At 48.6% G+C, this 144179-nt stretch overlaps 2 protein-coding genes and 1 long non-coding RNA gene across 4 annotated transcripts; 1 reads left to right on the top strand and 2 right to left on the bottom strand.

Moving 5' to 3' along the window:
- Window positions 1–46277: 46277 nt before the first annotated feature.
- On the bottom strand, window positions 46278–84315 carry LOC134343046 (alpha-endosulfine-like). 2 transcript variants are annotated; one of them, XM_063041883.1, is made up of 3 exons: window positions 84046–84315; window positions 54489–54614; window positions 46278–48512 (listed from the first exon to the last, which is right to left on the bottom strand). In XM_063041883.1, exons 1-3 carry the CDS (start codon window positions 84100–84102, stop codon window positions 48345–48347), a joined length of 351 nt encoding a protein of 116 aa, XP_062897953.1. In that variant the 5' UTR covers window positions 84103–84315; the 3' UTR covers window positions 46278–48344. The 2 variants fall into 2 exon arrangements, with proteins under 2 accessions (XP_062897953.1, XP_062897952.1); XM_063041882.1 differs by having other exon boundaries at window positions 46278–48515; window positions 84046–84311.
- LOC134343048 (uncharacterized) lies at window positions 79996–98533 on the top strand. Its single transcript, XR_010017146.1, has 3 exons — window positions 79996–84009; window positions 93838–94038; window positions 98018–98533. It is a non-coding gene; the product is annotated as an uncharacterized LOC134343048 (long non-coding RNA).
- Window positions 98534–121982: 23449 nt separating this feature from the next.
- LOC134358037 (hepatocyte nuclear factor 6-like) lies at window positions 121983–143144 on the bottom strand. Its single transcript, XM_063069918.1, has 2 exons — window positions 142301–143144; window positions 121983–122257 (listed from the first exon to the last, which is right to left on the bottom strand). Exons 1-2 carry the CDS (start codon window positions 143142–143144, stop codon window positions 121983–121985), a joined length of 1119 nt encoding a protein of 372 aa, XP_062925988.1.
- Window positions 143145–144179: the final 1035 nt, after the last annotated feature.

Raw genomic sequence — 144179 nt, 5'->3', positions numbered from 1 at the left:
GTGTAGGTGGTGTGTGTGTGTGTGTGTAGGTGGTGTGTGTGTGTCTGTGTGTGTGTGTGTGTGTGTGTGTGTAGTTGGTGTGTGTGTGTGTGTCTGTGTGTGTGTGCGTGTGTAGGTGGTGTGTGCGCGTGTGTGTAGGTGGTGTGTGTGTGTGTGTCTGTGTGTGTGTGTGTGTGTAGGTGGTGTGTGTGTGTCTCTGTGTGTGTGTGTGTGTGTGAGTGTGTGTGTGTGTGTGTAGTTGGTGTGTGTGTGTGTGTAGGTGGTGTGTGTGTGTGTCTCTGTGTGTGTGTGTGTGTGTGTGTGTGTGTGTAGTGGGTGTGTGTGTGTGTGTGTGTGTGTGTGTGTGTGTAGGTGGTGTGTGTGCGTGCACGCACGCATTGGTTTATTATTGTCACGTATCAAGATACAATGGAAAGCTTTGTTTGTACTGGTCAGATCATTACACAGTGCATTGAGGCAGAACAAGAAAAAAACAATTTACAATTGGTGAATAAAGTTTAACAGCTACAGGGAAATTCAGAAGCATGTTTATCATTAATGATATATATTGTGAAACATGTTTTGTGGTAGCAATACAGTGCGAAACACAAAAAAAACCATGATATGTTACAATAAAATTGTGCAAAAGAGGAATATTGAGGTTGTGTTCATGGCTTCGTGGGCCGTTCGGAAGTCTGATGGCAGAGGGGAAGAAGCTGTCCCTTGAACACGTGGTAGTGTAGCCACTGGGGCAATTGCTTTACAGTGCCAGCAATCATCGATCAGAGTTGAATTCCTGGTGCGGTCCGTAAGGGGTTTGTACGTTCTCCCTGTGACCATGTGGGTTTCCTCCCACAGTCCAAAGACCTACGGATTAGAGTTGGTGAGTTGTGGGCACGCTATGTTGGTGCCAGAAGAAGCATGGCGACACTGAACAGGCTGTCCGCAGCAGAATGCTTGGCATGTGTGGTCACTGACACAGAACAGTGCAACTCACTGCACGCTTCGCTGTTTCAATGCAGACGTGGCAAAGCTAATCAAATCTTATCACACGTAACCTTGTCTGTGGCTCTTTGGGCTCTTGTACCTCCTCCCTGATGGTAGTAAAGAGAAATGTGGGCAGAATGGAATGGTCGGCATGGACTTGAAGGGCCGAAGGGCCTGTTCCCCTGTCACCCAACTACAGCAGGGCCAAGCTACAGTGGCAAAGCAAAACTTGACACCCAAACACAAGAGACTCTGCAGATGTTGGAAATGTTGAGCATCACACTCCCAACGCTGGAGAATCTCTGCAGGTCAGGCAGCATCTACGGAGGGAAATGAACGGCTGATGTTTCTGGCCAAGTCCCTTCATCAGAATGTCCACGATGGCTGATTACGCTGGCTAATTTACCGAGGCAACAAGAATGGTAGACAGATCCCTGAAGGAGGGCCTTGGCCCAAAACGATCACTGTTAATTCCTGTGGAACAAAGTACATTTGACGTTTCAGGCTGAGATCCTTTGGTCTGAAATGTTGACTGTACTCTTTTTCATACATGCTGTCTGTCCTGCCGAGTTCCTCCAGCATTTTGTGTGTGTTGCTTGGATTTCCAGCATCTGCAGGTTTTCTCCTGTTTGTGACTGTCTATTCTTTTCCATAGATGCTGTCTGGCCTGCTGAGTTCCTCCAGCATTTTGTCTCTGTGTGGTTTTCTGAATTTCCAGCATCTGCAGAAACTCTCGTGTTTATGACTTCACAAGCCCGAGATTGTAATCGAATCGAAACCTAGACCCCAGGCCCATCCTCCCCACAATCTCTTTGAACCCCCACCCCCCGACAATCAGGCAGGAGGTACCATAGCTTTAGGACAAGAACTGTTCGGATGAGAAACAGCTTCTTCCCCCCAGGCCGTGAGGCCGCTGTACTCCCTGTCATCACCCAGGCCTCATCACACGTGAAACACCAGTAGCGTTACACTGTTTACTTTTTTACTTGGGATAGAAATGTATTTTATACTCAACATCAATCACATGTAATAGTTGTATTATTTGTTAATTTATTTGTGGTACTGTTACTTTACGTCCTTAGAAGAGCCCAAGCAGTTCGATCGCTCTTACCAACAATAAGAGAAAGACAACTCAGATTCCTGGGACACATCATGTGGAAAGATGAACTGGAAAAACTCATACTCTCTGGAAAGATTGAGGGGAGCAAACCTAGAGGAAGACCTTGGCTTATGTACATCAAAAGCATAGCCAGGTGGCTACACATCGAGGAAATGGAAGTCATCCAAAAAACGAAGGATAGATCTATACGGAAAACCATGGTCACCAAAGTTTGCATCCGATATGGGTGGGATAGACAATAACAATAGGTGCAGGAGTAGGCCATTCGGCCCTTCGAGCCAGCACCGCCATTCACTGTGATCATGGCTGATCATCCACTATCAGTATCCAGTTCCTGCCTTATCCCCATAACCTTTGATTCCGCTATCTCTAAGAGCTCTATCCATCTCTTTCTTGAAAGCATCCAGAGACTTGGCCTCCACAGCCTTCTGGGGCAGAGCATTCCATATATCCACCACTCTCTGGGTGAAAAAGTTTTTCCTCAACTCCGTTCTAAATGGCCTACCCCTAATTCTTAAACTGTGGCCTCTGGTTCTGGACTCACCCATCAGCAGGAACATGCTTCCTGCCTGCAGCGTGTCCAATCCCTTAATAATCTTATATGTTTCAATCAGATCCCCTCTCAGCCTTCTAAATTCCAGAGTATACAAGCCCAGTCGCTCCAATTTTTCAACATATCACAGTACCGCCATCTCAGGAATTAACCTTGTGAACCTACGCTGCACTCCCTCAATAGCAAGAATGTCCTTCCTCAAATTTGGAGACCAAAACTGCACACAGTACTCCAGGTGTGGTCTCACCAGGTACCTAGACAGACAGATTACTTTGTGTGTTATGTGTGAGTAATGTGTACTGTGTTGTGCACCTTGGTCTAGAGGAACGTTCTTATGTTGTTTTGTTTCGAGGTATACAATAAACTTGAACTTGAGTGTCAAGGTGACAAGTCTAACCATTACATTTGGATGTTTCTTTGTGATCACGAGAAATTGTCACGGACACCACGATAGCGTAGCGGTTAGCACAAGGCTGTTACTGCTCACGGCGTTCCGGTGCGCAGAGTTTAATTCCGACAGTGTTCTGTAAGGCGTCTGTGTACGTCCTCCCCGTGGAATATGTGAGTTTTCCCTGGGTGCCCCGGTTTCCACCCACAGTCTAAAGGAGCACCAGGTAGGTAATAGGTCTTTGGAAATTGCCCGATTTGGGCTTGTGGGGTTGCTGGGGTGGTATGGCTCGAGGAAGCAGAGGGGCTACTCCTCGCTGTATTGCTAAAGAGACAAGACCCCGTTGGACGTTGGTAACGTAGGATACCGCAAGTCCGATTCACCGGCTTGTTGGAGAGACCGACGGCGGGGGAGCTGTGTGGCCTCGGTCGTCACACGGACCAGGCCATCGTGCCTTGGGGGTCGCCTGCTGTAGCCGCCCAGGCGTGGCGACGCCGGGAGCGCTGTGGGGGAGGGCGCGCCGGTGTCCGTGCTGAGGTGGGGGTCGGTGCAGCCCTCCAGAGTTGTGATCCTCCAAGCCGGATCGTGTACATCTGTGGCTGCACTAACGTGTTCAGGACTTGCCACGTACTTGCCCTTGCAGAAACGTGGCTCCACGGTGACGTCCCATGCAGCGGGGCACTCAGGGACTTGGGCCCTATTTACGACTGTATGCGTCTCTGCTGTCACGATCATATGTGCGGTGCGTGGCTGTGTTTTGCCTCAGAGGAACGGCGTTCTGTTTGCCTGTATTCACGTGTATGGTTGAAAACAATTAAACTTGAACACCACTGTAAGAGTGTCGAAGTGACTCGCTTGTCCATTGTCTCTTCCTTCCGTAGTGCCAGAGCAGCTAAATGAATTTACATCCTGCCAGTTGTTCTGCAGCGAATCACCATGATTCACTCGGCAATAAGAGTCCCTTTTTTCCGCTGTCAGCCACATTCTTTCAGCAAACAATAAAAAAAGCGTTGACTCATGGCTATTTCAACCAAGGGCCTAGTCACGTTGGCCCTCCCTGTGAGATGTATCTGAAGCACTGGTTTAATAATTATCTGAATTTGAGTGACTCAGAGGTAATGTGTTAGAACATAGATCAACAAGGAGCAGGAACAGGTCCCGTGATGTTGTGCTCAACTGTGTAAATTTGAAAATTGGTTTATTATCGTCACATGCTCTGTGAAAAAAAATCTTTTGTTTTGCATTTCAGACACCCAGATCAGTTCATCATATCAAGGGAAAATAAAACCATAAAGCAAAGAACAACTCGGCCCACAGTGCAGTGCTGAACCAATTAAATCAGGAACAAAACTAATCTCGTCTGCCTACACAATATCCATTCCTTCCTTTTCCCTCACATTCTTAAACATCTCGTAAATGTCTCGAATGTAGCTGCCTCTATCACCACCTCAGGCACCCAGCACTCTCTGTATTTAAAAACTTGCCCCTCACATCTCCTTTGAACTTACTCCCTCCCACCTTAAATGCATGCCATCTGGTTTTAGACAGTTCAACCCTTGGACTATCTACCCCGTCTATGCCTCTCATAATCTTATAAACTTCTGTCAGATCTCTCCTCAGCCTCCAGAGTGAGCAACCCAGGTTTATCCAGCCTCTCATGATAGCACGAGCCCTGTAAACCGGGCAGCAGCTGGTAAACCTCTTCTGCGCCCTCTCCAAAGCCTCAACATCCTTCCCAGAGTGGGGCGACCGGAACTGTACACAATACTTCTCAGCTTCCGCCGTTCCAGGGAAAACAAGCATTATTTCACGGTTTATTCCTCTCCATAGAGGTCGAGATCCTCCAACTTTTTGTGTGAGTTCCACCGTATGTTTGAATGTACGTGTGACGAGTAAAGCTAATCTTCTGAATAGAGCGCTACAGTTTCAGAGAGAGTGCAGTGCAGGCAGGCAGTAAGCTGCAAAAGCCATGATGAGGTAGACTGAGATCAAGAGCCCCTATCATGGAAGGGATTATTCAATAGTTTTATAACAGTGGCCAAGTGGTTAAGGCATTGAACTAGCGACCTGAAGGTCGTGAGTTTGAGCCCCAGCCGAGGCAGCGTGTTGTGTCCTTGAGTAAGGCACTTAACCACACATTGCTCTGCGACGACACTGGTGCCAAGCTGTATGGGTCCTAATGCCCTTCCCTTGGACAACATTGGTGTCGTGGAGAGGGGAGACTTGCAGCATGGGCAACTGCCGGTCTTCCATACAACCTTGCCCAGGCCTGTGCCCTGGAGAGTGAAGACTCCATGGTCTCGCAAGACTAACGGATGCCTTTATATAACAGTGGGGCAGAGCGGAGCTGCCCTTGAGCCTAGAGGTGCCTGCTTACTGCTGCCTCATGGCTGGGGGGAGAAGAGAGTTTGACCATGGTGGGAGGGGTCTTTGATTCTGCTGGCTGCTCTGCTGAGGCAGCGAGACGGTGCAGACAGAGCCCATGGAGGCAAGGCTGGCTTTCAAGTGCTCTCCCTGAGCTGCGCCCACAAAGCCAGCAGAACCCAATCCCTTCTGCCAAGACGAGGTCCATACCCTGCGTGTCAACTTGCCCGAGATCCTTTTAAACGTCTCTTTTTTTAAATCTACCTCCAGCGTCAGCCCCAGCTGAGCGTTCCATCACCCAGCACTCTCTGTGTTGTAAAATAAATCTCCCCTGCACATCTCTTTCGAACTTTCCCTCTCTCACCTTGTAGTGTTAGACATTCCAACCCTGGGATAAAGGTACAGGCAGTCTACTCTATCTGTACCCCAGGTGACTTTAGACACTTCTGTCAAGTCAATCCCTTTCTATCAGGCAATCAAATGAAAAGTTAAGTTGGTTATTTTGCACCTTGACTCTGCCCTGTTGTTTAATAAATGGTAAAGATGTTGTCCACACTCTCCTGACCTCAAATAACAGCTAAAAGTTCACCAGTGACACACACTACAGAATCTGAGAGGGTGACGTGGAGGCATACTGAAGCGAGATAGATCAGCTGGCTGAGTGGTGTTGCAACGACCTCTGACTTAACAGCAGAAAGACCAACCCGAGGAACCTAACGTGGACTTCGTGCCAGGAAAACTCCTCCAAGCATCAGCCGCGGGAGGGGAGAGCAGCTTCGGATTCCTGGCTGTCAACACCTCCGGGGATCACAACCCTGTCCGGTTTGGAGACAAGAGAGAGTCGGCGGACGCTGGGATTCCAGGCAACACATACAAGATGCTGGAGGAACTCAGCAGGCCAGGCAGCATCTATGGAAAAAAGTAAGGTCGATGTTTCTGTCCGAGACCCTTCGGCAGGTCTGGAGGCTGAAACATCGACTGTACTTTCCCCATAGATGCTGCCTGGCCTGCTGAGTTCCTCCAGCATCTTATTGGTGTTGCTCGGATTTCCAGCACCTGTAGATTTTCTCTTGTTTGTGAATAGATTGCTGTTCTGTGCGGTTTCTTCCAGGGATGCCCCCCCTGAAGAAGTTTAAATCTTCCCTTCGACGGAAGATTTAAACTTCTTCGGGGTGGGCATCCCTGGAAGAGACTGTACCCTCTCTCACTGCTCCTCTTCGATGATCTCTGCTGCCCTCCGACTCCTCACCCAGACCCACTGCCACAGCCAGGCACCCTTCCTGGCAACACGTCTTCACCACCAGCTCGTACCACGTGGCTTCCAGATCCGTTTTCAAGCTGCTTGATTCGGACCCTCTGAGGACCCCTGGTACTCACTTTCACTTGACTGCTTCTCCCGCTGCCTCTCCCACCGCGTTCTACGCACCGCACTTTCTGCCACGAGCAGGTACCTGGTGTCCCTATGCCAGGATCGGAAGATCGCCCGTCTACAGACCACGGACCGCCAGCAGGCCTGGATGTCTCCAGACTGCGACCCCTGCTGCTGACCGTAACAATTCTAACAATCCAGAGCAGTTTCAAAACCCGGACTGCACCGCCATCAATGCAGGTTCCAACGAACTCGGACATCGCCAAAGTGCCAATTGCTCAACCTCCAACTCCCCCTTCGGTCTTGACCTCCAGACCGGGTCCTCATGCTCTGCTGCTGGAACCCCCGTCTCCCCTCCCCCCCCCCACCAGTCCGCGATCCCGTCTCTCGCAGATCCCACCGCCAGCTCTTGGGCCCTCGGAGACTCATCTTCCTCTCACCCCACCATCCCTGAACACCTCAAACCTCCCTTACCCTCAGACAGTACCAACTCCCTTCCCCCCCCCTCCGATCCCATCCCTAACCCATGCCGGGTCTTCACCTGATCTTCCCCCCTGTGTCCTCAGTGAGGGCCTCACCTTTGTCCCCCTACGCCCACATCTAATGAGTTCACGCCCATCACGAGGCTGAGCTCTTCTTCCGCTGCCTCTGTCTCTGAGCCTATTCCTTTGGCAAGGACTCCCACCCCGCACCGATGACCCCTTCTCCTGTCTTCAACCCTCCTCCTCTTCCTGGACACCCTGACCTGGTCCTCTGTCTGCTCTGGACCTTTTCATTGCCACCTGCCGACGGGACATTAACTGTCTAGAATTTAACACCCCTCTCTTCTATTCCAGCCTCTCTCCTTCCGAACTCTTGGCTCTGCACTCCCTCCGCACTAATCCTAACGTCCCAATCGAACTCGCAGACAAAGGAGATGCTGTAGTAGTCTGGTAGACTGACTTCTATCTTGCTGAGGCCCAGAGACAACTCTCAGACACATCCTCTTACTTAGACCTCGAACAGGACCCCACTAAGAAACACCAGGCCATTGTGTCTAACACCATGATTGACCTTATTAACTCTGGGGATCTCCCATCCACCGCCACCAATCTCATAGTTCCCACCCCCCACACCTCCTGTTTCTATCTCCTACCCAAGGTCCACAATCCTGCTTATCCAGGTAGACCCATTGTTTCAGCTTGTTCCTGCCCTACTGAACTCACATCTGCATACTGTACCTCGACTCCGTTTTATCCTCCCTGGTTCAGTTCCTTTCTACCGACATCCATGACACTTCACACGCTCTGGATCTTTTCAATGATTTCCGGTTCCCCTGGCCCCCATCATCTTATTTTCACTGTGAATGTCCAGTCCCTATACACCCCCATCCCCCACCAGGAAGGCCTCAAAGCTCTCCATTTTTTACTGGACATCAGACCCAACCAGTTCCCCTCCACCACCATGCTAAATAATTTCTCCTTTGGCTCCTCCCACTTCCTTCAAACAAAAGGTGTTGTCATGGGCCCTCACATGGATCCCAGCTATGCTTGGCTTTTTGTCGGCTATGTGGAACAGTCCATGTTCCAAGGCTACACTGGTGTCCGTCCCCCACTTTTCCAACGCTACATTGACGACTGCATTGGTGCTGCTTCCTGCACCCACGCCGAGCTAGTTGACTTCATCAACTTTGCCTCCAACTTCCACCCCGCCCTCAAATTTACCTGGTCCAGTTCCGACACCTCCCTCCCCTTTCTCGATCTCTCTGTCTCTGTCTCCGGGGACAGCTTATCCACTGATGTCTATTACAAACCCACGGACTCTCACAGCTACCCGGACTATACCTCTTCCCACCGTGTTACTTGTAAAAATGCCATCCCCTTCTCTCAATTCCTCCGTCTCCACCGCATCTGCTTTCAGGATGAAGCTTTTCATTCCAGAACAAAGGGGATGTCCTCCTCTTTCAAAGAAAGGGGCTTCCCTTCCTCCACCATCAGCACTGTCCTCAACCGCATCTCTTCCACTTCACGCACGTCTGCTCTTACCCCATCCTCCCGCCACTCCTCCTATCATCAGCCTCCGCGTCGAGCACGTAATTCTCCAGAACTTCCACCATCTCCAGCGGGATCCCACCACCAAGCACATCTTTCCCTCCCTCCCCCCTACTTTTTGCTTTCCACAGGGATCTCTGTCTATGCCTTGCCCATTCATCCCTCTCCACTGATCTCCCTCCTGGCACTTATCCTTGCAAGTGGAACAAGTGCTACACCTGCCCCCACACCTGCTCCCTCACAGGGCTCCAAACAGATCTTCCAGGTGAGGCGACACTTCACCTGTGAGTATGTTGGGGTCATTTACTGTGTCTGGTGCTCCCGGTGTGGCCTCCTGTATATCAGTGAGACCCGACGTAGGCTGGGAGACCGCTTCGCCGAGCACCTACGCTCCTTTCGCCAGAAAAAGCAGCATCTCCTACTGGCCATCCATTTTAATTCCATTTCCTATTCCGACATGTCTATCCACGGCCTCCCTTACTGTTGCAATGAAGCCACATTCAGGTTGGAGGAACAACATCTTATATTCCATCTGGGTAGCCTCCAACCTGATGGCATGAACATCGATTTCTCAAACTCCTGGTAATGTCCCCCCCACCCCCACCCCCCTTCACCATTCCCCACCCCCTTTTCCTTCTCCCACCTTATCTCCTCACCCACCTATTGCCTCCCTCTGGTGCTCCTCCCCCCTTTCCTTTCTTCCATGGACTTCTGTCCTCTCCCTCTTCTCCAGCCCTGTGTCTCTATCACCAATCGAGTTCCCAGCTCTTTACTTCACCTCTCCCCCTCCTGGTTTCACCAATCACCTGGTGGGTCTCTCTCCCCTCCCTCCACCTTTTGCATTTCCTCCTCAGCTTTTCCTCTCCAGTCCTGCCGAAGGGTCCTGGTCGACTGTACTCTTTTTGCGTAGATGCTGCCCAGCCTGCTGAGTTCCTCCAGCATCTTGTGTGTGTCCGTTGGGTTTGGAGGCTTGCGTGCTTCACTGACCCGGAGGGTTATGTTGGCCGGAGTCAGGGCGTGATGCCAAACAGGTCGAAGGGTAGAAGACAGACTAAGAGTGGCCCAGGGTTGGGGGCTCAGCTCAGGGCCAAAAACCCTGACTGGTGAAACAAAAACTGTTACGGAAACAGCAATGGAGAATCCTTCTACATCTGAGTGCGATGGTATTCCTGAGTCTCCACCCGGGACTTGCATGGCTGACAGTGGTGAAAACCGAGAGGAAGCTACTGGCGTGACGGAGGAAGCCCTGAACACCGACAGTGATGGAGGATCTTTGTTGCTGCCCTGAAGCCAGCGGCGTAACAGGCCATAAGATAGAACATCTCCGAGGATCAGTCCTGGACCCAACATACTGTTCCGATCATGAAGAAGGCTCAGCAGCAACTTTACTTCGTTATGGGTTTGAGTTGATTTGGTACGTCTCTGGCAGCTTTCTATTGATGTAGCGTGGAGAGCATTCTGACCGTTTTCATCACCGTCTGGTGTGGAACGGCCACTGCACAGGGTCAGAAACAGCTGCAGAGGGCTGTAAACTCAGCCAGCTCCATCGTGGGCACTGGCCTCCCCACCATCGAGGGTGCCTTCAAAATGTGACGCTTCAAGAATGCAGGTGGCATCGCGAAGGACCCTCAACATTCAGGTCATCCCCTCTTCTCATCGCCGCATCGGGGAGGAGCGACTGGAGCCTGGATTCCATGGGCAACATTTTTACAGCAGCTTCTTTCCCACCGCTATCAGATTTCTTAATGATCCATGAAACCATAAATGTCACCTCACTATCTTGCACAATTTTTTAATATACGATATTTCTCATTGTCACTTATGATAACTTCCCCTCCCACTCTCCTTTCCCCTCCCCCTCCTTCCCCATACCCCTTCCCCTCCCCCTCTCCCCCTCCTTTCCCCTCCCCCTCCTTCCCCATACCCCTTCCCCTCCCCCTCCCTCCCCATACCCCTTCCCCTCCCCCTCTCCCCCTCCTTTCCCCTCCCCCTCCTTCCCCATACCCTTTCCCCTCCCCCTCCTTCCCCATACCCCTTCCCCTCCCCCTCCTTCCCCATACCCCTTCCCCTCCCCCTCTCCCCCTCCTTTCCCCTCCCTCCTTCCCCATACCCCTTCCCCTCCCCCTCCCTCCCCATACCCCTTCCCCTCCCCCTCTCCCCCTCCTTTCCCCTCCCCCTCCTTCCCCATACCCCTTCCCCTCCCCCTCTCCCCCTCCTTTCCCCTCCCTCCTTCCCCATACCCCTTCCCCTCCCCCTCCCCCTCCTTCCCCATACCCTTTCCCCTCCCCTCTCCCCCTCCTTTCCCCTCCCTCCTTCCCCATACCCCTTCCCCTCCCCCTCCCTCTCCTTCCCCTCCCTACTTTCCCCTCCCTCTTCCCCCTTCCCCTCCCCCTCCTTCCCCATACCCCTTCCCCTCCTTTCCCCTCCCCCTCCTTCCCCATACCCCTTCCCCTCCCCCTCCCTCTCCCACTTTCAAATCTCTTACTATCTCTTCTCAGTTAGTCCTGACGAAGGGTCTCGGCCTGAAACGTCAACTGCACCTCTTCCTAGAGATGCTGCCTGGCCTGCTGCGTTCACCAGCATTTTTTGTGTGTGTTGCTTGAATTTCCAGCGTCTGCAGATTTCCTCGTGTTTGCACTTCAAGATCCGACATGTTCTGCGTTCAGAGATGCTCTGAACCAAGTGTGTTTATTTGAGTCACTGTCACCTTCCTGTCAGCTTGAACCAGTCTGGCCTTTGTCCTCTGACCTCTCTCATCAGCAAGGCGTTTTCACCCACACAACTGCTGCTCACGGGATTTTTTTTTCCCCACACCATTCTCTGTGAACTCTAGAGACCGCTGTGTGTGAAAGTCCCAGGAGATCAGCAGTTTCTGAGATATTGAATCCACCCTGGCTGGCAGCAACAATCATTCCACCATCAGGTCACATTTCTTTCCTATTCTTGACCATGTCTGCATGGTTTTATGCATGAATTGCTGCCACATGACTGGCTGATTGGACATTTGCTTAACAAGCCTCTAAGCATACTTTATATTTCCTAACAAACACAGCAACTTTCTGACCACTTCCATTGCTTTTTGTTCTGTGTATTCTTGTAAAAATTGTCTATAATTCATGGCGCATAAATTATATGTGAAATTAACATACAACTTTATAATAAATACAAGTTAAACATAAAGATTAGTTTTATTATTTTTTTGCCACATGTAGATCAAAACATTGAAACATACAGAGAAATGTGTCACAAGGAAACCTGCAGATGCTGGAATTTCTATATATTGGCGAGACCCGACGCAGACTGGGAGACCGTTTCGCTGAACACCTATGCTCTGTCCGCCAGAGAAAGCAGGATCTCCCAGTGGCCACACATTTTAATTCCACATCCCATTCCCATTCTGACATGTCTATCCACGGCCTCCTCTACTGTAAAGATGAAGCCACACTCAGGTTGGAGGAACAACACCTTATGTTTCGTCTGGGTAGCCTCCAACCTGATGGCATGAACATTGACTTCTCTAACTTCCGCTAATGCCCCACCTCCCCGTCGTACCCCATCCGTTATTTATTTATATACACACATTCTTTCTCTCACTCTCCTTTTTCTCCCTCTGTCCCTCTGACTGTACACCTTGCCCATCCTCTGGGTTTTCCCCCGCCCTCCCCCTTTTCCTTCTCCCTGGGCCTCCTGTCCCATGATCCTCTCGTATCCCTTTTGCCAATCATGTGTCCAGCTCTTGGCTCCATCCCTCCCCCTCCTGTCTTCTCCTATCATTTTGGATCTCCCCCTCCCCCTCCCACTTTCAAATCTCTTACTAGTTCTTCTTTCAGTTAGTCCTGACGAAGGGTGTCGGCCCGAAACGTCGACTGTACCTCTTCCTAGAGATGCTGCCTGGCCTGCTGCGCTCACCAGCAACTTTGATTTGTGTTGCAGAGAAATGTGTCGTTTGCAATAATGACCGACACAGTCCGGCGATGTGCTGGGGAGTAACCCGCAAGTGTCACGGTGCTTTGGTGTCAAACGTAGCGTGCCCAAACTTACTCGGCCTGACCCGTACATATTTTTGAACGTGGGAGGGATCTGGAGCACCCGGACGAAACCCAGGGAGAACGTACAGACAGAAGCAGGAATTAAACCCCATTCTCCTGATCACTGGCACCGTGAAGAGTAATGCTACCTGTTACGCTACCTTGCTGCCCTAGCATGATAATTAACATAATTATTATGCTAAGCACAAATTAGCTCAGTATAAGTTCAGCTCTGGCTACCCCACTATGTGAAGGATGTGGAAGTTTTATGGAGTGTGCAAAGGAGATTTACCGGGATGCTGCCTGGATTAGAGAGCATGGCTTATGGGGGTAGATAGAGCGAGGTAGGGCTTTTCTCTTTGAAGCAAAGCAGGATGAGAAGTGACTTGATAAGAGTTGTATAGGATGATAGAGAGGCATTGAGGGAGTTGGACAGCCGGCACAGTTTATCCCAGGGCAGAAATAACTAATGCAAGAGGGCATAATTTTAAGGTGATTGGAGGAAAGTTTAGGGGGCAGGTGTCAGAGGTAGGGTTTTGACACAGAGTGTGATGCCTGTATGGAACGCTCTGCTGGGGTAGAGACAAATACATTTAAGAACATCTTGGGTCAGTATGTGGATGATAGAAAAATTGAGGGCTGCATTGGAGGGAAAGGTCAGATTGATTTTAGAATGGGTATAAAGGTCGGCCCAGCATTATGTTCTATATTCCATAGCAATACTACGACCACTTTGCGCAATAATGGACATTTTTCTGAAAATATACTGTTTAATTTAATCTGATGCTGTGAGCCTGCGACGCAGCTGCACGAGTTTTTCGTCGCACCTGTGCGCACGCGGGCTTGTGCAGACGACAATAAACCTGACTTCAATGTCGAGCAGTTGTCCCAAGATTAACTTCCAGTCTAGTGTGCGGCACCTGGTGTTTCCCTATGCGCTCTCCCCTGCACCGGAGAGACGGAACGCAGGCTGGGTGACTGCTCTGCAGAGCACCGGCATCGAGTCCCTGAAATTCCCCTTTGATTCCCCACCCATTCCCACTCTGGTTATTGGTCCATTGCCTCCTGTGCTGTCCCAACATTCTCCCTGCAACCCTTAACCCCCCCCTCACCGCAGCGCATTGAGCTGTGGTAAGGTAGAACTATAAGACGATGCAGAACTAAGTGTAACAGCGGCCAAAAGAATGCAGGTAATTGCTAAGGTACATCATTACCAGGTAGACTGTGAGGCCAAGAGTTAATCTTCTGGTACAAGAGGACCGTGGGTGTCCTGGTAGTGCAAGGCCTTCAGCACCGGTGTGGAGGGTTCAATTCCCAGCCCCGCCTGTAAGAGGTTTGTCCTTCCTCGGCGTGATTATTTGGATGGCCTCCGGGTGCTCAGTCTCCATCCGCGTTCCAGGGGACGTACGGGTTGGGGTTGGCGCCAGAAGCGTGGCGACACTTGTGGGCTGCCCCCAGCGCATCCTCGGACCGTTGGTCGTCGATGGAAAGATGCATGTCACTGGACATTTTGATGTTTCGGTGTCCATGTGACAAATAAAGCTAATCCTTCTAGTTTCCAGAGTCTGACAGCAGGGGGTAGAAGCTGCCCTTGAGCTTGGTGGGACATGCTTTCAGGCTTTTGTATCTTCTGCCCATCGGGAGGGGAGAGAAGAGAGAATATCTGGTGTTGGGGGGGGGGTTCTTTACTTTACTGAGGAAGCAGGAAGTGCTGACAGAGCCCATGGAGGGTTAGTATGATAAGACAATGGGGGAGACCGTGGTCACTGATGATGGATACCACCTTCACAGAGTCATAGAGCTTACAGCACAGAAACAAGCCCTTCAGCCCCTCTAGTCTGTGCGGAATTACTTGATACCTCTCCCAATGTACTTATCCAAATCACTCTTAAAAGTTGAAATCAAACCCACTTCCACCACATCTGCTGGCAGCTCGTTCCACACTTGCACCACCCTCAGAGTGAAGAAGATACCCCTCACGTTCCCTTAAACATTTCACCTTTCACCCTTAGGCCATGACCTCTGGTTCCAGTCTCAGCCAACCTCAGTGGGAAAACCCAAAATACTCTGCAGATGCTGGGGTCAAAGCAACACTCACAACACGCTGGAGGAACTCAGCAGGTCGGGCAGCATCTGTGGAAACGATGAGTCGACGTTTCGGGCCGGAACCCTTCGTCAGGACTGTAGGGGGAAGGGGCAGAGGCCCTATAAAGAAGGTGGGGGGAGGGTGGGAAGGAGAAGGCTGGTAGGTTCCAGGTGAAAAACCAGTAAGGGGAAAGATAAAGGGGTGGGGAAGGGGAAACAGGGAGGTGATAGGCAGGAAAGGTGAAGAAGGAATAGGGGAAAACACAATGGGTAGTAGAAGGAGGTGGAACCATGAGGGAGGTGATAAGCAGCTGGGGGAGGGGGCAGAGTGAATTGGGTATTGGGGAAGGGAAAGGGAATTACCGGAAGTTGGAGAATTGAATGTTCGTACCAAGGGGCTGGAGACTACCCAGACGGTATATGAGGTGTTGCTCCTCCAACCTGAGTTTGGCCTCATCATGGCAGTAGAGGAGGCCATGTATGGACACATCTGAATGGGAATGTGAAGCAGAGTTAAAGTGGGTGGCAACCGGGAGATCCTGTCTGTTGTGGCGGACGGAGTGGCGAGCACCTCCAGCTTGTTGTGGGTGTTGCTGAGTGGGAAAGCCTGCTTGCATTGGCCCTCTCTATACCCCTCGTAACTTTGTACACCTCTATCAAATCTCCCCTCAGTCTTCTACGTTCCAGCGAATGAAGTCCGAATCTATTTGACCTTTCTCTCTAACTGAGGTCCGCAGGCCTTGGCAACACTGGCCTGTGTACCCCTGCTCTCTGCGGCCCCTGTGTGCTGGAATTTCCTCAGCAGGCCGGGAAGCACGTCACCCAGTAACAGAACCTCAGAAACGGTGGTCCGCCCACTCCCACCCTCTCACCACTCGTAGCCCCAAGCAACGCTCCGACACAGCAGCTGAACACTGAGCGGATTGTATGTGTCACCGGGAGATTTAGTGAGGTCATGTCCTCCCCACAGGATGTCTTTCCACCTCAGTGACTACAGGAATGCTTGTTCCAGCTGCCAAATTCCGAGGTTTTTGTGGGATATCGTGGGACATTTCCATTGAATAATGCAGCAAAGACCCTGCTGACTTCACTGGCTTTGCTCCGGTTCCCACATCCCAACAGCGCACAGGCGAGGGCGTTAATCAGCCACTGCCAAACACATACACCCACCCCCAGGGGGGAGAGGGAGAGTTGATGGGAATGTTGAGGGTGGGGCAGCGAGGAGGGAATGCTGTGGGAGGGGGTGAGGAGGGAAGGTTGTGGGAGGGTGTGAGGAAGGAACACTGTGGGGGGGTGAGGAGGGAATGCTGTGGGAGGGGGTGAGGAAGGAATACTGTGGGAGGGGGTGAGGAAGGAACACTGTGGGGGGGGGTGAGGAGGGAATGCTGTGGGAGGGGGTGAGGAGGGAATGCTGTGGGGGGGTGAGGAGGGAACACTGTGGAGGGGTGAGGAGGGAGCACTGTGGGAGGGGGTGAGGAGGGAATGCTGTGGGAGGGGGTGAGGAGGGAACACTGGGTGAGGGAGGTGAGGAGGGAATGCTGTGGGAGGGGGTGAGGAGGGAATGCTGTGGGAGAGGGTGAGGAAGGAACACTGTGGGGGGTGAGGAGGGAATGCTGTGGGAGGGGGTGAGGAGGGAACACTGGGTGAGGGAGGTGAGGAGGGAATGCTGTGGGAGGGGGGTAAGGAGGGAACACTGTGGGGGGGTGAGGAGGGAGCACTGTGGGAGGGGGTGAGGAGGGAATGCTGTGGGAGGGGGTGAGGAGGGAACACTGTGGGGGGGGGTGAGGAGGGAGCGCTGTGGGAGGGGGTGAGGAGGGAATGCTGTGGGAGAGGGTGAGGAAGGAACACTGTGGGGGGTGAGGAGGGAATGCTGTGGGAGGGGGTGAGGAGGGAACACTGGGTGAGGGAGGTGAGGAGGGAATGCTGTGGGAGGGGGTAAGGAGGGAACACTGTGGGGGGGTGAGGAGGGAGCACTGTGGGAGGGGGTGAGGAGGGAATGCTGTGGGAGGGGGTGAGGAGGGAACAGTGTGGGGTGGTGAGGAGGGAGCGCTGTGTGAGGAGGGGACACTGTGGGAGGGGGTGAGGAGGGAACACTGTGGGAGGGGGTGAGGAGGGAACACTGTGGGGGGGTGAGGAGGGAGCACTGTGGGAGGGGGTGATGAGGGAATGCTGTGGGAGGGGGTGAGGAGGGAACACTGAGTGAGGGAGGTGAGGAGGGAATGCTGTGGGAGGGGGTGAGGAGGGAACACTGTGGGGGGGTGAGGAGGGAGCGCTGTGGGAGGGGGTGAGGAGGGAAGGCTGTGGGGGGTTGAGGAGGGAGCACTGTGGGAGGGGGTGAGGAGGGAATGCTGTGGGAGGGTGTGAGGAAGGAACAATGGGGGGTGAGGAGGGAATGCTGTGGGAGGGGGTGAGGAGGGAACACTGGGTGAGGGAGGTGAGGAGGGAACACTGGATGAGGGAGGTGAGGAGGGAATGCTGTGGGAGGGGGTGAGGAGGGAACACTGGGTGAGGGAGGTGAGGAGGGAACACTGGGTGAGGGAGGTGAGGAGGGAATGCTGTGGGAGGGGGTGAGGAGGGAACACTGGGTGAGGGAGGTGAGGAGGGAACACTGGATGAGGGAGGTGAGGAGGGAATGCTGTGGGAGGGGGTGAGGATGGAACACTGGGTGAGGGAGGTGAGGAGGGAACACTGGGTGAGGGAGGTGAGGAGGGAATGCTGTGGGAGGGGGTGAGGAGGGAACACTGTGGGGGAGTGAGGAGGAAGTAGTGTTGGAGTGAGTGAGGAGGGAAGGCTGTGGGGGAGTGAGGAGGGAGCGCTGTGGGAGGGGGTGAGGAGGGAATGCTGTGGGAGGGGGTGAGGAGGAAGTAGTGTTGGAGTGAGTGAGGAGGGAAGGCTGTGGGGGAGTGAGGAGGGAGCGCTGTGGGAGGGGGTGAGGAGGGAATGCTGTGGGAGGGGGTGAGGAAGGAACACTGTGGGGGGTGAGGAGGGAGCGCTGTGGGAGGGGGTGAGGAGGGAGCGCTGTGGGAGGGGGTGAGGAGGGAATGCTGTGGGAGGGGGTGAGGAGGGAACACTGGGTGAGGGAGGTGAGGAGGGAACACTGGATGAGGGAGGTGAGGAGGGAATGCTGTGGGAGGGGGTGAGGAGGGAACACTGGGTGAGGGAGGTGAGGAGGGAACACTGGATGAGGGAGGTGAGGAGGGAATGCTGTGGGAGGGGGTGAGGAGGGAACACTGGGTGAGGGAGGTGAGGAGGGAACACTGGGTGAGGGAGGTGAGGAGGGAATGCTGTGGGAGGGGGTGAGGAGGGAACACTGGGTGAGGGAGGTGAGGAGGGAACACTGGGTGAGGGAGGTGAGGAGGGAATGCTGTGGGAGGGGGTGAGGAGGGAACACTGGGTGAGGGAGGTGAGGAGGGAACACTGGGTGAGGGAGGTGAGGAGGGAATGCTGTGGGAGGGGGTGAGGAGGGAACACTGTGGGGGAGTGAGGAGGGAGCGCTGTGGGAGGGGGTGAGGAGGGAATGCTGTGGGAGGGGGTGAGGAGGGAATGCTGTGGGGGAGTGAGGAGGGAGCGCTGTGGGAGGGGGTGAGGAGGGAATGCTGTGGGAGGGGGTGAGGAGGGAGCGCTGTGGGAGGGGGTGAGGAGGAAGTAGTGTTGGAGTGAGTGAGGAGGGAAGGCTATGGGAGGGGGTGAGGAGGGAATGCTGTGGGAGGGGGTGAGGAGGGAGCGCTGTGGGAGGGGGTGAGGAGGGAATGCTGTGGGAGGGGGTGAGGAGGGAGCGCTGTGGGAGGGGGTGAGGAGGGAATGCTGTGGGAGGGTGTGAGGAAGGAACAATGGGGGGTGAGGAGGGAATGCTGTGGGAGGGGGTGAGGAGGGAACACTGGGTGAGGGAGGTGAGGAGGGAACACTGGATGAGGGAGGTGAGGAGGGAATGCTGTGGGAGGGGGTGAGGAGGGAACACTGGGTGAGGGAGGTGAGGAGGGAACACTGGGTGAGGGAGGTGAGGAGGGAATGCTGTGGGAGGGGGTGAGGAGGGAACACTGGGTGAGGGAGGTGAGGAGGGAATGCTGTGGGAGGGGGTGAGGAGGGAACACTGGGTGAGGGAGGTGAGGAGGGAACACTGGGTGAGGGAGGTGAGGAGGGAATGCTGTGGGAGGGGGTGAGGAGGGAACACTGGGTGAGGGAGGTGAGGAGGGAACACTGGGTGAGGGAGGTGAGGAGGGAATGCTGTGGGAGGGGGTGAGGAGGGAACACTGTGGGGGAGTGAGGAGGGAGCGCTGTGGGAGGGAATGCTGTGGGAGGGGGTGAGGAGGGAATGCTGTGGGGGAGTGAGGAGGGAGCGTTGTGGGAGGGGGTGAGGAGGGAATGCTGTGGGAGGGGGTGAGGACGGAGCGCTGTGGGAGGGGGTGAGGAGGAAGTAGTGTTGGAGTGAGTGAGGAGGGAAGGCTGTGGGAGGGGGTGAGGAGGGAATGCTGTGGGAGGGGGTGAGGAGGGAGCGCTGTGGGAGGGGGTGAGGAGGGAATGCTGTGGGAGGGGGTGAGGAGGGAATGCTGTGGGAGGGGGTGAGGAGGGAGAATGCTGTGGGAGGGGGTGAGGAGGGAATGCTGTGGGAGGGGGTGAGGAGGGAGCGCTGTGGGAGGGGGTGAGGAGGGAATGCTGTGGGAGGGGGTGAGGAGGGAATGCTGTGGGAGGGGGTGAGGAGGGAGCGCTGTGGGAGGGGGTGAGGAGGGAATGCTGTGGGAGGGGGTGAGGAGGGAGCGCTGTGGGAGGGGGTGAGGAGGGAATGCTGTGGGAGGGGGTGAGGAGGGAGCGCTGTGGGAGGGGGTGAGGAGGGAATGCTGTGGGAGGGGGTGAGGAGGGAACGCTGTGGGAGGGGGTGAGGAGGGAGTGCTGTGGGAGGGGGTGAGGAGGGAATGCTGTGGGAGGGGGTGAGGAGGGAAGCGCTGTGGGAGGGGGTGAGGAGGGAATGCTGTGGGAGGGGGTGAGGAGGGAGCGCTGTGGGAGGGGGTGAGGAGGGAATGCTGTGGGAGGGGGTGAGGAGGGAGCGCTGTGGGAGGGGGTGAGGAGGGAATGCTGTGGGAGGGGGTGAGGAGGGAGCGCTGTGGGAGGGGGTGAGGAGGGAATGCTGTGGGAGGGGGTGAGGAGGGAATGCTGTGGGAGGGGGTGAGGAGGGAGCGCTGTGGGAGGGGGTGAGGAGGGAATGCTGTGGGAGGGGGTGAGGAGGGAGCGCTGTGGGAGGGGGTGGGAGGGGCTGTGGAGGGGGTGAGGAGGGAATGCTGTGGGAGGGGGTGAGGAGGGAGCGCTGTGGGAGGGGGTGAGGAGGGAATGCTGTGGGAGGGGGTGAGGAGGGAGCGCTGTGGGAGGGGGTGAGGAGGGAATGCTGTGGGAGGGGGTGAGGAGGGAATGCTGTGGGAGGGGGTGAGGAGGGAATGCTGTGGGAGGGGGTGAGGAGGAAGTAGTGTTGGAGTGAGTGAGGAGGGAAGGCTGTGGGAGGGGGTGAGGAGGGAATGCTGTGGGAGGGGGTGAGGAGGGAACGCTGTGGGAGGGGGTGAGGAGGGAATGCTGTGGGAGGGGGTGAGGAGGGAGCGCTGTGGGAGGGGGTGAGGAGGGAATGCTGTGGGAGGGGGTGAGGAGGGAATGCTGTGGGAGGGGGTGAGGAGGGAGCGCTGTGGGAGGGGGTGAGGAGGGAATGCTGTGGGAGGGGGTGAGGAGGGAATGCTGTGGGAGGGGGTGAGGAGGGAGCTCTGTGGGAGGGGGTGAGGAGGGAATGCTGTGGGAGGGGGTGAGGAGGGAATGCTGTGGGAGGGGGTGAGGAGGGAATGCTGTGGGAGGGGGTGAGGAGGAAGTAGTGTTGGAGTGAGTGAGGAGGGAAGGCTGTGGGAGTGAGTGAGGAGGGAGCGCTGTTGGAGTGAGTGAGGAGGGAATGCTGTGGGAGGGGGCTGTCCCCAGCACTTCCTTAGATTGTGTTGGTTGATAACACGAGCGACTCACTTCAGAGTGTGACAAATAAATCTGAATCTGAAAAGGTTTCAGGAGGGCACCGTTGAGGTTATAGTGCGATCAAACGAGATTGCTGTGGAGTCGTGGTAGTTCAGGGTAATGTAACTGGTGGAAATGTACATACTTCACAACCACTGACGTTGAGTTGTGTTCACTTTAACAGGCGTCCTGATGTTTGTTTAAGTATAAAATGCCTCTGCTATTTTATTTGCGAAACCCTACCTTGGTGACCCTGATGCTCTGGGATGATTCCAGAGTTATTGAACATGTTGGCCAACACAGTCGCTTTGAAACTGCCAGAGTTTTGGGAGCAAAAGTGGCTTGTGGTCACGAGCGGCTGTGGAGGCCAAGTCACTGGGTGTATCTAAGGCAGAGATGGATAGGTTCTTGATTAGCCAGGGCATCGAAGGGTATGGGGAGAAGGCAGGGGAGTGGGGATGACTGGAAGAATTGGATCAGCCCATGACTGAATGGTGGAGCAGACTCGATGGGCCAAATGGCCTACTTCTGCTCCTATATCTTATGGTCTGATGGTCTAAAATGCCGTTGCTTGGTTCGTACAAGCTGAGGCATTCACGCTGCGCAAAATCTCCGCCAACAACATCAAATATCTCTCTGCGATAGTGTGGCTCAGTAACTCCACGGCTGTGAGAGTGGTGAGTCTACTGGAACACCAGCCCGAACACGATAAATACCGATCACTGAAAACTCATCTTTTACAGACTTTTGGACTATCAGAGTCTGAGTGTGCCAAACAGTTGCTCTCCTCGGGGGTGGTAGACCAGCAGAGCTAATGGACCACATGCTGCCTCCCCTGAGAAATCACCATCCTTATTTTATTTTTTAAGTAAGTCTTCATGCAGCAAATGCCTGATCAAGTTCACATAGCCCCCGTTAACGCACCCATTATGGACTATAGGGAGCTTGCTAAAATGGCTGAAAGTCTACACTCAGTCGGGCAGCATTGCATCATTCCTCCTCCTTTCTCTACTTCAATAAGCCTGGTCAGCAAGACCCACGACATAAGGAAGCCCACAGTTGCGAAACAGACTATGCCGGGTATGTGTTTTTACCATGCTCACTCTGCAGGAACGCTAGGAAGTGCCGACGGCTTTGCGGCTTCAACGGTGCCAGCGCATCGGGACAACAGAGGTGGGTGAACACCGTGGGTTCCAGCTGCCAGGGCCATCTACTGTTCATTATGGAACTGCTTCAAGATGACACGGTTACTCAAGTGAGTGTGCTGCCTTCAACGCCAGCTCTTTCCCAGAAGGCAAAGCGCCATGAAACCTTGCTGGAGTCCACCAATGGCAGCAAAATCCAGACTTATGGGACACAACGGGTGATATTCTGGGACCTTGTCCTGGTTGAAGTGGCTAAACCTCTGCTTGGCGTAAATTTCCTGTGTGCCCAAGGACTGTTAATTGAGCTTAACGGCTGCCGGCTTGTGGACGTCAAGGACCTTGGGTTGTTACCCTGCTCCCCGGTAAGTTCCAACATTGACTCTGTCGAGCGCCTGCAGCACCGCATGTGAGTTTACTCGACCGCTGGGCAAGTCCCCAAACCTCACCAAGCCCAGGTCCTCCACGACAGTCACAAAACATGGGGGGGTCGAGCACCACATTTCTACAACTGGCCCGACCGTCCATACCTGGATCCAGAAAAACTGGCAACCGCAAAGGCTGAGTTGGCCAACATGGAGGGATTTGGCACTGTATACCGGACGATTCACCCCTCCACATGGTCCCTAAGTCCAACCCTGGTTGCTGCCCATGTCAAAATGGCTGAGGTAACCCCGCTCGGCCTCTGCACATGCCATTTGGGCTGAGAAATGCAGCACAATCTTTCCAATGGCTGATGGACTCTGTATTAAAAGGCTTAGATTTTCTTTTTGTTTACCTGGATGACAAACTTGTCTCCGGTGCATCCAAATCCAAACATGTATCTCATCTCCACACACTTTTCACGTGCTTAAGCCAAGATGGGTTGATGATTAACCCTACTAAATGCCAGTTTGGGTTGTCAACCATTGACTTCTCAGCCACCGTGTCTCCGCGGAGAGTGCGGAATCCCTCCTGTCAAAGATAGCCACTATTATGGATTTCCTTCAGCCCGCACTACTGAAAACCTACAGAAGATTTTACATCAGGTGAATTTCTATCACCGCTTCATTCTGCGAGTTGTTGAATCTACGCTCCCCCTGTAGAGTGTGCTTAAAGGCAGTACCCCTAATCACATGGTTGACCGGTCAGCGGATGTGACCAGGATATCTGATGACACCAAACGAGCTTTTTCCAACACACACATCAAAGTTGCTGGTGAACGCAGCAGGCCAGGCAGCATCTCTAGGAAGAGGTACAGTCAAGAACACTGAGGCTGTCTACAAGAAGGGTCAGAGCCATCTCTATTTCCTGAGGAGACTGAGGTCCTTTAACATCTGCCGGAGGATGCTGAGGATGTTCTACGAATGTGTGGTGGCCAGTGCGATCATGTTTGCTGTTGTGTGCTGGGGCAGCAGACTGAGGGTGGCAGACACCAACAGAATCAACAAACTCATTTGTAAGGCCAGTGATGTTGTGGGGATGGAACTGGACTCTCTGACGGTGGTGTCTGAAAAGAGGATGCTGTCCAAGTTGCATGCCATCTCGGACAATGTCTCCCATCCACTACATAATGTACTGGGTGGGCACAGGAGTACATTCAGCCAGAGACTCATTCCACCGAGATGCAACACAGAGCGTCATAGGAAGTCATTCCTGCCTGTGGCCATCAAACTTTACAACTCCTCCCTTGGAGGGTCAGACACCCTGAGCCAATAGGCTGGTCCTGGACTTATTTCATAATTTACGTATTACTATTTAACTATTTATGGTTTTATTACTATTTATTATTTATGGTGCAACTGTAACGAAAACCAATTTCCCCCGGGATCAATAAAGTATGACTATGACCATAAACCTGAATGTGTTTCGGTAGATCATCTTAAACTGGCCCGCCGAGATCTGGAGGGTTCCACTACAATGCTCCTGCCGTCACAATATGACCAGAGCATGTCAATACAACTCTGGACGAGCCAGAGAACCGCTGTTCCTCCAGCCATGGAACACAGGACTCGAGTCGGGTGGCTCCTCTGAGCTCGAGACAAGCTCACAGTGCTGGGTTTAGTCAATTCTGGGGGCGGGGTGCCTGTATCGGGTAATGTAATTGGTGGAAAGATACATAATTTACTACCACCGATTTTGGGTCGGGATTCACATTAAGAGGCTGGTCTGATGTGACGACGTAATTATGTAAAGGGCCCTTAGTGCACTTTGTGTTCAGTTTTTGGCGCTCAACAAATGAGTTGCTATGGCTTTCCTGAAACATAGAGCCCCTCAGCCGTTTTATTTGCGAAGACCTGCAGTAGCAGTTTGAAGAGGCTTTTCTGCTCACGGTGAATGTTTCTGTGATTATCAGCCTCGGTGTGGGAGGGGGATTTGGGGAAAGGTTGCCTCAGGGAGCGGGAGAGTGGGCTGAGGTCTCTTTAAGAGCTCCCAGCTGACTCATTTCAGTGGAAACTCTTGCATGAATGACAACAACGGCTGTGACTGGACTTCCTCTTTCCTATGGTTAGAGGAATGTGCAGCAGAAAAAAATGGCATTTCGGAAGCAGAACTTCCTTGACACAACCCTGCTGTCCAAACCCTCTTCCCTCTCTTTCCCCTTCAACGGCTGGGAGCGAATCCTGAAGATTCAGCAACAAATCCTCCCCAACACTGAGTAAAGGCGTTTCTGCCCCGCCTCCCCACCTCTCTCCTCAGAGGCCAATCCCTTACTTTGGGACCTTTCGGACTTAAACCCAGGAAAACACCTCCCCGGTCAGATCCAATCAGAGTTTGGTTCCTCTCAGTGAGACCACCTGCCACTCTCCCCAGTTACTTTGCTTCACATGAAGTCACAGAGCACAGAAACAGGACCTTCAGCCCAACCCCTTCCTGCTGATCGAGATGTCCATCTAAACTCGCCCCATTTGGCCCAGAACCTTTCCTACCCATGTACTTGTCCAAGTATCTTTTTAACCATATAACAATTACCGCACGGAAACAGGCCATCTCGGCCCTTCTAGTCTGTGCTGAACTCTTACTCTCACCTAGTCCCACCGACCTGCACTCAGCCCATAACCCTCCATTCCTTTCCTGTCCATTTATCCATCCAATTTAACTTTAAATGACAACATCAAACCTGTCTCAACCACTTCTGCTGGAAGCTCGTTCCTCACAGCTACCACTCTCTGAGTAAAGAAATTCCCCCTCATGTTACCCCTAAACTTTTGCCCTTTAACTCTCAACTCATGTCCTCTTGTTTGAATCTCCCCCACTCTCAATGGAAAAAGTCTACCCACGTCGACTCTATCAATCCCCCTCATAATTTTAAATACCTCTATCAAGTCCCCGCTCAACCTTCTACGCTCCAAAGAATAAAGACCTAACTTGTTCAACCTTTCTCTGTAATTTAGGAGATGAAACCCAGGCAACATTTTAGTAAACCTCCTCTGTACTCTCTCAATTTTATTGACATCTTTCCTATAATTCGGTGACCAGAACCATACACAATACTCCAGATTTGGCCTTACCAATGCCTTATACAAATTCAACATTACATCCCAACTCCTATACTCAATGCTCTGATTAATAAAGGCCAGCAAACCAAAAGCTTTCTTCGCCACCCTATCCACATGAGATTCCACCTTCATTTTTAAATGTTAATGTACCTGCCTCAACCACGTGCTCTGGCAGTTCTTTCCATATACTGACCACCCTATGCATAAAGAAATTGCCCATCAGGACCCTATTGAATGATGAAACTGACTCTTAATCTCACAATTCACCTCATTGTGGCCCTTGCACCATATCGCTCGCCTGCACTGCACTTTCTGTATAACTGTAACACTTTATAATCATTTTTCCCTTCTACTACCTCAATATGTGGCCAAATGATAGGTCCGGATATGAATTCATTGCCACAGACGACCCTGTCATTGGGTATATTTAAAGTAAAGTTTGATGGGTTCTTGATTACAAAAAAGGGCATCAAGGGTTATGGAAAGGAGGCAAGAAAATGGGGTTGGTCAGCCGTAGTGGAATGGTTGAGCAGACTCAATGGGCTGAATGGCCTGATTCTGCTCCTTTGTCTTGTGGAACTTCTTGAAACTCCGCTTGGAAGAAGATGGCGCCAATGAACGATGCAACCGAAGGCAACGCCCTTCAGACGGTTCACAAAACTGCTTCTTTTACACCTTTTTCTTTCAAATGTGGTTCTGCTACTGTTGGAGCCTGTGATTTACAGTTTGACAGTGTGTTTTCGGGTCGACTGAGCAATCTGGCGCTTTGCTGTTCCTGAGGTGGGGGGGGGGGGTTCCATGAGGCTTCGAGTGGCCTAGAGGCCAAGAAGCCTGAGACGGGGCGCGAGCCCACGATCGACTCCCTTTCTCGCCAATCTCACCGGTTAACGTGTCGAGCAAGTTTGAAAATCATCGCGGCAGGTGCGGAAGGAAAGCAAGTGTTTAGGCGCTGCCTACCAGCCTCTTGCTCGCTGCCCCCCGGAGGAAACTCCTGTACTGGTCTCTCTGTCCCTCAATGCTCTCAGAGGACATTGCAGAGCCCTGAGCCTCGGGGAAGGTTTAATCGATGTGGTTAGGGACTGGACTCTGTAGTTCACGTTATGATGTGCTTCTGGTTTCTGGCGGCTCCTGTTTTTGTCGCTATTTTGTGGGACTGTGGTGGGGGCAGCCTGCAGGTAAGGAACGACGGTGCTGGATTGAACTGAACAGACGACGATTTTGTGGGTTGGTGTTTGACATTCTGTCTTTTCTGCCCATTCTTTTTGCAGTCCGCGCGATTTTATTTGTGCGGTGGGCGATTGACGATTGCTATTGAATGGGATCCGTCGTGTTCCTTTGTTTCGTGGCTGTCTGTGGGAAGACAAATCTCAGGGTTGTACACTGCGTACGTACTTTGATAATAAATGTACTTTCAGTCTTTGGTGGCATGCAAAAACCTTGGTACATGTCAAAAGAGCAAACCAATTCAAACCTTCCCCTTGCACCTCAAACCTATGCCCTCTAGTCATAATCAGAATCACTGATGTAGAGAACACAGAACAGTACAGTAGAGCAAAGGCCCTTCGGCCCACAATGTTGTGCTGACCTTTTAACCTACTGCATGATCAGTCTAACCCTTCCCTCCCATGTAGCCCTCCATGGGCCCGTCTAAATGTCTCCTAAACGTCCCCAATGTGTCTGCCTCTACCACCACTCCTAACAGTGCATTGCACACACCCACCTGTCTCCGTGTAGCAAAGCCGGTGTATGCATCTGTGCAGCTTCTTACGTTGTGTGCGTCTGTGTGCTTGGTTTTGTCTCGGTTCTGTATATGTCATGAAATTTGTTGTTTTGTGGCAGCAGCACAATGCAATACCTAAAACTTACGGTAAGAAATCTATAAGAAGTAAATAAATAGTGCAAAAAGAGATCATGGATGGTTCAGAAATCTGATGGTGGAGAGAAGGAGCTGTTCCCAGCCGGTATCTTTTAACCCAGGGTCAGAGTTATCACTACAGGGCATGGGTTTAATGTGAGAGGGGAAATGTTTGCAGGAGTCTGTGGTGGCCAGTGCGATCATGTTTGCTGTTGTGTGCTGGGGCAGCAGGCTGAGGGTAGCAGACACCAACAGAATCAACAAACTCATCCGTAAGGCCAGTGATGTTGTGGGGATGGAACTGGACTCTCTGACAGTGGTGTCTGAAAAGAGGATGCTGTCAAAGTTGCATGCCATCTTGGACAATGTCCCCCATCCACTACATAATGTACTGGGTGGGCACAGGAGTACATTCAGCCAGAGACTCATTCCACCGAGATGCAACACAGAGCGTCATAGGAAGTCATTCCTGCCTGTGGCCATCAAACTTTACAACTCCTCCCTTGGAGGGTCAGACACCCTGAGCCAATAGGCTGGTCCTGGACTTATTTCCTGGCATTATTTACATATTATTATTTAATTATTTATGATTTTATATTGTTATATTTATACTCCGTTCTTGGTTGGTGCAACTGTAACGAAACCAAATTTCCCTCGGGATCAATAAAATATGACTATGACTATGAGACGTGCGAGGCAAGTTATTTTTTAACACAGAGAGTGGACGGCACCTGGAATGTGGTGCTGGAGGCAGAATCTAAATCAGATTGACTATCCCTGAGAAACTGTGCTGTCTCGCGGCAGCAATGCAGTGCATTAAAAGTGACTATGAATTACAGTAAGAAATATATCAAAGATACACAAATAGTGCAAAAAGGGAGCAAAATACTGAGGATGTTGAGATACAATTGGGTCTTGGCTACATGGATAAGCAGAAAATGGAGGGACATGCTCATCTGGCAGGTAGAAGGGATTCGTTTAGTTATGGTTAGTTTAAATGAGTTCGGCACACCATTGTGGGCCGGGCCTGTCCTGTGCTGTACTGTTCTATGTTCTATGTTATAATGTCACTTCTCCTGCCGCTTCCTCCCTTGACTCATCGAGAGGGGATACAATATTCCGCTTTCCCAAAATAACATCCTGTTGCTGGATTAGGACTGCGAGAGCCTCCTGAGACTTGAGAGGGACTGTTTGCGAACTGGAAAAATGTGATCCTAGTCCTGAGAGCTGTTACATTTTGTAACTCGGAAACTTATTATTATTATTAAACATTAAAACTAATCTAAAGGAAAACAAGGGAGCCAGAAATGTGAGTCCAACTTCGTTTTTTACTTCTAAGCGAGGCATGCACATGTGACTTGGTGGCATGATGACGTATGCCATTTACATACTTTTACAGATAAGCCTCAAAGCATCATGTAAACAACAAAGGATGCTTAAACAAACAATATATTTACAAACAACAGGAATTCTGCAGATGCTGGAAATTCAAGCAACATACATAAAAGTTGCTGGTGAACGCAGCAGGCCAGGCAGCATCTATAGGAAGAGGCGCAGTCGACGTTTCAGGCCGAGACCCTTCGTCAGGACTAACATTTACAATATTACTCAAATATTACTGATATATTAAATAAACAACATTCCTCAATTGGAGTCAAAGGATGTGGTTTTGGGGTACGTGGAGGCACATGATAAAATAGGCCAAAGTCAGCATGGTTTCCTTAAAGGAAAATCTTGCCTGACAAATCTGTCAGAATTCTTTGAGGAAATAACAAGCAGGATAGACAAATCAAAATCAAATCAAATCAAATTCAAGTTTGATTATCATTCAACCATACATTAAAACAGCATTCCACTTGGCCAAGATGCAAAACATACACAGCATATTCAAAATATTGAGGAAAAAAACATAGTCACACAAAAAAATATATACACAGCTCAAGTCCCTGAGCGACAAGGCCCGCAAATTGACGGTACAGTTCTCGGCAGTGCGCAGACATGCGTAAACCAGTCTGTAATTCCACTGATCAAACACTGGAGGGCAGCACCAATGGGAGAGGCCATCCCCCAACCGAGTACAGACGCCAAGCTCCAGTCTTAGGAGAATGGGCAACGAAGCGACAAATGGAATACAGTGTTGGGAAGTGTACGGTCATGCATTTTGGTAGAAGGAATAAAAGCATTGATTATTTTCTAAATGGGGAGAAAATTCAAAAATCCGAGGTGCAAGGGGACTTACGGGTCCTCGTGTAGGGTTCTCTAAAGGTTAATTTGCAGGTTGAGTTAGCAGTGAGGAATTCAAAGGTAATGTTAGCATTCATTTCGAGAAGACTAGAACCTAAAAGCAAGGATGTAGTGCTGAGGCTTTACAAGGCATTATGATGCCTCACCGGGAGTATTGTGAGCAGTTTTGGGCCCTTTATTTAAGAAAGGATGTGCTGGCATCGGAGATGGTTCACGAGAATGATTCCAGGAGTGAAATGCTTATTGTATGAGGAGCGATTGAAGCCTCTGGTCCTGTACTCACTGGAATTCAGAAGAATGAGGGGAGATCTCATTGAAACCTATCGAATGTTGAAAGGCTTAGATAGAGTAGATGTGGAGAGGATGTTTCCTATGGTGGGGAGAGTCTAGGACTGGGGGCACAGTGTCAGAATAGAAATATGCCCATTTAGAACGGAGATGAGGAGGAATTTCTTTCGCCAAAGGGTGGTGAATCTGTGGGGTTTACAGCCACAGGCAGCTGTGGAAGCCAGGTCATTGGGTGTACTTAAGGCAGAAGTTGGCAGGTTCTTGATTAGTCAGGGTGTGGGAGAAGGCAGCAGAATAGTGTTGAGAGGGATCAGGATCAGCCATGTTGAAATGGAGAGCACACTCGTTGGGCCGAATGTTCTAAATCTGCCTGAATGTCTTATAATCTTATGGTCTTGGGAAGGTGCATTTAGTTCACTGGAGTATTCTCTTATTAATCCTCTATTGATCTCTTTACAATCTGATCCCTCCGCCTGGTTTCCTCATCCCCAACATCATCTGACGAATTCTCTGTTTTCGTATCTCCATCGACTCCTTTCTTTTTGGCCTTCCATTCATCCAGCGGAGCTTTGATCTTTGTACCTACATTTACAAGCAGCTTTTTGTCTCCCTCTTGAAGTTCATGCAATAACCTTAATGCACGCAGAATAGATTCTGGTACTTTTCAGCGGAATGCCTGCAACTTTCCTGAAGTTCCTTGAACTCTCTTCCAGCTTAAAGCCAAGCCACATTTCACAAGTAACTGCCTGATTAACAGATCAGAAGCTTTCTCAGATATGTTGCCTATGAAAACCGTTGTAGTCGGACCACTGCTTTTATCAATTTCACACTTCCTCTGAGCAGCATGGTCCTTCCTTGGTCCAATATGCTTTCCAACCAGAGACACAGAGGCCGTCACCAACACCCGTTTTCCCTCTGTTGGTGACGGTTCATGGTGTACGACATGGAGACAGTCGTGGCATCATCTTAATTCACTTTCAGTTGACTCTATTGCCGGGGAGGTGGCATGCAAATGTTGGATGGATCTCCAATCCAGTTGTAGTTGTCTCAGCCATTCACATCCCCACAATGTTGGCCCTTCTGTTTTTATCACATACAAGCCCAATGTGGCTTGTTGGTTGTTGTATTTCACTGTTCCCACAAGATTTATCTTTCTTTTCTCCAGTATAACTTCTTAGTTTCATATCAGCAGGCTTCAGTTTAATATCTTCGTTCAAACTTATTTTGTGTAATGACTGACACAGCTGAAACAGTGTCCAATTCCATTTTAATTAAATTGCCATTCTATTTTGGTGTAAGCCATATTGCTGGTCTCTTGTTAGTTTTTATAATTGTAAATCTCAAGACTATGCCATCCTGTGTCATTCATCATTATCAGATTTTTCATCAACAGCATACAGAATAGTGTTCTTTTTGAAACTGCAACTTGACTTTTTATTTTTTTCCTCTTCCCTGTGCAGTCCATTTAATTTTGTCTGCGCAGCACGCTCTTTGTACGTGTCCTACTTTGTTGCATGTTCTGCAAGTTTCATTTTTAAACCTCCATTTGTCTAGTGATGTGAACCTCTGCCACAATTTGTTTGGCCACATAGGTTTCTGTTTAGATATTGCAATTTTATTCACACTCACTTTTATTCCTGACTGTAACTCAAATGCGTTTCTGCCTGCTGTTTCCATTGACAAAGCTATTTCAACTACTCCCTCAAATGTAAATTGTGCTTCAGTAAGGAGCATTTTTTGAATGCTTTCCTTTAAGATTTCACAAACTAAATGATCTATCAGTGCATTATTAAGCCCATCACTGAACTGACAATCCTCAGACAACTTCTGCAATTCACCTTGTATGCATGGCAGATGCAATTATTCATGGCAGATGCAATTTAATGTGGATAAATGTGAAGTTATCCACTTTGGTGGCAAAAATAGGAAAACAGATTATTATCTGAATGGTGGCCGATTAGGAAAAGGGGAGGTGCAACGAGACTTGGGTGTCATTATACACCAGTCATTGAAAGTGGGCATGCAGGTACAGCAGGCGGTGAAAAAGGCGAATGGTATGCTGGCATTTATAGCGAGAGGATTCGAGTACAGGAGCAGGGAGGTACTACTGCAGTTGTACAAGGCCTTGGTGAGACCACACCTGGAGTATTGTGTGCAGTTTTGGTCCCCTAATCTGAGGAAAGACATCCTTGCCATAGAGGGAGTACAAAGAAGGTTCACCAGATTGATTCCTGGGATGGCAGGACTTTCATATGAAGAAAGACTGGATGAACTGGGCTTGTACTCGTTGGAATTTAGAAGATTGAGGGGGGATCTGATTGAAACGTATAAAATCCTAAAGGGATTGGACAGGCTAGATGCTGGAAGATTGTTCCCGATGTTGGGGAAGTCCAGAACGAGGGGTCACAGTTTGAGGATAGAGGGGAAACCTTTTAGGACCGAGATGAGGAAAAACTTCTTCACACAGAGAGTGGTGAATCTGTGGAATTCTCTGCCACAGGAAACAGTTGAGGCCAGTTCATTGGCTATATTTAAGAGGGAGTTAGATATGGCCCTTGTGGCTATGGGGGTCAGGGGGTATGGAGGGAAGGCTGGGGCGGGGTTCTGAGTTGGATGATCAGCCATGATCATAATAAATGGCGGTGCAGGCTCGAAGGGCTGAATGGCCTACTCCTGCACCTATTTTCTATGTTTCTATGCTGAAATGGACTCTTGTACCATTTGTTTCCACTTATGATACCTAAAACATTCTGCAATCAATAATGGTTTTGGTTCTAAATGTTCCTGTATTACTTTCACAATATCAGCAAAGCTAATTTTGGCTGGTTTGGTTAGACCAGTTAAACTAGGTCTTTAACCCCAATGCACTCAGCAAAACTGGTATTTGTTTCTCATTGGCTGTTACTTTGTTTTAATACTGCTCAATCAGCTCCATATATAATATCCAGTTATTTATTGTGGAATCAACTGCATCAATCTTTCCAATGGAGCCAGTTATTTCTGCTCTTTTTAAAAAAGTGGTTATTATCACCTGATACTCACTCTTTATGAACGTGACTTGGTCTGTTTTCTAATTTTTAAAGAAGTTGATCATGTCTATCACTCAAAATGAAGCATGTGCTGTGCTGTTTTTTTACTCAAACGTCTCGCTGCACTTAAAAAAAAACTGAACGTTTCGCTACGCTTCAACGGGTTTGTTTAAAACTTCCTCATCACCATTGTTATTTTTTTTAATATAACTCTGAAACTTTAAAACTAATCAGAAAGGGAGCTGAGAACGTAAGTCTAACTTTGTATTTTACTTTAAGCGAGGCGTGTACATATGACGTGGTGGCATAATGGCGTATGGCATTTATATACTTTTACAGATAATCCTCAACGTATCATGAAAGCATCAAAGGATGCTTAATCAAACAATGTATTTACCCAAATATTACTGATATATTAAGTACACAACAGCTGACAAAAATCCCAAACCGCACGAATCATCTGTTTTACTGGAGCCGTCTGCCAGATGATTATGAGTCTCTGGAGCCAAGAATGACCTCATGCTTTAAAATTGCTGGTGCTGTTGGCTGGGATGGTGGTTGGGGAGGGGGTGGTTTTGGGAAACATTAACCCATTCCTCACCACAACCACACCTCCAGAACCTTGCCGGCCAACTCTCCAAGGGCTGGCAGAACACCAGATATCACAGATGCCGGAAACTGTATGAGAGAGAGAGAGAGGCTGGGTAGAGAGTGAGAACACAGGACAGAGGGGTGGAAGAAGAGAGGGAAAGTGATAGAAAGAGAGAAAGAGTGTAGAGAGATGGAGAGAAACAGGCAGACAGAAAGAGAATGTGGTCGAGAGATGGACTCAGCATCTGTGGGGGTAAATGGACAGACGATGTTTTGGTTTGAGACCCTTCACCCCTAGCACTGTGTTCCAGGGTATGGCTCTGCAGACACACTGAGACGCAGGAGGAGCAGCAGGTGATGGGTGGAGGGGAAGGAGTCACAGAGAAATCTAGCACAGTTCGGACAATGAAGTCTATGCCAACCACCTAACTTATGCTCATCAATTTCTCTTTTCATTGTCTTTCAGCTCCTCCCACCTTCTCCAGACCTGAGGTGCAACCACGGGCGTCTGCATGGGCTCCAGCTATGTCTGCGACCTGGATGGAAGAGTCCGTGTTCCAAGCCTTCAGTTTTGGTCCCCTAATCTGAGGAAAGACATCCTTGCCATAGAGGGAGTACAAAGAAGGTTCACCAAATTGATTCCTGGGATGGCAGGACTTTCATATGATGAAAGACTGGATGAACTAGGCTTATACTCGTTGGAATTTAGAAGATTGAGGGGGGATCTGATTGAAACGTATAAAATCCTAAAGGGATTGGACAGGCTAGATGCAGGAAGATTGTTTCCGATGTTGGGGAAGTCCAGAACAAGGGGTCACAGTTTGAGGATAAAGGGGAAGCCTTTTAGGACCGAGATGAGGAAAAACTTCTTCACACAGAGAGTGGTGAATCTGTGGAATTCTCTGCCACAGGAAACAGTTGAGGCCAGTTCATTGGCTATATTTAAGAGGGAGTTAGATATGGCCCTTGTGGCTAAAGGGATCGGGGGGCATGGAGGGAAGGCTGGTACAGGGTTCTGAGTTGGATGATCAGCCATGATCATACTGAATGGCGGTGCAGGCTCGAAGGGCCGAATGGCCTACTCCTGCACCTATTTTCTATGTTTCTATGTAAGCCTTCATTGGTAACACTCCCCAACTCTTTCAGCACGGTATTGTTGACTGCGGCCACCCACGCAAAGCAGATTGGGGGACCACGTCATCGAGCACCTTCGCTCTGTCCGTAGCAAAAGGCAGGATTTCCTGGCAGCCCCCCCAATCCAATCCAACTTCTCGTTCCCACTCTGACATGCTGTCCGTGCCGACAGAGAATTAAATGCAGGGGCTTGACCCCCCCCCCCCATCGCCTCTGCCCCCATGCGTGCTGCTCAACCTGCTGAGATTGTCTGTGGCTCCAGATTCCAGCATCTGCAGTGTTTTGTGTCTCTGACACTGCAGGGCAGTGATGAGAGCTTTGCTTTGCAGCAATAGGAGTTCAATTCCCACTGCTGTCTGTGAGGAGTTTGTTCTCCGCATGACAGCATGCTTTCGTCTGGGAACTACGGTTTCCCCCCATAGTCCAAGCTCCTACAGGCTAGGATCAGTGAGTGATTGGCATGCCGCATTGGCACCAGGAGCATGGTGACACTTGCGGGCTGCCCTGGGCACTCCCTCAGACTTTGTTGGCCATTGGCGCAAATGACACATTTCACTGTGTGTTTCGACGTACGTATGACACATAAAGCTAATATTTAATCCTTTATTTCCCCCAGTTTCTCATCAACCTCCCCCCGATTCTACACCTCACCCACACACCAGGGGGAGATTAACAGCAGCAACCCTGCACGTCATTGGGATGTGGGGGGCGGAGGGAACCAAAGCATCCAGGGAAAAACAGACACCGTCACAGGGAGGGTGTATACACACACACACACACACACACACACACACTGAGCGCCAGAGGCTGGGATCGAACCCGGGTCGCTGGAGCCACGAGACAACGGCTCTACCCTCTGCATCACCGGGGTCTCCTGCAGGTTCTCACAACCCAGTGTTTTACCCTAATGGTGCCGGCTTGCGAGACTCTGGGACACAGAGGGGTCCGGATAACCCAGTACACAGTTCGGAGATGGCTAAGATGCAGGTCGTGTAGGTGGTGCACTGTTGCAAGTATCCTGACTGGTTGCATCACAGCCTGGTACAGAAATGCCAACACAGAGGCTCTGGAGAGCAGTGGGCACAGCCTGGTCTATCATGGGTACACCACTGATACCACCTACAGCGGGCCCTACCTCAAGAAGGTGGCATCCATCATAACACCATAAGGCATAGGGGCAGATTCAGGCCCTTGGCCCATCGAGCCTGCCCTGCAATTGGATCAGAGTGGATTTATTATTCCTCAGCCCTATTCTAATCTGAGGAGACTGAGGTCCTTTAACGTCTGCCGGATGATGCTGAGGATGTTCTACAAGTCTGTGGTGGCCAGTGCTATCATGTTTGCTGTTGTGTGCTGGGGTAGCAGGCTGAGGGTAGCAGACACCAACAGAATCAACAAACTCATTCGTAAGGCCAGTGATGTTGTGGGGATGGAACTGGATCCTCTGACGGTGGTGTCTGAAAAGAGGATGCTGTCCAAGTTGTATGCCATCTTGGACAATGTCTCCCATCCACTACATAATGTACTGGGTGAGCACAGGAGTACATTCAGCCGGAGACTCATTCCACCGAGATGCAACACAGAGCGTCATAGGAAGTCATTCCTGCCTGTGGCCATCAAACTTTACAACTCCTCCCTTGGAGGGTCAGACACCCTGAGCCAATAGGCTGGTCCTGGACTTATTTCCTGGCAAAACTTACATATTATTATTTAATTATTTATGGTGCCACTGTAACGAAAACCAATTTACCCCGGGATCAATAAAGTATGACCAGGACTATTTTCTGAGCTTCCCATACCCTTACCAGTGAAGACCCTGTCAACTTCTGCTTTAAATATACCCAATGACTCAGCCTGCACAGCCGCCTGTGGTGATGAATTCCACTAGTCCACCATCTGTGGCTAAAAAAATTTCTCATCATCAAAGATCCCCGGCATCTGGGCCGCGCTGTTTTCACGGCTGCCTTCGGGAAAGAGGTAGCCTGAAATCCCACAGTATCTGGCTGAGGAACGGCTACTTCCCGTCAACCGATCAGTTATTGAACCCACTGGCAGAACCTTGATCACCACCTCAGTAATGGAGTACTACGGATCACCTCTTATACTACCGTGGATATGTCTCTGACTGTGTCTTAAATTGTTTACACTAAGGTTTCGTCTTTGCAGTCTTGTTATTTTTATCATATCTAAAGATTTGCTGGTTGAGCTGCATTGTGGGATGATATGAACTGTAGATATTTGGGTTGAAACACAGTTTGTTTTTTCTCCTCGCAAACACGAGGAAATCTGCAGGTGCTGGAAATTCAAGCAACACACATAAAAAGTTGCTGGTGAACGCAGCAGGCCAGGCAGCATCTATAGGAAGAGGTACAGTCGACCCTTCGTCTCGGACCAAAACATCAACTGTACTTCTTCCTATAGATGCTGCCTGGCCTGCTGCGTCCACCAGCAACTTTTGATGTGTGTTGCTTGTTTTTCTCTTTCTGTCATTCTCATATGGTGAGTGGTTTGTATCTGCAGCAGGTGCCATGAGGGGGCTTGTGTTCTGCGGAGACCATTCCCACCGGTTGCATCACCGTCTGGTATGGAGACGCTAATGCACAGGGTCAGAAAATGCTTAACTGCGTTGTAATATCAGCCAGCCCCATCACGGGCATGAGCCTCTCCACCATGGCGGACATCTTGGAAAGGTGATGGCTCAGAAAGGCGGCATTTATCATTGAGGACTCCCAACCAGCCAGGACGTGCCCCCTTCTCATTGCTACCTTCAGAGCAGAGGTACAGGAGCCTGAAAGTCCACACTCAACGTATTAGGAACAGCTTCTTCCCTTCCGCCACCAGATTTCTGAACGGTCACGAACCCGCGAACACCGTTTTTGTTGGTCGTCGGCCGTATCTGACAATGGCGACGAAACCTCTGCGGGAGAGTTTTCAAACGTGGATAAACCATTGCACTGGGGCAGTTCCGCAGAAGTCCGGGTCCGGGGGGTTCAGAAACCGGGGTCTTCCTTGGTTTCAGTCGATGACCATGACATCTCCTGTGCCTCGTCACATCTTTCACTCTGTACTAAGCATTGACTTTGCGTGTTGGGACAAGTATGTCCCCCATCACACCGGGGTGTGACAGCCGCCGACATCGCTCAACTGGTTCAGCTCGTCGAAGCAGCGCACTGGGGTGTAGCCACTGCCACAGGTGAGAGCCCAGTGTCCCATGGGGATCACAGGTGAGTACGTTGCCCCAGAATGGACATAACATCTTCACCAGAGGTGGTGTCCCTCCCTGGCCCCACCCATGAACACTACCTCACTATTTTTGCACCCATTTATTATTGTAATTTATGGTAGTTTCTTTTATTATGTATTCGACTATACCACCACTGCAAAATGACATATTTCACAACATATACTCAGTAGCCTGTGAGTATATGTTCATGGTCTTCTGCTGCAGTAGCTCATCCACTTCAGGGCTCAATGTGTTGTGTGTTTAAAGACGCTCTTCTGCCCACCACTGCTGTTGAGTTACTGTTGCCTTGAACCAGTCTGGTCGATCTCTTATGACCTCTCCCATTAACAAGGTGTTCCCCCCACCCCACAGAATTGCTGCTCACTGGGTGCTTTTGTTTTGTTTTTTGCACCATTCTCTGTAAAAAACGAGAGACTATTGTGTGTGCAAACCCTAGTTTCTGAGATACTCAAACCACCCCATCTGGCACCAACAATCAAATCATTCCACCATCAAAGTCACCTAAGTCACATTTTTCTCCCCATTCTGATGTCTGGTCTGAACAACAACTTGACCATGTCTGCATGCTTTTATGCATTGAGTTGCTGCCACATGATCAGCTAATTAGATATCTGCTCTAACCAGCAGCTGTACATGTGTACCTAATAAAGTGGCCTCTCAGTGATTCTGAATCTGAGATACAGCAAGCACGTTTTCCATTGTACCCATGCCTCTCTGTACTTGTGAACATGACAGTAAACTTAAAAACAAATTGTTACTGACAGGAACTGAACAGTTTTTGTTTTAAGGGTCTTCAGATAAAGTTAGTGAAGTGAAACTTAAAACGAGCGGGATGTCTAATGAGAAAAGGTCAGACAGGCTAGGCTTCTATCCACAGAGGTTGAGGGGTGGGGGTTGGGACATAGAAGATCTTCAGGACAGGGTGTTTCCTTCTGCTGTGGGAGAGTCTAAAATCAGAGGTCACTGTTTACAAATAAGGCGGTGCCCCGTTAGAGGAAATTAATGCATTACTTTTTATTCAGAAGATAATATGTTTGGAATTCTTTTCCCCCAAGGGAGGCGGAAGGTGACAATTTAAATGTTTCTGTGGCCGAGGTTTATATTCGATGTGTCATCTAGATCAAGCGTAAATTTCTACTGAGGTACCGCGGAGAGCATCCTAACTGGCTGCATCCGGTATGCTGCGGGGAGGGTTGTTATTGCACAGATCCAAGTCAGCTACAGGGAGTTTCTAAAGTCTCAACTTAGTCAGCTCCATCATGGGCACTGGCCTCCGTAGTATCCAGGACATCTTCAAGAAAAGGTGTCTCAGCAAGACAGCATTTGTCATTAAAGAACCTTATCACCCAGTGCATCTCCTCTTCTCACTGTTACCATCAGGGAGGAGGTACAGAAGCCTGAAGGCACACACTCAACGATTCAGGAAGAGCTTCTTCCCCTCTGCCATCTGATTTCTGAATGGATATTGAACCCGTGAACACCACCTCTCTACTTTATTTCTATTTTTGCACTACCTGTTTAATAATTAATACTGTAATTCAGTTCTTCCCTGTTATTATGTACTGCTGCGACAAGGTAACAAATTTCACAACATATGCCGGTGATATTAAAAACGCAAACATGAGGAAATCTGCAGATGCTGGAATTTCAAGCAACACACATTAAAAATGCTGGTGAACGCAGCAGGGCAGGCAGCATCTCTAGTCGACGTTTTGGGCCGAGACCCTTCGTCAGGACTAACTGAAGGAAGAGCTAGTAAGAGATTTGAAAGTGACTGCACCTCTTCCTAGAGATGCTGCCTGGCCTGCTGTATTCACCAGCAACTTTTATGTGTGTTGTCCGGTGATATTAAACCAGATTCTGATCTGTACCTGCATGCCTGTGATGCCCCTGCCAGCAAGTTTTTCCATTGTAGCCGTACCTTAGGTTTCCTGAGACGCAAAGGGAGGTTATGGGGATACTGGTAGATTCCCCCATCAACTCTCACCAACTGTTACAAATGCACCACAGAACGCATCCTACCCAGATGCATGCAACACACATCAAAGTGACTGGTGAATGCAGCAGACCAGGCAGCATCTCTAGGAAGAGGTACAGTCGACGTTTCGGGCCGGGACCCTTCGTCAGGACTAACTGAAGGAAGAGCTAGTAAGAGATTTGAAAGTGGAAGGGGGAGGGGGAGATCCAAAATGATAGGAGAAGACAGGAGGGGGAGGGATGGAGCCAAGAGCTGGACAGGTGATGGAAAGAGTCCAGCTGAAGTTTATAAGCATGATTCCAGGAACGAGAGGGTTAACACATGATGTGCCTGGACTTGCTGGAGTCTAGAACAATGAGGAGGGATCTCATTGAAGCCTACCGGATATTGAAAGGCCGAGATAAAGTGGATGTTTCCGATAATGGGAGAGTCACCAGAAGGCACAGCCTCAGAAAGGAAGGACATCTCTTTGGAACAGAAATGAAGAGGAATTTATTGAGCCAGAGGTGGGGCGGGGGGGGGGGTGAATCTGTGGAATTCATTGCCACAGATGGTTGTGGAGGTCAAGTCATTGGGAATATTTAAAGCGGAGGTTATTAGATTCTTGATTAGTCAGGGTGTGAAAGCTTACAGGGAGAGGGCAGAAGAAAGGGGTGAAGAGGGATAATAAATCAGCCACAATGGTACAGGGAAGCAGACTCAATGGGCCGAATGGCCTAATTCTGCCCCCGTGTCTTATTGTTTACTAATTCTGCACTTTCTCTGTAGCTGTTACACTGCATTCTGTTATTGGTTTACTTTCTTCTACCCCATGCACTGTGTAATGAATTGAGCTGTATGAACAGTATGCAAGAACATCTCACTGTTTGTGATAATAACCCAGTACAACACATGTAAACACAGGTTGGAGGAGGAAATGTCTGAGTAGCCTCCAACCCGACAGCATGAACACTGATTTCTCTAACTCCCAGTGATTTCTCCTCCTTCTCTCTATTCCATTCCCCATTCTCTATTCCTCACTTCCCTCCTCCCCTTTCTCCCGTGGTCCATTCTCCTCTCCTACTAGATTCCTTGTTAAGCCCTTTTCCTTTTCCCCCTATCACCTCCCAGCTTCTCACTTCATCTCCCCCGCACACACCCAACCCCTCCCTCACTTAGTCTCACCTACTACCTGCCAGCTTGTAGTCCTTCCACCTTATTCTGACTTCTGCCCTCTTCCTGTCCAGTACTGATGAAAGGTCTCGGCCTGAAACACGGACAGTTTAGTCCCTTCATAGACATTGGCTGACCTACTGAACCCTCCAGCATTTGGTGTGTGTTGTCCATTTACACTGATCCACATTTCGTTTGTACATTTTCGTATCAGATTAGTAATGATGTCAACAGTTACATGGAGAACAGGGTTGAGGGGGAAAGTGAATCGGCCACGATCGAATGGTGGACCAGACTTGAACCTAATTCTGCTCCTACGTCTTAGTGCAGTGCCAAGACCATTTCTCCGTAGCTGTTAGTTACAGTAGTTCTATTTTGTTTGATCTTAATTGCTGTATACAGTAGGGAAGAATTTTTTTTCACTGTAGGTGTGACCATAATAAACCAATTCCAATACGAAGATGAGGTTTCAATTAGATTCGACCTAACCTGCTGCATGGTAGTACTGGTGAGAAGGGCAGAGTGGCCTTTACAGCGTATCCTTGCTGCTCCTTAACGAGGCGAACAGCGAGACCAGACTGCCCCCTGCTGGTCACATAGAGGGCAACAAGATTCGACAGATGCCGGAAATCCCGACCAACACAACAAAATGCTGGAGGAACTCACTAAGTCGGAACATCTTTCGAGGGGAACAAACAGTCAACTTTTCGGGCCGAGGCCCTTGGCTTCTGCCTCCTTCCTGATGAAGCGTCTCGGCCTGACACTTAAGATTGTTTATCCCCTTACATAGCTGCCGCCTCACTTGCTGAGTTCCCTCCAGGCAGGGAAGATCACAGCACCCTGTGAACCCACGAGGAGGTACACGGAGGCAGACAGGCGGGCGTCCTCGGAACGCCGAGCATATTTCTTGGGTTTCTCGTCCCATTCTGTGGGGAGCCCAGATCCACCGGGTGAGGGAGTCCAATGGTTTTTTTTGTCGAATGTTTTTCCGCTCCAAGGGAAGAATCGTTTCCATTGACAAAGCAATCGTGGGGATGAAACCTCTTTTGTATGCCAGGAAGAATTAAGACATGCCTGCATTCCCCAGAGTAAAAGAACGAGGAGAGATCACACTGGAACGATTTTATAGATTAAAAAACCTACGGGGTTTGACAGAGTAGATGTTGTTTGTCTTGCCTGGTTTAACTGCGACCCCAAGAACCCGTGGACACGGGTTCATCCAGTCCACCACTGAAACCAGCCTCCCCTCCATGGGATCTGTCTTCACTTCATGCTGCCTCCACCCACCCCGGGACATTATCTCTTCCATCAGGCAGAAGATTCATCTGCAAACCACCAGGCTCGAGGACGACAAAGTGGACTCTTTCCCTCACAATCTACCTTGTCACGACTTTATTGCCTGCCTGCACTTTCTCTGTAACTGTAACGCCATATGCTGAAATCCATTGTTTTTTCTTGTATTGAGGTGATGAAATGGTCTGCATGGATGGTGCACAAAAGTTTTTCACGATACCCCAGTACACGTGACAATAATAATTCAATTGCCAAAACACAAGGGTTACGCCAGGGAAAAATACCCTTCAGCCCACCGAGGGAAGAGGTGTGGAGGGCATCTTATCGTACAAGGAGCGTTCATTAACCTTGTAACAGCGGGGTAGGAGCTGTCCGTTTCATCGGGAAGAAGGCAGAAGACGCAAGGGTTTCGGCGCGAAAAGTCAACTATTTATTCTCCTCATCGATGCTGCCTGATCTGCTGAGTTGCTCCTTCAGCCCACTGGGGGGGGGGGGGGGGGGAGAGGGAGTGTGGATGAGGAAGAGATGGGAGGGAGAAGGTGGGGAGTATTGAGAGGGAGAAACAACGAACCGGGAAAAGGGGGAATTAAAGGGAGAGGGGAGCAGAGAGAACGAGAGAGCGTGGGACCATGTGAACTGATACCGGACCAGTTACTCCAACGCACATGTGCTCTCCCCCTTCCATTTCCAGCGGGGTCTTTACAACATTCTCCCTTATTACCGCAAACCAATGATCTCAAACAACAGGATTTCTGCAGATGCTGGAAATTCAAGCAACATACATCAAAGTTGCTGGTGAACGCAGCAGGCCAGGCAGCATCTGTAGGAAGAGGCGCAGTCGACGTTTCAGGCCGAGACCCTTCGTCAGGACTCTTCCTATAGATGCTGCTTGGCCTGCTGCGTTCACCAGCAACTTTGATGTATGTAACCAATGATCTCACCCTGTTTTCATCTACTGTTACACAATATAACGTTGCATGTCTTCTGGGAATTAATTGCAAGTCCAGGAAATCCGACTGCAAGGGTGGGAAATCCCGAACCAGGATCACCGACTGTCCGCTCGCGTGGGCCGGAATTTCACTCTCACGCACACACACAACGGCGGGGGTGGGATCGGGATCGATTCCGGGTACCCGCAGAGTCGGGCTAACTGACCGTGCCTGAATTCTCCACGCCCGAGTCAGAGACCAGGGGCCGTGCACAAAACGGAGGGAGGGGAAAGATTGGAGAGGGAGAAAGCCGATCCCTATCCCGGCTTAGGCGCACGTTTTCAGATTCCTTTATTTATCACACGTAGCACCCGACACGACCTCAGAATGTGCCAGGAGCCACACATTCCGGCGCCAATGCAGCAGGTCAGCAGAACACAATGTCAAATACCTGTGCCTAAGAACGTGGTAACCTGCATCGTCCAGCACCATATATTCACTGTGATGAGGTTGGCAATTGACCAGTCAGCGTACAGGATAGAGATTGAAAATACGCTGAAAGGGGCAACTTTAGGAGGAGGAAGCTGGAGGTCCATGAGCCAAACCTCATCGGGGGAATCAGAGACGGAGAGGGTCAGCAACTTTAACTTCCTCAGTGTATCATTGCAGAGTATCTGTCCTAGTTCCAACGCGTGAGCACCATCACGCTTCTACTTTGTTAGAAGAGTTTATTTTCGATTCGGCATGACATCCGAAACATTGACAAACTTCTATAGATGTGTAGTGGAGAATATATTGACTGGTTGCATCACGGCCTGGCATGGAAACACCAATTCCTTTGAACGGAAAATCCTACAAGGAGTGAAGACGGCCAAGTCCATCATGGTTAAAGCCCTCCCCACCATTAAGCACACCCACACGGAGCGCTGTCACAGGAAAGCAGCATCCATCATCAAGGACTCCCATGACCCAGGCTATTCTCTATTCTCGCTACTGCCATCAGGAAGGTGGTACAGGTTCTTACCCCTCAACCATCAGGCTCCTGAACCAGAGGAGACAACTTCCCTTGCCCCACAACACATGGACACACTTTCAAGGATTCCTCTATATTATTATTTTTCCCTATTTGGTATTCGCAGAGTTTATTTTTTCACAATGATTCGTCGGCCCTGTTAGGCATGGTCTTACGTTGAACCTATGGTGTTTCTTGAGGGTCTGGCCATCAGGGCCTCAACTTCTGTCTGCCTTCGGTCTTTGGTCGACGAACGAGGACACCGAAAACTCCAGTTTTGGCAGACGACGCTATGTATTGAAGGGAAAGACTGCCCCCCCCCCCCCCCACTTTCCCATTCCATTAGATGCGACCTTGGCTTCAACTGCTCATTCCCCAGGACCATCAACCCTACCCCACAACTCCCAGGAGCTGAGCTGCCAAGGTTCCCCCAATACTACATCCTCACTGTGTGAATTGGGTGGCCCTGCTCTCCACCCCCACCCCAAGTTACCCTCCCTGGAAGGAAATCTCTCAGATGCCATCCTATCGGAATCCGATGTTCCTCTCACTCTTTCAAACTTTAGCGAGTTGCAGCTCAATCTCCCCTCGAACATCAACCCCGAGGAGCACATTGCAATCCAAACCCTCTCTCTTCGACCCAGCGGCTGGGGTCTAACTGTATGAAACTGTGGTTAGGCCGCACTTAGAGAGTATTGTGTGCAATTCTGATCATCCCATCAGAGAGGGGATGTGCAGGCTTTGGAGAAAGCAAAGAGCAGGGTCACCAGGGTATGAGCTACAAGGAGAGGTTGGACAAACCTTGCGTCGCTTTCTCTGGAAGTTTGTAAGATTATGAGGGGCACAGATCGAGAACCAGTATCTTTTTTCGAGGGTCTAAATATCTAATACTGGAGATGAAAGTTTACGGTTAAAGGAGATTTGTGGGGTAAGATTTTTTAGTGATAATGCACTGCCAGGGGTGCTGGATACGTTAGAGGTATCTAAGAAAGTGCAGAGAATAAAGGGCAATGGATCATATGCAGGCAGATGGGATCAAGCGCCACCATCCTCATTAGTTTAGCACAATATTGTGGGCTGAAGGGCCTTATTCATGTGCTGTACTGCTCTAGATTCTAATCTAGGATTTTGACAGCTGATTTTCCAGACCTTTGAAAGTTACTCAATTTCTTTCTAATATTAAACAGTTGTATAAATTTTCCAATAAATGTAGTGAATTTAAAGGCAGCGAGTACCACCAGCAAATACAAGCACATTCGTGGATCACAAATCCAGATCTGGTTGTGTACCCCAATTCCAGTCGGGGCCCCGGACCTCAGATCCCAGAACAACGAGTGAGTGAGAACGACCCACACACAATGTTTCCGTCTGAGACGCAGGTTTTACTGTACCGGCGTTACTCACTAGAGGGCAGCAGCGTCGCCTCAGCTCCAGCCTCGACCCCTCACCCACAAGGGATCGCAAATGGGTGGAGGAACGACCGGGAGAGGGAGAGTCCAGTGGCAAAATTTGAGAGGGGGGGCAGACCGACGGGGGGCGGGGGAACACACCGAAAGAGGGGGGTATGGATACCGACGGGGGTGGGGGGAACACCGACAGAGAGAGAGAAATCTGAAGAAATGGCAGGGATGGGAAGGTGGAGAGGCCAGGTGAGGGGGGAGATCCAACGGTCCACAAGGAGCTGGATCCCAGTAGACTCCACGAAGGGAGAGCAGCCTCCATGGGCCTCCAGCAGTCCCCGTCTGAAGAGGTCCCAGAGTTCACTCAGTTGCCAGAGGAAGGGTCTGAAGTGTGCTGTTTCTCTGAATGTCTCACTGCCCAAAGACGTTTCCAGCACGGTGCTCAGGACCCTCAGACCGAAGCATGTGACACAGGAGGTGGTAGGTGGGGGCTGTCTGGTTTCTGTTACCAAGAGGGGATATTCACTCTGCCAATTGCCTGAGGCATCCACACCTTCCTACCAAACCCTATTCCCTCCCGCCACCCAACAGATTATATTCCTCCTAAAATCAGAAACCACCCAAGGACTGTGCGTTATCTTTTTAATATAAATATATGCAGCTTCAAAGGGGAAGATATTGGGGGGGATGGGGAGTGGGTGTGGGGGTAGGGGGGAGAGGGTGCCCCAAAGCCATAGTCTTGTTCGCAAGTTTTGCCCCCTCACCCACTCCCAAGGGGGAAATAAAACCATCCAAGAGAAATTTTTGGGACAGACGGGATGAAATATCAAAGTTCCAGGGTTAAAACAGGAGATGCAGAAGCTTTGTGTTTATAATATTTTTTTTCTGCTTCCTGCAAAGCTTCATTCAGGGCACCGACCCCGCGTAAAGACCCACCACTCGTCACCTCCCACCCCACCTGAACACCTATAGAGGGCTTGAAAGTTGGGAGGCTGTTTGCGTCTGACCTCACCCTTCTGGCATAAGGGGAAAGGAGGGTGGAAAATGGGCAACAAAATCCCAGAACTCACTCCCATAGGGGTTACCCAACTTGGACAAGGAGTGGAGATTTTCTGCCCATCTTCTGGCAGAATAAAAACTCTAGAAGCATTTGCACCAATGAAAGGGGAGAGGCTGATGATTTGATGCCCATCCATAGCCACACAGGGTTAATGACCTTTCTTGTTTTGTTAAAACAGCACCCCCCCCTCCCTGTCACATTCTGCCCATCAAGTCTGTGGCAACTATAACCCTCCCATTTGATTTTACCATGTCAACAGTCACGCTGCCATTGTAGACCTCCGACACTAGCTGATACAAACGGTTGTCTTTTCTCTGTTCCCTCACTATCTTGCCCATTTCCAACAGCCTTGGCATATTAAGTGACTGCTAAACGGGAAGTGGAGGCTGATTCTTCAACTACCTCCCCCCCACAATCCTCCTCCCCACCCATCCAATCAAGCCCCATCAAAGCTTCCTGCCATTTGCTTAACCCTGTCATGCCTTGCCAAATTTACTAGCACTGGCATTAAAATTTTTTAATATATAGGCATCCGTCAGTCTCGTGAGACCATGGATTTGCGCCTTGGAAGGTTTCCAGGGCGCAGGCTGGGCAAGGTTGTATGGAAGACCGGCAGTTATCCATGCTGCAAGTCTCCCCTCTCCACACCACCGATGTTGTCCAAGGGAAGGGCATTAGTACCCATACAGCTTGGCACAAAATTTACTGCGATCAATTTCAGATTAAAATGCTGTGGTCACAGGCTCTGATGGTAGAAGTGAATCCGCTGAATTTTAACGTCATGGGGGTCTCCAGTCAAAGCAAGTTTACAAGCCAAGGTTATTTTAGGGGAGGGAAGTCTGCGCTGATTGTTCCAGGGATCTCTAATGCAGACAATGACTCCAGAGCACCAGAACCAGGTAAACGGTAGGGTGCCCTGGTACACGTGGGTGGGTGGGTGGGTGGGTGGAGGGGGATTACCATCCACAACGAGCAGCCTTACTGCCCGCAAACCGAGCGGCGGTGGAGCGGGAGCACAGCCTCTGCGAGGTGAGAGTGGCGAGTTAACCCCGATTGAAACAATAAAATAAACTTAAAGCAGTTCACAAGACAGCCACTGTCAGCAGGATGGGGTTCGGAAGTAACGGAAACTTTAATTACAAAGTGAAGCACACGTCAGGACTGCGTGCTGCTAAGAAATGTCCTTACCGCTTTCAGTAATGCCTCTAGTGGATGTTTCAGCTGAGTTCTCAATCCATTTGAAGGTATGTTTTATAAACAGGGGCAGTAATCTTGAAGGGAGGAGGGTGTGAGGTGCACATTTCAGTAGCTCCCTGCACCGTCCCTGACAAAACACTCGGGAGAAGGTAGTACCCTTGGATGGTTGGAAAGAGAAGGCGAGGTTGCCGTCGGAAGTGTGGGGAGGGGGGTGGGAGAATGGGGAAAGAGGGGTGGAGTGAAGCTGGGTTGATTCTGCTGGTTCACGAGCAGGGGGAGGGGCACTGTTTTCAGAGAAAAAAAAACAAACAGCCACGATGCTTAGACAGAACAGAATTTCTCCACCGCACTCTCCAGTCTACCCACCCCTCCCTCCGTCACACACGAGTTGGGTAAGTTTGCGCCTCAGTCAGAACCCACATGGTGTCTCGGCAACAGTCAGCCCGCCAGTTTGCTGGTCACCAGTGAGGATTTCCTCTGTGGCAGGTCCTCTGGAGTTGGGATGTGGTCTCCCGTCACCAGGTTCTTGTCTGCCCCGCTGCTCGGAGGCTGTTTGTTCTTCATCTTTGCTTTGGCCATGTTGTAGTCCCCAGAGTCGAAGTATTTCTGCTACAAGGCAAGAGAAGAAAATATAAAAACAGGAAAGAGAGGGCAGGTAGGGCAAAAGAGAGAGAGAGAAGTGGGTTTGGCAGGGATTGGCGGAGAACATCACAAGTTACAAAATCTGAGACAGTATGTAACACAGTAGATGTTTATGGCAAACACAGACCGCAGACACTGGAACGTCGGGCGTTTCTGGAGGAACTCAGTGGGCTGAGCTGGGTCTGCAGGGAGGGAGGTGTAGGGAATGAATAGTCAACATTTCAAGTCAAGACCCTCCACCTGGACTGGAAAATAAGAGTAGAGAGAGCCAGAGAGTGGAAGGGGTGGAACAAGAGCTGGCAGATGAGGAGGAAGTGATGTGCAGATGGAAGAGGGGGAAGAATGGGAATAGTAACAGAGACTGGGAGAGAAAGGCAACCAGTGATTGAGAAAGGGAAGTCTTGAACCAGAGGGGCACATTTTTCCCCACAAAGAGTGGCGAATATATGGAATGAGCTGTCAGAGGTGGTAGTGGAAGTATGTAGGTTCAGTTTAAAAGGTTTTTGGATGGGTTATATGGAGGCCTTTGGCCAGAGGGTGGTGAATCTGGGAATTCATTGCCACAGACGGCTGTGGAGGTCAAGTCATTAGGTGTACTTAAAGTAGAGGTTGATAGGTTCTTGATTAGAAAGGTTATCAAATGTTACGGGAATGAGAATGGGTTGGGAGGGACAAAAGTGAGTCATGATGGAATGGTCGAGAAGATGTAATGGCCAAATGTCCTCGCTCTGCCCTTGAGTCTTACGGTCTTATAAGTAAATGGGGATGAGGGAAGGGGAAACTGGGAGTGTTGTGAGAAGCTGGGAGGTATAGGTGCAAGGGCTGGAATCTGACAAGAGAGAGAGGGAGGGAGAAGACCCAGGGGTGTGTGGCTGGTAGGCAGATGGACTGGCAGGGGGAGGGAGGAACACAGGATGATGGGCAGATGGGGAATTCGAAATAAAAACAATAGTGTTGGGAGAACTTAGCCAGTCTAGCAGCATTGCTGGAAAGAGGCACCAGTCAAAAGTTTTGGGTTGGGGAATCGTTGGGGAAATTGGGATAGGAAGGGGGGGTATTATTTTGTGGAATCCCCACTCCCAGTCTGCTGGATGCCATTTTAATTCTTAATCCCACTCGCTTTCCAATCAGTCTGTGGCCTCCTCCACTACCTCAGCCAGGACCAGACTAGAAGGATAGTATCTCACATTCCCTCAAAAAAATGAAAAGTCTTCAGCTCTGGTTAAACTGCTCTCTCATTGTTGTGACAATGTCCTGACAGTTAGCCCTGACGAAGGGTCTCGGCCTGAAACGTCGACTGCACCTCTTCCTAGAGATGCTGCCTGGCCTGCTGCGTTCACCAGCAACTTTGATGTGTGTTGCTTGAATTTCCAGCATCTGCAGAATTCCTGTTGTTTGCTCTCATTGTTGTGTTTAGATCCCCTTTTTACCCCGCGTCTGTGAAATTCCACGCTAACAATCAGCACTCATCCTCCTTACCATCTGATCTGACCCAACCCACCTCTTTCTAGGCTCAGGAGCCACTTTATTATGTACCTCCTGGGTGTATGTGCCTGGTTTTCTGCTGCCGTAGCCCATCCACCTCAATGTTCAGAGATGCTCTTCTGCACACCACTGTTAACATGTGGCTATTTGTGTTACCGTCACCTTCCTGTCAGCCTGAAGCAGACGGGCTATACCCCTCTGATCTCTCTCATCAACAAGAGGTTTTCATCCACAGAACTTCCACTAATTGGATGGTTTTTTGTTGGTCTCATCATTCTCTGTAAACTCTAGACTGTTGTGTGAGAAAATCTGAGGAGATCAGCAGTTTCTGAAATACTCAAACCACCCTGTCTGGCACCAACGATCATTCCATGGTCAAAATCACTTAGATCATATTTCTTTCCCATTCTGATGTTTGGTCTGAACGACTGAACCTCGACCATGTCTTCATGTTTTTCTGCACTGAACTGCTGCCACATCATTGGCTGATTAGATATTTGTATTAATGAGCAGGTGTACCTAATAAAGTGGCCACTGAGTGTAAATGCCTAACTAATCTCTTCCTCTACACAATGCCCATATCCATCCATTCTCGACACATTCATCTGCCTGAACAACAACTGAACGTCTTGAAACAACACATCAAAGTTGCTGGTGAGCGCAGCAGGCCAGGCAGCATCTCTAGGAAGAGGTACAGTTGACGTTTCGGGCCGAGACCCTTCGTCAGGACTAACTGAAGAGCTAGTAAGAGATTTGAAAGTTGGAGGGAGAGGGGGAGATACAAAATGATAGGAGAAGACAGGAGGGGGAGGGATGGAGCCAAGAGCTGGACAGGTGATTGGCAAAAGGGATACGAGAGGATCATGGGACAGGAGGTCCAGGGAGAGGGAAAGGGCGGGGGGAACCCAGAGGATCGGCAGGGGGTATAGTGAGAGGGACAGATGGAGAAAAAGGAGAGAGAGAAAAAGAATGTGTGTATATAAATAAATAATGGATGGGGTACGAGGGGGAGGTGGGGCATTAGTGCAAGTTTGAGAAGTCAATGTTCATGCCATCAGGTTGGAGGCTACCCAGACGGAATATAAGGTGTTGTTCCTCCAATCTGAGTGTGGCTTCATCTTTACAGTAGAGGAGGCCGTGGATAGACATGTCAGAATGGGAATGGGACGTGGGATTAAAATGTGTGGCCACTGGGAGATCCTGCTTTCTCTGGCGGACAGAGCGTAGGTGTTCAGCGAAACGGTCTCCCAGTCTGCGTCGGGTCTCGCCAATATATAAAAGGCCACATCGGGAGCACCGGACGCAGTAAATCACCCAGCCTCTTGACCATGTTTTTATGCATTGAGTTGCTGCTACATGACTGGACGATTAGATAGCATATTCACGAGCAGTGGCCACTGACAGTATTTACGGAAGCCTTCAAATTTCCAGTATTTTTGAACTCTGGGCATAAGGTCCCAGATATTGCTGTAGAACAGAGACTTGGGGGACAGCTACATAGTACCCTGAAAGTGGTAACCCAGGTAGACAAGAAAGTGCATTTCATTTTTGCCTTCATCAGTCAGGACACGGAGTATATCATGTTGTAGTTTCTTTTATTGGTGAGACCATCCTATCAGTATTGTGTATAGCAGGCATGTCATTAAGCTGGAGTGGGGACTGGAGTTCTTGAATTATGAAGAGAGACTGGACAGGCTGGGACTGTTTTATCTGGAGCACAGGAAGCTGAAGCAAAGTTTATAAAATCACGACGGACATCAGTAAGGTGGACGGTCTCAGTCTTTTCCCCAAGATAGTGGAAAACTAGAGGGCGCAGGTTCAAGGTGAGAGAAGAAAATTTAAGAGGGACACAAAGTGCCAGAGGAAGTGAACTCTGTCTATACTTCTCGCTGTCTTAGTAAAGCAGCCAGCATAGCCATGGAGACTCAGTGGCTGAGGATAATCAGCACAGAAGTCCGCAGATATTGAGGGAGCTGAGGGACGGTGCATATGAGGCAACAGGTCACCCATGTTCTTGTTAAGTAGCAGAGTAGGCACGAGGGTGGTATGTCTCTCTCCTGTACTGGTCCTCAGATGCACAGATAAATCCTTACGTGGACAGCGGAGAGAACCTTGGGTGCAGGGAAAGGTCCAGATGACCCATAGTTTCACTCAAGGTCAGAGAGAAAGGGATTTACACAGAGGCCCTTCTGTTAGTGACAGAGGATGTCTACAATGGAGGTTCTTTCATACTGAGGCCCTTCCCTTGTACACTGAGGACCTGGGGTGGAGGGTGTTACATAGTTTGGTGTCCTGTATAATTTTTTGGTATTAATTTTGCTTATTATTGTCATACTCATCAAGACAGTGAAAAGATTATCTTGCATACTGTTCATACAGAAAAAAAAGTCAGCGCATTGAGCTAAAACAAGAACAATGCAGAATAAAGTGTAAAAGTCACCGCAGAGCCCACTTGGAGTACTGTGCTCAGTTCTGGTCGCCTCACTACAGGAAGGATGTGGAAACCATAGAAAGGGTGCAGAGGAGATTTAAAAGGATGTCGCCTGGATTGGGGAGCATGATTTATGAGAATAGATTGAGTGAACTCAGCCTTTTTTCCTTGGAGCGACGGAGGATGAGAGGTCATCTGATAGAGGTGTATAAGATAATGAGGGGCATTAGTCAAAGGATTTTTCCCAGGGCTGAAATGGCTATCACAAGAAGGCACGGTTTTAAGGTGCTTGGAAGTAGGTACAGAGGAGATGTCAGGAATAAATTGTTTTTTTTAAAACGCAGAGAGTGGTGAGTGCGTGGAATGGGCTGCCGGCAACAGTGGTGGAGGCAGATACAATGAGGTCTTTTAAGAGACTCCTGGACAGGTACATGGAGCTCAGGAAAACAGAGGGCTATGGGTAACCTTAGGTAATTTCTAAGGTAAGGACATTTTTGCACAGCTTTGTGGGCCGAAGGGCCTGTATTGTGCTATAGGTTTTCCATGTTTCTATGAAAAAGTGCAGGTAAACGATGAACTGCAAGATCATAATGAGGTAGATTGTGAGGCCAAGGGTTCTTTTTATTGTACAAGACATCCATTCCAGAGTTTCATAACAGCGGGATAGAAGTTGTCCTTCAGCCTGGTGGTACGTGCTTCAGATTTTTTGCATCTCCTGCTGAATGGGAGAGGGCAGAACAGAGAATGTCTGGAATGGGAGGGGTCTTTGATTGTGCTGGCTGCTTTACTGAGGCAGTGAGAAGTGTAGACAGAGGCTACAGAGGAAAGGCTGGTTCCTGTGATGTGCTGAGCTGCGTGCACAACTCTCTGTAGTTTCTTGCAGTCACGTGCAGAGCAGCTGCCATACAAACCGTGATGCATCCAGACAGATCCGGTCTATGCAGTTTTTCCAGCTGCTTCACTTCTGTGGACTGTACGAGACTGTGTAGCATATGTAGATGGAAATGGGTGAGGTGCAGCTCCTATTTACCTTCCTGTAGGGGGCCACTGTTTTTATTTATGGTTACACTTTAGCCCCACCCTCTTAATATTTTGTTACCCAGTGAGGGGGTGGGGGGGGCGGAGGAGAGGTGGGTCAGGAGGAATTTGGCCTGGTTCCCTTGTTCCTGGGCCTGGCCAACCAGACTCAGGTCATGGAAGCAGAGGGCTCCACCCAAGCTGATTTCCTGGCTATCTTCTGGGGGTACATTCATGCCCAAGTATCCCTGGAGAAAGAACACGCAGTGTCCACATACACCACGGAAGAGTTCCAGGATGACTGGGCACTGCAGGGAATAAACTACATCCTGGATCGGGATGGAAATCGTTTGGCTGAATTCAGTCATGGTTGTAGTTTGCACACACTTATTGTAGGGTTGTAGTACTTATAATAAACCTGTTTTTGCAAGTGAACAAGTGCAAGAGGAAATTAACAAGAACGTTGTTGGCACTTGAGGAGTTGAATTTTAGGTTGAACAGGTTCGGACTGGAGAGCGGGAGAATGAGGGGAGATTTGTTAGAGGTATACAAAATTATGAGGGGTATAGCGATAGGGTGAATGCATGCAGATTTTTCTTCTCCAGTTGGGTGACACTAGAACTAGATTATGGGTTAAAGGTGAAATATTTAAAGGGGAATCTGAGGGGGGAATGAGCTGCCAACAGAAGTGGTCGATAGGTTACGGGGAGAAGGCAGGAGAATAGGGTTGAGAAGGATAATACATCAGCCATCATGCAATGGCGGAGCAGACTCGAAGGGCCGAATGGCTTAATCCTGTCCCTATATCTTATGATCTTTTGGTCTTATGCAGGTTCAACAGTATAATTTAAGAGAAGTTCGGATAGGTATGTGGATGAGAAGGGTATGGTGGGCTATTGTTCCAGTGCAAGGGAGGTAGGATGAGGCAGAAGACCAGGTTGGCACAGACTAAATTGGAACACAGGGCCTGAAGTAGTATTCTATCACTATGATCGCCTGCTCCTTACCCCTTTCTGCAGTCGCTTCATCAGGAACTCAGAGCCTCCGGGTCTTAATCCCAAAACCGGGTACTTGGCTTTTAGCTTCATTTCCTCGGCCTTTTCTGGGCTCATTGCTCCTTTCTCCTGAGTGTCCTGCAGGGGCAAAGGGGAATATTAGCACCAAAGCAGTTAAAGTTACTTCCCTCACAAAAGATTGTCAGGTACCCAATCTGTGAAACAATGAAGTTAATACCCTGATTTTTATGACTGCAAATTAGTCCCCTGATCACACTAATTTTTTTTCCCTCCAAAAATACTTTATTCAGAGTTATTACAAAATAAAGTTATTTACATATAAGAAAAAAAATCATTCATTGACTCTGAGTCCTTATTCAATAAAGTTATTTACAATAAAATTATACGTTGACTCTTTGTTCATATACAAATGAAAGATGTTTACAATAAACCATTCATTTACGCTCAATCCTTGGTCAAGAGTTAAGCCTTACTAACAATAAAGGCAGGCGTTGGCTCGAATTCCTTTTCCAAATTAACAATTCCACCCACTCCTGGGGCACCATGTTGATTACCTGTCCACACCGCTGATGAGGGTTAGCCTCCTCCCCACCCAACCCCTCCCACTCCCACGGGTGATGAACCTTAAACTGAGGTCCTGCCCCACCGGGCCTTCGCGGTGGCCGCACCAAGCTTGAGTGCATCCCTCAGCACGTACTCCCGCAGGCGAGAGTGGGCCAGTGGGCAGCATTCAGTCATGGGCATCTCCATGTGCTGGCAGACCACCAAGTTTCTGGCCGACCAAAGCGCGTCTTTCACCGAATTGATGATCTGCCAGCAGCACCGGATGTTTGTCTCCGTGAGCGTCCTCGGGAACAGCCCGTAGATCACGGAGTCCTCGGTAACGCAGCTGCTGGGCATGAATCTTAGTACTGTCCCTTCCATTCTCTTCCATCTTCGCGAACCCACAGTGTGCAAAGAGGTGAGCCCCCGACTCCACCCCATTACAGTCCTCCCGTGGGCAGTGGGGTGCCGAGACGACATTCCGGGCGTACAGGAGGGATCACACTAATGTGGCAGGAAGCCAAGTGAAATTTGGCAGCACCCAGCAATTTCCAATTCAAACAAAGCCCCACAATAATTGGGGGACACTGCTGTGACATCATTGCTGAGGGTGCAGTTTTGATGCACAAGGCAGACCACTGTGACAAAGCATCTTGCTTGATTGCTAGCCCACCTCTGAAACAAAGTCAAGATCTCCACAAGTACATGTGCGCTCAGGTGCAATGAGAAACTTGCTTGTAGCAGCATCACAGGCACATAGCATCTTTGCACAGCATTCACAAGAAAAACAAATTATACACATCTTTTTTTTAACAGAAAGGAAACAATTAGAACAAAAATGTCCATTGTAGTGCAAATGGTCATGGTGTTGCTATACTGAAGTAGTGATTAGGCAAGGTGGTTTGTCAGGCATTATTCTGGGGTTATGAAATATGGTTTAACATAATTATGTAACAATGAAAATTAGACCAGTTTTCAGGAAATGAAACTTGCCCACAATATTCTGTGGTCTTTTGTCCAATTGCACCTATATAGAGGAAGACAAGAGAGTCAAGAGTGTTTTCCAGTACACAAAAAGTTAAGTGAAAGATCAGGACCATCTTCCACTGTGCATTGTGCTTTGCCTATACCTTTAATAAAGTGCTAATGGCAAGAACATTTATTAACACTTACTGTACTTTTCATTGTGTTCTTAATGCTTATTCTGTTTTTTTTAAACAATGCACGGTTGAAGACGGGTCTGATCTGCCACTTAACATTTTGGTTAGTTCATGGGAGCCACCCCTCAACATTGTGACAAAAAGGATATATTTTGGGTGTCAGCAGTTTCTACTCAGAGGTTTTTGGAACAGACACCAGTATTGAATATTCAAAGGGGTTCTGCTGGTCGGGATGTGTACTGTAAATATGTAATTCTGTAAACTTACCCGATTATATTCCAGATGTTAAAATTAGAAACATAGAACCCCTACAGCACAATACAGGCCCTTTGGCCAACAATGCTGTGCCGAACATGTACTTACTTTAGAAACTACCTTGGGCTACCCATAGCTCTCTATTTTTCTAAGCTCAACATACCTATCCAGCAGTCTCTTAAAAGACCCTATTGTATCTGCCTCCCCCACCATCGCATAAAAAACTTACCCCGACACCTCCTCTGTACCTACTTCCAAGCACCTTAAAACTGCGTCTTCTCATGTTAGCCATTTCAGCCTCTGACTATCCACATGATCAATGTCTCTCATCATCTTGTACACCTCTATCAGGTCACCTCTCATCCTCTGTTGCTCCAAGGAGAAAAGGCCGAGTTCTCTCAATCTATTCTCATAAGGCATGCTCGCCAATCCAGGCAACATCCTTGTAAATCTCCTCTGCATCCTTTCTATAGTTTCCACATCCTTCCTGCACTGAGCACAGTACTCCAAGTGGGGTCTGACCAGGGTCCTATATAGCTGCAACATTACCTCTCGGCTCTTTGAGCTCAATCCCACAGTTGTATCTAAACGCAAACAACAGGAATTCTGCAGATGCTGGAAATTCAAGCAACACACATCAAAGTTGCTGGTGAACGCAGCAACTTTGATGTGTGTTGCCCACAGTTGTATGCCTTCTTAACACACAATCAACCTGTGCAGCAGCTTTGAGTGTCCTATGGACTCAGACTCCAAGATCCCTCTGATCCTCCACACTGCCAAGAGTCTTACCATTAATATTATATTCTGCCATCATACTTGACCTACCAATATGAACCACCTCACACGTATCTAGGTTGAACTCCATCTGCCACTTCTCAGCCCAGTTTTGCATCCCGCTGTAACCTCTGATAGCCCTTCACACTATCCGCAACACACCCAACCTTCGTGCCATTAACTGATTATAGCAATTGAAACTGTAATTAGTTGTTTATTGTTACCTTTGTGTGGAAGGAGTATATGGTGCCTTGTAAACATATGCTGCCTCTAACCCTTTGTTCATATTACCACCAGGGACTTTGATCAATTTAACTGAGAATTTTTATTTGTGAATCACATGCTCCTTTTTTTCCACCATAAGACATGGGAGCAGAATGAGGCCATTTGGCCCGAGTCTGCTGCGTCTTTTCATCATGGTTGATCCATTTTCCCTCTCAACCCCATTCTCCCACCTTCTCCCTGTAACCTTTCACACCATTAGAAGTTTATATAATCAGACACGGCATAGATAGTCAGAGTCCTTTACCGTATCATAGGGGTGTCTAAAACTAGAAAGCACAGATTCAATGTGAGACAGAAAAGACTTAAAAGGGACTCAACGGGAAGTTTTTTTCCTCCCACACAGAGGGTGGTGGATGTATGGAACGAGTTGCACAGGGAGAGGTATAGGCAGGTACAATTGTATTTGAACAGGTAAAAGGTTTAAAGGAATATGGGCGAAACGTGGACAAGTGTGACTAGCCTGGTGGGCAAATGGTCAGCACGGGCCAATCGGACCAGAGGGTCTGTTCCACTGCGGTATTACTGTGTAAGAGTGGAACTGAGCACCTTACAGGGTGCACTACGTGGAAGTTCCAGCACTCTGAAAACCCTGCCCAACCTGACCTGAGCATTTCCTCAGCAATGTTATTGAGACCAAAGGTTCTTTTGAAACAGATTGGACGATAAAATAACAAATACACGGTACAATGTCCACCACCCTGCTGCTGTTGCAAATCATAGAAGTCCCAACAACTTAAATATAGCGCAGGCTGTGTCATAAAACCTACGACTGATGATGTGTCCTCTTCAGGAAAAACGCAGACAGGGAGTAAACAGTGTGACGGCAGAAATCCATTCACAAATAGTGGTTACTGCAGCAACCCCCCACAACATGCAGTTCACCTGCTCCTCAGACAGAACTATGAACACCTAATTGCCAAGGGATTTATTCTAGAGGTGTCTTTGATAAAACGGTACAATAGCCTCATTAGAAGGATGTGGAAGCTTTAGGGAGAGTGCAGAGGTGATTCACCAGGATGCTGCCTGCACTTTTTCTTATGAAGACAAGTTAAGTGACCTGGGGCTTTTCTCTTTGGAGACAGGTGACTTGATAGAGGTGTACAAGATGATAAGAGCAATAGATAGAGAACAACCAGAGACTTTTTCCCAGGGCAGAAATGACTCATACAAGGGGGCATAATTTTAAGGTGATCAGAAGAATGTATAGGACGAGAATATAAGAACAAGGATGTGATGCCGAGGCATAATAAGGCATTGGTCGGACTGTACTTGGAGTATTGTGAGCACTTGGGCCCCTATCTAAGAAAAGGTGTGCTGGCATTGGACAGGGTCCAGAGGAGATCCACGAGAATGATTCTGGGAAAGAAAGGTTTAATGAACGAGGAACTCTGGGCCTGTGCTGAAGTTTAGAAGAGTAAGAAGAATTGGGGTGGGGGGAGGGGGGAATCTCATTGAAATCTTATCAAATATTGAAGGCCTAGACAAAGTGGATGTGAAAGGGATGTTTCCTACAGTGGGTGAGTCTAGGACCAGAGGGCATTGCCTCAGAATAGAGGCACGTCCATTTCGAACAGAGATGAGAATGAGCTTCTTTAGCCAGAGGGTGGTGAATCTGGAATTCATTGCCAAAGACAGCTTTGGAGTCTGAGGCTACATCCATACTAGACCGGCCAGTTTCACATAAACAATTTTTTGAAAACACCTCCGTCCACATTGAAACGGGTGTTTAGGTGAATCTCCTACTGGGCATGTGCAGGACACATCTACAGAACTCACCCGCTTCGACGAGTACGCCCGACTCCGACAGTTTGAACCAAGCAACAGGTGATGGCTGCAACATGTTCGGTGTGGAATCTCACCGTGAAAGACTTGGTGCATGTCTGTCCAGTTACAGACTAGAAAAACTTAAAAGGAAATTGCCAAACGACGGACAGCTGTTGGCTCTCACAGAGAGGACTTAAAACTAAAAAAAACAAATACTGGAGCGTATAGAGGCAACAGGGAGTTCACAGACAGTATGACCCGGCTGACGACAAACACTGAAAAACTGACTAACCCTGTTGCAGAGGGATTTGCAATGATGAGGAATATGATGGCAACCCCCCAGAGCTTTTCACCGCCACAATACCAGCCTCACAGCCACTACAATAGCTACACATACGGACACACAGACCCCCCTGGTGGCCCCACCAATATCTTCCCCACTGTCACAGAGGGGTCACCCTGGGAACACTTCCTACAGCCATAGTCTCTTCACCGATGAAAGGGACAACAGCTACAACTAAATACAGTAAGGCTTGTTACTGGGCAAAAGTGAAATTTGCTGCTACCTCATTTGTTTGTCTTTACTTTTGCCATGTCTTTCTGTATTATTTTGCTGTACTTAACATGTGCAATAAAACAAATTACTAGGCAAAAGTGATATTATTTTTACCTGAGTAAAAGTGAAAATTACAATTTTCCTTTTTTGGCCTTAACATTTTCACATCAATGCCAAACATAATCTACTACTTAAAAGTGACATTTTGGAAGTAGTGACAATTGCACCTATTGAATGTTTGCACAAGCAATACATTAATAAAGCACCTTGTTAAATGTATAAAACATGTCTGCATCAGTGTTATCTTGTATTTCCACACGACTTTACGTTAGGCTGTTACACATCTATTGTCAGAGAAGTACTTGCATAAATAGGTAAACCACCTTCATACAAGCAAGGGCAGAAAACAGGGCTGAGTGAGTATACTTATTTATTCAGTAAGCTATGGGTCAAAGTATTTGGTGAGTACATTTCTAACTCTTCTGGCTTCAGTCTCGTTGCCGTCTGTTCTGAAATTGTTAGGTTGTGTGGGGGGGGGTTGAAATTAACATAGACAATAAAGTAACCAACACACACATGAAGCCACTGTTGTGGTGTGGGGGGGGTTGTGTTCAAGAAAACAATGAAAAGCCGTGCTGCTGTCACCACCTGTTCCGGCACGCCATGACAGCGGTTTTAAAAAGATCTGGTTACCCCGTACACACTACGCCGGCCGTTAGGCGTTTTCAGATTTATTCACTCTGGAGAGTGTTTTTGAAAAGCTGCGTTTTCGGGGGAAGAAAACGCCGTTTCAGTGTGGACGGAGTCTCAAAATGAAGAGAAGAAGCTTCGGTTACGGACTTACCTGGTCTAGTGTGGACGTAGCCTGAGTCATTAAGTCTATTTACAGCAGAAATTGATAGGTTCTTGGTTAGCCAGGGCATCAAAGGTTACGGGAAGAAGGGTACGAGGTTGACAGGATTAATAGCTCAGCTATGATGGAATGGCGAAGCAGACTCAATGGCCTGAGTGGTCTAATTCTGCTCCTATGTCTTATGGAATGTGAAGAGGTAAGCTCTTTACACAGAGTGGTGGATGCTTGTAACGCCCTGCCAGGAGTGGTGGTGGAGTCAGATATATTAGGGGAATTTAAGAAACTCTTAGATTATAACATGGATGTTAGAAAATTGGAGGGCTATTTGGGAAAGAAGAATTCAGCTGATCTTAGTTAAGTTAAAAGATTGGCCTAAGAATCTGTAGCATGCTTTAATGTTCAGACCATGACACTGTGCTGAACTAATTAAACTAACTTCCTTCTGTCAACATAATGTTCATATGCCTCCACTTCTGCACATCTACATGCCTATCTAAGAGCCACTTATTGTATATGCCTCCATTACAACCCATAGCAACGTATTCCAGGCACCCGCCGCCCTCTGTAAAAGAAATTGCACCACACATCTCTGAACCCCATTGGGTCAACTGTGAGAGCCCTGGCAAGCGTGCACGTGGCCGATAGATCGTGCGGTGAATCGACCGGGCCTCCTACACGTGGAGGGCTCTCTCTTTTTGCATGGGCTTTCGAGTGCGCACGTTTTTCGTCTCAGAGGGCCCAGTTTGTAGCTCCCATACTTTATATGTACTGTGGCTAACATGCTTTTAATTCTAGTACTCTGTTATTGTTCTTGCTCTACACATATGTAACAATATCCTTTCCACACCTTACCCCTTCACAATTTGAGACAGCAATAGGGGACTTGGTTCAGGGTCTCTTGTTGGACTCGTATTGGGAATGTCAGTCTGACTTATGCATCCAAACTCCCTTCTCCCTTGGGCTTGTGGCTCAGAGGCAAGCTGGTGTAAAGCCAGTAGCATGCAGCTGAATTTGGAAGGGACAGGTTAAAACTTAAGATTTCATGGGCCATTTATCCTGCTTTGTAATCTCTTTATTACAGTCCAAGACGCAAATGTTTGCAACTTAACCCCAAGGCGCTGGGAGCAGAAAGCAGGGCTGGGTAGGATTATTACGCAAGCACAACACACACAAAATGCTGGAGGAACTCAGCAGGTCAGGCAGCACCTATGGAGGAGAACAAGCAATTGCCAACACCCTTCATCAAGACTGAAAAATGAAATGGTACAAAAAAGCCAGACTAAAAAGGTAGAGGGAGGGAAAGGAGTAATTGCTGAGAGATGATGGTTGAGACTAGGTGAGGGGGGAGGTGGGTAGGTTAGGGAAGGGATGGGTGAAAGAGTTAAAGGACTGAAGGAAGAATCTAATAGGAGAGAAGAGTGGACCATGGGAGAAAGGAGAGAAGGAGAGGCACCAGAAGGATGTGATGGGCAGATGGGGAGAAAGGGTAAGAGAGGAACCAGAATATATGTGTGTGTGAGAGTCAGGGAGAGGGGGAGAGGGGGAGAGGGGGAGAGGGGGAGAGGGGGAGAGGGGGAGAGGGGGAGAGGGGGAGAGGGGGAGAGGGGGAGAGGGGGAGAGGGGGAGAGGGGGAGAGGGGGAGAGGGGGAGAGGGGGAGAGGGGGAGAGATATCACTGCAAATTGGAGTTAAGTCTATGCATCTAATGGCCTTTGATCTGAATTTCTTTGTTTGGCTTTACAGGGTGAACAACTTGCAGTAGTAATTTCATGCAGTTTGAACAAAGTGACTTATTTACCAGTGACCTAATGCCAAAGGATAACAGCTCAGCGAAACCTGAAGAGAATTTAAAAAAAAAATCAACCTTGTCCTGAAGCCCTTCCCAAACTCTGTGACCTCTTTGTACCCAACAATAATCTCAGACATGATCCTCTGTACGTCTCCACTGCTCAAGGCTGTGCCTTCAGTGGTGGGTACAAAGCTCTGGAATTCCCTCCCGATGCTGCAGAACACCTCATCTCTTCTCCTCAACTGCCCATCACCTCCCTCTGCCCCTCCTTCTTCCCTTTCTCTCATGTAGCACTCTCCTCTCCTAGATTTCCCCTTTACCTTTTCTATCTATTACCCACCAGCTTCTCATTTCATTCCCCCCCCCCCCACCCTCCTACTTTCTCACTTGTTTTCACCCATCACCTGCCGGCTTATACTCTTCCCCCTACTTGCAACTTTTAAACTGGCTTCTGCCTGTTCCTTTCCAACCCGGATGAAGGGCCTCAGCCCAAAATGTCATCTGTTCATTTCCCTCCATAAATGCTACCTGGCCTTCTGATTTCCTCCTGCATTTTGTGTGTTGCTGTAGACGCTGCCATCTTCATCAATGGGCACAACCCTCCCCACCTTCCATACCATCTTCAGGAAGCAGTTCCCTCAGGAAAGCACCATCCACCATTCAGGACATGCCCTCATCTCATAACTACCATGAGGGAGGGTGGTATAAGAGCCTCACAACACACTGGAGGAATTCAGCAGGTCGGGCAGCATCCGTGGAAAAGATGGGTCGACGTTTTGGGCCGGAACCCTTTGTCAGGACTGTAGAGGGAAGGGCTGGAGATGGGACTAGGCGCAGTGGATGACCGGGACGTCTTCTGTGTCTTGTCCTGCTCAGGTTGGAGGAGCAACACCTCGTATACCATCTAGGTAGTCTCCAGCCCCTTGGTATGAACATAGAATTCTCCAACTTCCAGTAATTCCCTCCCCCTCCCTTCCCCTATGTCACTCTGTTAGTCCACCTTTGGTCCCCACTTGGCACTCAGCTCTCACCTGTGGCTCCCCGTAGCTGTTTGCATGCGACAGCGGCCACACCCCAGGCAACGGCTTTGACAAGCCGGCTAAACCAGGTGAGGGTAGCCGACGGGTCTCAAACCCTCGGTGAGATAGAGAGTTGTCTATCCCAGCAAGTGAAGACAGACTCCGGCGGATTGAGCGGACGAGACCAATGGAAGGTCCAACGGTCAAGAAGGTGGTCTCTGCAAGCATTGTGGAACGTGTAGAGCAGGACAAGACACAGAAAACATCCCGGTCATCCACTGAGCCTAGTCCCATCTCCAGCCGTCTCGACTCTGTCTTGCCACTGGATCCAGATGGGAATTGGGAAGAGAGAGTGAGGCTGACGCTGCGCAACTCTCCCTCACTTAAATCCAAATCACGCGCTAGTCTCGACACCATCATATTGGTGTCGAGGTCCTCATCGACGTCAACAATGGACGAACAACAGAGGAAAGGGGCAGAGGCCCTACAAAGAAGGTGGGGGGAGGGTGGGAAGGAGAAGGCTGGTAGGTTCCAGGTGGAAAATCAGTAAGAGGGAAGATAAAGGGGTGGGGGAGGGGATAGGCAGGAAAGGTGAAGCCACCTACTTCAACTCTGCTTCCCACTCCCATTCAGATATGTCCATACATGGCCTCCTCCACTGCCATGATGAGGCCAAACTCAGGTTGGAGGAGCAACACCTCATATACCATCTAGGTAGTCTCCAGCCCCTTGGTATGAACATAGAATTCTCCAACTTCCGGTAATTCCCTCCCCCTCCCTTCCCCTATGTCACTCTGCCCCCTCCCCCAGCTGCTTATCACCTCCCTCATGGTTCCACCTCCTTCTACTACCCATTGTGTTTTCCCCTATTCCTTCTTCACCTTTCCTGCCTATCACCTCCCTGCTTCCCCTCCCTCACCCCTTTATCTTTCCCCTTACTGGTTTTTCACCTGGAACCTACCAGCCTTCTCCTTCCCACCCTCCCCCCACCTTCTTGATAGGGCCTCTGCCCCTTCCCCCTACAGTCCTGACGAAGGGTTCCGGCCCGAAACGTCGACCGATTTTTTCCACGGATGTTGCCCGACCTGCTGAGTTCCTCCAGCGTGTTGTGAGTGTTGCTTTGACCCCAGCATCTGCAGATTATTTTGGGTATAAGAGCCTAAAAGCCATTCCCAATTTTTTTTGGGACAGCTTCTTCCCCTCTGCCATCAGATTTTTTTTTAAAAAAAGGTCCATGTACACTGCCTCACTGTTCCTCTTCTGACATATTTATTTAAATTTTAAATGCTTTTATTGTAACTTGTAGTAATTTGTCTTTACACTGTACTGCCATCACAAAACAACATATTTCACTGCATACATCAGTGATAATAAACCGACTCTGATCTCTCTGCCACGACGGGCTCTTCCATATGGAGTGTGCAGTAATTGGTCCCAAAGTGGCCACACGCCAAATCTTGCTTGTGCCACTCTTGTAGAGTACTTTATGATGTTTAACTACCTTCAAAGTACTGTTGTGAATTAGGAAGGGAGGTCAGAAAAGCAATGTAGCAGGTAGTACTGCTGCCGCACAGCTCTAAATACTGAGGTCTGATGCCAACCTGCTTATTTCTGCGCTGTTAGCACGTTTTTCCTGTGACCTTGCGGGCTCCCCCAAAGGGCCCAAGCCACATAAATATTCTAAGTGGGTTAATTTGGCACTGTGAATCACTCCCTCTATATACATAAGCAGCAAAAGACTAAAAGGGGACTTTGTGGGGATCAGAATACATTGAATGGGTATATGGAAAACAAGGAGAGGGAAGAGTCGGATTGCTCAGAGCCAATGGGAATAATCACTTCCTTAGTTAAACAAGTTTCCAAATTCAGAAGCTAGAAACCCCAGCATCTATAATACTGTTCTGACGACCTTGGACTTTCTGACTAACAGACCCCAATCTGTTAAGTTAGACAACCTCTTCTCCTCCACTCTCACTCTGAACACCGGTGTGCCTCAAGGCTGTATGCTGAACCCTCTTCTGTACTCCATTTTCACCTATGACTGCGTTCCTGTACATGGTTCTAACTCCATAATCAAGTTCGCAGACGACACCACGGTAGTTGGCCTGATCAGAGGGGATGACGAGACAGCCTACAGGGACGAGGTCCAGCACCTGGCTGCATGGTGTGCTGACAACAACCTGGCCCTTAACACCCAGAAGACCAAGGAGATTATTGTGGACTTCAGGCATTCTAGGAGCCACACTCACGTCCCCATCTACATCAATGGAACTGTAGTGGAGCATGTATCAAGCCTCAAATTCCTTGGTGTCCACATTTCCGATGATCTCACCTGGTCCCTGAACTTCTCCATCCTGATTAAAAAGGCACAACAGCGCCTTTATTTCCTGCAGAGCATCAAGAAAGCTCACCTCTGTCCCAGGATACTGACGGACTTTTACCGTTGTACCATTGAGAGCATACTCACCGACTGCATCTCAGAGTGGTATAGCAATTGTCCTGTATCGGACCGCAAAGCACTCCAGTGGGTGGTGAAAACTACCTAGTGGATTATAGGCACCCAATTGCCCACCATTGAGAACATCTAACATAAACACTGCCTGGGCAGGGCGAAAAGCATTATCAGGGATGTATCTCACCCTAACCATGGACTTTTTACTCTCCTCCCATCCGATAGGCGCTACAGGAGCCTCTGCTCCCGCACCAGCAGGCACAGGAAGAGCTTCTTCCCTGAGGCTGTGACCCTGCTGAACCTCACATCACAGCACTAAGCAGTATTGCACCCATGTTGGACTGTCTCAGTACTTTTATATTTGTGTGCTGTAGCACTTACTTTTTATTCGCAGTTATTTTGTAAATAACATTTTTCTTTTGCACTTCTGGTCAGATGCTAACTGCATTTCACTGGCTTTGTATCTGTACTCGGCACCATGACAATAAAGTTGAATCTAATCTAATCTAATCTAATGAAGGGTCTCGACCCAAAACATCGACTGTCCATTTCCCTCCACATGCTGCCTGACCTGCTGAGCTCCTTCAGTACTTGTGTGTTGCTTTGTGATTCTCTCAGGGCCACAAAGCTTAAAAATGCTGTCCAGTATCCCTTAATGTGATACAGAGACTTGGATCACCTTGTATTGATCCTGATAATGTCCAGACCAAAGAGGCCTTTCGCCCATGCCAATCACCAACCAAATATTTATAACCCATCCCAATATTTATATTCCCCACATTCCCATCAATTACCCCCAAAATACTACCCATAAGACACAGGAGCAGAATTGGGTCATTTGGCCCATCAAGTTTGCTGATAGCTGATTTATTCTCCTGCCTGCTCCCTGTAACCTAACCCATACCCCTCACCCAGATAATAAAGGGGCAACTAACTCACCAACACATTAGGATGTGGGAGGAAACCAGAGCACTCTGAGTCCTCACATGGTCTCAGGGTGAATGTTCTAACTATACACACACACACAGTGCCGGAAGTTAAGATCGAAACCGGGCCTCTGCTGCTGTGAGGCAGCAACTCTGCCATCAACATTCTGAAGAACACCCACTGGCCTACCTTCCCCCCTCACCTGGCTTCACTTATCACCTGCCAGCTTGTACTTTCCCCTAAACCACCACCTTATTCTGGCTTCCTCCCCCTTCGTTTCCAATCCTGATAAAGGGTCTCAGCCTGAAATGTCAATTGTTTATTCCTCTCTATAGACACGACCTGACTTGCTGAGTGCCTCCAGCATTTTGTGTGTTGCTCTATAAATCCAGCACCAGCAACATCTCATGCCTCCAAAAGAACACTTTGTGCTGTGTGGGCTGAGTGGCCAGGATACTAAATAAACTATTTTAAATGGACCAGTAAGCTTATGAACAAACAAGGGAGAAAGGATCCTGGCTTAGCTCCCCTAGCGATACACTGAGGCATCAGCTTCAGTTTTGAGATCAGCTGCTGAGTTTAGATCCAGAAGTCAAAACAGGCAGGGATAAAAGTCAGCCAACCATTATAAACAGAATAATTAAACTTTACTACAGCTTGCAAACACAGAGCAGCAGAGATAAGGGGGTGGGGGGGGGGGAGGGTGAAGAGGAGCTGCTTGGTTGGTGGGGATCAGTGGAGATAAGACCAGAGGGACAACAGCTGAACGGGCTGAACAAACAACAGTGGATTAGAGATCCGAAGAAGAGCTCAGTGATGTAATGTCAGTGGCACTGGTAACATAATCCAGGGCTGTGCGTGCCCACTAGTCCTTTACCTGTGACCCTCAGGGAGCCAGTGCCTCTATTCATAGCTGGCGTGTGAAACACTTTGAGCTAGGGCTCTTCTTACCCCTCAATGACAAGGCAGTTGCCTGGGGAAGATAGCATTATCTCACAGAGCACTTGTGTTCTCGAGAAGCCTCCAAATCCACATCATTCTTCTGCGCATGTCTCCACCATACAATGTAAGATTTTAAAGGGCAGATACTGTTGGATTAAGGAAAATTGAGGAACAAACTATTGGCCCGGCCACCTGGGACGAGAGGAAAGAGGGTTTCATGTGAACAGGGAATTTTATTACATGCTGGTGTACAAAACCATACGATATTGGAACAGAATTAAGCCACTCAGCCCATCAAGTCTGCTCCACCATTCAAGATGGTTGATTTATTTTCCCTCTCAACCCCTATGTATAACATATAACAAAAGACATGTGACAATAAACAATGTTTCTTTAGAAGTGAAGTCAATCTTTGCCATGGAGGATTTTGAAGTGATTAAAGAAATCAAGGATACAGGGGCTGGACAAATTAAGGAACTCGGTTAGAGGAAGATCCACAATATTCAAAGACGACGGGAGATTGTGGCGTCCGGTGGCCTATTCTAGTTACATAGGACCCTGAAACATAGCACGTGGCTCATCCCACCAGATGAAGGACAGACCGACAGAACCCGTAGAGTGGTAAACAGTCTGTCACAGGCTTGTCACTGCAATCTCTGCACCAGTCAGTTGCTTTACACACTACAGATTGCACATCCCATTCCTATTCTGATAGGTCCATCCACAGCCTCCTCTACTGCAAAGATGAAGCCACACTCAGGTTGGAGGAACAACACCTTATATTCCGTCTGGGTAGCCTCCAACCTGATGGCATGAACATTGACTTCTCTAACTTCCGCTAATGCCCCACCTCCCCCTCATACCCCATCTGTTATTTATTTATATACACACATTCTTTCTCTCTTTCTCCCTCTGTCCCTCTGACTATACCCCTTGCCCATCCTCTGGGTTTTTCCCCCCTCCCCCTTTTCCTTCTCCCTGGGCCTCCTGTCCCATGATCCTCTCATATCCCCTTTGCCAATCACCCATCCAGCTCTTGGTTCCATCCCTCCCCCTCCTGTCTTCTCCTATCATTTTGTATCTCTCCCTCTTCCTCTCAAATCTCTTACTAGCTCTTCCTTCAGTTAGTACTGACGAAGGGTCTCAGCCCGAAACGTCGACTGTACCTCTTCCTAGAGATGCTGCCTGGCCTGCTGTGTTCACCAGCAACTTTGATGTGTGTTGCTTGAATTTCCAGCATCTGCAGAATTCCTCGTGTTTACGTTTTTAAACAAGACAGCACTATTCTGTTGTTTTACACACTACAGACTGCACTATCCTGTTGGTTTACATTCACTGCTGTAATTATTATAACCATGACACTGTTTACTTTGTGAGCTCATACAAGCGAAGAATTTGATTGCACCCAGGTGTAAATGACAATAATCTAACCTAATCTAATCTTGCCATGGAGGAGTGCAGACAAGGTTCACCAGAAAGATTTCTGGGACTTGAGAGGTCAACAGTCCAAGGCAAGTCTGCTCGACTTCCCAAGGTTGAAAGATTCAAAGAGAATTAGCCATTTCAGGGAGAGTCAAGGACAACCTTTATCACTCAGAAAGATGGGTATTTATTTATCTATTGAGATACAATTTGTAATCGGCCCTTCGAGTCAAACTGCCCAACAACACCCAATTTAACCCTAGCCTAATCATGGGACAGTTTACAATGACTAATTAACCCTAATAACAGGTACATCTTTGGAGTGTGGGGGGAAACCAGAAAACCCACATGTATAGACTCTTTACAAATGACGTTGGAATTGAACTCTGAACTCTGGCACCCCAAGCTGTAATAGCATCTTGCTACCCACTGCGCTACTCTACCTCAGTGTCAACGCAATGCACAACTTCAAGCCCAAAGCTGACAGATTTGAATCACTGCCAGAAGGTGTCAGATGCCCGATTGAATCAGCTGAAGCTTACTAGTTGGTAAAATAGGCTTGAAGGGCTGAATGGCCTGTTTGTTCTCCATTGCTGAAGTTCTTACTTCACTGAAAGGTCATTCTGAATGAGCTACACAGGGCTGATGCAGTGTTGAAGAAAATTTTAAAGAAAACACAAGCGATCCCATAAATCTGAAATAGTATCAGATATTGGAAACACACAGCAGGAGTGGAGAGACAGACTGTTAACAAACCAAAGCATGAATGGTTTATCACTCCACAGGTGTGACAATCTCCAGCATTCTCTGCAGATGCAGAGTTAATATACATAAAGTTGAAATATGTATTTTTCACGGATATATACACAGAAGTGCGTTGTAGAACCACACCCACCCAGCTAATGGAATGTTTGTTCTGCTCCCAGCCAGAATGAACCTACATGGCATCCACACCAGGACCACCAGACTCAAAATCAGTTACTTTCCCCAAACCACCACCTGCTAACTCACCCTACCACAACCCCATGGGTGCGTGCAGCTTGGAATAATAGAGGGCTATGGCTAACCCTAAGTAATTTCCAAAGTAAGTACATGTTCAGCACAGCATTGCGGGCCGAAGGGCCTGTAATGTGCTGTAGATTTTCTATGTAACCCCCACTGCCACTACTTTATCATTTCCTGTCAGTCTGCCTCTGTACATGCACTCCTGTGCCTAGTGTCAATTTATGGACAAACAATAAACTTATCTATATGAGCTATTTATACTATTCCATTTCTTGATGTAATTGCATTCTTTATCTTACTGTTTTTTTTGTGCTGCATCAGACCTGGAGGAACAACTATCCTGTTCTGGTACAGTCATAGACGTAGAAGAGAACAGTGAAACATGCCAAACCACTGTTCTGCCCAGTCCCACTGACTATGGAGGACCATAGACCTCCATACCCCACCCACCCACGTACTTATTCAAATTTCTATCAAATGTTGAAATCAACCTCACATCCACCACATGTGCTGGCAGCTTGTTCCACACTCTCACAACCCTCTGAGAGAAGAAGCCCCCCTCCATCATGTTCCCCTGAACATTTTACTGTTAACCCTTAACCTATGACCTCTAGTTGTAGCCTGACACAACCTCAGTGGAAAAAGCCTGCTTGCATTTACTCTATCTATATCCCTCAATTTTGTATACTTCTATCAAAACTCCCCTCAATCTTCTTCATTCGAGGAACCTATTCAACCTTTCCCTATAACTCAGGTCCTCAAGTCCCAGCAACATCTTTGTAAATGTTCTCTGCACTCTTTCAATCTAATTTACAGTACACCTTTCCTGCAAGTCGGTAACCAAAACTGCACACAATACTCCGAATAGACCTCACCAATGTCTTATACAATTTCAACATGACATCCCAAATCCTGTACTCAATACATTGATCCTGAAGGTCAATGTGCCAAAAACTTCTTTTTTAACAACACTATCTACAATGCTACCTTCAAAGAATTATTACCTGTATTCCCAGATCCCTCTGCTCTACCGCACTCCTCGGTGCTCACTGTGTAAGACCTACCCTGGTTGGTCCTCTCAAAGTGTACACCTCACACTTGCCTGCATTAAATTCCATCTGCCATTTTCAGCCCATTTTATCAGCTGTTCCAGATCCTATTGCAAGCTAATAGTCTTCCTCCCTATCCTCTACACCTCCAATTTTGATGTCATCTGCAAATCTGTTGATCCAGTTTACCAAATTATCAATCATATAGTTGATAATAGATGACAAACAACAACAATCCTGAAGAAGAGTCTCGGCCCAAAATGTCCACTATTTACTCGTTTTCGTAGATGCTGCTTGGCCTGTTGAGCTCCGCCAGCATTTTGTGTGTGTTGAACTATCTCTGCAGTATACTAGTCACAGGCCTCCAGAGGGGCAACCATCTACTACCTCTCTGGCTTCTTCCGCAAAGCCAATGCCTAATCCAATTCATAACCTTACCTTGAAATCTCTGTGACTGAACCTTCTTGACCTCCCACGTGGGACCCTGTCAAAGGCCTTGCTAGAGTCCATGTAGACAATATTAACTGCCTTGCCTTCATCAACTTTCCTGGCAGATTCCTCCAGAAACTCTTATAAAATTAGTTAGACATGACCTACCATGCACAAAGCCATGCTGACTATCCCCAATAAGTCCCTGCCTATCCAAATACTTATATATCCAGTCCCTTAGAATACCTTCCTATAACTTTCCCACTACTGATGTCAGCCTTACTGGCTTATAATTTCCTGACTTATTCTTAGAGCCTTTCCTAAACAACAGTTATCCTCCAATCCTCCAGCTAAGGATGTTTTAAATATGTCTACTGGGGCCCCTGCATCTTCTGCATCAGCCTCCCAAAGGGTCCAAGGGAACTCATTGTCAGCCCCTGGGGATTTCTCCACCCTAATTTGCCTCAAGACAGCAAACAACTTCTCCTCTAATCTGTCTAAAGTTCATGACCTCACATCCAAAGACTGTGTCTGTCTCCCAAGCAAATACATACGCAAAAAAATAAATAAACCTAACTCTCTGAAATCCCTATACAGAACCTCGTCACTCATCCTACCCTTGACATTAGTACCTACATGGACCGCAACTTCTGGCTGCACACCCTCCCACTTAAGAATGCCAAGGCCTCAATCCGAGATATCCCAGAGGGAACATACCATCCGGAAATTTTGTTCTCGGCCACAGGACTCCTGTCTGTTCCCCTACTAACAAATCCCCAAATCCCCCATCACCATAGTATGCCTCTTCTCCCCCCCCTCCACCCCTTTCCCTTCTGAGTCACAGAGGCAGATTCAGTGCTAGAGACTCACCCACTACTTTCCTCTGTTCGGTCATCCCCCACCACCCCCCCACCCGCCACTCCAACAATATCCAAAGTGATGAATCTGTTGTTGATGGGGATAGCCACAAAGGTACTCTGCACTGGCACCTTAACCCCACTCTCCTTCCTGACTGTCACCCAGTTTCCTGTGTCCTACACCTTGGGCGTAACCACCTTTCTATATGTCCTATCAATCACCCCAGCTGAATGATCCAGTTCATCCAGTTCCAGCTCCAACTCATTAATGCGATTTGTCAGAAGCTGCAGCCAGATACACTTCTCGCAGTTGTAGTTGACAGGGACATTGGAGGTCTCCCTGCCTTCCCACATCCCTGAACAGGAACATTCCACTATCCTGCCTGTCATCCCTACTGTCCTAGCTGAGCACATATAAAGAGAATGAAAAAAATCTTGAGCTTTTCCTTTTTTTTTTGCTTTCTCTGACTGAAGCCTCCAAGAGCACCACTCTAGACTCTGTCCACTGTGACGATGGCTGCTGCCTTTGCCCCTGCCTTCCTTTAATTTGCTCTTGCTGATCAATCCCGAACACCGAGTGGTCGCTGGTCAAAGCTCTTTTGCGCTGTACTGATCCACCACTGTCTTTTATCCTCAGGCAGGGACCTGATTGAAGTCCCCTCTCAAAACTTCAGGATGAGCTGCTGGTCAAAGCTCTTTTTATGATGAATAAGCTCTTCTTGTGCTTCCAGCTGGGAACAGGTATCGATTTTTACGGACGTTTCGATGACAAACTCTGCCATCTTCATCAGAGACGATGCCTGGGCACGTCTGGTCCAGTGGTACTTATACCCCTGTCATCCATCCCTCCTGATTGGTTAGAGTGAGAACTTTGCCTTTATTCACAGGGAATCCTGTAATTGCCAACCACCCTGGAGCTTCCACATAGGTGTGTGGATGTAGTAATCTGATATTTCTTCACGATCCTGATGAATATAGGGAACACAGGTGGTAGTGATGGGCTCCTCCTCATTGTTAGGTTTCCTGGTCTTTCCAGGAAAGATGACCTGGGCTCAGGACGGCTGGTGTTTACATGATTCCCCGTGAATGTGCAGCAGTGTACATCAGCCAGGCAGGACACTCGGTGGAAACCTGCATCAAGGAGCACAGCAGGTGTATCCAGTTGGGTTACCCAGAGAAATCAGCAGTAGCAGAACACTGCATTTGCAACGGCCATAGGATCGACTTCGAGGGCACAAAACTACTGCGCTGTGCCAATGGCTTTTGGGACTGCCTGGTGAAGGAAGCCATTGAAATAAAACTAGAGGAACAAAAACGAAGGCCTCACTCCAAGTAAAAACTGGAATTCAATTGTAAATAAGATGGGACTATGAAAACCTGATTGGATGAGGACTAACCAATCAGGAGGGATGGACGATGGGGGAGAGGATGGTATAAATACCACAGGACTAGACATACCTGGGCATCAACCCTGATGAAGATGGCAGTTTGTCACTGAAATGTCGGTTAAAATTGATATCTGCACCCGGCTGAAAGCCCAAGAAGAGTTTAGTCATCATATACACTGGGAAAGCACCAGATCTGTTTTTTTAAAAATAGCATTACAATCACTAGATGCAAAGTGTTCCTGTACACAAAATTCCATTACCTACTGTCTCATTCTCCAAAAGGAGATCTAGTATCACACTCTCTATCTGGGATTTCTATGTACTGATTAAGGAAACTTTCAACACATTTGACAAACTCTTTCCTATCCAGCCTTTTTACCGTATGTAAGTCCCAGTCAATATGTGAAAAGTTAAAATCACCTACTATCACAACTTTATGTTTCTTGCAACAGTCTGTGATCTCTACGAATTTGCTCCTCTAAATCCCGCAGATTGCTGGGTGCTCTATAATACAGAACGTACAACATAAAACACAGAAATCTACAGGACATTACAGGCCCTTTGACCCACAATGCTGCGCCGATCATGGAACCTACTCTAGAACCTGTCCAGAATTACCTTACCGTATAGCCCTCTATTTTCCTAAGCTCCTCATACCTATCTAAGAGTCTCTTAAAAGACCTTATAGTATCTGCCTCCACCAGTCACCGGAAGGGCATTCCACACACTCACCACATTCTGTGTGAAAAATTTACCCCAACATCCCCTATATAACTACTTCCAAGCACCTTAAAACTATGCCCCCTCATGTTAGCCATTTCAGCCCTGGGAAAAAATACAATCCTATAACGTGGTCATAACCTTCCTATTCCTCAGTTCTACCCATGTAAGGGGTTCTTCTTTTATGTTACTGCTAAGGCTAATAACATAAGAAAGTGCTTCTCTCTCGCAGCTTGTTTGGGTTATAATTACTGATAAGAGAATTGTATTCATTTGCTAACCAATTGGGATAGATGTTATTCTTTCTTGTGTGTCTGTAAGCTATTGTTTTTGCAGGCTTTGGGGCAGAAGGCGCAATAGGGACAGACAGAGGAGACGCGATGCTGTAAGCTGGCCGACGTAACGGACCCCAAGCAGGAGTCCGAGGCCCAGGGTCTTCGGCGAGGAGAGGAGACAAAGATAGACTCGTGTGGAGCGTCTGGTTGACCACCATGGTTAGTCCCAGGCAGCAGGTCGAGGATGTTGGAGGGGATCGAATGGTGGAAAGACTCCGTTAATCGAGCTCCAACTGTTGTGCATGAAGTGGCTGAACTTTGATAAATTTGGTGCCTTTTACTTTTCTTTTGTATTTTATCTCTATTAATTCATAGTTCCAGTAAGATCTATAAAGTGTAATCATTTAAACACATATGGTGTATTGTCTGTGATTTGGCAGGGTGGGGTACATCACACAGCATCCACACAAACTTGATTACCCAGTCTGGTGGGGCCGAAGGCTGCTCCCCCTCGATGAAAGCGAGCTGAGAGAGCCTGAGGCTTACCAGGGGGCTACACCCATAAAACATCACCAGACAAGTTCTCCAGTCTGTCCTGACTGAGCACTGCTGTGACATTTTCCCTGACCAGTAATGCCACCCCTCCCAGTTAAACCCCTCCCGCTCAGTCACATCTCACGCAAAGGAATCAGAACACCGAGCTGCCAGTCCTGCCCCTCCTGCAAACAAGTCTCACTAATAGCTACAATGTCATAATTCCATTTGCTGATCCATGCCCTAAGCTCACCTGCTTTTTCTACAATACTCCTTGCATTGAAATATACTCAGCTCTGAACATTAGATCCACCATACTCTGCCTTTCGATTCCTGACTGTATGTAGGCTTAACATCTTTTCTCACAATCACTCCACTATCTGTTCTGACACTCTGGTTCATATTCCTCTGCAGCTCTAATTTAAACCCCCCCCCCCCACCTCACCGTGCAACATGAGCAAACCTTCCCTCTAGGATATTAGTCCCCCTCCAGTTCAGGTACAAACCGTCCCTTCTGTCCAGGTCCCACCTTCCCTGGAAGAGAGCCCAATGATCCAAAAATCTGAAGCTCTCCCTCCTGCACCAACTCCTTAGACACGTGCTAAACTGTATGATCTTCCTAATCCCTTCTGCCTGCACATGGTCCATACTGCGTCATTCCCTGCATAGTCAGGTGCTTATTTAAAAATCTCTATTTAAAAAACCTCTGTTGTTTCTGCCTCCACCACCAGCTCATTCCAAACACCCACCTCTCTGTGTAAAAAGAAACTTGACCTCTTTGAACTTACTCCTTCTCACCTTAAATGAATGACCTCTAGCATTAGACATTTGAACCCTGGAAATTACTCCATCGATGCCACACAAGACTTTATGAACTTCTATCTGGCCTCCCCTCAGCCTCTACTACTTCAGTTTGTCCAAACTCTCCTCACAGCACATGCCCTCTAATCCAGTCAGCATCTTGGCGAGTCTCTGCAGCATCCTCTCCAAAGTCTCCTCATCCTTGTTGTAATGGGGAGACCAGAACTGAAGGCAGAACTCTTGGTGTAGCCTAACATCAAGGTGTTAAAAAGAAATAGTAGACTGGACTGCCAGGGCCCCTTCCCAAGGTGGAAATAGCTAATATAATGGTTAATTTTAAGGTGGTTGGTGCAACGTATGGGGGAGGGGGGGGTGACAGAGATAGTTTTTTTCCGCCGCACACAGACACTGGAGGGTGTGTGGAACACCCTGGCAGGGCGGTGGTAGAGGCGGATACATAAGGGACTCTTAGATGGGCACATGGAAGAAAGAAAACTGGCTTTGTGGCAGGGAAGTGTTAGACTGATCTTAGAGCAGGTTAAAAGGTCTGCACAACATCGAGGGGCCAAACGGCCTGTACTGTTCTACGTGCCAAGAAACAGAAAAAATAATTCACGTTTATGTCAACTCCACCATGGACAGTCCCAAGCCCCGCTCTGAAATGGGAGAAGGGCTGGGTGTGGTGCTTGCAACCCCATCCTGATAAAAACCCAGAGCTACAGAAATACCAACAGAAGCTCCACTGACCTCATCCCTGGGAGAGGAAGAACACACAAAGACAGGCTACACCTGGGGACAACTTGGAGGACTGGCCCAGGACAAAGCACTCTGGCAAGCTATTGTTGGTGGGATATGCCCCAGTAGGCATGATGGGCTTAAGAAGAAGATGACACGTTTTTATCTCTCTGAGCTATTAATCTTTACTGTAGACAACTGCTGTCCTTGCAATGACCTCCGCGGTATTTGTTGGTATGCATCACCAATGGGAAGGCACAGCTTAGGAGGGTCAATGGCGCCTAACGGCCACTCCTTTGCTTGCATCTTTGAAACAGCTCTATTTTCACCTTTAATATCTCTATTTTTCCCTTTCAGGGTTCTTTTGAAGACCCTGACCTAGAGTTACACGCTGACTAAAGTTCTTTGTGGGAATGGGACCCGCTCTCGGGGTTTCATAACTGGCCATTGTTGGGCACGTCAAGGGCTCAGCCCAAGAGCTCAGCTTACCTTCGGAGGGCTGAATTTTGTGGCTTTGGAGACGGGGGAATCAGAAGTCAGTGTCCGAGAAGACTGGTGTGTCAGGGGAGATGGAAGATCTTTGGCTGTGTGCCCAGAGACCCAAGATCTGCGGGCACAGAGCTCGGAAAAAGAATGGCGCAATGCACTTTTAATATCGTAAACCAGCAAGTTGTTTGTTATGTCTCCCCTCTCGCTGTGAAACGGGGACACTCCTTTCTCCCTTATTAGGGGGAGAAAGAGAGAGCCTGTGGTATGTCGAATGCCGGGTGAAACATGAAGTCTTTGGGGTAACTGCAAGTCTGTGTCTTTGCTGTTGCTTTGCTCATACTTGAGTGGCGGGAGCCAATGCTTTTTTTTTTGCCAGTGGGGAAAGGGGGGATTGTTGCTTGCTGCCACTTACACCTGAGAGGGGAGCTGGGGGGGTGGGGGTGGGGGACTTTGGGGTTCTAACATTTAACTGTCATTCTTTGGGGGCACTCCTCTGTTTTTGTGGATGGTTGCGAAGAAAAAGCATTTCAGGATGTATATTGTATACATTTCTCTGACATTAAGTTTCTACGACAGCGTGCTGTACTTTAACCCCTTGATCTCTGTATCACAGAGACTGCCGCCCCTGTATGATGGCTGTGCTGCTGGATGGAGTGTGGAGAACGCCAGAGGCTAGAGGTCCATGAGATTGTGCATCACACCCAGTAAAGCATCAATTCTGTTGGCTGACCCCTCGCTGGTCAGGACTGTCGCGCTTCCCTACATCAACAGAATACAATGTCAACACAAGCGATTCTGCAGATGCTGGAACTCCAGGGCAACACACAGAAAATGCTGGAGAAACTCAGCAGGTCAGGCAGCATCTGTGGAAATCAATAAACAGTCCAGTCTTTGAGCTGACTCTCATGTCCTTCACAAACTTCTATGAAAGCTGCCGTGCCTTCTTCACAATTGAATTTACATGCTGGGCCCAGGACAGATCCTCTGAAATGATAACACGGAGGGATTTAAAGCTGCTGACCCACTCCACTTTGGATCCTCTAATGAGGACTGACTCACGGACCACTGGTTTCCTCCTCCTGAAGTCAATAATCAGCTCCTTGGTCTGGCTGACATTGTTGCTATGGCACCACTCGGCCTCATTTTCTATCCCCCTCCTACAGTATATGCTGATACGTCACCCCCTTTGATCTGGCCAACAGTGGTGTTATCAGCAAATTTAGATATGGCATTGAAGCCTTACAGCCTGTAGAGCAGGGGGCCAAGCACACAGCATTGTGCTGCACTTGTGCTGAAGGAGATTGCGGAGGAGATGTTGTTGCCAATCTGAATTGGACAGAATACTACTCTCCTTCCTTACCCAGGAGGCTGGCACTCTGCACAGACAGGCAGTGGCATCCACTCACCACATTTATTTGTTCTTCCCTAAAGAAAGGCACAAGTCTAACACCACAGTCCCTCTCTCTGATAGATGGGGAAGCCGTTAACGGAGATATTTTCAGGGCCATGGGGTGGGTGGAGGAGTGGGGCCTTAACGTTAAGAGCTGTTTCAAAAAGGTAGGCCAGATGTTATACTGAGGGTCACTGCAAGTGAGGGGAGCAATGCCTCATCTTCCGCCTTCCAGACTCATCACTGAATCCAACAACTTCAAGCAAAGTTGCTGCCACTCCCTTTTTTGTACCAGAAGGCAGTCTGCTGTATGTTAAACAGAATTAGTGCATATTTGTATAGTCAGTACTTGAACATATAGCAACAGACTTCACTTAGCGATTTCCCTCTTCCGTTGGTTTGAGTATCCTGTGAGGAACAAGTTGCCAAGTTAATGGTTAATAACTACACCTACAACCTTAGTTCCATAGAATGAAGCTTGGCAGCCCCTAAACATACACTTTTGGAGGGCTGACCAGAAAAACTTGGCCCCTCTGGCTTGTCCTGCCAAGATTAAAAAGAGCTTTTTTAATCCAAAGATCAGCTTTACTTTTCACAAAGCAGAGATATATAGATTCTTTATTAGTAAGGGTATCAAAGGTTATGGGGAGAAGACAGAATGGGGTTGAAATCAAACGGTGGAGCAGACAAGATGGGTCAAACAGCCTAGATCTGCTCCTACGTCTTATGTTTATCAAAAGAAAGTGAAATGCGTCAGTTGTGTCAATACCAACAGTCTGAGCATGTGATGTGGAAACCTGCAAGTGTTGCTATGCTTCCAGTACCAACATACCATGCCCGCAACTTCATATGGAAGAAAACACACATGGTCGCAGGGGAATGTACAATCTCTTTACAGGTAGCAGTGGGAACTGAACCCGGGTCACTGGTACTGTAAAGCAGTGGTCCCCAACCACCGGGCCGCGAGGAAACGATATGATTTGGCGATATGAAACAATATGAGTCAGCTGCACCTTTCCTCATTCCCTGTCACGCACACCCACTGTTGACTGACACCCCCCCCCCCAAGTCGGCCGGTCCGCAGTGCAAAAAAGGTTGGGGACCCCGCTGTAAAGCATTACACTGACCGCTGTGGTTCCGTGCCGTCTCTCTCCATGCCACCCAACCCATGAAGATTTACCACTACCTCTGCTCCGTTCACCACCCTTGAAGCATCTCCCTGCCCAAGGTAATACCCAAACTTAGAAGCTCCCAACTGATCCCAATACCCAAACATCTCAAGTTCAAAATCAAACTAAGTATGTGTCACCATATTCAACCCTGAGATTCAACCCTTGCGGGCATACTCAGTAAATCCATAATAGAATCACTGAAAGACCAGACCAACTTTGGTGTTAAACCACTGTGCAAAAGACAATAAACTAAAAGAAAGAAATAATAGTAAAAAAAATAAGCAATAAATCTCGAGAACATGAGATGAAGAGTTGTTGAAATAATTTATAGATTGTGGGAAAATTTCAGTAATGGGGCAAGCGAAGTTGAGTTAAGTCACCTCCTTTGGCCAAGAGCCTGATGGCTGAGGGTTAATAACTGTTCCTGACCTGGTGGTGAGGGTCCTGGATGTAAATGTCCATCAGTGTATTTTTCCACTCTCTTCCACCTTCCTTTCAACTTTTAATCCCAGTCTCTATTGAAAATACCCACATAATCTAATTTCAGACAACCAGATCACACTGTATTAAAAAACAAGGCGCGTGATCTAGACCATAAGACGTACGAGCAGAATTAAGCTATTCAGCCTATCAAATCTGCTCTGCAACTAGACTCTCTAACTATGATTCAGCAACTGAAGGCTCACTGGGCAGCCCATCAATGCTCTACCATTGGTTACTTTGCGAATTGAATCGTTGGAGCAAAGTAACAAAGGCATCAGTGCAAGTTCTGGCATTTAGCAGAGGATATTTTAGAGTGTGTCCTACAGAGAGTGTAGAGCGATTTATCTGGACTAGAGAGCATGTCCTATGAGGATAGGTTGAATTATGAGGAAGATCCCAGTTAATCTTTTAGCGCATGAAAGATCTGTCCTAGAGGTCGTGGGTTGAAAGGCCTACACTGTGCTGTAATGTTCTATATTTTAATTCATCTGGGTTGATATCTTATACCCATTAACTCTGCGTTGTTCCCATTCCTCTCAGAACTCCTAACCCCATTCTTTTTCTAATGACCTTAATTTAGAAAATTGCGCCAGTACATAATTCCCTCAAGCCTGTCTCACCACATGCTGGATGATTCACACAACCAGTCCAATGCTTTTCTCTGCTGTCCTCTCACATCATACTCTGCTCACCTGTCAGGCCCTGGGCACTAAGCCCTAATTAAGATGCAGATGTTACTCGATGTGCCGGGTGCTCCTCATCTCACTTTGGACGTCTAGTCATGTTACAGTCCCCACCCTATTCAAATTCACAGTAGAGTCAAGTTGGCGTGTGGCCAAGTGGTTAAGGCATTGGTCCAGTGACCTGAAGGTCGCTAGTTCGAGCCTCAGCTGAGGCAACCTGATGTGTCCTCGAGCAAGGCACTTAACCACACATTGATCTGCGACAACATCAGTGCCAAGCTGTATCGGCCCTAGTGCCCTTCCCTTGGACAACATCGGTGGCGTGGAGAGGGGAGACTTGCAGCATGGGCAACTGCCGGTCTTCCATACAACCTTGCCTAGGCCTGCGCCCTGGAAAGATTAACGGATGCCTATAGAGTCAAGTTGATAAGAGTACTGTGTTCAGTTCAGGTCACCTCATTATAGGAAGGACGTGGAAGTTTTAGAGAGGGTATAGATGAGATTTATCAGGATGTGCATGGATTACAGAACATCTCTTATAAGGATAGGTTGAGCTTTTCTCTTTAGAGCAAAGGAGAATGAGAGATTACTTTACAGAGGTTTATAAGATAATAGGTCGAGTGGACAGCCAGTGACTTTCACCCAGGGCAGAAATGGCTAATACAAGGAGGAATAACCCTAATACTGTACGTAGGGAGGAAAATGTAGCAGGAATGTCAGGGCAGGTTGGTGTTTGGTTGTTTGTTTGTTGTTTTTTTTTAAAAACACAGAGTGGTGATGCATAGATACTCAACCAAGGGTGGTGGTAGAGGCAAATATACTGGGGACACACAAGAGACTCTTAAGATAGAGACATGGATGAAAGAAAAGTGTAGGGCTACGTGGGAGGGAAGGGTTGCATTGATCTTAGAGTAGGTTAAGGATCAGCATATCGTGGGCCCAAGGGCGTGTACCATCCATGTTCTATCATATCACATGGAACAGGGCATTTCGACTATTCCAGTCCACAGTAACCATCAAACACCACGCCCAAAATCTACCCCTCATCCACACACTAGTGGCAACTTAAATCAGAAATATCCTACCGACCTGCACGCCATTGGAACATGGAAGGAGACGGGAGCTCCTGCAGAAGCCACTTGCTGCTATAGGGAGAAGGTGCAAACTCCATGAACAGATAGCACCAGAGTTCAGGATTGAACCTGCGTCACCAGAGATGTGAGGCAGCGGTTCTACCAGCTCTGTCAAAGCACCACTTCCCTCAGACCCTCCTCCAGCCTCAATGACAGACATTCACTTCGCACTTCGTGTGCTGTCTGTGTAGTCTGCAGGTTCTCGCAGTAAGAACTGCAAGTGTTCCAGTGCAGGAGTAATCCCATGATCTCTTTCATTCCTGGAATCATTCTTGTAAACCTACTTTGGATCCTCTCCAAAGCCCACACATCCTTTCCAAGGACTGCTCCCAATACTCCACATGTGGTTTGACCAATGCCTTATCAATTCCCTTGCTTTTATAATCTAGTCCTTTCAAAATGAATGCTAACATGGCATTTGCCTTCCTTACCATCACGTTAGCCATTAGGGAATTCTGCAGTAGGACCCCCAAGTTCCTTTGCACCTCTGATTTCTGAATTTTGTTTCAGTTTAGAAAAAAGTGTACACCTTTATTTCATCTGCCAAAGTGCATAACCTTACACTTTCGTACAGTAGTATACCATCTGCCACTTCTTTGCCCATTCTCCCAATCTGTCTAAGTCCTTATGTACACTCCCTGCTTTTTTAACACTCCCTGCCTCTGCGGGGAAGAGTGGGAAACGGGATTGTTGAGAGCCAATACAGTCAAATAGGCTCAATGGCCTATCTTTTCTTCCCCTAAATTTGGTCTCGCAGTCCTCCCTCTAGTTTCCCAAACTCAGCCTCTGGCTGCCAGGGGCCCCTGAGCTCCAGATTTCCTACGTTAAACACCTCTGGTCCTCGTCCTCCTCCTTTAAGACAATTTAATACCCAACAAATGACCAGAATGCTGAATGATATTGGTATCAGTGCATATAAAAAGAAACTTGACCCAAAAGACTTCAAATGCTGATATCTGGAGTACCAATAAAGACCCTGGAGTAACTCAGCAGATCAGGGAGCATCCGTCGGGGGAAATTAGCAGTTGATGTTTCGGGTAGAGACCCTTTACCTGGGCTGGGTCAAGCACATCAGGGAAGATCAAATAATTAAACTTTTCAGGTCAAAGACTGTTCAGTAAAGAGCTCCAGACCTGAAACATTAAATGCTGCCCAACCTGCTGATCGTTTGCAACGTTTGTTTTGATTTCAGATTTCCAGCAACTGCAGTCACACCTTCACCATGTGAAGGATGCGCCAGCCTGTTACCCCACTCTTCAAGGCTCGTTGCCAGTGTGTTATTTTAGATTTTGAAAGCTCCTACGAAGAAATACTAGCAACACTGTAAAGAGTTTGTATATTGCCCCGCCACCAAATTTCCTGCTTCGCACGCCCGCCCGCCTCCCGCCGCGCCGACGGACAGCGGGTGCAACCAATGGCAAGAGCGGGAACCCGCCCACCTAACCAATCAGTGGCCCGCTGAGGGAGGAAGCGGCGGGACCTGGGAGGCCGCGATGTGATGGCCGCGCTCCACCTCCTCCTCCGCGCCGTGAGCAGACAGAAAAGCCGCAGTAACGGCGACTTGGCTCTCTATAGGGCAGGGGCAGAGGGTAGCCGAGCCCCCCGGGGGTGAAGCCCCGGTTTCTCGCGGTAAGATCAGGAGGTTTTGTTCCTTATTATGTCTACCTGCTTCTCCTCGCCGGTCTCCTCAGCCTGCGCCTCCAGCTCGCGGTTCTCCGACATGGCGCTCGGATCCACCCGCTCCCTTTCAACGCAACCGTCAGGCGTCTTTCAGTGTGAATCAAACGTTTAAGACAACACAGAGAAGAGAAAGAAAGAATAATCTATTTTATATGTAAAAAAGAAAATAAAATGCGACTGCCTGCCTGCACTCCCGACCCACCGACCGCCGAGATGGCTGCCGCTGTCGATGACGTCAGCGCGCAACGCACCGTGCTTGCCGCGCTGCTGAGTGACCACCGGCTGCGCCAATTGCTGGGCGAGCTCGTGTGAAAGGCGGCTCAACTCGAGCAATCAGCTCAGCCGTGGGAGGGCAGGAGATGTCCCTCCCCTTTCCATCACGTTTGGTTGCCGTGCAAGTTCTCCTGCGCTGCAAGGGATTGGGGGTGCTGATTGTTGTCTAAAATGGGATTGGGTAGGGAGATTTTCCTGGTGAGAGTTTCCGGCCCTGACTTTTTAATGTTACTGATCGCGACAAAGAGAAGGGCAGTATGCTATCACCTAAAATTCCACTCTCCTGTAGCCTACTTGCCTTTTTCAAAGAGCTAGGATGAGCAAGAATGGACTGAGTGGCCTGTCCTTGGCGTTATTGAGTGATATAGCATGGATGCATGTCTACCAAGTCCACACCAAGCATCACCAAACATGGAAGCACAGCAACAGACCCTTTGGCCCACAATCCATGCTGACCATGGCCCATATCCGTGCCCTGCTTGTTCATAGGTCTGTCTAAATGCCTCCTTAACATTGTTGTTGTACCTGATTCTGACACCGTGAGGGACGTAGAAATGTCATTTTCAGAGGGTTGGGGAATCAAGAACTTGAGGTCACAGCTTTAAGGTGAGAGGGGGAAGAGTTTCAGAGACTTGAGAAGCAACTTTTTTTACATGGAAGGTGGTGAGTATACGGAATGAGCAGCCAGAGGAAGTTCGAGGCAGGCACAGTAACAACTTTTTAGAAGTCAGTTGGACAGGTGTACCAGAGCTGTGTTGTGTCCTCACTCTTGTCTGGGTCTGAAAGCTGCCACATAACAACCAGCAACCTTGCCAAGCTGTCATTGTTCCACACCAGGAAGATCCTGCATACTTTCTGGGCAAGCAAGATCTCCACTCACCCCGTACTCCTTCAGTGTCATCTCGAGGACATGGCTACAATCATCGCGAGGAAACATCGGAGATGGATTGGGCATGTGATGCGAAGAGATGCCAACTCCATCATCAAGACCTCTGAAGGGCAAAAGAAGGCGGGACACCAAAGACAACTTGGCACTGTACCATAGAGGCAGAAATGAGGGCCCTGAACCACACCTGGCCAAGGTCAGACGGAGATGGAGAACCTTCATTGTTACCTTAAATGCCAGTGGTGTAATGAGCAGATGAAGATGATAGATAGGTGAGATTTAGAGGTTATGGGATAAACTCTTCATTGGGACCTCTTGGCCGGCATGGACGTTTGGGCCAAATGTCCTGTTTCCATGTGGTATGTCGCTATGACCATGACCTCCTTGGCAGTGCGTTCCAGATACGTACCTGCTATTCTCTAGCATCACCACCCAGGACATGCCCTCTTCTCATTACTACCATCAGGGAGGGAGTCCACACTCAATATTTTAGCAATAGCTTTTCCCCTCCACTATCAGATGGTCCATGAGCCCCTGCTCCTGGTAGGCTTGCTCTTGGGCTTGACCAAGATGGCCACTCATAGGTCCAAGCTCTGCCTCTGCCCCTCTTCTGGGTTACATTCGTGCCCGAATGTCCTTAGAGAGGGAGCACATGATCACTTTGGGTACAGTGGGGGATTACCGCGGATAGTGGGTCCCCCAGGGAATTGAGTGTTTTATAGATGGTAATAACGGTAGTTAAATAAATAACTGGAAGAAAGAAGCGATAAATATCAAGAACATGAGATGAAGAATACTTGAAAGCGAGTTCATGCGTAGTGGGAACAGTTCAGTGTTGGGGTGCGTCCCCCCAGTTCAACAGTCTGATGGTAGAAGGGTAATAACTGTTCCTGTACCTAGTGGTGTGGGTCCAGAGGCTCCTGTACCACCTTCCTGATGGCAGCAGTGAGACCAGAGCATGACCTGGGTGGTGAGAGTCCTTCCCACCCTGTCTCCTCTATCTTGACTGTACCTCTTCCCATCCTGTCTCCCGTAAAAAATGCTATTCCCTTTTCTCAGTTCCTCCATCCCCACCACATCTGTTCCCAGGATGTGGCTTTCCTTTCCAGGACACCAGAGATGCCCTCCTTCCTCAAAGAATGTCTCCCTTCCTCCACCATTGATGTTGCCCTCACCCGCATCTCTATTTCCCGAACATCCGCGATCACCCCATCTTTCCGCCACTTAACAGTAATAGAGTCCCTCTTGTCCTCACCTACCACCCCATGAGCCCCCACGTCCAACACATCATTCTCCATAATTTCCACCATCTCCAAAGAGGTCTTACCACTAAACATATGTTCCCCTCGACCCCCTCACTACATTCCGCAGGGATTGCTCCTTCCGTGATCCCCTTTGTCCATTCATCCCTTGCCACTAATCTACCTCCTGGCACTTATCCTGGCAAGCGGCCAAAGTGCTACACCTGCCCCTACACCTCCTCCCTCACCTCCATTCAGTCCTTCTGGGTGAGGCAACACTCACCTGTGAATCTGCTGGGGTTAGTTATTGTGTCCAGTGCTCAAAATGGTGCCTGTAGATCGGTGAGACCTGCAGTAAATTGGAGGGCCGCTTCGCTGAACGTCTCTGCTCCATCCACCAAAAGGGGAGCTTCCCAGTGGCTAAATATTTTAATTCCATTTTCCATTCCCATTTTGACATGCTGATCCATGGCCTCCTCTTGACGCCAAGATGGCGCTACCCTCAGGGTGGAGGAGCAACAGCATATATACCCTCTTGGTAGCCTCCAACCTGATGGCAAGAATATCGATTTCTCCTTTCCTCCCCCTCCTCTCTTCTATTCTGCACTCTGGCCTCTTACCTCTTCTCACCTGCCTATCACCTCCCTCTTGATCTCTTGTTTCTTCTCTTTCTCCTACGGTCCACTCTCCTCTCCTATCAGATTTCTTCCTCTCTTCCGCCCTTTATGTTTCCTACACGCCTAGCTTCACCTTTCATGTTCTAGCTATCTTCCTTCCCCTCACCCCCCCCCCCACACCATTTTATTCTGGCATCTTCCCCCTTCCTTTCCAGTCCTGAAGAAAGGTCTCGGCATGAAATGTCGGCTGTTTATTCATTTGCATGGATGCTGCCAGACCTGTCGAGTTCCTCCAGCACTTTATGTTTGTGTGTGTTACTCTGGATTTGCAGCACTTGCGGACTTCCTTGTCTTGATGATGGATGCTGCTTTCATGTGCTCAATGGTGGGGAGGGCTTTATCTGTGATGGGCTGGGCTGTTTCCACTACTTTTTGTAGGATTTTCTGTTCAAGGGCATTGGTGTTAATCTACTGTCCACCACACATCTGTAGAAGGTTGTCTAAGTTTTGGATGTCATGCAGGATCTTCACAAACTTCTAAGGGAGTAAAGGCACTGCTGTGGTTTCTTCATATTGACATTTGGGCCCAGGACAGATCCTCTGAAATGATAGCACTGAGGAAATTAAATCTGACCCTCTCCATCTTTGATCTTCTGATGAGCACTGGCTGATGAACCTCTGGTTTCTTCCTCCTGAAGTCAAGAATCTGCTCTTTGGTCTTTCGGACACCCAGCCAGATTTTCAGTCTCCCTCCTATATGCTAATTCGCCACCACCTTTGTTTCAGCCAACAACAGTGGTGTTGTTTGCAAACTTAAATTGGCATTGGGCTGTGCTTAGCCTCACAGTGCAAAGCAAGAAGAGCAGGAGGCGAAGCACACAGCCTTATGGTGCACCTGTGCTGATGGAGATTGTAGAGGACGCAAGCACGAGGAAGTCTGCAGATGCCGGAAATTCAAGCAACACACATCAAAGTTGCTGGTGACCGCAGCAGGCCAGGCAGCATCTCTAGGAAGAGGTACAGTCGACGTTTCGGGCCTGACGAAGGGTCTCGGCCCGAAACGTCGACTGTACCTCTTCCTAGAGATGCTGCCTGGCCTGCTGCGTTCACCAGCAACTTCGATGTGTGGAGATTGTAGAGGAGGTGTTTTTTGCCAATTGGAATTGACTGGGGTCCGCAAGTGAGGAAATCGAGGATCCAGTTGCACAAGGAGGTACTGAGGCTAAGGTCTTGAAGCTTACTGATTAGTTTTGAGGGGATGATAGTATTGAATGCCCAGCTGCAGCCGATGAAGGGCATCCTGATACATGAATCTTCACTGTCCAGATGTTCCAGGGGTAAGTGAAGAGCCAAGGAAATGCCATCTGCTATGGACCTGTTGTGACAGTAGGCAAATTGAAGTGGATTCAAGTTGCCTCTCGGGCAGGAGTTCATGTGTTTCATCAGTTCACCACTGTGGATAATCATTGAGGCAGGTTTTACTATGTCCATCTTGGGCATGGGCATAATTGAAATGCACTTGATGTCAGTGGGCACCTTGTTCTGCCAAAGCGAGAGGCTAAAGATATTGGTGAAGACTCCAGCCAGTTGATCAAGGTGGGTCTTCAGTACTCAACAATGTACCACCCCAGTGGCTTCAGCCTCCTGAAGGATGCTCTCACTTCGACCTCAACAACACCATCGGGGACTGTGGGAGTTTGTGGAGCTTCCTCCGTGTTTCGACAGTCAAAGCGAGCTTAGAAGATGTTCTGAGCTCCTCTGGGAGCGAAGACTGGTCACCTCTGTCGCTTGGTTTCACTTTGTTGGAGGTGATGCATTCAAGCCCTGCCCCAGCTATCGAGCATCCTTCAGTGATTCAAGTTTGGTCCGGAATTACCACACTGAGTGCGAGATGGCTTCCCAGAGATTGTACCTGGACCTCTTACCTCTTTGTCTCCATCAGGCGATGCCAACCTGGTCACCGGACTGCTGATCTAGTCCTCAGAGTGTGGACCTCACGGTTCATCCAAGTCTTCTGGTTGGGGAAGACTCTGAGTGATTTTGTGAGGGGGGGGTGGGGGACAGTATGATTGTTCGTTTGGCATTTTCTCAGTTTGTTGTCTTTTGCACATTGTTTGTTTGTCCATCCCGTTGAGTGTGGTCTTTCATTGACTCTGCTGTCTTTATTGGATTCACTGTGTACATCGGCAAGAAAATGAATCTCAGGGTTGTATATAGTGACATATATTTCTGTTATATAATATATTTAGTTTGAAATCATTAATAGTATTTATAATACAATTGTTAATATAGCATGTATTATATATCATTAATTGTAACCCCTAACCTTTGTATGTATTTTGTGTTTTTTCAAAGTTTTTGTATGTTTGTATCTTTTATTTATTTTATTTTTATTGTAACTTACAGTAATTTTTTATGTCTTTTCCTGTACTATTGCCACAAAACAATAAATTTAATGACACATGATAAAACTGATTCTGAACTTTGCTTCCAGATCCGTTGGGGCATTGCCATAGCGCAGTGGTTAATGTAATGCCATTACAGCACCAGGGACCTGAGTTCAATTTCCACCACTGTAAGGAATTTGTGGATTCTCCCCGTGACCGCAAGGGTTTCCTCCGGGTGCTCCGGTTTCCTCCCACCTTCCAAAAGTGTATGGGGTTTTAGGTTAAGTAGTCACATGGGTGTAATTGGGCGTGTGGGCTCGTTGAGCTGGAGGGGCTCGTACTGTGCTGTATCTCTAAATAAAAAATCTTCTTTACACTTTTTCCCTCTCATCTTAAAGCTAAGTTCAAGGTCAAGTTTAATAGTCATTCAACCTTACCTGAATACAGCCAAACGAAACATTATTTCTCTGGTGCAAAACATGCACACAGTCATACAAAGCACAAGGCACATATAAGGTAGAGAACTGATATAAAATAGCAGTAAAACACAAAAAAAATATGGTTCAAGTCTCTTGAGTCCATGAATGTTGCAGCAGTCTGCGGTCGAACATAATCCAACTTGTCTTCGGTTGAGCGAATACTGGGCAGCAGCACCGACTGCAGCTTGGATGCTGCATCACAGTGCCGCCGGCCCTCCGGTGAAGCACATCGCCTCCGGCTCTCCTGGGCGGCTGTAAACAGGCAACACTGCAGCTTCAGGCCTGGTCCTTGCCGTCAGCTGAGGCCATGCAGCCTCCCCCGCCGTCTTCCAAAACCCACGAACCAGGCTTGCGGCATTCCACACTAACAACGTCCAACAGCATCTTACAACCACAAGAAACGCGACTAAGACCATCGCTCGCTGTTAGACTGCACACCGCCTTCGTGAGCTGATTCTTCCGAACTCCTCCCTGGTGCAGGCAGCATCACGGTCCACGCCAGGTCCAGCTCCTTCAGTCTCTCCGCCAATAAGCAACTTGCTAATCGAGTAGACCTGCAGAACATTTTCTTAATGTCCAGCAGGGTCTTGTGATCCTAAAAAATACGTTTAAAAAAGACAATAGCACATTTGATTGACCCCCGTAGAAGCTGTTATGCCTGAGCGTGTCACCATCTTACAGAAATTCTGGATTAATCCCATTTATTTATTATTTTCCACATTCCCACCAACTCCCCTAGATTCTACTCTTCACCCACAGAATAAGGGGTGATTTTCAGCTACCAATTTACCCAACAACTTCACATCGTTGAGCTGAGTGATGAAACCGGAACACCTGGGAAACCCACGCAGTCAGATGAAGAACGTGCAAACTACAGAGAGAGAGAGAGCACTGAGGCAGGGATCGAACCTGAGTCTCTGGGGTCCTGAGGCAGCAACTCTACCCTCTGTGTCATTGTGCCAATATTCATCACTCCAAGATCTAAAAAGAATGAATTGGTAACAGAGGTGATTGAGGATACCACTTCTTATCCATCCTGTGGTTGGTTTTAAAAGTATCTCATTGACACTGGGAATTAAACCAGCTCATCCACAGGGCTTACCTTGTCCTATATTAACAAGGTCTAGAATTCGGAGATGGAAAAGCAATTAATAGTACTCAATATTCCTGAATCCCTACCGATTAATTTACTGGGCCATTACCCAGTGAGCAAAAACCCTTTGGAATGTCATAATGTCATACTGCTAGGCAAGAGTGGTTTAGGTGGTTACAGAGATGGGGGTTGTGGGGTTTAGGGGGAGGAATGTAGGAGCTGGAGGGGTCACAGAGACTGGGAGGAGTGTAGCAGCCAGAGGGACTTACAGAGACTGGGAGGGGTATAGGAGCCAGAGAGGGTTAAAGAGGCAGGTAAGGTGTAGAGGTCAGAAAGGATTACAGAGACAGGGAGGGGTGTAGAGGTTGGAGGGGGTTACAGAGATTGGGAGTGGTGTAGTGGCTGTATGGGGTCTCAGAGACAGGAAGAGGTGGGAGGGAGTTTGAGAGACAGAGGGGTGCAGGGGCCAGAAAGGATTACAGAGACAGGGAGGGGTGTAGAGGTTGGAGGGGGTTACAGAGATTGGGAGTGGTGTAGTGGCTGTATGGGGTCTCAGAGACAGGAAGAGGTGGGAGGGAGTTTGAGAGACAGAGGGGTGCAGGGGCCAGAAAGGATTACAGAGACAGGGAGGGGTGTAGAGGTTGGAGGGGGTTACAGAGATTGGGAGTGGTGTAGTGGCTGTATGGGGTCTCAGAGACAGGAAGAGGTGGGAGGGAGTTTGAGAGACAGAGGGGTGCAGGGGCCAGAAAGGATTACAGAGACAGGGAGGGGTGTAGAGGTTGGAGGGGGTTACAGAGATTGGGAGTGGTGTAGTGGCTGTATGGGGTCTCAGAGACAGGAAGAGGTGGGAGGGAGTTTGAGAGACAGAGGGGTGCAGGGGCCAGAAAGGATTACAGAGACAGGGAGGGGTGTAGGGGCTGGAGGGGATTACAGAGATGGGGAAGGGTGTAGGGACCAGAAGGGTCACAGAGATCGGGAGGGGTGTAGTGGCCAGAGAGGGTTACAGAAATGAGGAGGAGTGTAGGGGCTAGAGGGTTAGGGAGACACGGATGGGTGTAGTGGCTGGAGGGGGTTACAGAGCTGGGGAGGGGTGTAGGGGCTGGAGGGGGTTACAGAGCTGGGGAGGGGTGTAGGGGCTGGAGGGGGTTACAGAGACGGAGGGGTGTAGGGGCTGTGTGGGGTTACAGAGGCAGGGAGGGGTATAGGGTCTGCAGGGGGTTACAGAGGCGGGAGGGGTGTAGGGGCTGGAGGGGATTACAGAGATGGGGAGGGGTGTAGGGGCTGGAGGGGGTTACAGAAGCGAGGAGTGCAGGGACTGAAAGGGATCACAGAGACAGGGAGGGGTACTGGGGCTGAAGGAACACAATGGATCTAGCAGCATTTGTGGAGTGAAATAGCAACATTTTGGGTCAAGACTTCATCTGGACTGGAAGACTGGGGAAATAGCTTAAGGAGGAGAGGGAAAAGATGGGGGGATTGTGAGGTGGTTCCAGGTGAGGAAGGGTGAGATGGAGGAAGGAAGAATGGGAATGTCGACAGAGGCTGAGAGGTGATGGGTGGATGTGACAAAGGATTGCAGATGGTGGTATCTGATAGGAGAGGGAATGGAGCATGGGACCAAGTAAGGCAGGTGCGAACAGGCGTTGGAGGGGAACCAGTGGCAGGAGTGTATGTGTGATGGGCATCCAGAGAATTGAGTTCCAATACCACGAGGAGAAATTTAAATCCAGATATTTATTTATATATATCTTATTTATTGAGAGATAAAGTCACACTGCCTCAGCATCCCCTGACAACCCTAACCAAATCGGGGCAGTTTACAATGAACAATGAACCGACTCGGTATGCCTTCGGCTGTGGGAGGAAACCGGAGCACCCGGAGAAAACCCACACGTTCCACCGGGGGAATGTACAGAGACTTCTTACAGAGGACGCCGGAATTGGACTCTGAACTCCGATGTCCTGGGCTGTAATAGCATCACGCTAACTGCTGTGCTACTATGGCACCCCAATTTAATGAATTTAAAGGCTATTAAAGCAAAAACTTCCTAACGTCTTAAAAATTTCTTCTCCTAGACAGTTAATCTGATCAACCATTCTAGTTACCCCCTCCCCCCCGGCCCCAGCACTTTACCTCACTGCACTGCACCGTGTACACTTCAAACCACATTTTATAATGCTGTTTACATTGTAAACACATGCTGGTGTTGATGCACGTTTCATTCCATATGTGTACTTGAACCTCTGATTTTATATTTTATATAACTCATATGTCTTTATTCTTTACTATTGTTGACTTGTTGTTGTTTATTGTTGCATGTCACGCCCTGACTAGCACACCACTGCAGATTTCCTCACACATGTAATGATGAATAACAATGATCTTTGATCTTAGACATTTGGAATGAAAAACTGCAATTATTAATGTCCACAATAACATGTCACATCATCTGAGTCTTTGATGGGGAGGGGGGAGTAGATCGACATTTAAGGGAAAATAAACCAGCTTTGCCTCGTGTAAAGCATGGTATTGTGGGTTCAGGGTAGGAGCTGCCTATTGGGCAGAATGGCCTCTTGTTCTGTCTGGTACAGTGGGCACAAAGGTTGACAGCAGTGTTCTGCCCTTGGCTCTCGTCTGCCATCTGCTGGCAGCTGAAGGTGGCATCCGGAAGCCTGTCTCAAGTGTTTTCAAATAGTCACCACATTATCAGAATCAGTTTTAATATCAAAGTTCAAAGTAAATTTAGAATCAAAATACAAATAAGTCACCATATACAACTCTGATATTCATTGTCTTACAGGCATTCACAGAAAATGCAAGAAAGACCACAAACAACAGAGTAGACAACAACTAATGTGCAAAAAAACCAACAAAACTGTAAATACAAAAAACTAAGAAAAAAAGAAATAATAGTAAATAAATAAGGGATAAATATTGAGAAAAAGAGATGAAGATTCCTTGAAAGTGAATCCATTGGTTGTGGGAACACTTCAGTGATGAGGTGAGTGAAGTTCTCCACGTTGGTTTAACAGTCTGTTGGTTGAATGGATAATAACTGTTCCTGAACCTGGTGGCATCCTATATGGCATCAGCGAGAAGAGAGCATGGCCTGGGTGGTGTGGGTCCCTGATGTTGGATGCTGCCTTTCTGCCGCTGTGCACAGTGGTGCCATATGTTGGGAGACAGTGTGAGAGGGAGGATAGGCAGGTGATTGAGAAGGGACACGCTCAGACCGATGGTTTGAGATCTGTCTATTTAAATGCAAGGAGTATTATGAACAAATCAGATGAACTTAGAGCATGGATCAGTACTTGGAGCTATGATGTTGTGGCCATTACAGAGACTTGGATGGCTCAGGGGCAGGAATGGTTACTTTGAGTGCCAGGCTTTAGATGTTCCAGAAATGACAGGGAGGGAGGCAAAAGAGGTGGGGGCGTAGCACTGTTGATCAGAGATAGTGTCAAAGCAGCAGAAAAGGAGGAAGTCATGGAGGGATTGTCTACAGAGTCTCTGTGGGTGGAAGTTAGGAACAGGAAGGGGTTAATAACTCTACTGGGTTTTTTTATAGACCACCCAATAGAAACAGGGACATGAGGAACAGATAGGGAGGCAGATTCTGGAAAGGTGTAATAATAACAGGGTTCTCGTGGTGGGAGATTTTAATTTCCCAAATATCGACTGGCATGTCCCTAGATCAAGGGGTTTAGATGGAGTGGAATTTGTTAGGTGTGTTCAGGGAGGTTTCTTGACACAATATATGGATAAACCTACAAGAGGAGAGGCTGTACTTGATCTGGTATTGGGAAATGAACCTGGTCAGGTGTCAGATCTCTCAGTGGGAGAGCATTTTGGGGATAGTGATTACAATTCTATCTCCTTTACTGTAGCATTGGAGAGGGATAGGAACAGACAAGTTAAGAAAGAGTTTAATTGGAGTAAGGGGAAATATGAGGCTATCAGACAGGAACTTGGAAGCATAAATTGGGAACAGATGTTCTCAGGGAAATGTACAGAAGAAATGCGGCAAATGTTCAGGGGATATTTGCATGGAGTTCTGCATAGGTACGTTCCAATGAGACAGGCAAAGGATGGTAGGGTACAGGAACTGTGGTGTACAAAGGCTGTTGTAAATCTAGTCAAGAAGAAAAGAAGAGCTTACAAAAGGTTAAAAAAACTGGTAATGATAGAGATCCAGAAGATTATAACACTAGCAGGAAGGAGTTTAAGAATGAAATTAGGAGAGCCAGAAGGGGCCATGAGAAGGCCTTGGCAGACAGGGTTAAGGAAAACCCCAAGGCATTCTACAAGTATGTGAAGAGCAAGAGGATAAGATGTGAGAGAATAGGACCAATCAAGTGTGACAATGGAATAGTGTGTATGGAACTGGAGGAGATAGCAGAGGTTCTTAATGAGTACTTTCCTTCAGTATTAACTAAGGAAAAGGATCTTAGCGATTGTAGGGATGACTTACAGTGGAATGAAAAGCTTGAGCATGTGGACATTTAGAAAGAGGATGTGCTGGAGCTTTTGGAAAGTATCAAGTTGGATAAGTCACCGGGAGCGGATGAGATGTACCCCAGGCTACTATGGAAGGCGAGGGAGGAGATTGCTGAGCCTCTGCCGATGATCTTTGCATCATCAATGGGGATGGGAGAGGTTCCAGAGGATTGGAGGGTTGCGGATGTTGTTCCATTATTCAAGAAAGGGAGTAGAGATAGCCCAGGAAATTGTAGACCAGTGAGTCTTACGTCAGTGGTTGGTAAGTTGATGGAGAAGATCCTGAGAGGCAGGATTTATGAACATTTGGAGAGGCATAATATGATTAGGAATAGTCAGCATGGCTTTGTCAAAAGCAGGTTGTGTCTTATGAGCCTGATTGAATTTTCTGAGGATGTGACTAAACACACTGATGAAGGTAGAGATGTAGATATAGTGTATATGGATATTAGCAAGGCATTTGACAAGGTACCCCATACAAAGTTTATTGAGAAAGTATGAAGGCATAGGATCCAAGGGGACATTGCTTTGTGGATCCAGAACTGGCTTGCCTACAGAAGGCAAAGAGTGGTTGTAGACGGGTCATATTCTGCATGGAGGCTGGTGACCAGTGGTGTGCCTCAGGGATCTGTTCTGGGACCCCTGCTCTTTGTGATTTTTATAAGTGACCTGGATGAGGAAGTGGAGGGATGGGTTAGTAAATTTGCTGATGACATAAAGGTTGGGAGTGTTGTGGATAGTGTGGAGGGCTGTCAGAGGTTACAGCAGGACATTGATAGGATGGAAAACTGGGCTGAGAAGTGGTAGATGGAGTTTAACCCAGATAAGTGTGAGGTGGTTCATTTTGGTAGGTCAAATATGATGGCAGAATGTAGTATTAATGGTAAGACTCTTGGCAGTGTGGAGGATCAGAGGAATCTTGGGGTCCGAGTCCATAGGACACTCAAAGCTGCTGCACAGGTTGATTCTGTGGTTAAGAAAGTATACAGTGCATTGGCCTTCATCAATTGTGGGATTGAGTTTAGGAGCCGAGAGGTAATGTTGCAGCTATATAGGACCCTGGTCAGACCCCACTTGGAGTACTGTGCTCAATTTTGGTTGCCTCACTACAGGAAGGACGTGGAAACCACAGAAAGGGTGCAGAGGAGAATTACAAGGATGTTGCCTGGATTGGGGAGCATGCCTTATGAGAATAGGTTGAGTGAACTTGGCCTTTTCTCCTTGGAGCGACAGAAGATGAGAGGCGACCTGATAAAGGGGTATAAGATAATGGGAGGCATTGATTGTATGGATAGTCAGTGGCTTTTTTCCAGGGCTGAAATGGCTAACATGAGAGGGCACAGTTTTAAGGTGCTTGGAAGTAGGTACAGAGGAGATGTCAGGGGTAAGTTTTTTACGCAGAGAGTGGTGAGTGCGTGGAATGGGCTGCTGGTGACAGTGGTGGTGGCGGATACGATAGGGTCTTTTAAGAGACTCTTGGACAGGTACATAGAGCTCAGAAAAATAGAGGGCTATGGGTAACACTGGGTAATTTCTAAGGTAAGTACATGTTTGGCACAGCTTTGTGGACTGAAGGACCTGTATTGTACTGTAGGTTTTCTATGTTTCCATGTCTTAAAATTTGTTGTTTTGTGGCAGCAGTATATTGAAATACATAATAAAAAATTATAAATTACAATTATATATATAATTATGAATTAAATAGATAAGCAAAAAGAGAGCAAAAAAATAAAACCACTGAGATAGTGTACATGGGTTCATTGTCCATTCAGAAGTCTGATGGCAGAGGGGAAGAAACTGTTGCTAAAATGTTGAATGTGTGTCTTCAGGCTCCTGTACCTTCCCCTTGATGGTAGCAATGAGAAGAGAGCCTGTCCTGGGTGATGGAGAACCTTAATGATGGATGCTGGGGGTTGGTGAGGTGGGGGCTAGTGCCCATGACGGAATTGGCTGAGTTTTTCACCTTCTGCAGCTTTTTCTGATCCTGTGCAGTGACTTCTCCATACCACTTAGAATGCTGTCTGTGGTACATCACTTGCTAGAATCTTTGCTGACATACCAAAGCTCCTCAAACTTCTAATGACTTATATAGCCACTGTCCTACCTTCTCATAATTGCATCAATGTGAATCGAATAAATAGCAATTATATAAATATGTGGCTAAAGGTTCTCTCAGAGTTGGGGTCAAGGGTGTTGTAAGTCAGCCTGAAGATGCCTTGGGTCAGCCTTTTCCCGGGCCCTGGTTTCTGCTGCCTTCCAGATTTGGGGGGTGGGGGAGAGGTGGTTTCTGTCTTTCCAGTTAGATCCTCGTGAGGGTGGTGGGGGTTTAGGCAGGGGAGTTGTAGGAATGAGATGATGAACCATCAATAACTCCAAAAGACTGGAAGTAGAGTAAGTACTACTCTATCGGCGCGAGGAGAAGATGGCGGCGCACCGCGTGTGCTCAGCTCTCCGGTGAAAATGATATCGTATCTATTAAATAGGGGCCATTTACAATTCTGATTTGATGGAGAATGGACGTGAAAGCACAGAGGAACATCTGGAGAAATTTCTGAAACGCTTGTTCGCTGCTGTCGTTACTGCGTGGTCGGGAAGCTTTCGGAGGGTAGGCCTCAAAATCCCCGGCCTTGCCTGCTTTTGGTGACTGAGAAGGAGGTCGAATTGTTCGGACAGAGATGGCGCTCAGTACTCGGTGTCGGAGAGCTGATCAGAGCTCGAAGTTTTTGGATGACTCAGAGTCAGACTGTGGTCAGGTATGGCAGGGAGAGTTTTTCTTCCTTCTCCCGTCTGCGTGAGATGTGGGACATTTGAGAAACTTTGAACTTTACTGTGCTCATGGACTTCTTCATCAAGTTATGGTATTGTTGCACTGTTGTAACTATATGTTATAATTATGTGGTTTTGTTAGTTTTTTTCGGTCTTGGTCTGTCCTGTGTTTTGTGATATCACACCAGAGGAAATAATGTATCATTTCTTAATGCACGCATTACTAAATGACAATAAAGAGGACTACGTGTCTTCATAATCATACTGAAAGAATTTATTAGCAGTAAAATGTGACCTCCATCATACTGAGTGTCTGCCCCCGGACTGAGGAGGAGGATCAATGGCGCAATCGTCTTTATTCAGAGATCTGTGGGAGGAGCCACGGGGCAGTCAGCAGAGAGGCGTGTCCAGACAGGTAACCCAGCTACAACATATATATATGGTTTACCACATGAGGGGTACAAGATTGTGTATTGGACCCACCCCTGTCTCTAAGTTTTAATTGCCTCCTGACCACTTCTTATCTGCCTTCCTTAAGGTGTTAGGAAGTGTGAGCAGCTCTAACTTGCACTGCTGTTTGGTCTTGTGGGGGTGAGATGCCCTTGTTCTCAATTCCACTTACACACACACACACACACACACAGCCTCATGCACTCACCTCCTTATTTCCACCCCACCCGTGTCCTCCATACCCCTCTCCTCCCATTCCTTTCACTCCCACCCCTCCTTCTCTCCCATCTACCCCCCTCTCACCCACTGCCATCTCTCTCTCATTCCCTCCCCTCTTTCAATCCCACATCTATCCAATTCACTCACCACCCTCTCTCCCATTCTACACCTCTCACTCCCACCCTCCTCACTCCTAACCCTTTTCACTCCGTCCTCCTCTCACATCCTCCTTCTCCTGACTCTCATTCTGACTTTCAATCTCTCTCCTCTCTGATTCTCTTCCCCTGTTCCCCCCACCCCTGCACTTTACCCTCTTCTGTTCTCCTCCCTCCCGCTCATGTGCCACGCTGGATCATAATTACTTCACACCGCACTTATGCACTTTGCCCAGGTCTCTAAAACCCGTGTCTGCCCGGATTTAACCCTCCATTTTAATGGAAGCACGGTTCCTCCCTTTGACAGTATCTAAACCGACCGTAATCTTAAGCATAAGAGATTCTGCAAATGCTGGAAATCCAGAGTTATACACACAAAGTGCCGGAGGAAATCAGCAAGTCGGACAGCATCTGTGAAGAGGAAAAAACTGATGTTTCAGGCCAAGATCTTTCATCAGGATTTCATTAATCCTTCATTAATCCATTCAGACCCTTTATCAATCCTAATGAAGGGTTTCAGCCCAAAATGTCGACTGTTTATTCTTCTCCTGACCTCCGCCAATCTGTGTGTGTCTCTTTGGATTTCTAGCACCGGCAGAATCACTTATTTGATGCACTTCTCCCTTCTCTCTCTCTTTCTCCCAACCCCCCTCTCTCTTTTTCAGAAGCTCAGGTCCCTGATCCCCAGTGATGTTCTAATAAATCACTCCCACACCCATCCTAGTTTATAGAACAGGGCAGGGTGTAGCTACCTGTTCAATAACCTCTAGAGCTCCCAACAATACAACACAAAGTAGATTGCATACTAAGTATTTTCTTATCTTTGTTTGCTCAGTCAGGTTGACAGTAAGGTTGACTAATTCCTTTGGCAATACACCATTGTCACCACTTAAATTAGGTGTATTGATTCTTCACCTAAGAAAACAATGACAAACTCTCTTAATCATCAGCTATCTGGACCCAAGGATACCTCAGGGTGGGGAAGAAGTTAATAACTGATCATCAGAATGAGTTGGCACCAAGCAGACGTGATGGAGTTGGTTAGCACACGGGCATGTTGTCTCCCAAAGTCTCCTGGGCCTGACTCCAGCTGTCAGTGCTGCATTGAAACCTAGACACAGTGTGAAGTCCCATCACACACTCCCAGGACCAGACACAGAGTGAATTTCCTTCTGCACTATCCCATCACACACTCCCGGGGTCAGACACAGAGTGAAACTCCCTCTACACCGTCCCATCACACACTCCCGGGGTCAGACACAGAGTAAAACTCCCTCTACACCGTCCCATCACACACTCCCGGGGTCAGACACAGAGTGAAACCCCTCTACACTGTCCCATCACACACTCCCGGGATCAGACACAGAGTGAAACCCCTCTACACTGTCCCATCACACACTCCCAGGACCAGATACAGAGTGAATTTCCTTCTGCACTGTCCCATCACACATTCCAAGGGTCAGACACAGAGTGAAGCTCCCTCTACACCGTCCCATCACACACTCCCAGGGTCAGACACAGAGTGAAACTACCTCCACACCATCCCATCACACACTCCCAGGGTCAGATACAGAGTGAAACTCTCTCTACACCATCCCATCACACATTCCTGGGGTCAGACACAGAGTGAAACTCCCTCCACACCGTCCCATCACACACTCCCGGGGTCAGACAGAGTGAAGCTCCCTCTACCCTGCCCCATCACACACTCCCAGGGTCAGACACAGAGTGAAACTCCCTCTACACCGTCACATCACACACTCCCGGGGTCAGACACAGAGTGCAGCTCCCTCTACACCGTCCCATCACACACTTCCGGGGTCAGACCCAGAGTGAAACTCCCTCTACACCGTCCCATCACACACTCCCAGGGTCAGACACAGAGTGAAACTCCCTCTACACCGTCCCATCACACACTCCCGGGGTCAGACACAGAGTGAAACTCCCTCTACACCGTCCCATCACACACTCCCGGGGTCAGACACAGAGTGAAACCCCTCTACACTGTCCCATCACACACTCCCGGGATCAGACACAGAGTGAAACCCCTCTACACTGTCCCATCACACACTCCCAGGACCAGATACAGAGTGAATTTCCTTCTGCACTGTCCCATCACACATTCCAAGGGTCAGACACAGAGTGAAACTCCCTCTACACCGTCCCATCACACACTCCCGGGGTCAGACACAGAGTGAAACTCCCTCTACACTGTCCCATCACACACTTCCGGGGTCAAACACAGAGTGAAACCCCTCTACACTGTCCCATCACACACTCCCAGGACCAGACAGAGAGTGAATTTCCTTCTGCACTGTCCCATCACACACTCCCGGGGTCAGACACAGAGTGAAACCCCCTCTACACCGTCCCATCACACACTCCCGGGGTCAGACACAGAGTGAAACTCCCTCTACACCGTCCCATCACACACTCCTGGGGTCAGACACAGAGTGAAACCCCTCTACACTGTCCCATCACACACTCCCGGGGTCAGACACAGAGTGAAACTCCCTCTACACCATCCCATCACACACTCCCAGGGTCAGACACAGAGTGAATTTCCTTCTGCACTGTCCCATCACACACTCCCGGGGTCAGACACAGAGTGAAGCTCCCTCTACACCGTCCCATCACACACTCCCGGGGTCAGACACAGAGTGAAACTACCTCCACACCATCCCATCACACACTCCCAGGGTCAGATACAGAGTGAAACTCTCTCTACACCATCCCATCACACATTCCTGGGGTCAGACACAGAGTGAAACTCCCTCCACACCGTCCCATCACACACTCCCGGGGTCAGACACAGAGTGAAGCTCCCTCTACCCTGCCCCATCACACACTCCCAGGGTCAGACACAGAGTGAAACTCCCTCTACACCGTCACATCACACACTCCCGGGGTCAGACACAGAGTGAAGCTCCCTCTACACCGTCCCATCACACACTTCCGGGGTCAGACCCAGAGTGAAACTCCCTCTACACCGTCCCATCACACACTCCCAGGGTCAGACACAGAGTGAAACTCCCTCTACACCGTCCCATCACACACTCCCGGGGTCAGACACAGAGTGAAACTCCCTCTACACCGTCCCATCACACACTCCCGGGGTCAGACACAGAGTGAAACCCCTCTACACTGTCCCATCACACACTCCCGGGGTCAGACACAGAGTGAAACTCCCTCTACACCGTCCCATCACACACTCCCGGGGTCAGACACAGAGTGAAACCCCTCTACACTGTCCCATCACACACTCCCGGGGTCAGACACAGAGTGAAACTCCCTCTACACCATCCCATCACACACTCCCAGGGTGAGACACAGAGTGAATTTCCTTCTGCACTGTCCCATCACACACTCCTGGGGTCAGACACAGAGTGAAGCCTCCTCTACACCGTCCCATCACACACTCCCGGGGTCAGACACAGAGTGAAACTCCCTCCACACCATCCCATCACACACTCCCAGGGTCAGATACAGAGTGAAACTCCCTCTACACCATCCCATCACACACTCCCGGGGTCAGACAGAGTGAAGCTCGCTCTACACCGTCCCATCACACACTCCCGGGGTCAGACACAGAGTGAAACTCCCTCTACACCGTCCCATCACACACTCCCGGGGTCAGACACAGAGTGAATTTCCTTCTGCACTGTCCCATCACACACTCCTGGGGTCAGACACAGAGTGAAGCTCCCTCTACACCGTCCCATCACACACTCCCGGGGTCAGACACAGAGTGAAACTCCCTCCACACCATCCCATCACACACTCCCAGGGTCAGATACAGAGTGAAACTCCCTCTACACCATCCCATCACACACTCCGGGGGTCAGACAGAGTGAAGCTCCCTCTACCCTGTCCCATCACACACTCCCAGGGTCAGATACAGAGTAAAGCTTCCTCCACACTTCCTGGAGTCAGATACAGAGTGAAGCCCTGTCTACACTGTCCCATCATGCACTCCTGGAGTTTAGGAGGAGCTTTAATAGGTTACAGAGATGAGAGTTGTAGGAAGTCACTGAGACAAGAGGGGTATAGGGGTTAAAAAGGGGTCACAGAGACAGGGAGGGATGTTTAGGCTGGAAGGGCTTACAGAGACAGGGAGGGGTGTAGGGACCAGTGGAGGTTACAAAGGCAGGGAGAGGTGTCGTTGCCTGAGGGAGGGTTACAGAGCTTTGTCATGAATGCAGGAGAGATCACAGAGGTGGGACGGGTGTAGGGGCCAGAGGGGTTTACAGAGACAGGGAGGGATGTACGGGCCAGAGGACGGATCAAAACATGGCGAGGAATGAGAACCTGGAGTGAACTGCCACAGAGTCGAGGAGTTGAAAATCGAGGCTTTGGTGTGTTAATGATTACTCTCCAGAGAAGGAAAATTGAACAAATGTTCAGGGGCCATCTGCACGATTTGAAGAACAAGCGTGTTGTGCTTACATTAAATGTCTCTATGAAGGTCAATAGGTCTCCAAACATTATACAAATTTATCAGGGAACCAGGAAAAGTTTCTGATAAGTTTGTGGATCCTAGATAACAAGATGTTCCTTTGAACTTCTGCGTCAGTGTGGGGCACTGCACTGAGGAGGGACCTCACTATCAAGACATTTAATGCTCAGGTTATAGATCTATGTCTCACAGCCTTTGCGTCGAGATTATCTACATGGACCATCTAATGGAACACTGAGGTCACACGTTGAGCTGCATTTTATTATTACTCCTAATGTAACCCACTGGTGCATTTTTCACTCCGTGCCATCAAGCGAGTTTGGGTGGCGGGTGGAGATACGTCTCTACTAAAGGAGGTGTAAGGCGCTCCTTCCCCCTGCTAGCCTGTAGGTCACCCTTGGGCGAGGTGTAATGACTGCTTAGCTCCCCCACCACCACCGGGGTCATGTGAATCCATGGGAGCAGGTGGTGGATGGTTGTATGAACAGCTGGTGCATGTCACAAGACCACTGATGCCAGGCAGACAGTCTCTGAAACATAGAAACATAGAAAATAGGTGCAGGAGTAGGCCATTCGGCCCTTCGAGCCTGCACCGCCATTTATTATGATCATGGCTGATCATCCAACTCAGAACCCAGCCTTCTCTCCATACCCCCTGACCCCTGTAGCCACAAGGGCTATATCTAACTTCCTTTTAAACATAGCTAATGAACTGGCCTCAACAGTTTGCTGTGGCAGAGAATTCCACAGATTCACCACTCTCTGTGTGAAGAAGTTTTTCCTAATCTCGGTCCTAAAAGGCTTCCCCTCTATCCTCAAACTGTGACCCCTCGTTCTGGACCTCCCCAACATCGGGAACAATCTTCCCGCATCTAGCCTGTCCAATCCCTTTAGGATCTTATACGTTTCAATCAGATCCCCCCTCAATCTTCTAAATTCCAACGAGTACAAGCCCAGTTCATCCAGTCTTTCTTCATATGAAAGACCTGCCATCCCAGGAATCAATCTGAAGAGTATTGATAAAGGCTGGGGTCACCCCGTGTTGTCAAGACACTGCCCAGAAGAAGGCAATGGCAGGCCACTCTGTAGAAAAAATTGCCAAGAACAATCATGTAGCCTATGCTCTACGATCCGCACATGATGATGATGTTGACCATTGAGAGGTTTGGTAGCCAACAGCCTCGGGTGTTAAAGTTCTGATCAACATGTGACTCTACAACCTACAGACACACGTTCAAGAGGTCTTTACAACTCATGTTTTCAGCATTATATCATTTCTTTGCACAATTTGTCTTCCTTTACACATTGGTTCTTTGTCATTCTTTGTTTGCGTATAGTTTTGTAAATTCTTTTGCATTTCTTAACTTTAGCTGTGAATGCCTCCAAGAAGGGCGCCCCAGTAGTGTCACAGTTAGCACGATGCTATTATCAGAGTTCAAAGTTCAATTCAGTTGCTCTCCGTAAGCAAGTTTTTAAGTTCTTCCCATGTGCGCGTGAGTTTGCACTAAACGCTCCGTTTTCCTCCCACAAGCCAAAGACATACCGGTCAGGAGGTTAATTGTCCTGTGCTTAGGCTAGGGGTTAAATCGCTGGGTTTCTGGGCAAATGGCTCGGTGGGCCAGAAGGGCCTGTTCTAGATAAAATAAATAAAGAAAAGAAAATGAATCTCAAGGTAGAACATGGTACTTGGATAATAAACAGTACTTTGGGAGTGATTTACAATCTAGGCACCAGGCACCCACTTGAGCCCAAAAACCAAAAAGACCGGCCAAAAATGGCAGAGCAATTGTGCCTCTGCTCTGGGATTCTGTGATAAATCGGTGTAGAGGGAGATTCACTCTGTGTCTGATCCCCGATGTGTGTGATGGGACGGTGTAGAGGGAGTTTCACTCTGTGTCTGACCCCGGGAGTGTGTGATGGGACGGTGTAGAGGGAGCTTCACTCTGTGTCTGACCCCGGGAGTGTGTGATGGGACAGTGTAGAGGGAGTTTCTGTGTCTGACCCCGGGAGTGTGTGATGGGACGGTGTAGAGGGAGTTTCACTCTGTGTCTGACCCCGGGAGTGTGTGATGGGACGGTGTAGAGGGAGTTCACTCTGTGTCTGACCCCGGGAGTGTGTAATGGGACAGTGTAGAGGGAATTTCACTCTGTGTCTGACCCCGGGAGTGTGTGATGGGACGGTGTAGAGGGAGTTTCACTCTGTGTCTGACCCCGGGAGTGTGTGATGGGACGGTGTAGAGGGAGTTCACTCTGTGTCTGACCCCGGGAGTGTGTGATGGGACAGTGTAGAGGGAGCTTCACTCTGTGTCTGACCCCGGGCGTGTGTGATGGGACGGTGTAGAGGGAGTTTCACTCTGTCTGACCCCGGGAGTGTGTGATGTGACAGTGTAGAGGGAGCTTCACTCTGTGTCTGACCCCGGGCGTGTGTGATGGGACAGTGTAGAGGGAGCTTCACTCTGTGTCTGACCCCGGGCGTGTGTGATGGGACAGTGTAGAGGGAGTTTCACTCTGTGTTTAACTCCGGAAGTGTGTGATGAGACAGATCTATCAAGTCACCTTTCTCTCTGCCTCGCTCCAAAGAAAAGCTCTAGTTCACTCAACTTTCCTGTATAAGACATGTTCTTTAATCCATTATAACTGGTTACATCACCCCCTGGAATGGAGCCTCCAACACATAAAATCACAAGAGGCTGTAGAGGGCTGTAGGCTTAACCAGCTCCACCATAGGCAGAACCCTCACCACCACGGGCAGAACCCACACCACCATGGGCAGAACCCACACCACCACGGGCAGAACCCACACCACCAGGGGCAGAACCCACACCACCACGGGCAGAACCCACACCACCATGGGCAGAACCCACACCACCACGGGCAGAACCCACACCACCAGGGGCAGAACCCACACCACCACGGGCAGAACCCACACCACCATGGGCAGAACCCACACCACCAGGGGCAGAACCCTCACCACCACGGGCAGAACCCACACCACCACGGGCAGAACCCACACCACCAGGGGCAGAACCCACACCACCACGGGCAGAACCCTCACCACCACGGGCAGAACCCACACCACCACGGGCAGAACCCTCACCACCAGGGGCAGAACCCTCACCACCACGGGCAGAACCCACACCACCACGGGCAGAACCCTCACCACCAGGGGCAGAACCCACACCACCACGGGCAGAACCCACACCACCATGGGCAGAACCCACACCACCAGGGGCAGAACCCACACCACCATGGGCAGAACCCACACCACCAGGGGCAGAACCCACACCACCACGGGCAGAACCCTCACCACCATGGGCAGAACCCACACCACCACGGGCAGAACCCACACCACCAGGGCAGAACCCACACCACCACGGGCAGAACCCACACCACCATGGGCAGAACCCACACCACCAGGGGCAGAACCCTCACCACCACGGGCAGAACCCACACCACCACGGGCAGAACCCTCACCACCCACACCACCAGGGGCAGAACCCTCACCACCACGGGCAGAACCCTCACCACCACGGGCAGAACCCACACCACCAGGGGCAGAACCCACACCACCACGGGCAGAACCCACACCACCAGGGGCAGAACCCACACCACCAGGGGCAGAACCCTCACCACCACGGGCAGAACCCACACCACCACGGGCAGAACCCACACCACCATGGGCAGAACCCACACCACCAGGGGCAGAACCCACACCACCAGGGGCAGAACCCACACCACCTTCAAAGAAGTCTTTAAGAGGAGATATCTGAAGAAGGCGTCATCCATCAGTAAGAACCTGCACCATCCAGGACATGCTGTCTTCTCGTTACTGCCATGAGGGAGCCTGAAGACCCACATTCAATGTTTTAGAGCAGCTTTTTACCTCTGCCACCAGATTTCTGAACAGTCCATGGAATTCCTTTGGTATTCCATTATCCTGCACTATGATTTTCCTTGTAATTTATAGTAATTTTATGTAGTTGTACTAAACTGATCCCATAAAACAACAAATTTCACAGCATGTAAGACATGATAATAAACCTGATTTTGATTCCTGTGGTTCCCAGTATTACCTCCCTTGCTTATCAAGAATCCAGGTCTGGTAGCCCTGCTATGCTCCTGCTTATCTCCACTTTCCCATTCCGCCCCTGCCCACCTCCACTCCCTCCACCTCACCTTGTCCCAGCTGCTCATTATCCTTCGCTTCTCCTGGATCCATGTATCACCCTATGGCCCCTGTCTCGCTACTTCCTCCACCCCCACTCTTTCTGCTGCATATCTCCCCTCTCCACTATCAGTCCTGTTACAGGGTCTTGAGCTGAGAACTTGACTTTCGCTCTGTCTCCACAGATGTCACCTGACTCGCTGAGCTCCTCCAGCAAGAAGAGGGCATAGCCAGGGTAGTGGGGTCCTTGATGAGAGATGTTGACTTCTTGAGCCCCCGTTAGCTGTTGACAGTGGTGGGGAGGGTTTGCTGTCATAACTGGTATGGTAAATGCTTCTACAAATGGTCTGATTTGTGCCCATGACTCATTGTTTGGGAATCATTCCTTTGGAACCAGCTTGAGATCTGAGGGGCTTGGGGTATAGGACGAAGCGAGTGGAGAACGAGAGAGAGGCAGGGAACTGTAATGGCACAGCAACATCAGTTCTGCTTTCCCCAGATACATTCACGTTCAGTTCAATCATGTTTATTATCAATGGCCACTTTATTAGGTGGACCTGTACACCTGCTCATTAATGCAAATATTTAATCAGCCAACCTTGTGGCATCAACTCAATCCATAAAAGCATGCGGACTTAGAAACATAGAAACATAGAAAATAGGTGCAGGAGTAGGCCATTCGGCCCTTCGAGCCTGCACCGCCATTCAGTATGATCATGGCTGATCATCCAACTCAGAACCCTGTACCTGCCTTCCCTCCATACCCCCTGATCCCTTTAACCACAAGGGCCATATCTAACTCCCTCCTAAATATAGCCAATGAACTGGCCTCAACTGTTTCCTGCGGCAGAGAATTCCACAGATTCACCACTCTCTGTGTGAAGAAGCTTTTCCTCATCTCGGTCCTAAAAGGCTTCCGCTTTATCCTCAAACTGTGACCCCTCGTTCTGGACTTCCCCAACATCGGGAACAATCTTCCTGCATCGAGCTTGTCCAATCCCTTTAGGATTTTATACGTTTCAATCAGATCCCCCCCTCAATCTTCTAAATTCCAACGAGTATAAGCCTAGTCGATCCAGTCTTTCATCATATGACAGTCCTGCCATCCCAGGAATCAATCTGGTGAACCTTCTTTGTACTCCCTCTATGGCAAGAATGTCTTTCCTCAGGTTAGCGGACCAAAACTGCAACAATACTCCAGGTGTGGTCTCACCAAGACCTTGTACAACTGCAGTAGTACCCCCCTGCCCCTGTACTCGAATCCTCTTGCTATGAATGCCAGCATACCATTCATCTTTTTCACTGCCTGCTGTACCTGCATGCCTACTTTCAATGACTGATGTATAATGACACCCAGGTCTCATTACTTGCATTGGAGATGGTCCAGAGGTCATTGACAAGATGATCTTGGAAATGAAAGAGTTAGCCTATGAAGCGTGTTCAATGACTCTGGGCTGTACTCACTGGAGTTTAGAAGAATATTGGATCTTATTGAAACCTACCAAATATTGAAAGGATAGAGTGGATGTGGAGAGGGTGTTTCCAATAATGGGAGAGTCTAGGACCATAGAGCACAGTCTCAGAACAGAGATGAAAGATGAATTTCATTAACTAGGTGGTAGTGAATCTGTGGAATTCATTACCAAATCATTGGGTATATTTAAAGTCGACAATGTTGGGCTCTTGATTAGTAAGGATGTCAAAGTACAACGGGATCTAGGTGTCCTTGTTCATCAGTCACTGAAAGTAGGTACAGTAGGCAGTGAAGAAAGCTAATGGCATATTGGCCTTCATAACAAGGGGAATTGAGTATAGGAGCAAAGAGGTCCTTCTGCAGTTGTTCAAGGCCCTGGTGAGACCACACCTGGAGTATTGTGTGCAGTTTTGATCTCCGAATTTGAGGAAGGACATTCTTGCTATTGAGGGAGTGCAGCGGAGGTTCACAAGGTTAATTCCCAGGGATGGCAGGACTGTCATATGTTGAAAGATTGGAGTGACTGGGCTTGTATACACTGGAATTTGGAAGGATGAGAGGGGATCTGATTGAAACATATAAGATTATTAAGGGATTGGACACGTCAGAGGCAGGAAACACGTTCCCAATGTTGGGGGAGTCCAGAACCAGAGGCCATAGTTTAAAAATAAGGGGTAGGCCATTTAGAATGGAGTTGAGGAAAAACTTTTTCACCCAGAGAGTTGTGAATCTGTGGAATGCTCTGCCTCAGAAGGCTGTGGAGAAAGGTTTTCAAGAAAGAGTTAGACAGAGCTCTTAAAGCTAGTGGAGTCAAAGGTTATGGGGATAAGGCAGGAACTGGATACTGATTGTGGATGATCAGCCATGATCACAGTGAATGGCGGTGCTGGCTCGAAGGGCTGAATGGCCTACTCCTGCACCTATTGTCTATTGTCTATTATGGAGAGAAAGCAGGAGAATAGAGTTGAGAGAGATAATAAATCAGCCATTAGTGGAGTAGACTTGATGGGCCAAATTACTTAAATCTGTTCCTATGTCTTATGTTGCCTGACCGTTGAGTTCCACCAACACCTTTCCATGTTGCCATGTGTGTGCTTGCATTAATGTTTTGCAAGTTTTCTTCCACTGTCTTGTACAAGCCAATTTTTCATTGTACCTGTACTGACGGCCCGGTATGGAACCACCAATGCCCCGAATGGAAAAGCCTACAAAAAGTAGTGGATAGGACCCAGTCCATCACGGGTAAAGCCCTCTCCACCATTGAGCACATCTACCTGGAGCGTTGTCACAAGAAAAGGAGCATCCATCGTCAGGGACCCCCACCACACAGGCCATGCTCTCTTCTCACGGCTGCCATCAGGAAGAAGGCACACGTGTCATACACCAGGTTCAGGAACAGTTGTTACCCCTAGCCATCAGGATCTTGAACCAGCGGGGATAACTTCACTCACCCCAACACTGAACTGATTCCACAACCTATCAACTATCTTTTAAGGACTCTACAACTCACATTCTTGATATTTATTGCTTATTTATTATTATAAATTGTTTGGATTTGCACAGGTTGCTGTCTTTTACACAATGATTGCTGTGTGCAGCTTTTAATTGATTCTATTGTGTTACATAGAAACATAGAAAATAGGTGCAGGAGTAGGCCATTCGGCCCTTCGAGCCTGCACCGCCATTCAGTATGATCATGGCTGATCATCCAACTCAGAACCCTGCACCAGCCTTCCCTCCAAACCCCCTGATCCCTTTAGCCACAAGGGCCATATCTAACTCCCTCTTAAATATAGCCAATGAACTGGCCTCAACTGTTTCCTGTGGCAGAGAATTCCACAGATTCACCACTCTCTGTGTGAAGAAGTTTTTCCTAATCTTGGTCCTAAAAGGCTTCCCCTTTATCCTCAAACTGTGACCCCTCTTTCTGGACTTCACCAACCTCGGGAACAATCTTCCTGCATCTAGCCTGTCCAATCCCTTTAGGATTTCATATGTTTCAATCAGATCCCCCCTCAATCTTCTAAATTCCAACGAGTATAAGCCTAGTTCATCCAGTCTTTCATCATATGAAAGTCCTGCCATCCCAGGAATCAATCTGGTGAACCTTCTTTGTACTCCTTCTATGGCAAGGATGTCTTTCCTCAGATTAGGGGACCAAAACTGCACACAATACTCCAGGTGTGGTCTCACCAAGGCCTTGTACAACTGCAGTAGTACCTCCCTGCTCCTGTACTCGAATCCTCTTGCTATAAATGCCAGCATACCATTCGCCTTTTTCACCGCCTACTGTAGCTGTATGCCCACTTTCAATGACTGGTGTATAATGACACCCAAGTCTCGTTGCACCTCCCCTTTTCCTAATCGGCCACCAGTCAGATAATAATCTGTTTTCCTGTTTTTGCCACCAAAGTGGATAACTTCACATTTATCCACATTAAGTTTCATCTGCCATGAATTTGCCCACTCACCTAACCTATCCAAGTCACCCTGCATCCTCCTCACAGCTAACACTGCCGCCCAGCTTCATGTCATCCACAAACTTGGAGATGCTGCATTTAATTCCCTCATCCAAGTCATTAATATATATTGTAAACAACTGGGGTCCCAGCACTGAGCCTTGCGGTACCCCACTAGTCACTGCCTGCCATTCTGAAAAGGTCCCGTTTATTCCCACTCTTTGCTTCCTGTCTGCTACCAAATCTCTATCCACATCAATACCTTACCCCCAATACCGTGTGCTTTAAGTTTGCACACTAATCTCCTGTGTAGGACCTTGTCAAAAGCCTTTTGAAAATCCAAATATACCACATCCACTGGTTCTCCCCTATCCACTCTACTAGTTACATCCTCAAAAAATTCTATGAGATTCGTCAGACATGATTTTCCTTTCACAAATCCATGTTGACTTTGTCCGATGATTTCACTACTTTCCAAATGTGCTGTTATCACATCTTTGATAACTGACTCTAGCAGTTTCCCCACCACCGACGTTAGGCTAACCGGTCTATAATTCCCTGGTTTCTCTCTCCCTCCTTTTTTAAAAAGTGGGGTTACATTAGCCACCCTCCAATCCTCAGGAACTAGTCCAGAATCTAACGAGTTTTGAAAAATTATCACTAATGAATCCACTATTTCTTGGGCTACTTCCTTAAGCACTCTGGGATGCAGACCATCTGGCCCTGGGGATTTATCTGCCTTTAATACCTTCAATTTACCTAACACCACTTCCCTACTAACATGTATTTCCCTCAGTTCCTCCATCTCACTGGACCCTCTGTCCCCTACTATTTCCGGAAGATTATTTATGTCCTCCTTAGTGAAGACAGAACCAATGTAATTATTCAATTGGTCTGCTATGTCCTTGCTCCCCATAATCAATTCACCTGTTTCTGTCTGTAGGGGACCTACATTTGTCTTAACCAATCTTTTTCTTTTCACATATCTATAAAAGCTGTGCATTTACTGTGAATGCCCACAAGAAAATGAATCACAGGGTAATATATGGTGGCATATATGTACTTCAATAATACATTTACTTTGAACTTTGAAACTCAACCTGACTTGAAAGTACATAAAAGAACACAACTGGACTTGAATCTTAAATCATATTTATTGTTCATTTTTTTCCTTCAGCATGGTCACAAACAAATCAAGTTATACTAGGATTAAATCTGGCAAAAGTAGATTTTAAACAAACATACACACTCACACACTTGTCAAGATCTGTTCTAGACCCTCACATATCTCCCAGAGAATAAAATATCTTTGGTGTTGAATTTTCCCTTTGTAGGACAAACAGTATATTGAAAAAGTGCAAGTGAATGGCTGGTCTACTTGAAAAGACTGGGTCCCTGGATGGTTGGAAGGAACAAGGCGTTGCATCTCCTGCAGTCGCATGGAAAAGTACGGAGAGATGGGCAACGCTCAGTTGCAACAGAAAGTGGAGGACTGCGTTGTAGAGGGAATGATCCCTGCTGAAAGGGGAGGTAGGAGATGTGCATTAGGACAGAAGAGGCCAACGTTTCAAATCTGAAACCTTGACCAGTTTGCCTCTCACACGCAGCAAGACATGCTAGACAGTATCTATGTTATGGATTTGCAGTCTCTGTAATCCATTCCAATGCAACAAGGTCCTGAGGCACAGTAATGTAGTGGTTACACAATACTTTACAGCTCCAGCAACTGGAGTTCAACTCCCGCGGCTAGCTGCAAGGAGTTTGTACGTTCTCCCTGTGACCGCGTGGGTTTCCTCCGTGTGCTCTGGTTTTCTCCCACAGTCCAAAGACATACCATTTGGTAGGTTAATTGGTCATTGTAAATTGTCCCGTGATTAGGTTACGATTAAATTGGGGGTTACTAGGCAGCCTATACCATGCTACCTGTCAACAAACACTGCGTTCCAACTACCACAACATGACAGATAGAGAGAGGGAGAAACCAGTGTAATCTCATTGGTAAACTGTCAAGAGTGTTGGGATTGACAAGGGCACAGAATGAGATAGGGCTGGGCTGTGACGCTAACCATAACTGGCTCAAGTATCAGACATCTCAGCAGACAGGAGATCATGTTGACTGGACTACCTCTGACGTACATCCTTGAGGAGACCAGTAGTGATCACATTACCCCAGATTCCGTCTCACCAGTGCCTTCAAGAATGGGGTCCGTGGATCTCAGTTTGGGAACCCCTGGAAAAGAGGTCCAAATCCATCAATCCCTCAAGGGTTGCCACACAACTTGATAGGGTAGTTAAGAAGGCATATGGTGTGGCGTATGTGGACACTTTAGAGAGAGTGCAGAGGATGATGCTGCCTGGATTAGAGAACATCTTATTAAAATAGGTTTCTATCTTTGGGCTGTTTTTCCATCTTTGGAGGAATGGAGGATGAGAGATGACTTGATAGAGGTGTTTAAGATGATAAGAGGCATAGATTGAGATCCAAGGCGACAATGGCCATTAACAGAGGGCATACTTTTAAGATGAATGGAGGACATTTTGGGGATGATGTTAGAGTTGGGCTCTTTACACAGAGCGTGGTGGGTACATGGAACATTCTGCTGGGATTGGTGGTAGAGGCTGATGCGGTAGGGACATTTAAGAGTCTCTTAGATCGGCACATGGATGTAGAACGCTGGAGGACTCTGTGGGAGGGAACGGTTAGTTTGATTGATTGTGGATCAGGTTGAAAGGTCGGCACGACACCGTGGGCCGAAGGGCCCGTGTTGAACTGGTCTATATTCTTCTGCTTGTACATAACCTGTATTCCTGGAGACAGCCTGGTATACGTGGAGTGTGAGGAGTTGCCGCCCCCTCTGTGAGTACCTGCTCCTCAAATTCTGCCCGCACCTCAGCAGTACACTCCCGTTCTTCGGGCACCCAGAGCGGAGAGGGTGGTCGATTGGGTTAGGGGACTTCCTCGTTGGTCCGCTGTTCATTCACAGGTCGGGGGAAGAGGGATGCCCCTGGTGCCTCCTGAACAGACTCCCCGCCTCTCTTCCAAACTCACATCCGTGCTCAAGTACCGCCAAGAGACGCAGTGTCTCCCAGTACCGGGGCACCCCACACAGGGACCGAGGTGCGCCCTGGAGAAAGATGGCAAGGTTTTCATTTGACGTGTGTTCTGCAAATACTGGATTGTGAATGTTGCAAATGGTATTAAAACGTTACTAAATCATACTTTAAAAATATCGGGGGGGGGGCGGGGGGAGGTACAGGAGCCTGAAGATCCACACTCAACGTTTTTGAAACAGTCTTCCCCTCCGCCATCAGATTTCTGACCGGTCCACGAACCCATGAACACCACCTCACTATCCTTCTTTTACACCATTCAGTTGTTTTTGTAACTTATAGTATTTTTAAAGTCTTGAACCGTATTGCTGTCTGAGAACAACAATTTCACGACAGTGGTGATAAACCTGATTCAGGTTCTGACGAAGCACAAACTGTTTTTTTGTGTTCAAGTTGCCACCTCGGCGGAACAGCCCACGTTTTGCTAGCTTTCCTACAGTGCTCACGGCACTTGATCCCTTTTGCAAATTATTTACCAGGAAGCCCAGATCTCCCCGCAGCCCCGCGGTCCCTTGGCAGGTAGCGCTGACACCTGCCCATGAACTGGCACGGGTTCCTCCCACAACGAGGCAGCAGGAAGGGAGCGGAGGTGTGTAATCTCGCCTGGCAGCTTTCCACTTGGACCCTTGGAACCTCCGCGGGAGCGAGCGCACACAATGGTGTCACGGCAACCAAACCACTCACTTCCCCTTCGAAGACCGAACTAAAAGCAAGAAGGCGGTGGTACCAACAGAACAAAGAGCATTACAGCACGGTACAGGCTCTTCGGCCCATGACCTTTCAACCTACTCCACATTCAATCTAAACCCTCCCTCTCCCATTGTTCTATCATTCAGAAGAGTTCCTTAAATGCCCCTAATATATCTGTTTCTGCCACCACCCCTGGCAGCGCGTTCCACACACCCACCACTCTCTGTGAAAAAACTTACCTCTGATATTCCCGTATGCCACCCTCTAATCATGATAAAAGTATGCCTGCCCCATCATACTAGCCATTTCCACCCCTGGGAAAATGTCACTGGCTATCCACACGATCGATTCCTCTAAAAGGCGAAGGGTTCAGAAGTACCTCGCCCAGAAGCGGAGAGCTTCAGGACGGTGCAAGGTCGCACTGGGCTTCATCAGTCAGGGCGTTGAGTGTAGGAGTAGGACCGTTATGGCGCAGCTGTACAAAACGCTGGTGAGGCCGCTCCCGCACTCCATTTTTGGTTCGCCGGAAAGTGTGCAGAGGGTATTTATGAGGACGTTACCGGGGCTCGAAAGCTTGAGTAAAACTACCATCAATTCAGAAAGCTAAAGGGCAGAATTAGGCTATTCGGCCCATCGAGTTTGCCTCGTCATTCAATCATGGATGATTTATTTTCCCTCTCAATCCACTAAGCTTCGACGCTCGTATTAATCAAGAACCTATCAACCTCTGCGTTAAATGTAGACAATGACTTGCCCGTGATTGAGCAGGTTATAGAATAGTTCAGCGTCGAAACAGGCCTTAGATATCAACTGATCCATGCCTACCGATATTACCAGCTCAGCTAAGATTCCCAATTCCAATTCCTTTGGGGCTTGGTAGACTGAGTGCTAAACTATCGGGATATCGATCACAAGGGGCACAGGCTGGGCGAATGCACAGGGAAAGCAAATCAATAACTAGAGGGCATAGGTTTAAGGTAAGAGGGGAGAAATCTACAAAGGATCCGAGGGTGCTGGGTATATGGAACGAGGAAGTAGTTGAGGCAGGTACAATAATAACATTAAAATATACCTGGACAGGTAGACGGATAGGAAAGGTTCAGAGGGATATGGACAGGTACACGGATAGGAAAGGTTTAGAGAGATACGGACAGGTACACGGATAGGAAAGGTTTAGAGGGATACGGACAGGTACACGGATAGGAAAGGTTCAGAGGGATATGGACAGGTACACGGATAGGAAAGGTTTAGAGGGATACGGACAGGTACACGGATAGGAAAGGTTTAGAGGGATACAGACAGGTACACGGATAGGAAAGGTTTAGAGGGATACGGACAGGTACACGGATAGGAAAGGTTCAGAGGGATATGGACAGGTACACGGATAGGAAAGGTTCAGAGGGATATGGACAGGTACACGGATAGGAAAGGTTTAGAGGGATACGGACAGGTACATGGATAGGAAAAGTTTAGAGGGATACGGACAGGTACACGGAGAGGAAAAGTTTAGCGGGATATGGGCAGGTATACGGATAGGAAAGATTTAGCGGGATATGGGCTATATTCGTATTCCAATAACAAAAAACAGTCCCTTCCACATAAAAGTTAGGCACATTTGCTTCAGCAGTGAACCGCAATATTGCATCTCTGGCTGCCTGGATTAAGTAGCCAGTACAAATGGATTTGACATTCAACAAGCCTCAGATAATCCGGCCTGTTGCCGTGCTTTATGATTCTGACGGGTCCAGGGTGTGAACCGGTGCCCCGACTGTGGGTCAGTTACGCAGTTGGAATCGAGGTTGGGATTCGGAATTCCAAGAATCGGGAATTTGGGAATATTTCGAGCCGCAGCCGGCATCCAGCGTTTGTTTATTCCCGGCTCCAGTTTAACTCGCAGGGATTACAGAACACAGAACACAGGGACTGGCCCTTCGGTCCACGATGCCGTTCCGAATTAAACTAGCGACACCTAATCCCTTCCCGCCTGCACATGGTCCACACGCCGCTCTCTAAGAGCCTCTTTAACGCTTCTGTCGCATCTGCCTCCACCGACCACTCGCTGGGTAAAGACATGTCCCTCCCGTCTCCTTTAAACTTGAACGCAAGCTCTCGCCCTCTGGTATTAGACATTCCGACCCTGGGGAAAAAAAATATCGGCCGCCTATCGGAAAACAACCCAAATTTGTCCAACCTGTCCTTATAGCTCATAGCCTCTAATCCAGGCAGCGTCTTGGTGACCCTCTCTGAACCTCCCACACCCTTCCTATAACGGAGAGCGACCGGAATTGAATGTAATCTGGCATAACCGGAGTTTTAAAAAGCGGCACCGTAACTTCCTGACGCTTGAACATCGGTGCCTCAACTCACAAAGGCAAGCGTGCCTGACGACTTCTTCAGCAAATGTAGTTTATCCAACGACGTGTAACCATAATGTATTAAACCACGATATCACGTACAAGGAAAAGTAAAATAACATTATACGCACAGGAGATTCTGAAGATGCTGCAGGAACTCAGTAGGACAGGCAGCATCGATGGAGAGCAATAAACAGCCGAATGTTTCAGGTCGAGACCCTTCACCAGGACAAAATTAAATGATGTTTGGGCGTCATTAGGCGTGACACTAATCCTCTAGCGCTACCAAGGGCCTGGATTATTTGAAGGAGCTGCGATTTTTGGCCGCACTTCGGCTTCACGGTCCCGACCTACGGTCACCTGGTGCGTGGACGAGGCGGAGGTGGGTCGGTCAGGGGATGCCTGACGGGTTTGTTCCTGAGTCCGGCCGAAGTGGCCACTCCCGAACCGAATGCCTGCCTCTCTTCCGCGGTTACATCCGTGCCCGGGTCTCCCCGGAGAAGGAGCACGTGGTACGAAGGTTCCAGTTATTGTCAATAAACTGGACTGGTCAAAGAACACTGAGGCTGTCTACAAGAAGGGTCAGAGCCGTCTCTATTTCCTGAGGAGACTGAGGTCCTTTAACATCTGCCGGACGACGCTGAGGATGTTCTCCGAGTCTGTGGTGGCCAGTGCTATCATGTTTGCTGTTGTGTGCTGGGGCAGCAGACTGAGGGTAGCAGACACCAACAGAATCAACAAACCCATTCGTAAGGCCAGTGATGTTGTGGGGATGGAACTGGACTCTCTGATGGTGGTGTCTGAAAAGAGGATGCTGTCCAAGTTGCATGCCATCTTGGACAATGTCTCCCATCCACTACATAATGGACTGGTTGGGCACAGGAGTACATTCAGCCAGAGACTCATTCCACTGAGATGCAGCACAGAGCGTCATAGGAAGTCATTCCTGCCTGTGGCCATCAAGCTTTACAACTCCTCCCTTGGAGGGTCAGACACCCTGAGCCAATAGGCTGGTCCTGGACTTATTTCCTGGCATAATTTACATATTACTATTTAATTATTTATGGTTTTATTACTAATTATTATTTATGGTGCAACTGTAACGAAAACCAATTTCCTCCAGGATCGATAAAGTATGACTATGACTATTAACACGTTTATTAACAGTTTACAAAATTATGAGGGGGGAATAGATGGAGTAGGTAGAATCTGGTTTCCATTGTGGTGTCCACGGGTACAATGGGGGATTTCCCGGAGTGGTGGGCACCATAGCCAATTGAGTGCGACCCTGGGAGAGGTGACTGTGTTCTGCCTTGAAGCCGTTGACTGGTGGAATACTGTACTGCGGTATTGTAATGACGTGATGCTGTAATCACTGAATACAGTGGGAATAGGGACCCAGATGATCGGAGTTCCACTCTATCCGGCAACGGTAATGGAGGGAAATTCTGCGGAGAGTAGACAGCGGCCCCAGGAGTCCAACTCGCAAGAGGGTAGAAGTAGGTCATTCGGCCCCATAAGCCTGCCTACGCAATTCGACACAACCGTGGCCGGTATACTCCAGGCCTCTACCCCCTTTTTGCGCCAACTCCCGATCACACTGATCTCCCAAGGTCTGTGATTCTCATCCCAGGAACCAGCCTCCTCTCCATGGGCTTGTCCACCCAAACAGACACAAGGTGCCGGCGGAACAGGTCTGGCTGCATCTATGGGGACGAATATGCATTCGGGTCGAGACCCTTCATTAGGATTCTGCTCTCTCTACACTTCCTGCTTCCTCAGTAAGACGGGCAGCATAATCGAAGACCCCTCCCGCTTCGGTCGTTCCCTCTCCTCCCCTATCCCCCTCTTTAACCCCCCCCCCCGTGATATACCCTCCACAACCTTCCTGGGACAGAGAATTTCAGAGATTCCCAGAGCTGTCAGTCTCCAGACCAGAGGCCCCGCCATCTCTCACTTATACACGAGGAATTCTGCAGATGCTGGAAATTCAACCCACACACATCAAAGTTGCTGGTGAACGCAGCAGGCCAGGCAGTATCTCGAGGAAGAGGTACAATCGACATTTCGGGCCGAGACCCTTCGTCAGGACTAACTTATTGCGTGTTTATTTCGAGATAGGGAGCGGAACAGACCCTTCCGTTTCTTCGGGCCACGCTGCCCAGCAATCCTCCGGTTTGACCCCAGCCTCATCACGGGAGAATTTACAATGACCAATTAACCATCTAACCGGTGCGTCTTTGGACTCTGCGAGCACCCGAAGAAAACCCACGTGCGCACGGGGAGGAAGGCACAGACTTGCCGCCGGATTGAACCCCGACGCCCGAGCTTCCCTACCGTGTCGCCCAATCACCTGGCCTTCTTATCGGATTCAATTATCTCCAAACCCTCAGTCCCCACACCTCCACCCTTCTCTCCCCCACGTGAGGCCACTTATCCGACAGGCCCCTCCTCGCCTGAATTCATCTGTTACGCAGCACCTCCCGCACCCCTCCTTATTCGCCTCTTTGTATCGGCTTTCTCTCCTCTACTCTTTCAGTCAGTCAATTTTCCTCCCATAGACCCGCTGCTCGACCCGCTCAGTTCCTCCGGCACCTCGCGTGATTCCAGCACCTACACCTACACCCTCTTGTGTCTCTGGTGTACCCCGGCGGGACGTTCTAAGGTCCTGTGAGATCACAAAGCTTTCCGCCCCCTTTGCACATACCACACTCAATGGTACTTCTCCTTGCTTTCTGGCCAGTCGGCAGCTATGCGGCTTGGCCGTGCCTACCCGAGCAAGTCCCATTTGCCCGCGATTGGCCCGTATCCCTCCACACCTTTCCTATCCAGATATGTGCCTATATTGTTACCGTAGCCGGCTCTACCACCTCCGCGGGCAGCTCGTTCCACCTCCCACCACCCTCTGTGTGCACAACCTGCCCTCAGGTCCCCTTTAAATCTTTCGTCTATGCGCTCTAGTTTTAGCCACCCCTACCCTGGGAAAAAGACTGTGAAGACATTGGTTTACATCACTGGGATACCAGACACCGGGAGCGGGAGACATGATTAGCGCTGATCTGAATCATAGAGTCTTCGGTCACTACAGCACAGAAACAGGCCCTTCGGCCCATCTAGTCTGTGCCGAATTGTTATTCTTCCTAGTCCCATCGACCCGCTATGACCCTCCCTATCCTTCCCATCCATGTACTTCTCCAAGCTTCCCTTAAGTGTTACAATCAAACCCACATCCACCATTTCCGCTGGCAGGTCATTCCACACTCTCATCACCCTCTGAGGGAAGAAGATCCCCCTCAGGTTCCCTTTAAATATTTTACCTTTCACCCTCTATTTCAATTCTCACCCAACCTCAATGGGAAAGTCCTTTTCATTTACGCTATCTATATCCTCAATATTTCGTACGCCTCTATGATAATTTTTATACCTCTATCTTCTGTCCCAGTGCCCAGAGCCCTCAATCCTCCCCCCTCCTCCTGATCTTCCAACAACGTATCTCCCTCCTTTTCAATGAACCTTCCTCCAAAAAACCTCCTGAAATTCCCCGCTGGACCACAGGAGAAGAATTAGGCCATTTGGCCCATCGAGTCTGCTCCGCCATTCCATCATGGCTAAATTATTATCCCTCTCAGCCCTATTCTCCTGCCTTTTCCCCGTAACATTTGACACCCTGACTAATCAAGAACCTATCAATCTCCACTTCAAACATACCCAATGACTTGGCCTCCACAGCAACCTGTGTCAATGACTTGGGCACAGATTCATCACCCTCTTGCACGATAAAATTGCTACAAGTCTCAATTAAATCCTCTTCTAATCTTGTAACTCTGACCACTTGTTGGAGATTCTCCCACTGGTGGAACCATCTCCATATTTTTAGGATCTTATATGGTTCAATAAAGTCACCCCCTATTCTCCTAAATTTCAGAGAATATAGATCGATATTTCTTCCAGCCGCTTGTGACAGGTCAAACTCTCTTTCCGTCATCAAGAGGTCCCCCGTGCTACCCACCCAGCAGAAAAAGGTTTGGAATTTTGGGTGAGAGCTGGAATGCATGTTAGGGGTTTGGATATCTTTGGCTTGTTTCCTGATTGTCATTTCCTCCTCATCCCCCCGCCCACCCCGCATCCCCAAGGCCCACCACCCTGAGTCTCACGAGTGAGGGGTACCAGAGGAAACCTGGGCATCCTCCTCCAGCCACCTGTCCAGGCTGCGGCGTCGAGAGTTCATGAAGAAGTTGGCGACGGTGGAGAGCTCCAGTCCGAGCTGCCGGGCGATGCTGGCCTGGAGCTCCCTGTTGGGGCGAGGATTCTCCCTGAAGATAGCGAGCAGGGTCCGCCGCTGGACATCGGTGAAGACCAGCCGGTGCTTCTTGGGCAAGCGATGGTGATCGTCTTTGGTCTGTTCATGTCCTTTCCGCCTGCAGGCTTTGGTGACGGGACAGAGATGCGGTGAGGGTGGGATGCAAAAAACAAAGAGAACATTGAACCAAAAATTGATTAGTTGGCTTATTATGGTCACATACACTCATTGGCACTTTATTAAGTACACCTGTAATAAGCTAATCGGCCAATCATCTAACAGCAACTCAATGCATAAAAACATGAAGACCTGGTTAAGAGGTTCAGTTATTGCTCAGATCAAATATCAGAATGGGGAATAAATGTGACCAAAGTGACTTTGACTGTGCAAGGGTTGCTGGTGCCAGACGGTGTGGAGTATCTCAGAAACTGCTGATCTCCAGGGATTTTCACAGACAACGTTCTCTAGGATTTACATAGAGTGGCGCAAAAAACAACAACAAACCCAGTGAGTGGCTGCTCTGTGGTTAATGAGAGAGGTCGGAGGAAAATGACCAGACTGATTCAAGCAGGCAGCAGTAACCACGAGTTACAACAGTGGTTTGCAGAAAAGCATCTCCAGAAGCGGATGGGCTACAGCAGAAGACTACGAACCACGTTACAGGAGGTACTTAAAAAAATGTCCATTGAATATAGTCATAGACCATTACAGCGCAGAAACAGGCGGTTCGGTCCATCTAGTCCATGCTGAACCCAGTTCCATTGACCAGCAGCTGGACCATACCCCTCCCATCCATGAACTTAACCAGACTTCTGTTAAATACTGCAATCGAACCCTCCTCCGCCGCTTACACTGGCAACTCGTTCCACAGTCGCGGCACCCTCCGAGTGAAGAACCTTTTACTTCAATATCTACCTCTTGCACCTTATCGTCCGTTCCCACTGTCATTGTAACACTTCATTCCGCTCTTATACTACATTGATTTTCCGATCTGTACCGGCATGCAAAGCAACGCATCTTGCTACACACGGGATAATAATAAACCAATTTAAGTAGCAATTAGAGACTTGACCTTAACAATGAAATTCACCTTGCCTATTTTCTATTCTCAGCCCCACCTGTGTGTCCGATGGACGTCTATTGTGTAGAATTTTATCACTCTCTGACAACCTAACCTCACAGCAACCTTGGCCCCACCCTGTCATCGGAATTCTCTTTGTTCTGCCCATTCCTACTAGAACAGCTCCACTAATTAGTACTAATTTGTTCTCTCCCTCTCTCCTCTCTGTCATACACACGCTTGCTCGGATGCTCTCTCCTCCCCAGTTCTGTTTATTTTATTTAATTTACTCAGAGACATACATTCTGGAACAGGCCCTTCCGGCCCAGTGAGCTGGGCCACTCAGAAACTCACCTACTTAATCACAGGATAATTTACAATGACCAATTGATCTGCTAATCTATAAATCTTTATAGTGTGGGTGGAAACCAGAGCATCCAGAGGAAACCCCCGTAGACACGGGGCAGAACGTACAAACTCCTTACAGACGGCGCTGAAATCTGAACTCCGACGCCCGAAGCTGTCATGGCGTCACGCCAACCACTATGCAAATTCTGATGGAGGGTCATCGCCCTCAAACACTGACTTTGTTCCTCCCTCCACAGCTGCTGCCTGACCTGCTGAGAGTTTTAACCATTTTTTTGTTTTTGGATCAGACTGTCCACACCTTTTACAATAAAACCAGACTACATAAAAAAACACGCACAGAATCAACACTCAGCTGTTTCACGCACAGAATCAACACCCCACTGTTTCACGCACAGAATGAACATCCCACTGTTTCACGCACAGAATCAACACCCCACTATTTCACACACAGAATCAATACCCTGCTGTTTCACGCACAGAATCAACACCCTACTGCTTCACGCACAGAATCAACAACCTGCTGTTTCACGCACAGAATCAACACCCCTCTGTTTCACGCAGAGAATCAATACCCTACTGTTTCACGCACAGAATCAACATCCCATTGTTTCACGCACAGAATCAACACCCTACTGTTTCACGCACAGAATCAATACCCCACTGTTTCACGCACAGAATCAACATCCCATTGTTTCACGCACAGAATCAACACCCTACTGTTTCACGCACAGAATCAACATCCCATTGTTTCACGCACAGAATCAACACTCCACTGGTTCACACACAGAATTAACACCTCGCTGTTTCACGCACAGAATCAACACCCCGCTGTTTCACGCACGTGGACATTCTTTCTACAGCTTCCATCCACCAGATAGCTCCCATTATGAGGATGGAGGTAAACCACGAGAAAATAGGAACTGGAATAGGCCAGTCCGCCCCTCTAAGAATGACAGGCCGTTCAATATGACTATGGCTGATCTCGTCCTGGCCACAGGTTCTCTGCATCAAATCCTCATCGCCTCCCCATTCCCCAAGCTTTCATAACAAATAAATCATCTAGTCTTCATAACCCTCCTTGAGGAGGCTTTCTCCATCCAACAGTTCAACAGAGCCCAAGAGCCTAATAGCTTATATTCCTGTACAGTTACACAGTGACCCTCACCCTGAATAAACAGTGACTCTGTACAGTTAGACAGCGAGTGACCTTCACTCCGAATAAACAGTGACTCTGTACAGTTACACAGTGACACTCACTCTGAATAAACAGTGACTCTGTACAGTTAGACAGCGAGTGACCCTCACCCTGAATAAGCAGATTCTGTACAGTCACACAGTGACCCTGATGCTGAATAAACAGTGACTCTGTACAGTTACACAGTGACCCTCACCCCGAATAAACAGTGACTCTGTACAGTTACACAGTGACCCTCACTCTGAATAAACAGTGACTCTGTACAGTTACACAGTGACCCTCACTCTGAATAAACATTGATTGTACAGTTACACAATGTATCCTTCCACAGTTGGAACACCCATAACCACTGCACACCCAATTTGATCATGTTCGTCCCCTGTCAGGGTTGCGTTTACTGCCAGATGCCATTGCCGATCTCATGATAGGCAGGGCTTCACACAACTCAGTTACTAACCCCGTGTTGAGCTAGAATAGCAGGCTAGTCTGATTAAAGGACAAGTCCCACTTTACATTCGTCCTCAATATCTGACGAGGATAACTTGGGATGCCACGAGAGGGAGCTAAACCCCCTTTATTAACAGGTACAGTAATGTCACACCTTGAACAGTAACTTTGTACAGTTACACAGTGAGTGACTCTCAGCCTGAATAAACAATGATTCTGTACAGCTGCAGAGTGACCGTCACCCTGAATAAACGCAAACAACAGGAATTCTGCAGATGCTGGAAATTCAAGCAACACACATAAAAGTTGCTGGTGCATTCTTCCTTCAGTTAGTCCTGACGAAGGGTCTCGGCCTGAAACGTCGACTGCACCTCTTCCTAGAGATGCTGCCTGGCCTGCTGCGTTCACCAGCAACTTTTATGTGTGTACCCTGAATAAACAGCGACTTTGTACAGTTACACAGGAGAGGGGAAATATTTTCACAGAAAGGGTGGTGGGTTTGTGGAATGAGCTGTCAGAACAGCAAAGAGGTTTTTAAATAAGTACGTACATGGATAGGCGAGCTTAGAGGGACGTGGGCCGATAGCGGGCAAATGGGGCTGGAAACGCAAACAGGAGGAAATCGGCAGATGCTGGAATTTCAAGCAACACACATAAAAATTGCTGGAGAACGCGGGTATTGTTGTGCTGACGAAGGATCTCGGCCCGAAACGTCGACTGTACCTCTTCCTATAGATGCTGCCTGGCCTGCTGTGTTCACCAGCGTTTCTCACAACTGGGACTAGCTCAGGAAGGCAGCTTTTTCGGTATTGACGAGATGGGCTGAAGGGTCTGTTTCCATGCTGTAGGACTCTATGACTCAGAGTAACAGAAGTTTTCATACCTGAGTTTGGGAACACGAAGGGGATGGGGAAAAGTGTTGAGAGGAGTGACCTCAGCCCAATACGTCACGGGCACGCCCCTCCCCCACCATCCATACAGGAGCCTGTAAGACCATTTAGACATAGGAGCAGAATTAGGCCATTCTACCATCGAGTTAGCTCCGCCATTCCATCATGGCTCATTTATTCTCCCTCAACCCCATTCTCCCAGCTTCGCTCCATAACCTTTAACGCTCTTACTAATCGAGAACTTATCGACCTTCGCTTTGTTATGAATTGGCTTCCAGAGCGGTCTGTGGCAATGAATTCCACAGATTCACCACCATCTGGCTAAAGAAATTCCTCATCATCATCTCTGCTCTAAACGGATATCCTTGTATTCTGAGGCTGTGCCTTTGGTCTAGAATACCCCACTACGGGAAAAATCCACGTTCACTCTGTCTGGAGACCCAGCCTCAAAACGGAAGCATCCAATATCAAAGGTCCCCACCACCTGGGCCAGGCCATCTTCTCACAGCTTCCCAACGGGCAGGAGGTACAGAAGCCTGAAGTCCCACACCACCAGGTTCAGGAACAGCTACCTCCCCTCAACCATGCGGATCCTGAACCAACCTTAGTCACTACCTCTGTATAACAACACCAAGGCCACATTGCACTACAGTAGATATTTTTGTTCTAATTCTGTTCTTTACTGGAAAAGTATATACATAATTAATGTTCAATATATATTTATGTAATGCTGCTGCTTAGTTGATGCTACGTGCCTGTGATAGAATATAGAATAGTACAGCACAGTACAGGCCCTTAGGCCCACAATGTTCTGCCGACCCTCAAACCCTGCCTCCCGTATAGCCTCCCACCTTAAATTCCTCCATATACCTGTCTAGTAGTCTCTTAAACTTCACTAGTGTATCTGCCTCCACCACTGACTCAGGCAGTGCATTGCACAGACCAACCACTCTCTGAGTAAAAAACCTTCCTCTAATATCCCCCTTGAACTTCCCACCCCTTACCTTAATGATGCTGCTGCAAGTAAGGTTTTAATTGTAACGTGTGTACATGTACTTGCAATAAACTTGCATTTGTTGCCACGGGTACATAGAACATAGAAACATAGAAAACCTACAGCACAATACAGGCCCTTTGGCCCACAGAGTTGTGCCGAACATGTCCCTACCTTAGAAATTACTAGGCTTACTTATAGCCCTCAATTTTACTAAGCTCCATGTACCTATCTAAAAGTCTCTTAAAAGATCCTACCGTATCCGCCTCCACCACCGTTGCCGGCAGCCCATTGCACGCACTCACCACTCTCTGACTAAAAAAACACACCCCCGACATCCCCTCTGTACCTACTCCCCAGCACCTTAAACCTGTGCCCTCTTGTGGCAATCATTTCAACCCTGGTAAAAAGCCTCTGACTATCCACACGATCAATGCCTCTCATCATCTTATACACCTCTATCAGGTCACCTCTCATCCTCCGTCGCTCCAAGGAGAAAAGGCCGAGTTCACTCAACCTATCCTCATAGGGCATGGTCCCCAATCCAGGCAACATCCTTGTAAATCTCCTCTGCACCCTTTCTATGGCTTCCACATCCTTCCTGTAGTGAGCCGACCAGAACTGAGCACAGTGGGGTCTGACCAGTGTCCTACGTACTGTAGCTGCAGCGTTGCCTCTCGGCTCCTAAATTCAATTCCACGATTGATGAAAGCCAATACACTGTACACCTTCTTAACCACAGAGTCAACCTACGCAGCAGCTTTGAGTGTCCTATGGACTCGGACCCCAAGATCCCTCTGATCCTCCACACTGCCAAGAGTCTTACCATTAATACTATATTCTGCCAAAACCTCAGGTGCGTGGAAACCGAGGCAGCGGGCAAAGGTGAGTCTTTAATCATCGCTGAGAAAAACAGCCCATATATTGCCTCACAGGTGTGGGGAAGTGGGGTGGGGGGCGGTGACAGTTCCAAGGACGTGAACCCCTGGCAGAATGGAACTTGGTCCGCGGCACCGATTGCAACGCCAGGCCCCGCTGTGGCGTTACCCGGAGTGTGAGAGGGTGGCAACCCGCCTCCCCCCTCCACCGCCTCCCTTCACGTTCCTACCACTCCTTCAGGCCCGTGCGCCACCAACCACAAACAGTCCCTCGCTGGTGGGTCATCTCGCTCGGGTGATCCGGCCCCTCGGAGCGTGGCGACTCTCCCCGCGAAAGTGCCGGAAGCCTCGGTCGCACCTTCTAGTCTCCTTTCTTCCCTCTCCCCCGCGACAGAAGTGAGGCCGGTCTACGCACTGCAAGATCCCACAAGCAGCAGGTGTACATCCTGGGGGGGGGGGCGGGGGGGTGGATGCTGTTTGTGAAAAGGATGGTGTGTGGGGCGAGTGTCGCGGAGAAATGACCCCTCTACCCTTCTGGCTCATTCAGGCCGCGTTTCCTAACTGAACTGGGTGCCATTTGCCCGCGCTTGGCCCGTATCTCTCCAAACATTTCCTATTCACGCACCTGCCTCTGTTGTAACTGCACCCACCTTTACCACCTCCTCTCGCAGCTCGATTCATCGATCACCGCCCTCTGTGCGTAAAACCTGCCCCTTTAAACCTCTCTCATGTGCCCTCTCCCCTGCCCTGGGGAAAAGACTGAGGCTTAACTCGTTGGAGTACAAGACATTGGGAGTAGGAGATATGATCACAGATAATCTGGACCAGGCATGATCTCCTATTCTCTCAGATTTCCCCACCGCCCTCCAGCCCCCGCCCCGATGTTCCAACTACGTATCTCCCTTCCTTTTAAAGACCCGTCTTCCACGACAGTCCGGGGTGGAGAGTTCCAGAAATTCGGTGTCCTCCGGGAGAAGAACTTGCCACTCACACCTCAGTGTCAAATGACCGCTCCCTTGGTGCGTGGCCAAGTGGTTAAGGTGTTCGTCTAGTGATCTGAAGATCGCTAGTTCGAGCCTTGGCTGAGGCAGCGTGTTGTGTCCTTGAGCAAGGCACTTAATCACACATTGCTCTGCGACGACACCGGTCCCAAGCTGTATGGGTCCTAATGCCCTTCCCTTGGACAACATCGGTGGCGTGGAGAGGGGAGACTTGCAGCGTGGGCAACTGCCGGTCTTCCATACAACCTTGCCCAGGCCTGCGCCCTGGAAACCTTCCAAGGCGCAAATCCATGGTCGCATGAGACTAACGGATGCCTATTATTGGATCCTGATGTCGGAGGAGGGATGAGCTCAGTTCGGAAATCCTCCGCTCAACCCGGCCGATAAAACCATACGACATAGGATCAGAATTCGGCCATTCAGCCCATTGAGTCTGTTCCACCATCCCATCATGGCTGATTTATTATCCCTCGTAACCCAATCTTCCTGCCTATTCCCCGTAAGCTTTGAAGCCCTTATTAATTAAGATCCTATCAACCCCACTTAAAATATACCCAATGACCTGGCCTCCACAGTCGTCCATGGCAATGATTTACTACCCTCTGGCTGAACAAAATTCCTTCTCCACCTCCGTTCTAAAGGGACGAGCTTGTATTCTGAGGCTGTTCTAGACTCCGTCTAATTATAGGAGACCTCCGAGCTGAAGTTGCTCTTGAAGAAGATTTCTTCGAAGGGATTTCCCTCCCCTCCCCCCACCCCCACCACATTCTGCCTTCACTCCCCCCCCCCACCAGTGTTGAACTATTCAGTTTTAACCCCACTTCAAGCCCCCAGTCCCTGTTCTTGTCAGCCCGATGTCCTGCAGAGACAGCAAGCGCTGGGAGACCCCGGCACATTATGGAGGCGATAAATCAGGGCCAAGAAAACGCAGGAAACCCCGAGACCACAACATTAATCAGAAGCTGCCACCTCACTTCCTCGCTCTCTTAATCAAGTTTCCCTTGAGGAAGCACTAGACGTTATTTTATTGCCAGCGATTACACCCCCTGCACCAGTCAAACCAGCAAACCGTTTCAGCTATAAATCGCTGCTTTCGAAAGAGTCTCGGCAGATCCTGACTGAAGAGCAAACGTTTCCATCAAGGGACAGTCCTTCCCGGGGGGAACAGCTCGTTTTAAATTCGTAGCGAGTTTTCGAGGGGCACAGCACGGGAACAGGCCCGTCGGCCCACCGAGTCCGTGCTGCCTATTTACACTGGACCCCCTCCGCTTTTTACTTTCGACACATTTTACCCCGTAACCACCCCAAGATTCTACCTTCACCTAACACATCACACACACAAACACACTCATGGGGGGGGGGGGGAGAGGGAAGGGGTGGCTGATGGATTTACAATGGCCGACCCCGCATGTCACTGGGAAGTGAGGAAACCGGAGTGCCCGCGAAAGCCACGCAGACATTGGGAGAACAGGCGAACTCCACACACGTGTGCCGGGGATTAGGATCCTGCCCAGATCTCTGGAGCCGCGAGGCAGCGGATCTACCCTCGGCGCCACTGTGCCTCCCCTCACCAAGGGAATTCAGATAGGACTGGGATGGATCGGGGTCAGCCTGAAGTGATAAGACATTGAAATATACAGCACGTTACGGGCCCTTCGGCCCACAATGCTCTGCCGACCATGTAAGCTATTCCAGCAACTGCCTAGAATTTCCCTAACGCATAGTCTTCCATTTTGCTAAGCTTCACGTACCTATCTAAGAGTCTCTTAAAAGACCCTATTGTACCTGCCTCTACCACCGTCGCTGGCGACGCATTCCACACACCCACCACTCTGTGTGAAAAACTTACCTCCGACGTCCCCTTGTACCTATTATCAAGCACCTTAAAATTATGCCCCCTCGTGTTAGCCGTTTCGGCCCTGGGGAAAAGTCTGTGGCTATTCACACGATCAATGCGTCTCATCATCTTATACACCTCTATCACGTCACCTCTCATCCTCCGTCACTCCAAGGAGAAAAGGCCGAGTTCATTCAACCTATTCTCATAAGGCATGCTCCCTAATCCAGGCAACATCCTTATAAATCTCCTCTGCAGCCTTTCTATAGTTTCCACATCTTTCCTGTAATGAGGTGACCAGAACTGAACACAGGGAATTTCAAGTGGGGTCTGCCCAAAGGTCTTATATCGCTGTAACATTACCTTCAATAACATATATTCCTTCTGCAATACGCACCTCAGCAACTTGCACGGGCTACTCCAACAACACCGCCTCCCACCAATGTACAGAAGCTTGAGATCTGATACCAGCGGGCTGAAGGACAGGTTCTATCCCACTGTTATCAGACTCTTCAACAGACCTCTTATACGGTAGAAGATGAACTCTTGATCTCCCGTCCTACGTCGTCTTGGCTCTTGCGCTTTTTTTTTTGTTTGCTTGCGCTGCACTTTCTCCCTAACTGCTACACTCTAGTCTGCGCCCTCTTCTCCTTTGCACTACCTCGATGTACTAATGTACGGAATGATATGTTTGGATGGCACACGGTCAGAAGCTTTTCGCTGTATCAGTTACAAACCGGTACCAATTTAAGAAGGAGATAAGGGAACTTCATCTCTATTGAAAAGTAGAAAGTCCTCGTTCTCAAAAGGCCGTGGAAACAGTGCTGCTGGATACTCTGAAGGCCGAGGGTGATCGACTTGTGGTGGACGAGGGGGCGAGAATTTACCAGAGGCTGGAGAACCTGAAGTTACAGTCAGATCAACCATGATCTTATTGAATGGGACAGCCCTACGTACACGCATTGATCGGAAATTATTACGCTGCAGAGGGTGCAAAAACGAGGATGTTACTGGTTTCGTGTATTTAATATTTCAGTAATGTTGCAAATAATTTGTTTAATTAAGCATTCTTTATTGTTTACCGTAATTCATTACGGATTGTATCTGAGTCATACGTCATTACGCCATACGTCAAACGTGCGCATCCACTTAAGGTAAAATGAAATTAAACGTATACGAGTTATCTCCTGCTTTCCCGTATTTTTCTTTCGATTAGTTTTGGAGGTAGAAAACATGTACAGTGCAAAGACACAAAATTACTATATACTACATAATAAATGAATACTACTGGGAAATAATGAATAACGAGATAGCGTTGATGGATGGTCCGTGTAATGACGAATCGTCTAAGGAAGCGGTTGAGACAAGTACATTAACACCATTTAAAAGGCTAGGTACACGGATAGGAAAGGTTTAGAGGGATATGGACAGGTACAGGGATAGGAAAGGTTTAGAGGGATACGGACAGGTACACGGATAGGAAAGGTTTAGAGGGATACGGACAGGTACATGGATAGGAAAGGTTTAGAGGGATACGGACAGGTACATGGATAGGAAAGGTTTAGAGGGATACGGACAGGTACACGGATAGGAAAGGTTTGGAGGGATACGGACAGGTACACGGATAGGAAAGGTTTAGAGGGATACGGACAAGGACACGGATAGGAAAGGTTTAGAAGGATATGGACCTAATGCGGCAAATGGGTAAGCATCGGTAGGCAGTTTGGTCTGCGTTGACACGATGGGCTGGAGCCTGTTTCCATGCTGCATGACTCGCTGAAAGTCACTGAAGATCAACACAATTTAAGCCGATGCACAAAATCTTAACAAGTGCAAAGAAACTGTCTGCCATGTCGAAACAACACTGGGCACAGGAGTACGTGGTGAGGGACGGAATGAAACTGGGCAATGAAATTTGTTTATTATTGTCACATGTACCGAGGTACAGTGAAAAAATTCGTTTTACCATACAGATAATTTTATCATACAAATAAACCATTACAGAATGCAGAATATAGAGTTACAGTCCGGAGAAAGAGTAGAATAGGTCATCAGTAAGTTGCAAGGTCATTACGAGGTCGATTGTAAAGTCAACAGTCGGTTTTTATTGTACTAGTGGAACGTGCAATAGTTTTATAATAGTGCTTCTGAGAAACCTGTCCTTGAGCCGAATGGTCCCTACTCTCAGGATTGTCTATCTTCTGTCCAATGAGAGAGGGGAGAAGGGAGATTGACCGGGGCGGGAGAGGTCATTGTTTATGTTTACTGAAGCGTGGACACCACAACAATATAAAGGATCTGTGGGGAATGTACTGTTCCCAGTACTGTAGTCATTTTATGTTTTAGAAACACAAATTTCTTTACTTATGTGAGTTATGTGTTTACTTATAAACCTGATTATGATATGGGTCTCTGTTGTGCACTGAGAGTGGGAAGTGAGCAGGGAGAGGGAAATCGTGGTTGAAAAAAAAGGGAAGGGAGAGAGGAGGGATTGAGAAGCACCAGACAGATATTGTGTAATGATTAATAAACCAATTGTTTGGAATCAAATGACCTTGCCTGGTGTCTCAGGGCCGGGTGGGTCCGCACATGCGCCACTCCCCGTCCCTGTCAGTACTTCTCTGCCAGCTGTCCCACAACCTCCCTCGCCATTCCTAACACCCTTTGACCCCGCCAGATTTACAAACTCGCTCTCTGCTCCACCGAGGACTTTTTGCACGGTACTGTATGTTCTAAATAAAGCGTACTTTTCAAGAAAAATAAACACCCGGATGATTTTCTTTCCCGCCCTGCTCTCTGCCTGAACTTCAAAGCAAGTCTGTTGTGCTGAAAGTATGTTAGACAGAAACCAGTCCTGGTAGGTATCTAGGCACAATGGTCAGCAGACACCGGATGGGCTGAAGGGACTGTTTCTGTGCTCCACGATTCCACTATAGAAGGTGTAGCAGAGATTTGAGGAGAGGCTGAGGGCGTTTTTCCTTCGGAGAAAAGGACTGGGGTGGAATTGGGGAGAGAGGGTGAAAGACCTCAGCAAGTATTGGAAACTTAGGCAACAGGTAAAAAATGTGGAAAGAGACGGACAGTCGACGTTTCAGTTCGAGACTCTTCACCTGGAAAAAAAAACTGGACCCACATGTCGGTAGGGGGGTTGAATCCGGGGAGTGAGGGAAGAATAGACTACAAGGACAATCGTAGATGGAGTGGACAGCATAGACTCGATGAGCGGAATTGCCCTGGAGCGCTGCCACAGGAAAGCAGCATCCTTCATCAAGGACCGCACCATCCAGGCCGTGTTCTCTTCTCACTGCTACCATCAAGAAGGAGGTACAGGAGCCTCACCACCCCACACCACCAGGTTCAGGAAATGGCTTCAGAACCAGCGTGAATAAATTGCCCACCTCAACTCTGAACTGATTCCACAACCTACAAACTCACTTCCAAAACTTTACTTTGAATTTTGAAATATGAAAAGCCATTAGCCGGGGGAGGGGGACATTGCTGTAAGCTGACAGCAGGTTTGAAAGGAATTTATTAACTACTGCTCAGTCTGCTGTTTCCACACTCGCCAGACATCTGTAAATATCTCACAAACATTGCGATTCCGAAGTGTTCAATCACTGTAGTTCAGCACCAGTACCTCCGAACAGCTCCTCGGGCTAGGTGTGGCAGAGCAGAAGGCTGTAGGCGTAAATAGTTGCAGAGAGTCACAGTGATTCAGTGACCACGGAATCAGACCCTTCGGCCCAACTCGTCCATGCTGAACAAGTTCCCTACTTAAGCTAGTCCCATATACCAGCGTTTGCCATATCCCTCCAAACCTTTCCAACCCCTGTTCCATTTGGAGATAGATGGTGGGATCCGGAACAACACACAATCTGCTGGAGGAACGCAGCGGACTGAACAGTATGTGTAGGCGGGGTGTGGAGGGGGGGGGGTACGAACTTTCGACATCTCAGGTTGAAACCCTAGATACTGCCTCTTTAATATCCAAAAGGTTTAGATTTGAAAATAAATCAGACATGTCTTCTGCAGATCACGAAAATCAAACCTACGACGTTATTTTCTCAAATCTAGTTCATAAAGTAAGGAATAAGACGCTGGACACTAGTCTGGGGCGGGGGGGGGGCACGGTAGAGGCTTAGCGTAACGCTATTACAGCATCAGCGACCTGGGTTCAATTTCCGCTGCCGGCTGTAAGGAGTTGGTCCGTTCTCCCCGTGATCGTGTGGGTTTCTTGCGGGTGCTCCGGTTTCCCAAGACATGCGGGTTAGTAGGTTAGTTGGGTGTAATTCAGGGGTGCCGGCTTATTGAGCTGGAAGGGCCTGTTACTGCTCTGTATCTCTAAACAAACAAGTAAAAAAAAATAAACATTTTCAAACATTCCACTTCACCCTAATTGACTTTTCGAGCATTTTCTCCACTTCACGCGCTGTTTGGCGTGGTGGCGGTGTGGAAGTTCCTCTCTAGCAAAGGATGCGTAAGGAGCTCCTTCCCTCCGCGAGGCTGCAGGCCACACCTCGGGTTTAGCACCCCTATCAGGGTCACGGGAAGACATGGGAGCAGGTGGTGGACGGTCGTGTGAGCAGCTAGTGCCGATCACAAGTCCCGGTTATGTGACCAGTGACGGCAGGCAGAAGATTTCTGAAGAGCATTGCTTCTGGCTGGGGTCACCCGTCTTGTAAAGACACTGCCCAGAAGAAGGCAAGGAAGGTAGAAAAACGTCGTCAAGAATTATCATGGCCGTGAACAACACACACAAAATGCTGGAGGAGCTCAACAGGTCAGGCAGCATCTATGGAAATGAATTTTGGCATAAGAGGAGGCCATAGACGATACACCGGAACGGGAATCGGAATTAAAATGTTTAGCTACGGTGAGGTCCCGCTTGTGGCCGATGGTGTGAAGGTGCTCGACGGAGCGGTCCCCCAATTTAAGACAGGTCTCACCAGTGTAGAGAAGGCCGCATTAGGAGCACCGGATACAATAGATTACCAAAGCAGATTCGTAGGGGAAGTGCTGCCTTATCTGGAAGGACTGTTGGGGCCCTGCATGGAGGTGAGGGAGGAGGTATATAGGCAGGTGTAGCACTCAGGTCATGTGCGGGGATAAGTGCCGGGAGGGAGATTAGTGGGGAGGGAGGAATAGACAAGGGAATCGCGGAGGGAGCGATCCCTGCAGAAAGAGGAATAGAGGGCTGTGAGGGGTGGGGTTGGAGGGGTAAAGATACGTTTAGTGGTGAGGTCTCATTGGAGATGGCGGAAGTTTCGGAGTATTATGCGTTCGATACGAAGGTTGATGTGGTGGTAGGTAAGGACAAGGGAAACTCTATCACTATTAAGGCGGCGGGGAGATGGGGTGAGCGCGGATGTACGGGAAATGGATTCGGATGCGGGTGAGGGCAACGTGAATAGTTGGGGGAAGGAAAGCCCGTTCTTTAAAGGAGGACATCTCTGATGACCTGGAACGGAAAGCCGCCTCCTGGGAACAGATGCGGCGGAGGCGAATAAATTGAGAAAATGGAACATTTTTACAGGAGATAGGGTAGGAAGAGATAAAGTCGAATTAACCGTGGGGTTCAAGCAACACACATGAAAGTTGCTGGTGAACGCAGCAGGCCAGGCAGCATCTCTAGGAAGAGGTACAGTCGACGTTTCAGGCTGAAACCCTTCGTCAGGACTAACTGAAGGAAGAGCATATCTGCAGAAATCCTCATGTAACCGTGGGGTTCAGTAGCTTTATAAAAGATATCTCTAGACAGTTTGTCTCCAGAGATGGAGACAGAGAGATCGAGAAGGTGTCACATGGGTGGTGGGAGAGGTGTCAGAAATATATCAAGTGAATTTAAGAGCAGAGTGGAAGTTAGAGACAAAGTTGATAAAAATTGACCAGCTCAGCGTGGGGGCATGAAGCAAGGCCAATGCGGTCGTTAACATGGCGGAAAATGTGCTGGCGAGGATAACCGGGGAAGGCTTCCAACATGGACTGTTCTACGTTGCCAGCGTACAGGCAGGCATAGCCGGCGCCGATGCGAGTGCCCACGGCTGCCCCTTGAGTTTGCAGAAAGCGGGAACAGACCATGATTGCCGATGTCACACGACACGGCGGAAAGTGATGATGGTGAACTATGAGAGAGAGTTAAGAGTTCAGGTACACGGTTCCCAGGTAGACAGAGCGGTGAAAGGGGCCTTCGTCAGTCAGTGTAAGAGCTGGGATGTCATGTTGCAGTCGTACAAGAGGCTGGTAAGACCACTCTTCGAGTATTGTGTTCCGTTTTGGCCATCTTACTAGAGAGTGTGCAGAAAGATAGCGTTGCCAGAATATGAGTTTGAATTATAGGGAGAGATTGGGCATGCTAGGACTATATAAAGACAGCGAGCAACGTGACTGAAAGGATTTTCCGAGACAGAGTCTCCACAATATACCAACTGGTCGATAACTAGCCCACAATGGTTCAATGAGCAGATAGCGACAAGGTCAAAACCCCGAGCAGAAATAAACATTTCGCTGGTTGTTGGAAGAATAATTCAATAATTTTTGTGTGCTTCAACCATAATACAAAGGATCTAAATAATTTTACTACAACGTATATTACAAACAAACTTCATTAATCCTTTTTATTTATTCAGTCATGTATCTAATGTAGCTGTAATTATCGGTTATAAAATTGATACAATATTTATTGCAATAAAACGGAGAGAAATGTAATTAATTCTTGTAGTAACCTTACATAATTTCAGTAGTCCCACTAGCTAAACTTACAGTTTTTGTTTGATCATAATAAAGGCCCGTGTTTTATTAAAATGCTTTTTTTTTTATTTCCAGCTTCTAATATGTCACAATTCAGCTGTTTCATACTGGAAAATATACTTTCGCGAGGTTATTGGATTAGAGTGTTATTTTCCTATTTAAGTACCTATATTGCATTGAGTATATATTTGTTTATGCAATAACATAATGGAGAGTTTTATGATTAATTAATGAAGTCCTAACTCCACCATGGGAGCTCCCAGGCCCAGTCGCCAAAGGGGGAGTGTTGAGCACGGGGCTGGCAACCTCAGCCCGTAAAAAACCCAGAGCTAGAGAAACGCCAGCAGAAGCTTCGAAGACCCCATCCCGGGAAGATGAAGATGAAGGCGCACGTGGTGAAGGCGGAAGCCACAGGGCCGATAAACCTTCAGCCCAGGCGAGCCGCTGCTGGCGGCCCATGCCCCGTTAGGGCTGACGGGCTTAAGAAGAAGAAGAAAGTAGTCGTAAACAACAGGAATTCTGCAGATGCTGGAAATTCAAGCAACACACACAAAAAATGCCGGTGAACGCAGCAGGCCAGGCAGCATCTGTCTCTAGGAAGAAGCACAGTCGACGTTTCAGGCCGAGACCTTTCGTCAGGAAAGTAGTCGTGCTGCTTTTCATTCAACATCTGGTACCTGCTTCCTAAGTAATAAAGTAGATCACTGCAATCTCATTTTAAACGAGTATTTAACTATTATATAAAGCATCGGAACTCAGTGGCCATTTTATTAAGTACACCCGCTCTTTAATGCAAATATCTATTCTGCCAGATCGATGCATAAAAGCATGCTGACATGGTCAAGAGGTTCAGTTGTTGCTTGAACCAAACATCAGAAGGTGGGGAAATCTGATCTGTGACTTTGACCGTGGAATGATAGTTGGTGCCATATCGGGTGGTTTCAGTATCGCAGACATCACCCGGGAATTTCACTCACGGTAGTCTCCTGTTTTTACAGAGAATGGTGCGAAAAAAACTCTTAAAACATCCAGTGAGCGTCTGTTCTTTGGGTGAAAGCGCCTTGTTAATGAGCGAGGCCCAGACTGGCTGAAGCCGACAGCAAAACGACAGTAACTCAGATAACGACGCGTTACCTCAGCGGTGAGCAGAAGAGCGTCTCTGAACGCAAAACACGTCGGACTTTGAAGTGGACGGGCTACGGCGGCGTGAGGACCACGAGCAGACAGTCAGTGCTCGCCTTATTGGGCACGGGGGATAACTAGAAAAATGGCTACTGAGTGCACTTCATGGAGACTTAGAAGACGAGAACACCACCCATTGCAAATCACACGGATGTTATAGTTTTAATCTCTCTTCCGTCCAGTTAGCAGAATTTTAAAGACATTTTTAATGGAGGTGTTGATTCGTTCGCGCGATCTTTCCAAAGTAACCCTGCTTCCACTCGTGATCGGAATAAGGCAGGAGTTATTGAACAAGACCCCCAGCTTAAGGGAAAGTCACATCTTTGCTGTGACATTGAACATTCTATCGAATTGCGCGCCTTTAGTTTGGGAAGAGTGGAAATGGTCAATAACGAACTCCCCTAGTGGGAGAATAAACCATTTCACACACAAAAAAAATCATTGCAAGTCTCTTAAAAGGATCTCAAGAATGGTTAAAATTATACTAGGCAAGGCTTTCGGCATCTGTAGAGAGGAATAAACAGCGCGTCGCGGCCCGAAATGTCGACAGTTTCTTCCTCTCGATAGATGCTGCCTGACCTGCTGAGTTCCTCCAGCATGTTGTGTCGCCCAAGATTTCCAGCTTCTGCAGAATCTCATGTGTCAAAGGGGTATTAGTAATGATTAAATACCTTGAAAAGTTAGGAAACAAAAACTTAATTCGAACCTAATTGAAATTGCATAAACTCGCTGCCGACCATAGAACGTAGCGCAGTGCAAAACAGAAACAGTCCCTTCGGCCCAGCATGCCCGTGCTGACCAGGATGGCAAATTCAACTAAACCCACTCGCTCGCACACGATCTTTATCTCCCTGCTCCACGTCTCTTCATGTGTCTGTTTAAATGTTTCTTAAACGCTACTATCGCCCTCGTGGACCAGGACCACCTCTCTGCTTTGTATTTCGTATTGGGACGTGAAAAGATCGGAGGGCATTCATCTATAGATCAGAGATTTCGTCAATCTCTCTCTCTCTCTCTCTCTCTCTCTCACACACACACACACATACACACACACACACACACTCACACACACAAACACACACACACACACACACACACTCACACACACACAGCCATACACGCGCGCGCACGCAACATGCACACTCAGTGATACACTGACCTCCACCCCCTTGTCCTGATGAAGGGACTCAGCCCGAAACGCCGACTGTTTATTCCCCTCCGTAGATGCTGCCTGACCTGCTGAGTTCCTCCTATTTTTGTGTGTGCGCTGCTCAAGGTTTCAAGCATTTATACAATCTCCGCTGCGTCCTTGCGTAAATGATTTTTATCCCGAGAAAATAAAGACGTGTGTGTGTGTGTGTGTGTCTGTCTGTCTCTGAGTGTGTGTGTATATGTGTATGTGTCTGTGAGTGTGAGTGTGTGTAAATGTGTGTGTGTGTGTGTGTGTGTGTGTGTACAACTATTCCACTCGGTATTACAATACGACAACTGAAACGATCAGGAAATATTTATCCCAGAACACTCCAGAAAGAGAAGTAACTGGCCAAGGCGAGGCGGCGGAGAGCGAGAGGCGATCCGGTCGCTGCCGCTCTGTAGCGACTTTCTCCGGCTGGGACAGCCGCCGGGGGGGAGTTCACTAAGACTTCTCGCCACTAGATGCAAAATCGAAAATGGATGAGTTTATTTTGCCCTCATTTGTTGTGTGTGTGGCGGGGTGGAGTGGGAGATAACTATTCAGTAAAAAAAAGAAAATTCCCGCAGTAAATGCTGATTAAAACACAATCCTTCCTCTTCCCATTGAGGGCATTTGACGAGCTTCGGGGGATTGCAAAACCTGTGGAGCCTGGAACGAAATGAATTCCAAGCATTGGAAATGGGATTAAAGGATATTTACTGGGACTTTTACACTTTACCGAACAACGCCTCAAATTAAGGTCGGAGCGGATAAATTCACACCAAGGCATATGCACATGGCGGTCTTAATTTCTTTAAATTCAATGGTACGCCTCCAGAGTTAAAGAGAGTTGTTTCATTAAATTCGGGGTTAAAATGAAATCTAATCAATATTCTATGAAAACAGTTTCAAAGTGGACTGCGCTGATGTCAACCGGAGAGAAGTAATTCGGCCTTTAGATAAACTGAACACCGGTCCATCCCCGTCTCTCGGCTTCCCTCGCTCTCCGAACCCATCAGCAGGCCACTCCGGATTCCAGATTAGGTCGTAGCCAGCATAAATCCCGAAACGCAGTGAGCAAGGCAAGGCTCGTCGAGGTTTGGAAGGGGAGAGGGAGACAGGGAGAGAGAGACAGACAGACAGACGGACAGACAGAGTGAAATTCGTTGTTTTGGGGCAGTAGTGCATCACTGTATATAATAATAAAATTCTATAAATTACAATTAGTATATATAGTATATATTACAGTAAATATGTAGTGCAAAACGAGGGGGCAATAGTGGGGTAGTACAGAGCGTATGGCCGAATGGCTGCTAAACCTGCCCAATCGGCGCAAGCGGAAAAGCACAAGGCCCCTCATTTCCAAACGGTGAACTATGTTCGCCAACTTCTTTTAGAAATTACAGATTTTTTTTTCTTTTGCAAGGGTTTGGGGTAAATGGCTCTCCCGTGATGCAAGCATCGGCGCGATGGGGCGATTAGCCTGGCTCCGGGCTATTGATGAGGGTCTCGGGAACGTATGCCTGGAAGAGGCCAAGTAGCCTTGGGTAAAATACACTCTCCTATATTTACATACTATTCAAAAGTCTTTCAACCGGATTAAAATAATATTCACCTCACTAAAGTATTACTTTTCAGTTATAGACTTCGGTCGTTTTCAAATCAACATAAGTATATGTAACAGAGGATGAGGCGCCAGTACAAAGACAAATAGAAATGTGAAAAAGGATTAAGATAGAGATTAATAGACGGATGGCTAGGTAGAAGAGGAAGATATAATTAACGGGCGACATAACAGTATGGGTGGATCGATCAATCGATTGATCAGTGGATAGATATATGGATGGACAGATAGATAGATAGATAGATACAGACGGATAGATAGATAGACAGATAGAGAGAGATGGATGGATAGATAGAAAGACAGACAGACAGATAGATAGATAGAGAGGGATGGGTATTAAATATTAAATATTAGATATGAGTTTTTGTGAGAGGCTGAACGAACCTGGTGTTGGAAGCTGAAGTGAGACCATAAGAAGCTTAGATTGGGTAGACAGCCAGAATCTTTTCCCAGGGTAAAAATGATCAATACTAGAAAACATGCTTTTAAGGTTAGGGGGAGGATAGTTTAAAGGCGACGCGCAAAGCAAGGTTTCTTTTAATGCAGAGAGTGCTGGGTGTCTGGATTGCGTTACCAGGGACAGTAGTGGAAACAGGGGGTTTGGTGTGGTTTAAAAGGCCGTTAGATAAAGAGACGGGTAGGAAGGGAGGGAGGGATAGGACAAGAAAGTCCAGCTGTGGTTAGATGGAGCCGAATACTAGTCTCCTCATTAGAGGGTCAAAGTGGGGGAGGGCGAAGGGACAGATAACTTCCCCTGGATACAGTCCTACCTTCCAATCTCAGGAGAGACATCCTCTGGTGCTCGGGTTCCTGGAGCCACTTCCACATCCTCCTGAAAGTCTCCCGCCCCGACTTGAGCTTCGCCCAGGGCTTGGGGTTCCTCAGGAGATCGGACAGGGTGCCCTGGGAGCGGCAGAGGACTCGCTGGGCGAAAACAGCCTGCGGGATGCTGTATCTCTTTAGCTCCGCCATGACGCTGTGGGCCACTTCCTTGGTGTTGATCTCTTCCGAATGTCCCGGGGCTTCGGGCTGGGACCTCCCCTGGGGCGAGCGGCGGGGAGGGAGTCGTCGGAGATGAGCTCCCCCTTCTTGGAGGTTCAGCGGCACCGCCCCAGAAGTGACCGGCTGGGGCAACGCATCCTGATCTCCGCGCAGGAAGGTTGAAGGTAACCCGCCGGAGGTGATAGGGGAGATCTTCTCGACGCCCAGGGGACCGGCGCAGAATCCGTAGGCGCCAAGACCCTGGCCGGTCATGGGGGAGAGGGACTGCCCCATACCCAGATCCTTGGGGTAAGAGCCGAAAAAGTTATTGAAGCTCCTATCCTCCCGCATGAAGGCGAAGCTGCCGAAAACATTGTTGGCGGGCAGACTCTGGGCTCGGTGTCCGCCCGCGGGCTGAAGAGAGGGGGTCAAGGGGGCGTAGTTGGCTCCGGGAGGTTCGCAGTTCACCCCCATCAGCGGCAGGTCCGGCCGGTAGTTGCAAGGATCCAACACCGAGGCCACTCCGGTCACCGGCTGAGGCGGGTCGGGAGGACAGAGCACTTCCCTGGCGTGGATAAGATGCTGGCGACTCGCCGGTTCGCTGACAACGTTCAGACCCAACTGTGTCTCCATTGTAAGAACCAGAACCGCCTTCAGAGGGGGTTTAATTGGATCCGAGCCTCTCTCCTCATGGTTTGAGTCTCTTTCCTCTGTACTCCCTCTCTCTCTCCCTGCCCTCCCCCCGTCCCCTCCCTCTCCTCTCCTCGTCTGTCTGTCTCTCCCTCTCCCTGCTCTCCCTTCTCTGCGCAGGTCTCGATACTAGAGCATCGATTTCTACAGAGGATAGTGCTGGTTAACTTCCGGGTTTTTGAACGCCAGGCCTCTGAAAATCCGTCATTTTGGCGATTAAAGCAACAGGAAGGGTACTTGTCAGACCGGCTACACACACAGACAAACGCACAAAGACGCACTCAGACACACACACACACACACACACACACACACTCAGACACACACACACACACACACACACACACACACAGACACACACACACACAGACACACACACACACACACACTCAGACACACACACACACACACACACACACTCACACACACACACACACACACACACACTCAGACACACACTCAGACACACACACACACACACACACACACTCAGACACACACACACACACAGACACACACACACACTCAGACACACACACACACACACAGACACACACACACACTCAGACACACACACACACACACACACACACACACACACACACACACACACACACACAAGTTCACGCGCAAACATACGCACGGTTATATACGCGCGCCAGCTCACGCAAAGACTTACGCACGCACACAGACAAACTGACAGACACATACACACACATACGCGCACACAGACACGCACACAGAGATATACCCGCGTGGACATACATACGAACCCACAGACAGACAGACACGCGTACACACAGATACGCACAGAGGAACACACACACACACACACACACACGAACACACACACACACGCACACACGAACACATAAACAGAAAGACATGCACACACATGCACTGACAGACATAGAGACATACACATACATGCGCGTGCACAGATGGACAGACAAACACGTACACACAAAAATACACACA

The sequence above is a fragment of the Mobula hypostoma genome, chromosome 2 (assembly GCF_963921235.1).
Source record: "Mobula hypostoma chromosome 2, sMobHyp1.1, whole genome shotgun sequence".
NCBI lineage: Eukaryota > Metazoa > Chordata > Chondrichthyes > Myliobatiformes > Myliobatidae > Mobula > Mobula hypostoma.
The sequence above is the reverse complement of the archived record's forward strand: the minus strand, read 5'-3'. Positions and strand labels throughout refer to the sequence as shown.

Bases quoted from the DNA above. Each gene is read 5' to 3' on its own strand.
- LOC134358037 (XM_063069918.1), bottom strand. From the start codon at position 143,144: ATGGAGACACAGTTGGGTCTGAACGTTGTCAGCGAACCGGCGAGTCGC. The intron at 122,258-142,300 runs GTAGGACTGTAT...CCGTCACCAAAG, and splicing joins GTCTCTCCTGAGATTGGAAG to CCTGCAGGCGGAAAGGACAT.
- LOC134343046 (XM_063041882.1), bottom strand. From the start codon at position 84,102: ATGTCGGAGAACCGCGAGCTGGAGGCGCAGGCTGAGGAGACCGGCGAG. The intron at 54,615-84,045 runs GTAGACATAATA...TTGCCCCTGCAG, and splicing joins AGACCGGCGAGGAGAAGCAG to GACACTCAGGAGAAAGGAGC. The intron at 48,516-54,488 runs GTAAGGAGCAGG...CTTGCCTTGTAG, and splicing joins TGAAGCGACTGCAGAAAGGG to CAGAAATACTTCGACTCTGG.